Below are 144179 nucleotides of genomic sequence, written 5' to 3'. Positions count from 1 at the left end.
GTGCACTCTGATACGACCTAGTATCCAATACTTTCCTCTCTAGAAGTAAGAACCAAATGTAAAAAGGCAGCAGATCTAAAAAACACCTCTAAACCCTGCAAAGAGATGAGAGGAGACTCATTTTTTTTTTTAATCTGTGCAAATCTTAAAGGGAGCAACAGTGCAGTTTACAATGAAAGAGAAGCTAAGGTGTCAAACAGCAATTTTGATCTTAAATTAAAAGCACATAAGAGAACGGGCAATGCATTCTGTCATGTAAAAATTTGGAGCTACCATTGGTGTTCTTTCTCCCTGTATCGGGTTTCTCTTTGTCAATATGGCTTAGATCTTACTTTATAGCAATGATGATCTGTGTCCTGCCATTTCATTTTGCTCCCAAGGGCACTAAATGTGAGCAACCCAGCAATGAGGGAGAGGGTGGGAATAGGGGACAATGTTTAGGATTCGGAGGTAGTGAGGGCATCTGACTCATTCCAAGCAGCTAAACTGCTGTTCTTGCTCTCCAAAACTATGGCTTGGAAATGGGAGCTCAGATCTTTCTAGGTAGAACTGCAAGCCTGTAAATACCATGTCAGGATCTTGATTTTTTTTTTTGTAACATAAAGTTAATGATGCTTAAAATATGCACAATATGTACCCCTGTGGAACACTGAATTATCTTGATGTCTGAACTTCTGGGGATGGTCTATAAAGAAAATAATTCAGAAGTGAGTGGAAATAGACGGAACTGTAAAACGCAATTAGGAAGGGGGGCAGGGAAGCCCCAGGTGTACACGCAGCAGCACCAAGGGGAAAACAAACCGGGGCCCTGATGGGCTCATCTTTGTCTTTTAATCTCGTCTTTGAAAGATTCACTTCCTGGATTTTTGCCTGAGAGCTTCATGAGCATTTCCTTGAGAGGATTCACTTCTTTTTAACTCAGGGAAAAGGTGCTTTCAAAAACAAGCCAACTAGACCGTTTTCTCCCCGCAGAGCCACAGCACTCAAACCCTCCGCACCTAAAACAAACAAACAAACAAACAAAAAACAAATCTTCTAACTAATATTTAGGCTTTTAAAAGCAGGTTGGTTGCAAGCCTCCCCAGGATAATCATTTGCACCTTCCTTCAGCCACACATAATACAGACTTTATTCAGCAAATAGCAAAGTCGTTTCCCGGAGAGTCAAAGGTCACTCTTTGCTGCATTAATAGCTGCTCTGGGAGGGTCAGTGTTGTGCTATCCTACATTTTTTCCAGGGCCTGGAGATGCAATTTCCTACAATCTGCAGGCAATTTCCCACCAATTTTCTTGGGGAGCTAATAGGCTGTGACAGGAGATGGAGCTAGCAAACAGCAGGCGGCTTCAGAAAAGACAAATTGCATCTCTGCCACCTAACTGGGCAATCTAGATCGACAGAGTTTATAGCTTTGTAGTGTTATTGGGCCCCATGCTAACAGCAAATCATTCACGCTGCTCGCTGAATTTCATATTCCCTTCCTTCTGAATTTGTTATTGCCACATATCACTCTGTAGCACTTTCCCTGGAAATTGCAATAAAAAGGGGAATCACATATATATTAGTGACTTAAACGTCTTCTAAATTGCTTACCAGAAATTATTAGCATTCAATAATTTCTGTTTAGGGGTTTAGGGCTACACCAACCAGTTTTAAGTGATGGGATAGGAAAGTTGGAAAGAAAAATCAAAAAGGAATGGGTAACAAGTTGAAATCTTTGGGGAAGCACAGAGAGACTATTTCTTCTTTCAAACAGGCCCATGTCCCTGTGCACAGTCAAATGTGTTTCAACAAATATATATAATATATTTGTTTTATATTTTTATGTTATATGTTTATATGTTTATAATATAAACATATAAACATATTATATGTTTATAATATATGTTTATATATTATATGTTTATATAAACATATAAATATATTATATGTTTATAATATAAACATCTGTAAAACATGCCCACAAGGCTGATTTATGCTTTGTCTAGACTGCTTTTTAAAAACTTAATAGCTTAATATAGCAGTGGAAATGCTTTTCTTGTAGGAAGGGGAACCCCTTCCAGGGCCCGAAACTGGGCTCTTGTCTAACACTTGGAAGTGAATTGTCAGAGGAGACACATGTGCTGACAAAGCAAGAGGTTTTATTGGGAAAGGGCACCCGGGCGGAGAGCAGGAGGGTGAGGGAACCCAGGAGAACTGCTTTGTCTCATGGCTTGCAGTCTCGGGTTTTACGGTGATGGGATTAGTTTCTGGATTGTCTTTAGCCAGTCATTCTGACTCAGAGTCCTTCCTGGTGGTGCACGCCTTGTTCAGCCAAGATGGATGCCAGAGAGAAGGATTCTGGGAGGTGGTCGGACATGTGGTGTCTCATTGTGATCTTTCCTGAACTCTTCCGGTTGGTGGAAGCTTATTAGTTCCATGTTCCTTATCAGAACCTCCTGTCCTAAAACAACTCATGCAAATGGTTACTATGGTGCCTGGCCAGGGTGGGCGGTTTCAATCAGTGTGCTTCCCCTAACACTTTCACAGAATTAAACATAAATACCCATATTTTAATTTAAATATTTTTTTTCTTATTACTAAGTCATACAGGTTCAACCTAAAAGAGTTAGAAAAGACAAGAGAAGGAAATTGAAAGTCTGATTAAAGAAACAACTAGTCACTGTACCCACTCAGGCATTTTTGTTTTTATTAATTTAGAAAAGACCTACTCTGTACCAGGTGTGGCACAAAAGTGCATGAGACCAGCTCTTGCTGCTGGGGATTTCATAGTCTAGCAACCAGACATGCAGACAGATAAACTGGAAGACACTTTTCCCCAGCTGTCTGTGAAAAAAAAGGGGAACAGACTGCCTGCAAAAGTAAGCTGAGGTGAGAAAAACTCAGTTGGAGCTAAATAGTGCAGGTGGATAAACAGCAGAGAGTCAGAGTCAGCTCTGCTTTCTTAAAGTGGTTCTATTTGAGCAGATCAGTATGGAAATAGGAATCAGGGTACTCTTGTCACTTGCATCTAGAGACTATCACTTGAAAAAGATACAGGGAATTCCCTGGTGGTCCAGTGATTAGGACTCTGTGCTCTCACTGCTAAGGGCCCAGGTTCCATTCCTGGTCAGGGAACTAAAATCCGATAAGCCGCCCCCCCCATCCCGACCCCAGAAAAAAAAGGACACAAACTATAAATTTTTGGACAACACAGTCTAGATTGTAATGATTAAATTGATAGCACCATATTATCAGGGTAATTACACCCTCAACCCAGCTTAAGGGGGTTGGGGCCAGCCTCAGGGTTACAGGGGCCCACGCAGCAAAGGATATTGAGCAGAGGAAGTGCCAGAGACACAAGCAGAATTCCTAGTTAATGAATCTCATTCCTAAATGATAGTTATTGCCAAAAACTTAAGCTAGGTATGGTTTTAAAAAACACATCCCTGCCAACCTCCTCTGTCCATGGGGTTTTCCAGGCAAGAATACTGGAGTGGGTTGCCATTCCCTTCTCCAGGGGATCTTCCTGAAAACAGGTTGAACCCGGGTCTCTTGCATTGCAGGCAGATTCTCTACCACCTGAGCCAGACATAACAGCTTTTAATCAGATTCTGCACCAATTCTTGTATGCTACATTCACTTCTCTGTTTCCGTAAGTATCAGAAATCCATACCACTAGAACCATAAGATACAAGATGGCAACTTGTGGCTTGAAAGAGTCAAAGGGCTTGACCAGCATTTCACTTGCTGCTTCAGGAATTAAGTAAGGAAGAGAATATAGTTCATTAAATTTCTTAGATAAGTTAAAGACTTGTCCAAGATCACACAGCATTTCATATATTCCTCAATTACAAAGTTAAAAGAAAAATGTATGGAAATTTTTTCATGACTTTCAGGGACTTAAACACAGTGTTCAGACCTATGACTTTTCTGAGAATACCCAAGAATTAGAAATGAACTAGGAAAGGTTGCTGGTGAGACAAAAATTCCATCTTTCATTTCTGCTTAAACTTTAATACTAAATGCATATCAGTTACTGAATCTAAGAATGTTTAGAAAGAAATAATGTTGAATAAAATTAGTAAGGCTTGTAATTTTTCATAATATGAATAAATGAGATAGGATTAAAAATATTTCCTACTTAAATTAAGGCTGTCCAGTGGGAAAGAAAATTAGTTTACGCTTAGTAGAAAGATGCATAAAATTTTACTATAATTCAGCCCTAAGGAATTTTTTAATTACCTCAGTAATGAAAAATGTTAAAATTACTGTGAGCGCCTGTGCTGGGATCTTTCAACACCCATTCCTTAGCTTTAAACCACTTGCCATTTTAATATCCGATTTCATAAATATTACATTTCCAAAATGTTTGGCCATTCAGAAGATAGGCGTGAATGCAAGATAACATCTAGCAATAGCTTGCACTCAACAAGGAAGGAATATCCACGAACTGTGCAGATCCAACTGAGTTTAAATGCCAGCCAGTCATTTCTTAATCAGGAGCAGTGACAAAATCACAAATTCCATTGCTGCTGTGTCTTCAGAATTAGGTCCAACAAATCAAAAATAACAACTTTCACTAGTTTGTGTGGTCTGGCAAAGGATTAAGCCAAAAAAAAAAAAAAAAAATATTTTCCCAATCAGCAAATGTTCCTGTGAATGGATTGGCCAACAACCCCAGTTCATTTCTTTGAATTATATCTTGCATGCAATCCCATTTTTCCAATGATCCATTAGTTAACCAGAAATACTGTACATATTTTAATGGGTTAGAAGACCTTAAGGGAATCAATACATCTCAAATGCATGCCTCAGGGGACTCTGGTTTATTGCATAGAAGATAATTCTTTCCTGAAAAGGAGCAAGCTTCATTTGAAATTAAGATTTGGAGATCATAAATGGAATCAATTGAGCCAGGAAGTCTTTTGTAATGTACGGCACATGGGAGGCAAATGAATGTCTGTAGGTTGCACTGGGAGAGGAAGACCTAGTGGAGTGACAGAAATCTTTTCCCCTACCTGCGTCACTTCAGAACCTGTAAACGCTGTGCTTTGTGAAGGAGACTTAACAATTTTTTCTCAGCCAATGTGCCACACTAAACGAACTAAGAAGTTCATTTGAGAGACAGAGAGAGAGAAAATATGTATTGGTCATGTTCCAGAATATCCTGATGCAGTTAACCACAAAGTAAGTTATTAGCTTATTGTAAGGGCAGCCAGTTTTTAAAGTAATGGAGTAATCCACTATGGATTGCAGCAAGGAAGTAGGACAAAGGGTGTGAAATGAACAGATGGATTTGATTTTAAACAAATTAGACCCATGACAAGGGATATAACAAGTCATTTTTCAGTTTTCCATGCTATGGGGTAACTCCCCTTGTGACCTCTCTAACCTGCTAGCTCATTTTCCCCCTACCAGGAAGTCAGGCCTTTCTGGGAGTGAAGCTTTTGCTTTGCGATTGTAAACTACTGTCTCTTGCTTCTATAATCAAACGAGGCACCGCAGGGGACTGCCACCATATAATGTTTGATTACTTAATCTCCAAACTAGTTCTCTCAATCTCAGACTTCTTCCTGGCCACACTGGAGAGAATAAGAACAAGGACAAATGTTCAGGAGAGGTCATGTGAACCTTTGTAACTCTGGCTTCTGAGACTCCCCAACAATCCCACGGGGGCACAACCCATCAACATGGCTGCCACCAACCCCAGGCTGACTCAAGATGTGAGCCATCGCTGTCCTATCCACCCTTTCTTTAATCCCACTCACGCCTCCCTGCTCCAACTTCACGTATTCAGTGGCTGAAAGCTGCCAAAGGCACCCCCGCCCCTGACCCCACCGCTGTGAGGCACACCCCTTCCAATAAGCCTGAATTCCCTGGCAGTACCCACTACCTCAAAATGTCAGGCTGTTTCCTCACTGCCTCAGTAAAACTCCCATCTCCCCACAGCTAATGCCAACTAGAGCTTTGGGTTGATGGTAAAGTTCCAATACTTTGGCCACCTGATGCAAAGAACCAAATCATTAGAAAAGACCCTGATGCTGGGAAAGACAGAAGGCAAAAGGAGAAGAGGGCTGCAGAGGATGAGATTGTTGGATAGCATCACCAATTTAATAGACATGAACTTGGGCAAACTCTGGGAGATGGTGAGAGACAGGGAGGCCTGGCATGCTGCGGTCCATGGGGTGGCAAAGAGTTGGACACGACTTAGTGACTGAAAAACAACAACAATGGGAGTACACAGATTTATACTTTGAGGTGAAAAGCTGACCCCTTTGACCTAAACCGTAAGTCTCCAAACTGACCCTTCTCTCTAGTCCACCTAAACAGAACTGTCTAAAACAAAAACTGGACCAGGTCTTACTGGTTCCCTGTGACCCACAGAAAGTGTGGAAGCCCTCACCCTCACTCCATCACATCTCCATTCTACCCAAATACCCACCATTTCAGTCAAGGATAACCCTGTTCCACCCTCTTCCCATTACAGAATCATACTACAATATTCACCTTTCCTCTGAACTTTCTTAATTCAACCTAGAACACACTTCTTCAGTTATAACCATTTAGCAAAATCCGAGTTAAAGCTTTACCTTCTCTGGAAACTTCCCTGACTAACATCCACCCAACAAAGGTCATGGCTCACTTCTTGGTGTCAGAATCTTAACTCGTACCACCTCACACTGGTCAGAATGGTCATCCTTAAGAAATCTACAAATAACAAATGTGGACAGGGTGTGGAGAAAAGGGAACCCTCTTACACTGTTGGTGGGAATGTAAATAGTGTAGCCACAATGGAACACAGTATGGAGGTTCCTCAAAAAGCTAAAAATAGGGATGGGAAGGAGGCTCAAGAGGATGGAGATATATGTACACCTCTACTGATTCACACTGTTGCACAGCAGAAATGAACGCAACATTGTAAAGCAATTATACTCCAATTAAAAATAAATTTAAAAAAAAGACGTGAGCCAAAAAAGACCTGTGATTGGCAAGGTAGATGCAGGAAGGGATGGTTTGAAAGTTTGGGATTAGCAGATGCAAACTATTATATACAAAATGTATATATATTTTTTCTTTCTTTTTTTCATTTATTTTTATTAGTTGGAGGCTAATTACTTTACAATATTGTAGTGGTTTTTGTCATACAAACAACAAGGCTCTACTGTATAGCATAAGAACTATATTCAACACCCTGTGATAAACCATAAGGAAGTAAAGTATGAAAAAGACTATATATTGATGTATGTATAACTAAGTCACTTTGCCAAACAGCAGAAATTGACATTGTAAATCAACTGTATTTCAATTTAAAAAAAAAACAAAAACTTACCTCTTTCATGATATCAGCTCCCAGTAATATTCACTCAATTTCTGCAAATTTAACCCTACCTAAATTGTTCTATTAGTCAGCTGTAAAATGTGACTGAGGTGAGACTTATGTATTAAGTATAGAAAAGCAAAATAATCCTGTACGAGAATAAACATTTAAAAGAAAAGAAAAATGAGCATGGTAGAGAGAAGCAAAACCAAGAAGGAGACTCACAGTTTATCCCCCTTGCCAGAATGAGACACAGGCTTCGTGTTTTGCTCTCATCCCATAGTTAGATGCAAGAGCCCAAAGGGACCGCCTTAGGAGGAACTAAGAAGGTTCTAGAGGGGAAGTCAGCCCCAAAGCCACTGGGTCACTGGTGAGGACCGCTTGTCTACCTTCGGTCCTAATACGACTTCCAAACCCCTCTCTTCCTTCCAGAGAAGTCTCTGTCAGCCTAGTTCTGCCTTCAGTGGTGATGAAGAATCCAGAAAATGTGTAGCAGGAATATCACAGCAGCAACGGGGTGAGAAAGGCAAGAGGAAAGTAGATGCCATCCGCTTGCTGCTCCCCCTTCAACGCCTCGTTTCTGGGGGCGCAGGGGGGCCGTGCAAGGCAGAAAGGGAGCTAAAGGGGAGCTGGCGGGTCGCCGAGGGTGAGGGAACCTGAAAAGCTGCAAGGGTTGGATGCTGAAGGCGGCAGGCAGGTGTGACTGCGGATCTCAGGAGAACTGACTTCAGTTAAAATAGTGCTTGCCTGTGGGTGTGGGTATTGACTGGGAAAGAGAACAAAGGGGCCTTCTGGGGTTCTGAAAACATTCCATATCTTAATCAAGGGGGTGTAAGCTTGCCAGATAAAATACAGGGAACTAGGTTAAATATTTGGGACAGTGCATATCAGAAAAAAAGGTTATCTGAAATTCACATTTAACTGTGTGTCTTTTGTTTGTTTTTGCTATATCTGACCATGCTAAGGTGGTAGTTACATGAGTATAGACCAGTGTTTCTCCACTGGGGGTGATTTAGCCCCAGCAGAAAAATTTGGTGACATTTTTCAGCTGTCATGACTTGGATGGCCTTGATACTGGTACCTAGAAGGTAGAGGCCAGGGATGCTGCCAAACATCCTACATGGCACAGGGAAGTCCCCATAACAGAGGTTCATCCAGCCCAAAGATGAATGTCAATAGTGTTCATCTTTGAGAAGAATCAGCAAGCTGACTTCACTGATAACGTTCTTTTTACTGTATGTATGTCACAATAAATTTATGACAAAAATAAAAATTATTTGCCCTGTAATATTAGAAACCTTAAAATCAGTGAAAGTTTGAATGGGATAGTACCTCTCAATAATATCAGAAAAAACTTTCTATTTTTAACTATATTTTTTCATTGGAGTTTGAGTCCCTAAATTTGAGTCCTTGAGGAAATTGGCCAATGTGGGGCTCCAGGGTTATTTGAGCTGCATACTTCACATTTACATTAGACTTCATGGCCATGGCTCCTGGGGCACTCCTACAAACTCACTGGGATGCCATGAGATATTTTACATCTTCAAGGGAAAAACAGAGGTACCCAGCAACTTTCAAACATTGTATGAACTACCAGCTTAAGCTCACTTATAGTTTTTAACTTTAGATCAGAAAAATCACTATGGAATAGGAAATGAAGGGTGGTGGTGTCCAGCTTGCTTCCAAAATGTAAGAAGTTATTAAGTTCCCCACTTGGGTACACATCCCACTGGTAAGTGCGGTCATCTAAGAAATTTTTTTCTTTTTTTTTTAATGTGTATTTATTTAAATGGCTACCAAGTCTATAGGACACAGTATTATTAAGTTGTTTGATCCTAACTATTTAATAAATTGGAAGTGAAGTGAAAGTCGCTCAGTTGTGTCCGACTCTTCGCGACCGCATGGACTATACCATTCATGGAATTCTCCAGGCCATAATACTGGAGTGGGTGGCCTTTAAATGTTAGATATTTCTTTGGGGGCTGTGGAGCTGTGAACAGAGAAAATTTGGAAAGCTCTGCCTGAAAGAATTGAATGATTGTATAAGTTCAGCACTATTTATATGTAACACATCACACTGTCTTATTTATTTTTTTGTTTGTTTTATTTTTTGAAAATAAATGTGTCTCTCCTCCTTAAAGAGACCATGTTTGTCTACCTAAAGACAAAGAATGTTTGCTAAATGACTGTTGTGATTTAAAGGGGAGAAAATACCTTTTACTTATTTTTTTAAGCCACTTTTATTGAAATAAGATTGACATAGAAAGAGCTCTACATATTTAAAGCATACAACTTGATGAATTTGGAGACCGTCAAGACCAAAAGGGGGAAAGAAAACTTCTTAAAGACAGCATGTTACTCCCAGAAGAATAAAGCTAACAAGTGATTTCAGTCAAAAGGATAAAATGTGAAAACCCACAAAACAGAGAAGAAAAGAGGAAAATTTGGTATCAGAAGGCAGCATTTTCTTTTCTTGTGTCTTGACATGACAATGCAGACACAGCAGCCGCCTGAGTTCGTGGGAGCAGCTTGGCCTTGGCGTGAGCACGCAAGGCACAAGATAAAACCCTTGGGCTGAACATTAGAGGAGCTGATGTCACCACATCTCTGTCTCCTAATCACCAGTGGAAAACAGCCCATTCCTCCACAAGTCAGCATGGAATTTTTCAGTTGTGTTCAAAGCACTGCCTAAGACATGCTTATTTTGTCACCAGCTTCTCACCTAGCAAACAGCAGGAATATCACCGGGCCCCCAAGCCTTGCTAGGTTCAGATTCCCTGGCTTTCCAGAAGGCATCCAAACCTCTCGGCTTCTGCACAGGGCAGTATTCCTGTGGCCTTTTGCAGTTTTCCAGGGTGGTATCACAACCAGTCAGTCTCAGGCAAGGACAATTAGCCACACTGCCGTGCCAAGGGAGAAATGCCAAGCTGGTGAGGAAATGACTCAAAAATGAATTGAAATGATCTACAGAGAACTGATGAGGAAGACTCCAGCTGCGGCAAAAATCAATGAGTGAAAAAACGGTCTGCCTGAGAAAATCAATGAAACCAAAATGGGCTGACCGTAGAGAAGAATTCTCTCATATACACGGGCCATGCCCGACCTCATATGTGCTCAGCAAATAAAGCTCTCACCCAGCTTGTTGAAGGGAATATGACCTTTCCTCTGCAGCAGTGCTTCTTAAACTTCAGTGTACACACGAGACACCTGGGGAGCATGTTAACTTGCAGATTCGGATTCAGTAGGAATGGGGTGGGGTCTGAGAACCTATATTTCTAACAAGCTCCCAGGAGATACTGATGCTGCTGGTGTGTGGACCACACTTTGAGTAGCAGGCATCTAGAGGAATATGGCTTCTCAAAGTGTGTGGTCCCTGGACGGGCATCAGCAGCAGCATCTGAAAACTGGTTAGAAATGTAAACTCGTGGACCCTACCCCAGGCTAACTGAATCAGAGGCTCTGGGAATAGAAATCTGAGTTTTTAACAAGCTCTCCAGGTGGTTCTGATGCACTCTCGCATTTGAGAATCACAAGTATTCTAGATCTAGGCCATGTTTTCATGTAGGTCCCCCACCATCTCTACCATGAAAAGTTCTCACGGTCAGCAGACCCTGAGATCAATTGCTTTCCTCTGAAATCATCATCTTGAAATCTCTATTTTATGTCCTTGACTTTTCACATGCTCTTATTTGTCTCCTAAGTTATATCAAGAGCTTTTGTCTTCCAAACTATACCAAGAGCTATGAGAGCCGGGTCATAACTTGCTCGTTTCTGCATCTCTAACTGCTTTAGCAGTGTTTGCTATGTAGCTTGTGATCAATAACCACTTGTTGACAAGCTGGTGATGTTTTGTGGATTCACAGTGAAGTCAAATTTGCTTAAGTGAGGAGCAGGAATTTAGTTGCTAGGTTGAGCAGCCTCCTCAAGTAACTAAAATATAGGTATTTGCATTAATTATCTAATGCTGCATAAAAAACTACCTCAAAACATAATGGCTTTTAAACAATACTCATTTGTTATCTCTCATCATTTTTGGGGGGAATTTGGGGCTTGACTATTTACCTGGTGGCTCAGATAGTAAAGAGTCTACCTGCAATGTGAGAGACCTCGGTTCGATCCCTGAGTTGGGAAGATATCCTGGAGAAGGAAATGGCAACCCACTCCAGTATTCTTGCCTGGAAAATCCCGTGGATGGCTACCTTCAATAGGGTCACAGAAAGTCGGACACGACTGAGCAACTTCACTTTCTTTCTTTTCTTTCTTTTGGCAGGGCAGTTCTGGCTTGGTTTATGGGTCTCTGACGAGGTTGTAGTCAGATACTGGCGGGCTGAAGTCAACCAAAGGTTGGACTGGACCTTATGGATCTGCTTCTAAGATGACTCACTCATATGGCTAGCAAACCGATGCTGGTTGTTAGAAGAAGCTTCAGTGTTACTCCATGGGGTGGCTACTTGAGTGACCTCACAACATGGCAGCTACTTTCCCCCAAAGGAAGCCACTCAAAAGGCCAAGGCAGAAAGTCCCATACTAACACAAGTTAGTCCTGGCAACACAAGGGCCTGAGTACCAGGAGGCAAAGATAACTGGAGACCATCTTGGGGGCTAGTTGTCACACTTGTATCTTCATATTTATTTACATGGTTGTGTCAGGTCTTCACTGCAGCACACAGGGTCTTTTGGTGGGTGCACCCAGGCTTCTCTAGTTGTGGTCTGTGGGCTCCAGAGCTCATAGGCTCAGTAGTTAGGGTGAACACAGGCTTAACAGCCTGTGGGATCTTAGTTCCCTGATCAGGGATCAAACCTGCATCCCCTGCATTGGAAGGCAGATTCTTAACAACCGGACCACCAGGAAAGTCCTTCACAGGTATCTTCAGTTATGCAGATATTGAGTTTGCTCTTAAGGAGTTCACAGTCTTGAGGAGGAAGAAAAATAGTAAACAAGTTCACAGAAAAGGACTTAAGACAAAAATACATGTGTGACAATATTAAACAATAATAGAAGTAGATGAGGTGGAAGATAACTTCAGATCATGAGCTCAGAGACTCTCTGAGATAGTGATATTTGAACTGGATGATCAGGACTCTCCACGTGGCAACCAAGGAGGCAGAATGGTTTGTACAAAGGCATTGGACAAACTGGAACATATTTGGCATGTGTCAGAAACAGAAAAAAGGCAGGCGTGGCTGGAGGGAGTAAAGAAACAGGGAGTACCAAGGAGGAGAAGCTGGCTTCCAGAGAGGCGGGAAGCAACCTATTGTCTGTCTCCAAAGTCAAGAAAAGAGTGTTTCTAGGACAGAGTAATCAATGGGTTTAAAAAGCTGCTGAGAGGTCAAACAAGAAAAACATGAAGAATTGGCCAATGGATTTGGTGAGGAGCATATTGATGACCTCGTCAAAATCAGTTTCTGTGGCGTGGCTGGGATTAAAAGCCTGTCGAGTCTGAAAGTGAAGAAACAGAGGCAACTGGCATGAAATTATTTTGAAAAGAAATGATGTGATAAGAAGACAAAGGGAGCAGCATCCCTATTGTTCAGCTGCTAAGTCGTGTCTGATTCTTTGTGACCCTATGGACTGCAGCATGCAAGGCTTCCCTGTCCTTCACCATCTCCCAGAGTTGGTTTAAACCCATGTCCATTGAGTCAGTAATGTCATCCAACCACTTTGTCCTCTGTTGTCCCCTTCTCCCACCTTCAATTTTCCCCAGCATCAGGATCTTTTCCAATGAGCTGGCTCTTTGAATCAGGTAGCCTAAGTACTGCAGCTTCAGCTTTAGCATCAGTCATTTCAATGAATATTCAGGGTGACTTCCTTTAGGATTGACTGGTTGGATCTCCTTGCTGTCCAAGGGACTCTCAAGAGTCTTCTGTGTTTCCCCATTACATCTAATGAATTTTTCCTTCTCTGTATGTGCCACACCTGAAGAAGATTGGGAAATACTGATTTAAAAACACTTCGTGGGAGTCAAAAGTCAGTGCAGGCCTTTTTGCTCTTTTCCTGACTCCTCTTGGATGGGCCCCTGGTGTCCACCCAAGCTCAAGTGTCAACCCTGCCCTTCTCCCTTAGAGATTCCTACCCTCTTTCAACTCAGCACCTTGTAAAGAACAGGGTTCTACTTGGGTTTAAGGTCGCTGCCTGGTTAAAGAGGTGAAGGAAAAGACTTCAACAAAATCAGTGTTCCATATGTGCACGTAGGTTAATGTCAATCTCTCTGGTTGCTGAGTTAGCATGAACCCTACTCCAGAACCCTTACTCCAGAGGCAGTTAATTAGGAAGCAAAGAACCCCAATCAGGAGTACATACTCTAGATTCTGTAAATCCTCCAAATGTTATCTGAATCAGCACCAAGTATTCCATAGTTAGCATAGAGCTGTTAGGTTTCAGGTGCCTCTATTTCTTCTGTCTTGCAAATAAGTTCACCTACACCATTTTTCTAGATTCCACATGTATGCGTTAACCTGTAATAATTCGTTTTTCTCTTTCTGACTTACTTCACTCTGTATGATACTCTCTAGGTCTATCCACACCTCTGCAAATGGCACAATGTCATTCTTTTTTTATGGGTAATAGTCCATCATATATATGTACCACATCTTCCTTATCCATTCCTCTGTTGATGAACATTTAGTCTGCTTCCAATTTTGATATTTTAACTACTGTAGTAAAATGTGACTTATCTTGATCACTGAGATTTCTGGCATTACCTTAAACTTTCAGTCTTCACCTCACCCTAAACCTGGCCCTTGATGCAGTTCCATCAGGACAGAAACCACATCTTATTATTATTTTAAAATAAAATATGGCAAATAGAGTAAGAAGTACCTGACATACTACTGTATGCCAATAAATGTCCTCAATAAATGTTATCCATAGTGCAGTCATGTCCTTCAAATAGCACCTGAGTGACCTGTACATAGTAAATGTTTGTTAAATGAAGTAAATAGCCTTTTACAAATATCCGCTTACTTTTCACATATTTAAAAGGCACAATATTATCTGTTTTGTCAGGCTGAGCAAACTTGGAATTTGGGGGCCTGTCCATATGTTTATTTTCACCTTTAATATTTCAAACATTGCATTTTTAAAAGTCTAGTGCTTTTAGGTAGCAAATGCTTCCACTGAAGCCTGGATGGAGAAAAACTTTCTAATCAAGCTGGGGGGGGGGGGGTGGTGTGGGGGGCGGGGGAGAAAGAAAGCTGGTTTCCTTTGCCTCTCTTATTATGGAGTGTGATGCAGATACACATTTGTTCTGGGATTTTACTGGTGATTAAAATAACATTACGATTCAATAAAAAGTGCACCAGGCAGTATCGCTTACACAACTACATGTCTCTGCATTTTTTTCTATTTAAAGTTCAGAAAATAAAGTATAACTCACTACTGACTTTAGGGTTTACTCTAATGTTTATTTTTATCCACAAGAGTTTGATCAGCATTCATTTCTTCTATGATTTTCCTCACATGCCAGAATCTTTGACATGGGGATCCGAATGACTCTAAGGATTTCAATCACTGGCAAAGTATAGAATTGTAATTCCTAAAACCAAAGCAGTCGTAAACTAGAGTTGTTCAGAATACAGACAGTGATGACAGGAAAATCTTGTGAAACAGCCTATGGAAACGCCGGGAGAAAATTTTCCCATTCTAACAGGATAGTCACTGATATTTTTGTGACTGCGCCAAGAAGCTATTCCAAAAGTTCTTGCACTTACGCAAGGCAAGATATTTAATAACCTGCTTTTGAACGGCTGTCAAGAGCCGACATAAGGAACCACACACTACACACAATGAAATTTCTGTTTAAATCAAATCAAAGACTTATTTATACACATCTCTGTATCTCCCAGTCTACCTCAAAGAAGTTGTACTTGCATCTAAAGGGCTTTAGACAAGCCAGGTGGGATGTCATCCTCGCCCACTGCACAGTCGATTTGAGGAAAGAAGAGAAGGAGGAGCAGAGAAAATGGTAAGTTTGATGTCTTTAAGCTTGTGAAAATATTGGCTAACTGGTGATTTATCTTCATGTTTCTCTGCCCTTAGGAGGGGGTGGAGGGCCAGCACCAAAATCCATTTCAGCACTTTTCTTGTGTGAGTCATTCAACCAACAACCAACCAACTCTTCAACACCTCACCCTAAGAAAACGTGTTGAGTTGTGGCTAACAGGAAAGAAAGCTTCCCCTAGCCATGGATGCTGAGAGGAATGTTGCTGATGAGGTCCAAGTGGTCTCTGGCAAAACTTGTCATAGAGGGTTACTGCTCTGCAGATGCATTTTATAAATCAGGCAGGTTTGTGCTAAAGAATTTTAAGTCTACATTTCATACCGCCATTAATAGGTAGTAATTGATATTTACCAAGTACAAAATCTGTTGTGGTTTAAAACTTAAATAGTGAATATCTAGTCGATCTAATCTAAATAATGTAAGTCTAATGTTCGCAGTGACTACACCACCACCACCACCACCAATGTTTGTAGAGAAGCCTGGAGTTGACAGGACCCTGAAGCATATTTTTAACACAAGCCGACTGGAGAGGCAAAATCTCATATTGTAGGTGATCCAGCATTTCTACACAGCAACAATGAGAGCTGAAATCACTCTGAAGCACTCTGTTCCTTTTAAAGAGTCTCTTCTACTAATTTTTCCACATTACTAAAAAATAACCATTCTCTGGTGAAATGTTCAATTGAACTGCAGCCGTGATGAGGTATTTTTTAAAACAGTATTTCCCTTACTTGTGGGGGATTCAGCTCCACAGATGCTAGGGACAACTAGAACTTTTCAATTATTTAGATGTGTATGTTAAGATTTCCAATTACTTCATCCTAAGAGTCCACATCTTCTAGAAGGGAAAACATCTAAAATGGGTATGAATTAGTAGATAATATGACCAAATGTACACTTCCCAGGTAGCTCAGTAGTAAACAATCCACCTGCAATGCAGGAGACACAGGTTCAATCCCTGAGTCAGGAAGATCTCCCGGAGGAGGGCATGGCAACCCACTCCAGTATTTTTGCCTGGAGAATCCCATGGACAGAGGAGCCTGGCAGGCTACAGTCCATGGGTTCTCAAAGAGTCAGACATGATGGCAGCGACTGAGCATGAAGGCATGCATGAACAAACGTATAGGCAAAGGCTAAAAACAACACCAGGATTTACATTCTATGTACTGAGGGTATGAAAAGCTCATATATTCTGAGTGTCAAAATAGCTGATAAAATGACAGCCACTAGGAGATAGTTATCATTGCTGCTAAGCATTAGTCCAGAAATTAGGAAGATAAACATGGTAGACAAGATGTGCACATGGTCAAAGTGGCAATGATGGAAAGCAATAATAACCAGTTGAACCATATTCCTGAGTTATCATTTGTTTGATAAAACGTTAGAACAGACATCTTGGCTGAGTGAATTCTATTTTATTCACTCTTCAAATAAAAGTCTTTCCAGCCCAAGGATACGTCATGGGATTGTGCAAATTGACATTTGAGGATATCAAAAGGATGTCTGCCACCGGGAGACACATGAGTTTACTGTCAGTTGCTGGCTTTTCTATTCCTGTTTCCATGGAAATTGACATTAAATAGGTGGTGGGGGGAGGGGGAGTTATGGGTTTGGTTATTTCATTATTTCAAATAAAATGTTTGAAACTTTTACCTTTTGCACCCAGCCGATACTGGTTTCCCTGGTAACAGAATCAGGGATGCTGCCCCTCTACCCCAAGAGCTGACAGTAAGAACTCTTACTTTACTCATCTTGGGAGATAGCACTGAGGAGCGATTCAGGAAGGGTATGGTTCCTGGGATGAGCCAAAGTGGTGAAAGACGAAAAGGAATTAGAAGTGACCTGAAATTTCATAAGGTTTAAAAACTATAAAACAAGGGTTTTTTTTTTTTTTAATTCAAAATCTAGTCATTCAAGTAAAACAAATATACAAGTGATGGTCTGCCAGGGACCTTACAAACAGCCACCCTGAAGGTCACAACAGCTTTCCCCCGTGGCTCAGATCGCTTACTCATGCATTTTCTAATACATCATGCTCTCTTTTCTTAGAGGAGAAAAAAGAAAACAAAAATTTCAAACTAGCGCTCATTGGGTCATTTTTTTCCATAGATCAATGTTTTTTCATACTGAGTGATTTGCTTTCCAAGGGACTATAGTTGTTTTTAAAAGGATTTTCACTGCAGAGAGTATGTTAAATGGAGAAGGTGGTGGCATTAGAATGGCTGTCTGCTTAAAAAAAATAATATTCAAGAAACCATAGGGGAAAGAAAAGAGTGGCCATTAAACCAAACTATTAAGAATGGTTGCACTTTACATTCCAAATGTGAAGTTATGTATCAGAGCTATTACAATTGCAGAGTGCTGTGCACTGGATTCAGTAGAATGGTCATATAAATTGAAAAGCAAACTAATGTCTCTTCAAGCTCTGGAAACCACAGAAGGAATTTGCTCCCAAGTGGAAAACTCTAGGCAATCAACCAATGAATCACTCACCTAAAGAACAAGAGCTTTGTCTTTCTCATCAACTGTCTTTTACGCTGAAGTGAGATACGGGTCACTTCATAACAATATCAGAAAGAAAACCAGAAGGGCATAGGTTTTGGCACATAGGCCTCACTTGAGAGCTGCTGGTTCATATTACGAAAAGGGAAACAGTGTGTTCTTTTCTTTCATTTTCCCATATAAAACATTCTCAGGAAATATTACACTTGAAACGCTTGATAAAAATAAAACTCTTGGTTGAGATGCTTGTGTTGGGTGGAGGGAACAGATTTTACTTTTATGCAAATAAGAAAGTCAATTACAGACATGAAAAATAGAATTATAAAACATTCACAGCCTATGATCTTATCCTTAAGGTTATACCAAAGAAATAGTTCAAAAGAAGAAAAAGTTTCTGTCTATAGAAATACTTAATGCAATAGTAGTTATTAGTGACAATGTGATTTAAAAAAAACCATGCAACATTGCAGAAGTAGTCTAATAAATGGTGGTGTATCATTTGATGGAACCAATAAAAATAAATGAGAGCTATGCAGATGGGGAGAAAGAACTTGTGATAGCTAAATGTGAAGAGTGGAACACACTAGAGTCAAATGAGTGCAGTGCTCACATGTGAATATACTCAGAAGGAGACTTAAGGGAAATACACCAAAAATAGAAATATTAGAACGAAGAGGTTTGCAGTGTTTTTCTCTTTTTTAAGCCTTATAGCCCTTAATGACATAGATCTATAAAGATATTTGTATGCATAAAACAACACAGTAGTTTTATTCCTGGACCCTCCAGCCTCACTTTTGTAAGTGGCTTTGCATGTTGGTTCTTGCTTACTTATCAGTTCCGCAGCATACAGTAAAGCTGGGTTGTTACACTGGTTACCTCTCCATCTAGACACAGAGTGAGTAAAATAAAGAAATAGTATCATGCTCTGCTCACAGCAAGGGCAATGGCCACGTGCATCCAAAAAATGCCAACACTGACAATTAACAGAACAGGTGGAAATTGTGCAAGCCTTATAGCACACTCCCTTTTGGGTAAAATGCATAATATAGCCTTTAAAATTGCAAGAGATATACACCACCCAAACTCTAAGGGATACTGAAACACACATTTTCTTACTAGAGAGAACAATCTGAATAATCAGTGTTACACTGGGTCCCCAAACTTTTTGGCACCAGGGACTGGTTTCATGGAAGATAATTTTTCCACAGACTGGGGAGGCGACGGGGGAGAGGATGGTTTCAGGATGATTCAAGCACGTTTATTGTGCACTTTATTTCTATTATTACATCAGCTCCACCTCAGATCATCAGGCATTAGATCTCAGAGGTTGGGGACCCCTGTTGTAAGAGATGAACAGTATCCTCCCAATCTAACCTGTTACGGTGAAATCCATTTACTGACACTGTCACCATCTTTTTTCCAGAGCTGAGAGATGCTATGTAGAGTAGATGTATGCCAGTTGCCAGCAGACGGTGTCAGGACAGAAACAAGTCTGCAGCACCCCTACAAGAGTTGCTAAGCAATTCCAAGTCTCTTTAGAAATTACCATTTCAAAAATCCTCAACAAAATTCCAGCAAACAGAATCCAACAACATTAAAAAGATCATACATCATGACCAAGTGGGCTTTATCCCAGGGATGCAAGGATTCTTCAATATCTGCAACTCAATCAATGTGATACACCACATTAACAAATTGAAAGATAAAAACCATATGATTATCTCAATAGATGCAGAGAAAGCCTTTGACAAAATTCAACATCCATTTATGATAAAAACCCTCCAGAAAGCAGGCATAGAAGGAACATACCTCAACATAATAAAAGCCATATATGATAAACCCACAGCAATCATTATCCTCAATGGTGAGAAATTGAAAGCATTTCCCCTAAAGTCAGGAACAAGACAAGGGTGCCCACTCTCACCACTACTATTCAACATGGTTTTGGAAGTTTTAGCCACAGCAATCGGAGAAGAAAAAGAAATAAAAGGAATCCAGATTGGAAAAGAAGAAGTGAAACTTTCACTGTTTGCAGATGACTTAATCCTCTACATAGAAAACCCTAAAGACACCACCAGAAAAATACTAGAGCTAATCAATGAATATAGTAAAGTTGCAGGATATAAAATTAATACACAGAAATCCCTTGCATTTCTATACACTAACAACGAGAAAACAGAAAGAAAAATTACAGAAACAATTCCATTCACCACTGCGATGAAAAGAATAAAATACCTGAGAATAAATCTACCTAAAGAAACAAAAGATCTATACATAGAAAACTATAAAACACTGATAAAAGAAATCAAAGATGGCACAAATGGATGGATAAATATACCATTTTCATGGATTGGAAGAATCAATATATGAAAATGAGTATACTATCCAAAGCAATCTATAGATTCAATGCAATCCCTATCAAGCTACCAGTGGTATTTTTCACAGAACTAGAACAAATAATTTCAAAATTTGTATGGAAATTAAAAAAACCTCCAATAGGCAAAGCAATCTTGAGAAAGAAGACTGGAACTGGAGGAATTGACCTGCCTGACTTCAGGCTCTACTACAAAGCCACAGTCATCAAGACAGTCTGGTACTGGCAAAAAGACAGAAATATAGATCAATGGAACAAAATAGAAAGCCCAGAGATAAATCCATGCACCTATGAACACCTTATCTTTGACAAAGGAGGCAAGAATATATAGTGGAGAAAAACAATCTCTTTAACAAGTGGTGCTGGGAAAACTGGTCAACCACCTGCAATGTACTCCAGTACTCTTGTCTGGAAAATCCCATGGATGGAGGAACATGGTAGGCTAAAGTCCATGGAGTCGCAAAGAGTCGGACACGACTGAGTGACTTCACTTGACTTCAGAACACTTTCTAACACTATACACAAAAATAAACTCAAAATGGATTAAAGATCTAAATGTAAGACCAGAAACTATAAAAATCCTAGAGGAAAACATAGGCAAAAAACCTGACATAAATCACAGCAGGATTCTCTATGACCTACCTCCCAGAGTAATGGAAATAAAAGCAAAAATAAACAAATGGGACCTAATTAAACTTAAAAGCTTTTGCACAATGAAGGAAACTATAAGCAAGGTGAAAAGATAGCCTTCAGAATGTGAGAAAATAATATCAAATGAAGCAACTGACAAATTAATCTCAAAAATATACAAACAGCTCATGCAGCTCAATACCAGAAAAATTAATGACCCAATCAAAAAATAGGCCTAAGAATTAAACAAACAATTCTCCAAAGAAAACATACAGATGGCTAACAAACACATGAAAAGACGCCCAACATCACTCATTATCAGAGAAGTGCAAATCAAAACCACAATGAGGTACCATCTCATGCTGGTCAGAATGGCTGCTATCAAAAAGTCTACAAACAATAAATGCTGGAGAAGGTGCAGAGAAAAGGGAACCCTCTTACATCGTTGGTGGGATGCAAACTAGTACAGCCACTGTGGAGAACAGTGTGGAGATTCCTTAAAAAACTGGAAACAGAACTGCCATATGATCCAGCAATCGCATTGCTAGGCATACACACAGAGGAAACCAGAATTGAAAGAGACATGTGTACCCCAATGTTCACCACAGCACTGTTTACAATAGCCAAGACATGGAAGCAACCTAGATGTCCATCGGCAGATGAATGGAGAAGAAAGCTGTGGTACATATATACAATGGAATAATACTCAGCTATTAAAAAGAATGCATTTGAATCAGTTCTAATGAGGTAGATGAAACTGGAGCCTATTATACAGAGTGAAGTAAGTCAGAAAGAAAAACACCAATACAGTATATTAACACATATATATGGAATTTAGAAAGATGGTAACAATGACCATATATGTGAGACAACAAAAGAGACACAGATGTATAGAACAGACTTTTGGACTCTGTGGGGGAAGGCGAGGGTGGGATGATTTGAGAGAAGAGCACTGAAACATGTACATTACCATATGTGAAACAGATGACCAGTCCAAGTTCGATGCATGAAATGGGGCACTCAAAGCTGGTGAACTGGGACAACCCTGAGGGATGAGATGGGGAGGGAGGTGGGAGGGGGGTTCAGGATGGGGGACACATGTACACCCATGGCTGATTCATGTCAATGTATGGCAAAAACCACTACAATATTGTAAAGTAGTTAGCCTCCAATTAAAATAAATAAAAAAAATTTTTTAAGTAAAAAAAAAAAGAAAGAAATTGCCTTTTCAAAAGTTGACACTTCAGTCTGGTTATTTCTATGGAAAGATGCCAGTTCGGAGGACCCTGGATGCAAAGACCTGACTTTACAAGATTCACAGATGCACTTGAACAGACTAAACTGGGGTTGCTGACCATGCCAGTCACTGATGTATAAGCTTTAGTTCACTCTGAGACCATCTCTTCATTGCCCAAGGTAGTCACAAGTAATTACCAGCAGGTGAGTTCAGTGGTTAGCCCAACTCAGACTCAAATGGCAGTTTCTCAAAGAAACTGTGAGCAGCATCACATTAAATTCTCAACATAAAGTCTCAAAAATTGATAAAAATTCTTAAACTTTGTTTCAAAAATCTCAAATTTCTTAAAATTGTTCAAATGTTGAATTCTTAAAAAAAAAAAAAAAAAAGGCAACTCATTTAATTTCTTCAACGGTCCTATGAGATAGGCATTTTTATTCCAATTTGACAGTTGAAGAAAGACCCCGAGGGACTGAGAAGCTTGCCCAAGGCCATACACAAATGATAACTATGAATCACCCCTGGGATCCTTACCTGACGGGAGTTGATTCCAAATGCGGTGTTCTGGTAACAGTGCCAGGTTTATGTCCTCATTACAAGTGGGATATTACTCATGCAACTACAGAAAAACCTCTTATTTTAAACAACAAAAACAGTACAGAAGTACATCCTAGTCCTGTGCTTTTAATTCACTACTAAGGTTTACCATCATTGTGGTTTCTAAATGAACTCCTTGAGGCCGGCAAAGAATAATGATGGAAAATATTAACACAGTTAATTATTAAAAACTATTGGCCATTAATATCAAAATTAAAACCTACAAGTTTATACAAGAAAAAGCTACCTTGAAAAAGCTGGGCATCCACTTTAAGTGGCCAAAAGAAACTCTCCAGAGTCTATGAAAGGTATTCTAGGAATTGTTAACAGAACAGACACCTTAAGTATGGGGATAGGATGATCAAAGACACAACTGAGCAACTGAACTGAACTGAACTGACTGAAGCTCTTCAGGATCCTTTCAAAGAACGAATCTAAGTTAGAACAAAACTAAATGGGAAAACAAGATGTCATTTATGGCCTATTATTAGCAAATATTTTTTAGAATAAGAACAATATTGTTGTTGTTCAGTCACTCAGTCATGTCCAACTCTTTGCTACCCCATGGACTGCAGCATGCCAGGCTTCCCTGTCCTTCACCATCTCCCCAAGTTTGCTCAAACTCATTTCCATTGAGTTGATGATGCCATCCAACCATCTCATCCTCTGTTGCCTCCTTCTCCTCCTGCCCTCAATCTTTCCCAGCATCAGGGTCTTTTCAGATGAGTCAGCTCTTCACATCAGGTGACCAAAGTATTGGAGCTTCAGTATCACTCCTTCCAATGAATATTCAGAGTTGATTTCCTTTAGGATTGACTAGTTTGATCTTCTTGCAGTCCAAAGCACTCCCAAGAGTCTTCTCCAACACCACAGTTCAAAAGCATCAATTCTTTGGTGGTCAGCTTACTTTATAGTCCAACTCTCACATCCATACATGACTACTGGAGAAACCATAGCTTTGACTAGATGCACCTTTGTCGTCAAAGTGATGTCTCTGCTTTTAAATATATTGTCTAAGTTTGCCATAGCTTTTCTTCCAAGGAGCAAGCATCTTTTGATGGCTGCAGTCACTGTCCACAGTGGCTTTAGAGCCCACGAAAATAAAGGCTATCACTGTTTCCATTTTTCCCCATCTATTTGCCATGAAACAAGTTACCACTGCCATGTTTGCTGGGCATAGTAATATTTCTGGAAGGCAATTTGGCAGTGAATAATATCAAAAGATTTGAAACATCATTCTATCTTTTGATGCAGTAATTCCATTTGTTGGGATTAATTTTAAGGAAAGGAACAGAAATAAGGTGAGAATATGATATACAAACATTTGCTTTATAAGAATTGTATCTTAGTGTTTGGAATAGCCTATATGCCTAATAAATGATAGGGCAAGTTATAGTAAATTCAAACTGTAAGTTTGTGAATAAATTTTAATAATAAAGTTAACTGAATACAAAAAATCTTCAAATAACCTATTTTTTTTTAAATGAGCGAAAGACCTGAATAGCCATTTTCCCAAAAGACATACAAAAGGCCAATAAATACATGAAAAAGTTTTCAACATCACTGATCATCAGAAAATGCAAATCAAAACCACAAGGAGGTATCACCTCACATCTGTTAGAATAACCAAAAAGACAAGAGCTGACAAACACTGGCCAGAACATGAAGAAAGAGAACTCTTGGTGGGAACGTAAACTGGCTCAGCCACTACGGAAAATACTATAGAGATTTCTCAAGATATTAAAAATAAAACTACGGTGTGATCTAGCAATCCCACTTCTTTGTAGACATCCAAAGGAAATGAAATCATCATAAAGAAATATGTGCACCCCCCACTGCAGCATCATCCACAATAGTGAAGGTATAATAAAGACATTATACCTTGTGTTCATCAACAGATGGATAAAGGAACTGTGACATATGTATGTATATGGGTATATATACATACATACATATATGTGTGTGTGTGTGTATATATACACACATATATATAATGGAATATTATTCAGCCTTTAAAAAGGAAACCTTGGCATTTGTGATAACATAGAATAACTTAGAGGGCATTAAGTGAAGTGAAATAAGCCAGACAGAGAAAGACAAATACTGCATGGTATCATTTATACGTGAAATCTGAAAAGAAAAAAAGTCACTCAGAGTTGAAGGATAGTTGCCAGGGGCTGAAGGGGGTGAGAGAAATAGGGAGAGGTTGGTAAAAGGTACAGATTTACAGCTATATGATGAACAACATTGAGGATAATAATAATGTATCACATTACTGAAATTTGCCAGGAAGATAGAACTTCTGTTCTCACTTAAAAAAAAAAAAAAAAAGATAAGTATGTGGTGGGGAGAAGCCTAGGTTAATTAACTGGATGTGGAGAATCCTCTCACAGTGTATACATATATCAAATCATGTTGGATACTTCAAAATATCTACTATTTTACTTGTCAATTATACCTCGAGCTGAAAACAAAGAAGAAAAAGTGAGCAGCAGATTCCAAAACCACTTGGGCAAGGAGGTTAAACTATAGAATTAAGACAATGGGCTTTGGAATCTGACTGCCTGGGTTAAATCTCACTCTGCCAACAATCAGCTGTATGATCTCAAGTTGGTTATTGAATCTCAGTTTCTTCCTGGTTAAATGAGTATGAAACCAGTAACTAGTTCATTGGGCTTTTGTGAAAATTCAGTGAGATAAGACAAAATATTCAACTGTCCTTGGCACATGGAAAACACTCAACAAAATGCTCACCATTATTAATCATCTATATTATAGTTGACACAATTGGCATAAAAACGATAATGTATTATTTCTAGGTGGTACAGGTTTTTATTTTCTTCTTTGTACCTTGCCCTATTTTCCAAGTCAGAGATGTAGGATACTCTCATGAATAAAAAAATTTTTTCTGAGAAAACATCTGGAAGCCCTTGGCCCAGTGCCTGGCACATGGACGTTCTTCCAAATGCTTGCTGGAATGGTACCCACTGGCTGCCCTCGCCAGCTAATGTCAAATGAGTAATTCACATCCAAGACCGCCGCAAGCTGCCTGCCCATCCCTTACTGTGGGTCTCCTTAGGGCAGAGCCTCTCCCACATCCTGGTCCATTACCACCAGTAGATTCTTCCCCAGTGCCCCCTGCTGGAATAATTTCACCTTAGTCAGACCAGTGACCACCTTGCCACATGCTGAGGTCCCCTATTCAATAAATACTGGCTGATTGACTGAATCTAGTATGATAATTTGAAGAATGAAGACATTTGATAAAGTCAGCAGCGTATTGTTCTACATATAGTAAGTATTCCAGTTTTCAAAGAATGATTTCTAACTCTTAATTATGCATCTCCACTTCCATCAAACATTGTGTACATTCTCAAGGCTTCCACTATCATCATGGTAGGTTTTCTAAGCCTTACAAGACTCACACAATTCACAATGAGTAATGGATAAGTTTAAAAAAAAAAACAACTTTAAGGACTCAATTTTGGTTTAGACCTATTATAATAGTCAACTTCAAAAGTTAGTTTTGGGAACAGAGACTAATGAAATAGCAACTTCACCACAGTACGTCTTACATTTTATTGCCATTTTGCTTTTAATCCTTTAGCTAAATCCAAAACTAAAAATACAGCATTATGAGAGAATATGCATATACTCTAATAGTTGATAGCTCTCTAGATAAACACTGACAGCTCTATTGTAAAGATTATTATTCGAGATTAGCTGTGTTCAAAGTGTGGTCTCCAGACCAGCAGCCTCAGGAACAACTAGAACTTGTCAGAAATGCAGATTCTCAGGTCCCACCCTGACCTAGTGAATCAAAAACTCTGAGACTGGGGCCAGAGAAGCCAAGCCAGAGAAGCCTTGGCTATCTGGAGAGTAAGTTTGCTGGGTCAGAAAATGCACCTCACACAAGCTTCATCTTGCTCAGGGAAGCCTGAAACTGTGGTGATTTGATGATTTCACTGCCAAAGGAAGAGTAAAGAGAAGACATTCTTGGGAAACAAACAAGCCATGATCTAGCAGTGGAAAGTATGAAATATCCTTCCTCATGCTCAAGCTGATGGCACAGGCGACAGTCCCTTGATGGAATTAAACAGCATGCTGAAATTAAGAATTTGATCCTGTCTGATTTGCTGGAAAACTTTTGGGAACGTCACCACCTCATTGTGCCATTAGCAAAAGTGCAATTTTTAAAATCTCTGCATGAATGCTTTGGAGCCAGCTGCTACTTACCAGTCATGAAATCTTCAAAGATGGAAAAATCTCTCAGGACTTCCCTGGCGATCCAGTGGCTAAGACTCCATGCTTCCAATGCAGGAGTCATGCATCTGATCCCTGGCCAGGGAAGTTCCACATGCCATGCAGCCAAGAAAAAAAGAAAGTCCCATCTCTCAGGCCACTGTAAGGATTTTTTTTATAAAACAGTTCCCTATCATCTGTCAAATAACAGAAACTTTAAAAATGCTAATTATCATATTGATGAAATATTTTGTTAATATGAAATAAGTAGTACTAGAAACATCTGGTAATGAAAAAGGTATTACAAAACCAATCTTACTAGGCCTTCAATTATTATTCAGCAAACTTGAGTGCCATAGAAGAAAACATGACCGAAACCTACTTCAATGTTAAAGACTGAGTGATAGAAAAAAAAAAATTAAATAAATATTAAATAAAACCTATTAAAAAGAATAGGGAAAACAATCATTTGCTTAAATTCAGTCATAAATCCTGGTGGCTCAGACAGTAAAGAATCTGCCTGCAATGTGGGAGACCTGGGTTTGATCCCTCGGTCGGGAAGATCCCCTGGAGAAGGAAATGGCTACTCACTCCAGTATTCTCACCTGGAGAATATCATGGACAGAGCAGCCTGGTGGGCTACAGTCCATGGGGTTGCAAGCAGTCAGACATGACTAAGCGACTAACACTTTCACTTTCATACACCTATATACAACCAGAGAAATGTGCAAGTTGTAAATATTTCAAGTGAAATGAAGAGGAAATTTGGAGAGCTGTGAAAAATCACAGGCCACTGTATGAAACTAAAAAGAATAAGCCTGAATTTGGTTCTATCTCCCACAAGATCGGGAGGACATAGCTTCCCTGAACCTTGGTTACTTCTATAGGGATAATGACAATCATCTCTTGATATTTTTATATGCAAACCTGACTTGCATGGCTCTCTAGGTGGATGTGAATCTGTTGAACCCTAATTTATAATCCATTTTTCAAAGTAAGAGGTACATAAACATTTGGCTTACCCAGGTTTCAACAATCACATGATTCCAGTTTCCTGGGGGAAAGGGATGGGGCCTCCTAACATTACGGTTGAGGAGGAAATCTCCCACTCATAGATGGTGTTCCGGTCATGCTTCACACACCAGATTCTGACCTTCAAGACCCTGAGATGCAGGCATGACTATTTTATCATTCCCATTTTGTGAGTGGAGAAACAATCAACAGGGCAGTCGCCCAAGATTCCAAACCTTAAGCAGAGGGATGAGCTCTACAGAACACCTCTTCTGGGACCAGACTAGAGTCTCAACCAACAGCAAATGGAAGTGGTTTCATCAGATTGAAGATAATTGATGAGCTGATAAAAGATCTAGACCCTCAGAAAATCCCATGAGAGAAAGAATACTGGGAGCTTGGGAAACGATAAAGCATGAAGAGAGAAAATGCACCAACAGAAAATGGGACTATTTCCTTAACCCAGAATCCCTCCAAATATACTCTCCCTTCTCCATGGGTACCCGTTGCACAGAAAGAGACCACAACCCCCAGACTCCCCTGTGTCTAGGTCTCCACCAATGGACTGGTGATGGAAATGGCAGAGAAACTCCCAGTCACCTGCCTGGGAGCACACCCTTCCCCTGGACTCCCACTCTTTCCCTCTGGGAAGGAGGACTCCAGCCCCCCGGAGGCTGGGACTAGAGACCACAGGAGTAACTGTGGATGCCCAGAGCTGCACCAGTGGCCTGGGTCTCTGGGTCAGACGTGGGTAAGACATAAACCCTTTGTGGTCTCAGAGCCCACTGTATTGTTATGTGCTGTTATAGCAACTTAACCTCTACTTTACTATTACAGAAAACAGGGAAGGTGAGGCAGGAAGGAGAGAGACCAGCAAAAGTGAACAGCATGTTACGAACCCATCAGAGTCTCAAGTATAGAAACCTACTTCATTATGCAGGGAAGGGATGAGAGAGAAATCAGCTTCAGTAATTAGGCCTTTGCCATCCACTTAATGAGAAGAGGAAATATTTAACAAACTGTACATAAACATTATTTTGGCAAAAAGTAAACAAAATAATGTTGTTAAGTGTATAAAAACAAGACGATCTGGATAACAAATAAAAAATATTAAGACAAACTGCCAACAACTTGCTGGATCATGAGAAAACAAGGACATTATAAAATTCCTTAGGTGCTATTTTTAAACAGCCACAAAACCTGGCTTGAAGTTATTAACCATTATTTTTGAAAATAGAGCAGTCAATAATAGGTATATAAAGAATGAGCCATGCGGCCTTTTCAGGAGGAATCATGCATGGCAACTTATTAAAAGCGTAGGGTTACAGGTTCCATCTAATCAAATTAGTAGAAGCTTGTCCACAAAGATAAAGACCAGACTAATGACAGGCAGCAAGGGCTGCAGCTGTAGGGAAAGCCTTAATGAGAAAGATGGAGCAAAGTGCTGGGTGTGGTTGGCCTAAGTCAATTAATATAATAGATCAAATAAGTATTAATGAGATAAAACCAGCAGGCACCCCACCTTTCTTCTACAGGTTAATGAACTCCACAGCTTTGTGGATATCACCAGTCTTAGCACTAAACCCAAGTCACCTCCATTTCTTGAAATGTAAAGCCTGTAAAGGGAGACTATAGATTTGAAAATGCCAGGCTTCCCTAGAAAAAAAAGAGTATTCTGTCTCCCAGTGAATCACCAAGAAAAAATAAAGCTTTAACTTACAACCTCGAATCACAAGAGTACCCAAACAAAAGAATGAATCTTGGTTTAAGTCATGTTATGTTAGCTTCCCAAATAAAATCATCATTAATAAACCTTTGGTTACTTATTATTCTTCCTCTTGACTTCCTGATTAACTCAGAAGAGGTAATTAGGTCCTAGAGTACCAGGAGTCTGTGACCAAATATATTTATAAAATGAGAAGTGCATTTTAAAACTTCCTCTACAAATTTCTGAACTTTGCTTATAGAACCCACACCGATGATTAAAAACAATAAAGAAGAAGAAGGAAAACCACTTATTGGTACTAAAGCCTTTACTGTAATAAACCAAATATATTTACAATTTATACAAATGTTTAACCTTCAACAAAAATACAAAAAAAAAAAACATTTCACAAGATGCAAAACCAGGAAACAAGTTCATTGGAGACACCACTGATCTATCAAGGACAGACAGGAGGGGAGCCACAAGGAACAGAAAGGTAATCTCGGCAGACCTCACAGAAAGAAAAGGATGAACTCTGCCTGGGCCGGCAGGCTCCGCTCCTGGAGCCCGAAACCCTCACCCCTCTGTCCACGTTGCCTTGGTGCTCCGTTTGGTCTAGGTAGACCAGTGACCTTCTCTCGATGCGCTCGTTGCCTCCTCTTTGTAGATGCAAAGTAGTTTCGTGTCAAGGTTTGGAAACAGGTTTTCGTGTTTTTAAAGTTACGACTTTTCTATTTCTACAAATTCAAAACATTTTGGCCCAATTCAACTATAAACATTAAACCGCATAATGTTTTCAGTAGATGACTTCATAGACTGTAGCCTTCTTGTCCCCTGAGCCAGTGACAATGTATTTGTCATCCACAGAGATGTCACAGCTGAGCACAGATGAGGACTCTTTGGACTGGAAGAGAAAACAATGGACGTGTGTTTGGTGTGGAAAAGAGACGCTCCATGCCCTGTCCCTCCAAGGCACCTTCACTTCCAGCATCATCAGGAATACTGTAGTCCAACTGTTGCCATTCTAGGTGAGGATCACTGACTTACCTGGAATATACTAGCTCCATAGGGGGTCCTCCAAGCATTGAGGAGGTTATCTTTTCCAGTACTCACAAACCATTTACCTAGAATTAGCAAAAGAACAGGTAATAAGATCAAAATTCCTGGTATATACTAGCTACTTAATCAAACTCAGAGCATTGTTTAATTATGAACTATCACGCCCAAGGGTGTGACAGAAGTAGAGAGGGCAGGTTTTAAACATGGGCTCCACTGTGAACCATCTGTGACCTTGGATTTAATCAAAGCAGTGGCAGGGACCATGTCAGTCCCATTAGCCACTGGATACATGACAGGTAGCTTCACACCCAGCACGCAGTGGGTCCTCTGTCAATCAATGAAGTTGTTTTCTGTTAGTCTCCTTATGATAAATGGGACTAGAAAGGATTGAATGAGGAATCTAAGTTAAATGGCAGACAGGATATATGGCACATAGAATGTGGTCAGTAATGTGAAAGCTACTAATCCACCCCTTATCTCATGCATAAGTACTGGATTCCCCATGAACCTCTCTCCTCATTTTCCTTACTGCAGAGTGTAATGGTCTGGGCGCCCCTAAATGATCCCTTCTCTGATCATGGGCTCCTCATCCTGGTCAGTCCACAATGACCTCCTCTGCTCCTGCCCCATTCTCCTACAAATCCCCACCCATCCCCCTCAGAGGGGTACCTAACTGCCCTCCACCCACACTTCTGACTCTCTTCACTAAAAACAAACATGCGTCAAAACCATGTATTAGGCAATTTTATCGCCTGCTGACTTTTCTCAAATTAGGGAAACAGACCGAAACAGCCATCACTATGCTCTGAGGGACAATTTTAAGACAATAGAATGATTGCATCCAGCTGCTCAGAGAACAACATTTTTTCCAGATATGATCTCCACTGTATTTTTTTAGAAGTATTTTCCATTTCGGCCACCGGTGTCCTCTGGTTTCCTCTCAGCTGAACTCACCACAATAAGCAAATTTTAGGGACAGCACACAGCTCTCGTGGAGATGCAGCTGGTACTTGTCAGGTTTGTTCACGTGGAGGACTTCCACATTGCTGCTCTCCATGCCCACGGCCAGCCACTCCCCAGTCGGGCAATACCCAAGGGAGAATATCTACAAGAAGCAGAGAGGGTCACTGAGTACTTTGCCCATAGACCCGGGAAGTGAACAGACAACAGAGGGAAAACTAGCAAGGACAGGAGGACGTAATAAATAAGGCGCAGGCTGTGGCAAAGCCTACAGGACAAGCAACCCAACCCAGATAAGTCAAGTGTTAAAGACCTTTAAGGAACAACTTGGGAAGGAAGAACAACACTTGTTCCACGGGTGATGCAAACAAGAAATGTATCCTCAGGAACGAATAAAGGTATTCATGCATGTTGTCTAAAAGGGTTGTCTTTTTACAGTTAGTGGTGGTGGTCTACTCACTAAGTCATAACCAACTCTTGCGACCCCATGGACCATAGCCCTCCAGGTTTCTCTATTCACGGGATTTTTCAGGGAAGAATACTGGAGTGGGTTGCCATTTCCTCCTCCAGGGGATCTTAACGACCCAGGGATCGAACTCCACGTCTCCTGTGTTGCAAGTGGATTCTTGAAAGCCTGTCTTTTATAGATACCAACTGAAATACTTAAGGATGAAGTGATACAAGGTCTGGGATTTACTTTAACATAATCCAGTGTTTGGGGGCAGGGATGACACATGAGAAGGGTTGTGTTAGGAACTGAAGCTGGGTGATGGGCATATGGAGCTTATCATATAATTCTCTGTGCTCTCATATATGCTTGAATATTCTCTGTTCTCACATATATTTGAAATTTTTCATAAGAAGTTTTTTTATAAAAAAAGGCAGACCGAAAATAGAATCCTAACCATAATGGAAACAGGGCTGGAAGGGAACAGGGAAGACTATAAAGAACTCAACAAAATTTTGACAGGGACATGAAATTTAGTTGAATGTATAGTTGCATTCCATTTCTGTCCTATTTTTCTGAGTTGAATTATTTTTACTACCAAAAAAAAAGTAAGTAAATAAGTCATGACAAAATAAAACAATTCCACCATCAGAAAACACTTAACATGGCATGCACTGTCTTTCCCCAAATAGGCCTAGAGTTAGACACTTGATATCTAAATAATCTCCACAATGCACAATCAAAGTTGCCATTTTCCTATCATTTCAAAACTCCATAAATCTAGTCAGTCATGAGTCCAATTTCTAAGGGATGACTAATAAAACAGGCATCCACTGAGGTACCCCTGTATTTTTTAAGCTCCCTGATGAAAGTGAAATGAATTAACTTGTAGAGCTGTTGTGATTTTTCTCTACTCCTTGTGACATCCCTGCATATTTTTCAAGGTCTATTTATATGAGAATCAAATCATCTCTCACCCCTACATCAAAGGGTGAGAAGATGGACAGACAACACGTCAGACCCTGTACATTCTTCATGGCACAAATTCCTGCAGTGAATTCACCGATGAACAAAACAACTAACAAGTCTTACGCTACAGCATGTTAAAAGCCAGTCTGAGTGTTTCAGGGTGATCTGGGGGGTATACGTGTGTGCGTGTGTATCTCAGATGAAGGGCTGGTCTGCCTGTCTGGCTTCTGCCCTCCTGGGGGTGCGGCGGGGGTGGGGCCCCACACACGGAGCGCGGAGGGTCGCGGGCAGGGCCGGGCCGCACCTGGGAGGTGAAGTCGTGCTGCTGCAGCTGCCGCCCCTCGCGCAGGTCCCAGGACCGGACCGTGTTGTCCAAGCCGCCCGTCCAGAGTTTGGTGCCATCGTTCGAAATGTCAATACAGCTGGCCCCGTCCGTGTGGCCCTGGAATTGCCTGATAAAACAAACCAGACTGAATAATGATTTCCTGCCAGAGCTCAAGGTAAACACTGTTGTGTTGTTAGTTTTGGACTCGCCGGGCGTGTGTCATCTCCTCGGTGTCTGCTGATGTGCAAGATCAAACCAACCTTCTTCCCTTGAGGAGGAGAGGAAACGGCACCTGCAGATTCTCTTTTTCTTTTTTCGTGATCCAAGTGCTGAAGAAATGGAATGCTGTTTTAGGTCACCACACAGGAGAAGTTAAATACACTCCAAGAGCTATTCTTACAAATCTGTCTGGAAGGTGAAATTCCTCCCAGGTCTGAAAAAGTGTTTAAGTGTGAAAAGAAGGGGGAAAAAAAAAGACAAACACACAGAATCCCAAGTGTATTCCTTATAGAAAGAGGCAGGCCTCGCCTCTACTGCAAGGGCCTGTATCACCACATCATGGACTCAGGGCCCGGGGGCACATCCATTTCCATGAGTGAGTAACACAGAGATGGCCTTCGTGCCAGCAAAGCATGAGCTCATGTATTGACTCAACCTCGCGTTCTCTATTAGAAAAAGCCCTGCGTTAGGAAATCTGGACTCCCAGAGACAAAGGGGCATACCAGCCTCCTGACTCAGACGCACAGGGCAGAGAGAGCTGATTGCTGACTGACCCCTGGGCATGGTCCTGCCTGGAATCCCAGCACAAGGCCTTTGTTCTCTTAAAGGGGAATCTCATGCCTCAGTCAATAACTACCGCCAAAGACCCAGAGAACACGCTTGTGTATGCCAAGGAAAGGATGGGGCGGAGGGAGAGGGATGGACTGGGACTTTGGGATTAGTCGATACAAACTATTACATTTAGAATGAATAAACAACAAGGTCATACTCTGCAGCACGGGGAACTTCATCCAATCTCCTGAGATAAACCACAATGGAAAAGAATATAAAAAAAGAATGTATATATGTATCTAACTGAGTCATTCTGCTGAAGAGCAGAAATTAGCACAACATTGTAAATCAACTATACTTAAAAAAATAAATAAATAACACAATGAATCACCACCAAGAATGACCAACCAACATGGGTTTGCTGAGCACAGACGCTCTGCCAGGCCTCAGGTGGGGCTTGCTCAAGGGAGGGTGATGTAACCCACCACGGGGCTGATGGTGTGGGGGGTCGTGGGCCTGGTTTTGCAGACCAAGAGGGAGCAGGCAGGGGAGTGACTGGAATAGGTGAGAGGCGTTCCAAGGCTTGATCAGGATGGCAAACCAGGTAGACTCCATGAGAGAACTGCTTGGGAACTCAACACTCAGAGCAGTTTCCACTGCCTCTCCTTCCTGTTACCTTATTATTCCCACAGAGCTTCAAACTTTAAAGCTGAGCTTGGAATGTAAAGGGCATGGAGGAGAGGATGTGAGCTCCACTGCTGCCCTGAATTCTGAGACAAGATACAAAGCATTACTTCAGAAGTCTCTCTTCTGAAAACTACTCGGAACTTCCACCATGGTCTTCTCCCCCATGCACCCCAACTCTGTCCCTCAAAGTCCCAGCCTGCGTCCAAGGTGTCCCTGCTGGTCCCCCAGGCCTACAACAGTCCTACCCCACCTTTCCAAAGTGCTGCTTTTCCATCTTCAAAAAACTTGTGAAACCCAAGGACCTCCTTTTCATTTCAGCCTCTGAATTCTTCTTACCTCTGGAACTCATGAAATACCCGGACTCCTTGAGAACAACTGTTTCTCTGGGGACCTAAACACGTAGTGGGTGCTCATTTCTCCATCCCTCCATCCATCTATCAGCGCTGCACTAAGCCTCCTAGAAAGCAGCTTTGAGGGCTGTTCAGAACGTGCTGGGTCACAGAGATACACAGATATTCAACAGACTCTGCACTGCCCTGTCACACAGAGTGGCCACTAGCCGCGTGTGGCCAGTCCAGACGGAGAGACGTGTGAGGCCCGACCCCGTCATATCCAACAGGGGCTCACTCCCCGGGGGCTGGCACAGAGCGGGGGCTCAGAGCACACAAGAGGGCAGAGTGCCCGAACCCCTTTGCAGCTCCTCCCTGATAACATCAGGATAAAGTAGGGTGCAAGTGACAGGGGTTAAAGAGAGGAATACTTGAAAAGCACTTCAAATGAATATTTTGAAAGTGTATTTATTAAGTTTAAAAAAAAAAAAGCAGAAAACAAAGAAAAAAATAGCCAACAATCACGAGGTTAGAAGTTTGAAGTGGCTGTTGGCTCTGGCTCCAGTTGTTCACTTTGCTCATTCTGAGCTGCCCAGAGAGTGACCAAAAAAAATAAAATAACTGCAGACTGTCACCCACATGCAAGGACAGAGCCTGGTGTGGTAAGACTTGGTAGATTTCTACAGAAAAGGCTGAAGAGTGAGCTGCTCTAATGAGTTCCATGCTCTCTTCCTTTCCTCCAGCCCTTGGCCTGGAAGCATGGAAGGAGTTCTGCTAAGTAACCCAAGAGCCTAAAAACGCACCACACGCAGTGTTTCTAAGTGAAGATGAACTGTGACAAGAAAGGGCAAAACACAGGCCCATTCCGCCTTAGATGTTTAATCAGTGCTTCCTTTATTTATTCATTCATTTATTTTGGGGGTGAGTGGGGGGCTACTCCCTAGCTGTGGTGCATGGGCTTCTCACTGCGGTGCCTCCTCTTGCTGCGGAACACAGGCTCAGTAGTTGGGGCGCATGGGCTTACTAGTTGCCCTGTGGCATGTGGGATCTTCCCAGACCAGGGATCGAACCCGTGTCCCCTGCAGTGGCAGTCAGATTCTTAACCACTGGACCGCCAGGGAAGTCCAGTGCTTTCTTTTCAAAAGGCTTTTCTCTAACATCCCTGACATGAGCATCAACTTGGCCAGAGGGAGGGAGCTGGCCAGAGCCAAGGAGGGGACACAAAGGTGGCAGATTCCAAGTAGCTAGGCTTGTTCCTGGGGGAAATGACCCCTGGACAGGGCTTATTTAGTTATTGAGAAACACTGCTACTTTAAAACCATTTTGTGGCTTAAATTCATGGAATCTCTTCTAATGTTCTTTTGTTGATTTTCTGTTATCCTGTATCAGTTGGTTCCTGTTTGCACATATGAGGTTCCAGGCAAAGCCAAAAACATCTAGCGTTGAGGACCTTTTGTACCTCCATCTAATCCATGGTATTCTGCCCCTTGGCAAAGGCCAGGGATGTTTTTTAAACAAATCTGGCATGAAGAATAGGAACATCAGGGAGGTAAATATAAAGTCTGGGTGACACCCAAGCATGGCAGCAAGAGTGTAAGCCCCTGAGGGCAGCGACACGGTCCTGACACCCAGTTCTAAGCCTGGCCTCTGTGGGCTGAGAACCTGGGGGCAGGCAGAGAAGCAGGAGAAATGGGAGGAGGGGGCCTTTCTGACCCAAGGAATCCCAGCTTAGGAAACCACCCCCGCTCACCTCACCAGCGTCTGGTTGTGCAGGTCCCACACGGCGATGTTGCCGTCGCTGCAGCAGGAGAAGCAGACCTTGGAGTCGGGGCTGATGGCCAGGGCGTAGCAGGCGGGGGCCGAGGACGTCAGCTCTGCCTTGATGCGCGGGGTGGGAGCCGCCAGGTCCCAGATGGACAGGGTACTGGCTTCCCCTCCCACTATGAGAGTGCAGCCATCAGGGAGCAATTTGCAGGAACGGATGTAGTTATCCCTGTTCTGTGAAATAAACGTAATTCAATTGTTATAATGCATGACCAAGCAGCAACAATGCCGTGTTCTCTAACGGCTATCTTGGTTGTTGACTTAAAATGTGGTATTTCACGGATACTAGCAAAGCAAGCATTCTATAGTAAAGATCCGGTTCTGATGGCCACTGGCTCCTTCGGAGTGGTAAACAAAGCAACCTCACAGGACCGCTCAGTGCATGTGAAGGCTTACGTGTAACTCCCACTGCTGCTGAGTTTTCTGCTGAAGAGCCAAAGCGGAGGCCATCAGTACATGTACGGCGGGTGTACATGTACTTCTCCATGGAAAAAACCACTTTTCAAAGCTGGTTTAGAAATCTTTGACCTCATTACCCTGTTATTTACTATTTGGAAAATGCAGACTTGCTGCCTGGGTTTTGGTTTTCATTACTCTTAAGTCTCTCTGCCTAAGGCTTGTACCGTGTCTTCATTAGCCAGATGGATCCGTGTCTGGGAATTTAACACAGCTGCTTTCTCCAGTTGTAACCTGGCTGCTGTCATATTTAAGCCTTTCAATCCAGAGGCCAAAGAAATTAACAAAAGAAGGCATCTCTCCATCAAAACCAACACATTAGAAAGGAAGGTGAATTCTATAATGATCCCCCCGCCCCCGCCACCACCAACAAAGAAGTAACCACATCCCCAGCGGGAACAGCCAAAGTCTTTACTGTGCTTTAACCATGGCCTATTGTTCAAAGAGTGGAGAAACTGTAACCAGTGTGATTCTAAAAAAATGAGTGCTACAAAACTCTCCTAAGACCATAGAATGTTAAGCTGTGTTTAAGTATGTTTCCTCATGTTTAAGTTTCATTAATAGATATATGTTTAAGTTATTTGATTAAAAAAATAAATCAAGGACTATCCCAAAGAGCCTTTTCATCTCAAAACCACAGTCTGCCTTCTTCTTGGAAACACCCTCTCCAGAACCCTTGCTGTGTGCCAGGCAGGCTGTGGGTCAAGGACCACAAGGCAGCCTATAGTCTGCTCAAGGCCAATGGTACGTGGTCTGTGAATGGGTTCTGTACGTGGGTACTGTGTAAAGGACATGTCCCAACATGTTCTATGATCCCTAAAACTGCAACAGGGTATTCTCGCCCTGTGGGAGTGGGCATGGGGAGGAGGCATAGGTGCTTGAAGGGAGCACTCCCTCCCACCCCACCGCCCCCATTCTGCTGAAGGCGGCCCTGATTTCGTGCAGTGTGATCTATTAACTCTTTCCTGAAGTTAAGGTCATAAAACTCAGCCAGATCTCCCTGAAAACACAGCCCCTGTTCAGAATGGTTCTATGTCACGTTATCAAATGTTTACTCTTCAATATTTATCCAAAGGCTGCAGGGAAATTAAAAGTGGAGTGGAGTACAGGGCTCAGAGTCCAGGCCTAGCTGCGCTCCATCCATTAAACAGGACACCCCCTTCTGAACACACATTCAAACAAGAACAGCTTCTGTAAACTACCGTTGAAATATTTTTTTAAGAGAAATCCATCAACTCTGGGATTTAACCACTGAAATAGCAACAAATGAAACCTTCACGCTGAGGGGAGAGGGTGGGGAGAGCTAAATGGCTAACACAGGAAACAGAATGGGCTTCCATTTCCTCATAATGGGAATAAAACCCAGGCCCCGACAGCGATTTCCTTATTGAGTCTCCAGGGGGAAATTACCCTCGTGCACCGGCTCCTTCTCACTCACCAGACAGTCGAGCTGAGAGACGGGGCTCTTGTTGCCGGGGTGGCTGATGTCCCAGACCTTGACGCAGCCCTTCCCGCCCGTGTACACGTGTCGCGTGGGGTTGCTGATGGTCACCGCACACACCACCTCCCCATGGCTCAGGGTGTTGATCTGGCGAGCGTGTCGGGGGATGCCGGGGCCGATGAGGGCATCTGGGGGGAAGGGGACGGGCTGCATCTGACCGTCTGCGGTAACGTGGAAGGAGTATGCACTTTTGGAGATGGGATGATTAGGGAGAAGAACATGAGAGAAGACAGAAAAAATATTTATCATAGAGCAATTAATCATTACCACAGTATACTTCTATGAGAAAGACAAAAGAAAGATTCTTGCTCTGCTTTCCTTTTGAAAGCAATAGAAGTTGAAGTGTTTATTGATGGAACAAATGAAATAAACAATAGCCAAAGTCTAGGGTATAAAAAAAAATTGAATAATATTTAAAAATTTTATAAAGATCTTTAAATTGTGCTGCTTTATTTCATAAAAAAAATTCCTTCAAAAAAACACTAAATGTACTTTCAAATTACCATAAAATTCCTCCTTCTAGGTACCTAGTATAATTGTATGATTTCTTAGTACAATGTAAAATGATTATTTTTGCTGCTTAAGATGAAGCCCTTACGAGCTCATAATAATTACACGTGGTATAGTATATTTCAAAATCAACAGACAAAAACAGCTTTCTAAACGTACCAGTTTCATGTCTGGACTTAAAACTCTCTTCTGCGTAATTGACATACAATAATAAAAGAGAATGTCTTCAGTTACATGATTCTGTGACAAAGACTTCGAGTTTCCTCCTCAACTACCTCGCTGTCTGCTCTGGCCACAAAGCCCAGTTCTATCAACGGCAGCAACGCCCCCAGTAAAGGACGACCCCTCTCAGCGTCGCTCTGGCCAGGTGTGCCCGTGTCCTGTCTGAGGAGACGCAGGCGGCAGCTGCTGGGTAGCCCTCAGTCATAACCTGACAGAACGGGGATCTGGGGGATATGGAAACCGTCTGTACTTTCCGTACAAATTTGCTGTTAGCCTAAAATTGCTCTAAAAATAAGTTTATTAATTAAAAAAAAAAAAGAATTTAAAAAGAGAGAAGGGCCTTCTCTCTTCTTTCCCTCTTTTCTGCTAACTGAACTATGAGCATGATGACTGGAGCTTCCGTACCCTTTTTGGGTCACAACATGACTTTGAAGATGGAAATCAATTGCTGAGGGGCAGAAAACAAAATGATAGGATGCACAAACCCTGGAGACACTATTGGGGCTGTGATACCTGCCCTGGGCTGGCAGCCAGTATCTTTTATGGGAGAGAGAAATAAGCTATGTTATTTTGGCTATTATTTTCTCCCCTGTTAAATACAGACAAACCTAATCCCAGTGTACACTTGTTTCCAAACCCAAATCTTAAAGCATATTTTTTCTTTAACAATCTAATTACTTAAACTCCAAGCACTAATATATTACAGATACTATAAAATCTCTACAAAGAAAAGACCCTGTAGGGGATGGAAGAAATAGGAGTGATATTTCCCATCCACATCTGAACTAGGCACTTTGAAGACCACTGCTTTCACTTTCTTCTTATTCAAAGCATCACTTGGTAAGCTAGAAGTGCAACATTAAACCTCTATAAGTCTGCATGCATAAACAACAAATGAAGTATGTAGGGTTTTCTCCTTCCCATAACCCTCTAGGGTAAGTCTGGGCTCCTTCTGGAACTTATCATTGGCACCTTGAAGGCCCTTAACAGATCCTAAAGACCATAGGCATTAAATATAGAACTTAAATTTTCATTTTAATGCTAACTCAAAGTTTGAAAAATAACTAAGCATGCACAAAACTGAAAACTGATACAAGATATCAGGTTTCTACCTGCTTGCACATAAAACCCACATAACTTCTTAGCTTGAAAATAAAATATCTGACTCCTTAGACTCTAAGAATCTTAGAGTATGAAAAGGCAAAAGGAATCTTAGATATGTTATCTCCTGGCAAACTGTTCCAATAACTAATATTAAATGGCTATTTGGCCCAAATCCTTAACATTACCCTTAATTTGAATGACAGGATACACATGGTGGGAACCATGCAGAATGTCATAGGAAATAAATATGCAAATAAAACAATTAGAGATCAAGGCACTTACGTCACTAAACCACTAAATCTGTATTTTTTAATTGAAGTATAATTGATGTACAGCATTATGTAATTTACAGGCATATAACATATTGATTCACAACTTATAAAGGTTATACTCCATTTATAGTTATTGTAAAATATTGGCTATATTCCCTGCGTTGTACAATATATCCTCGTAGCTTATTTTACACATAATAGTTTGTGTCTCTTAATTCCCTACCCCATTTGTCCCTCCCCCACTTTCCTCTCCCCACTGATAACCACTGGTTTGTTCTCTACATCAGTTAGTCTGTTTCTTTTTTGTTATTAAATCTTCTATTTTTTAGCCCACAGTATCCTTGGGTGTTCTTAGTCCTTATCAAGTCCACATGATGTTTCAATACATGCACATTAGAATTAATTGAACCTATGCCATTTATTACAGGGTATTTGGAGTTGGAATCAAAAAGCATTGTGTTACTGCCCTTAAAGATAAGACCACAAGAACTGGGGTTGAAGTCTATCCACATTCCAAGTTATGTGACCCAGATACCAGGCACCACAATCTAGGTCTGAGGATAACAAATGAACGGTGGTCAACATGGGGAGAAAACTTGCTTCTTCGAGCTATCCATAATTTCTAAAGAATTACGGCAGATGTGAGGGTTAACTTTTCTGTTTGCCATAAATCAAGGTGGGCACTTCCAGGTAGGCAGTTTCTATCAGGTGCCATTTTAGCAATTTCTGGATTTTTAGGGAAGAAATTTTATCTGCTTCCCCTGGAACTGTGCTTATTATAGAGTTAAATGTTCCAGATTAAAACGGATGCACGAAGTACAGACGGAGAGCTGTATGCTTGTCTTTGGAAGACACCCACCTCTCTCCCAGGTGTCCTCTTCTTTAAACCACACAGGAGGTCTGTGATCATCATATTTAGGCAGTTTTAAAATTGATTCACAGTGCAGCGAACTGCTGCCAGAAGCTGTGAACATTTGTCCATCCCAGGGGAAACCCATACGATGTTAATACATCAGTCACAGGGGGCCTCAGAGGAAGCTGGCGCTGCCCGCTGTGCTGGAGAGCCTAATCAAATGAACAAACCCCAACGAGGCACAGGGCAGGTGCGGCTCACAGAGGGAAAGATGGAAAGGAAAAACCAGGGAAGCAAATGAAACAGCTTGGAATCTGTTATTCACCTCCAGGAAGAACAGGAGGGTCTTTGAGAAAGCCCGCTTCAATGGCACATCCTAACAATGTTGACGAGGTACCAGAAGGAAACTTTGCCTCTTTACTGACTGAGAAACTAGGAAAAGTAAGATCAACTAGGAGGGGGTATTTACAAATGGATAGTGTACATTTATAAATATTTCTCATGCCTGAATTTAGAAAGAGACCAGCCACAAAAGAATGCATATGGTATGACTGCATTGATAGAAGTTCACACACAGGCAGGATTTACCTCTGCTATTAGAAGTTGGGGTGGTGGCTCCCCCTGGGACTGGAAGAGGCATGGATAAGGTTTCTCGGGCGTTCTTTGTGCAAAGTCACTGGGCTATACACACATGATTTGTGTACTTTCCTATACATGTGCTTCGATTTTTAAAGCTTGTATTCATGGGAGGGAGACTCAAAAGGGAGGGGACCTATGGCAGAAACCAACACAATATTGTAATTATCCTCCAATTAAAACTAAAATAAAATTAAACAAATAAACAAAGTTGGATGCGTTTATTCCAGAAAAAGGGGAGGGGCTTTCCTGGTGGCTCAGGGGCAAAGAATCCATCTGCTGATGCAGCGGACACAGGAAGAGCCTTCACGCCGCAGCACAACCAAGCCCGTGGGCCCCAACTACCTGAGCATGAACACCCAGAGGCCGCGCTCAGCGACAAGAGAAACCGCCGCAATGAGAAGTCTGGACACGGAGACGAGACAGCAGCCCCCGCTCGCCACAACTGACGAAGGCCCACACACACCAGCGAAGACCCAGCACAGCCAAAGACAAACGAATAACTCTTTAAAAAGAAAAAAGAAGGGAAGAGGAGGACTCCTGACCACTGTGAGCTGGGTCCACAGCCAGGCTGAGAGCCCAGACCCTGGATTTAAAGGGGCGTGAGCTTCAGGGGCCCTGGCTCACAGCCTCAAAATCACTGACTATGGTCTTCCTAAGAAGTTTAACTACCTGCAGCCTATTATGTATCTGTTTCCTGATCGACGAGATAGAAATAATAATGAAACATAAGGGCCGCAGGGGTGGTAGCAAGGAAAAAAAAGGGCCACCAGCTGCAAAAGTGCAAAACACGTAACACTGTGCTTGACACCTGCAGGGCCCTTCGGGAAATGACAGCATCGATACTAAATGCCCGTGACTTAAAAAGAGAAAAGCGAGGCGATGCTGAACCCAGGGCTCTTATCGTGACCAGAGGACAAGTGTGACAGCCAGGAATGCGGAAAGGGAGGAAGGCGTGGGGTGGGAGCCAGGAAAGCATGAGGCCAGGAAAACCAGGATACCCATAAATCCTAAAAGGCTAGGTGGGGGGACAGCACAGGCAAAGACGAGTGGAGGATGTCTGGAGAGAGCATTGTGGTCAACTGCGGGGTAGAAAGGAGGAGCCTTGGGTGATGGGGCCTGGTTAGGGGCCACCTACCCACACCCCAGAGCCTCAGAGAGCTGAGTCCCCAGACCCGGCTGTCTGAATCAAGCACTTGCAGATCAGGATCTGATTCTGAAATCTGGTGGCAGACCTGAACAGAATAAAGCTCACTGGACATCACAGGTTTATTTATTTATTTTTTTTTGGAAGGACATCACAGATTTAAAACCTGAGTGAAACTGAACTCTTCTGGAACCAGGGACTCTTTACTCCTGGGGCACACAGCAGAGGTGGAGGCACCCCGGGTCCCTGCTGGTGCTGCGAACTGGGAAACGGCACTGCTTTTCCAGCAAGCAGGTTCTTTCCCCAGCAGACGGGCCCCTGTTCATAAAACCACACAGTGTTCTGTGGTCAGTGCTAGAGTTGTGGGTTCGCTGGAAGTAGGCAGAATCCAGCACACAGTAATGAAGAACCAGGGACCCCACGATGAAGGCTGTGGCCAAGACTCTGCTGCCTATTGACTTGGCCCTCCTGAGCGAGAATTTCTTGCTGTGTTAGCAGATATCAAAAAAAAAAAAAAAAATCTGATCAGATCAAAACCATCACTCACTTTTTATGGCTCACCAAGTCTTCACGATTGAGTGCCTATGAGCCGCAGTTCACGTGACCATCTTGTAGCCTAAATTCCCAGCCGTGTGGCACAACAGGCCAGTCCCCTAAAATATCGCAGGCTGTCACATCTCCACGTTGTGCACAAACTGTTCCCTCCTGCCTAGAATAGCACCGCCTCCCCTTCGGTGCGCGTCTCCTCCCCACTCTCGCGGCTTGCCTCGACTCCCCAGGTGCCGTGAGTCCTTTCCTGGCGCCCTGATTCAACATAAATCGGTATCACGCTGAGGACAACTGCCCACAGTGATATCTGTCTCATTTCCGAGCCCTCTGGGGACAGGTGGGATGACTGCACCAGTGAGCATACAGCTGGTGCTCAGCAGAAGAATCTGAATGTCTCAACTCATTAACTGCTACCTAATCACTTACGCATCGAGGCATGAAAGACTGCTCCAGTAAGGAAAGTGAGCCACAAAAAGGTGGGGAGTCCTCTAACCACTTGGGCTCTGCCAGCCAACTTTCCCAAAGAACTTATACCAAATGTGCCTAAGAGGTGGTTTCTCAAAGGGGAGAGGCAGTCCCAGAGATACAAAGCTGATGAAGAGCAGAACAAGAGGCAACGAGAACAGTAACTGTGAAATTCACAGGCCACCCCATCAGCAGAACCCGGTGGATACGAGACCCCGCAGACATCAGCCGCAGCAGAAGTTGCCGAGGGTCACATGTGACAAGTTGGTTCCAGAGTCTGGGTGCTGAAGAGCATACAGTGAAGCTCAGGAAGTGAGAGGACCCAGGCCAGAGTTTCGGTTTAGTCACTAGTGAGACGTGGGGGCCATATAGAACTCATCTGGGTTGCGTTTCCCTATTTTTACAGCATGCTGTGACAAAACATACCCTGTAAATGTGACTGATGAGGTGTGGGGGAAATGATGTCACGTGGGAAAGTACTTGCAGGAAAGTAGGAAGCCTAACATAGATTCAACCTTTGGTTCCCATGTCACAGGAGGCAGCTCGCCATCCCGTATTATCTACAGAGGAGGGACAGTAGGACAAGACAGCATGCATAACAGGTCCAACTCAGCTCATACTTAGGAGGGGTCAGCCAATCACAGAAGCGGGGCTCTAACCTCTACCTCCGCTTCCAAGTCAGCACTACTTTTGACACTCTCGCCTCAAGAGGGGCCGTGGGCATCATCCATGCGCTTCATGAAGGAGCCCCGAGGACTGAGGGCTGTGGCATCTAGCTCATTCTAAGACAGATGAGAATAATGTTAAGTTATGATTTTGGATGATGCTCTCAGCATCAAGAACTAGCAGAGTGAAGGTGGCGGCTGGGACTGCTGGGATGTGGACTCAGAAGAAAATCAGAGCCATATTATTCTAAGATTCAGGGGGGGAAAGTCCTCAGGTATATAATTCATCTACTAATGATAAAAATCTTTCTTTGCCAATCTAACAAACTCTACCTTTAATATTTTTTTTAGGGTCTGCATGCCTAACTTGGAACATCTGTTAAATCCTTTACTTCTTTCACAGGATTTTCCCAGTTTGGCCTCTGAGCATACTCCCAAACAGCAAACATGCAGATCAAGCCACAGTCCTCACCCCACTTGAAGACAGCATTTCTACATCAATGGAGGGCTTTAGTAACAAAATACAAAGAGAGGACATTGAACTATTAAGATGGGAGACTTTTTTCCCTTATTTAGTTGAATACACAGCTATCCTCATATTTTATAAAGGGGAATGCAGAACTTTTTAAAATGGATATAAAAAAAAATTACTAGACAAAGTAAAGAAGAAGAGATGGTCTAGCTGATATACTAGAAGTTCTCTGATCAAAGTCTGCATTGATGATTCTAAGAACCTTCTCCTCCATCAATGAAAAGTTTCCAAACTGTAAATGTGCTGGGGCAGCAACAGGGCTCCTATGCAGGACCAGATGCAAACCAAGAGACACGTGGATGAAAAGGAAGACAAAGATAGAGATAAGTTTAAAATACAGCCACTTCAAAGGTCCCTTCAAAAGTCCTGGCAAAGGAGCCAAGCACTGAAGGTAAATAGCAGTATTCACTTAACAGATAAGACAAACTACGCCTAGTAAGCTGGATGCCATTTCTGAAGAGGTAAAAAAGGGAGACAAAAGGAAGGGATGATTGTCCAGCAGCTAAACATAACTCGCATCAAAAGGAAAGGACTCACACTTCAGTATAATCCTAAGAAACTAGGTACACAGTCCTAAACCATTCAAAGGTAGAAAAACAGAAGTTAAACTCAAACACACGTGGTGACAATATAGCACAAAATAAGCATGTTCCTTTATGCACTTAATAGACAAAAAAAAGTACCCAAGTATCATAATAAGTAAAAGGGGGAGGCTGAATTGATCTCCAAATCCACTAAATAAATCAAGTGTAGAATCTAGACATGGTCAGCATAGGGATCAGAAGCAAGATCAGGAGTGGAGAGGAGGGGGAGGGGACTGGCCACAGAAACGTCTTCTCAGCTAGAAGCTGGATGGCCTTTTTTCAATGCTGCAAAACGTATTTTCTTAAGAGGCAATTTTACCCCAAGTGTAGTTTAGATTTTCTCTTCCCATTAGGCTCCAACTCCAAAAAGGCAGTTTAAAAGGTTTATTTAAACACTAAACAAGTGGGTGGAAGATTTCTCAATTACACGTCTAGCATTAAAACACAGGGTGAGGGAACTTGGAACTTAGCTGGAATCTTGAGTCAAACTATTATTAGTGTGCGTTACAACTGACCTCTAGATGTTATTATTCGAGGCAAGTAGACCTCGGCCCCAAGTATTTGTGGGGAGGAAAGCGGTGCCCTTGGGCCAGGAAAAAACATCTTGAGGGGAGGGAGGCACAAAGTATAACAAAGATGTCAATCTGTCTAAACTTCAGGTTTCTTTTTTTATCAGTGAGCTCCACAGAGTTCAGGGAATAAATTTCCTAAAACTCAAAGTAAGTTCAAATTAAGTCGACAAAACGCAGCAATTAAATTTCGCCTTGAGGGTTTGGAAACACAGTCAGGGCAACCGCTTATAAATCAGCATTGCATGTCTCTAAAATGCAAACTGCATTCTCCCTTGGAAAAGGATGAATCATAGGGCCTTACACAATCCTGGGCTCATCCCCACCTTGTCAACGCGGCAAGCATTTGTTTACTGGCTATCAAGGCTCAAGGGAACAAGAGGACTTCAGAAGCTTTAATTCTAGTGGGGAAGAAGCAAATAGAGATAGGACTTGTACACATGATTATAATTCAAGGCCTAAGTGTGGAAAGTGTCACAAGACTTACAAGGAAGGGGCTGGTGGAGAGAGATCATATGTGGGAAAGGCATCAGCAAAGGCTTCTGGGAGGTGGCAGCAGCATGAAGTGGTCTTTAAAGGAAAGAAAATATTTCTACAGGAACAGGTAGAGACAAATTAGAGGGGAAGTTGCTCCAGGTAGGAGGAGGGCCATTCACGGAATACAAGGTTATCCCATTCAGCCAGAGCATGAGATGCGATGCATATAGGACATGAGGCTGGAAAAACAAGCCGAGGTGACTCTATCAGAGGGATTGCATCAGGAGATTATATGCACCTTTTACAGATTTCTGAGCAAGAAACAGACAAGATCAGATACATATTTCATTAACGGAAACTCTCGCCTACAATCTTGGTGAGGATTTTAAGAAATAAGAAGACTGGATAAAATGGAAAGCACCAAAACCTAAAGTCTGAGTACAGCTGTAAGAACTGGGATGATGCCTTCAACAAAAAGAAGTCAAGAGAAGTTAGAAGTGGGAGAGAGAAAAATGTCCAGGTTGGTTGGGAAAGCCTACTGAGATCTTAGATCACGCTGACATCAAAACAAGTACAGAACAGTGGCAATGTCAAGCTCTTTGATAAGAAAGAATGGAAGACCACAGGGCCTTTGCATATGCTGGTTTCTCTACCTAGAGGCTTATGCCCTTCCCCTTCAAACTCTTCCTTAAGGTTAAGAGAATTTTCCCTTAACCCTCCAAATGGGATCAGCCTTTCAGAGCTTCAGAAAACAATACTCTGTCACAGTTCTTGTTGCTGTCGTTCAGTTGCTGAGTCATGTCTGACTCTTTGAGACACCATGGACTACAGCACAACAGGCTCCTCAATCCTTCACTATCTCCCTGAGTTTGCTCAGATTCATGTCCATTGAGTTGGTGATGCTATCTAATCTTATCCTCTGCCACCCCCTTTTCCTTTTGCATTCCATCTTTCCCAGCATCAGGGTCTTTTCCAATGAGTCAGCCCTTGGCACCAGGTGGCCAAAGTACTGGAGCTTCAGATTCAGCATCAGTCCTTCCAGTGAATATTCAGGGTTGATTTCCTTAGGATTGACTGGTTGGATCTCCTTGCCATCCAAGTGACTCTTAAGAGTCCTCTCCAGCATTGCAATCCAAAAGTATCAATTCTTTGGCACTCAGCTTTCTTTATGGTCCAACTCTCACATTCATACATGACTACTGGAAAAACTATAGCTTTGACTATATGGACCTTTGTTGGCAAAGTGATGTCTCTGCTTTTTAAAATGCAGTCTAGGTTTGTCATAGCTTTCCTTCTGAGGGGCAAGCATCTTTTATTTTCATGGCTGCAGTCACCATCCACAGTGATTTTGGAGCCCAAGAAAATAAAATCTGTCACTGTTTCCACTTTTTTCCCCTTCTATTTGTCATGAAGTAATGGGACTGGATGTCATGACCTTAGTTTTTTGAATGCTGAGTTTCAAGTCAGCTTTTTCACTCTCCTCTTTTACCTTCAGCAAGAGGCAATTTAGTTCCTCTTCACTTTCTGCCATTAGAGTGGTATCATCTGCACATCTGAGGTTGTTGATATTCCTCCCGGCAATCTTGATCCCAGCTTGTGATTCACCCTGCCTGACATTTCGCATGATGTACTCTGCATAGAAGGTAAATAAGCAGGGTGACAATATACAGCCTTGTCGTACTCCTTTCCCAATTTTGAACCAGCCAATTCTTCCATGTAAGGTTCTAACTGTTGCTACTTGACCTGCATACAGGTTTCTCAAGGCAGTCTGGTACTCCCGTCCCTTTAAGAATTTTCCAGTTTATTGTGATCCACACAGTCAAAGGCTTTAGTGTAGTCAATGAAGCAGAAGTACATACTTTTCTGGAATTCCCTTGCTTTTTCTACGACCCAGTGAATGTTGGCAATTTGGTCTATGGTTCCTCTGCCTTTTTTAAACTTAGCTGCTAGAACTGGAAGTTCTTGGTTCAAGTACTGCTGAAGACTAGTTTGAAGGATTTTGAATATAAACTTGGTAGCATGAAATGAGCATAATTGTATATGGTAGTCTGAATCTTCTTTGGCACTGTCCTTCTTTGGGATTGGAATGAAAATGGACCTTTTCCAGTCCTGTGGCCAAATTTGCTGTGCAAATATTGAGTGCAGCACTTTCGCAGCATCATCTTTTAGGATTTTAAATACCTCAGATGGAATTCCATCACTTTCACTAGCTTTGTTCATAGTATTTGCTTCCTAAGGCCCACTTGACTTCACACTCCAGGATATCTGGCTCTAAGTGAGTGACCACACCACTGTGATTATCCGGGTCATTAAGATGTTTTTTGTAGAGTTTTTTCCTGTGTATTCTTCCTACTTCTTCATAATCTCTTCTGCTTCTGTTTGATTCTTGCCATTCCTGTCCTTTACTGAGCCCATCTTTGCATGAAATGTTCCCTTGATATTTCCAATTTTCTTGAAGAGATCTCTAGTCTTTCCCGTTCTATTGTTTTCCTCTATTTCTTTGCACTGATCATTTAAGAAGCCTTTCTTATCTCTCCCTGCTATTCTCTGGAACTGTGCATTCAGTTGGTATCTTTCCCTGTCTCCCTTGCCTTTCACATCTCTTCTTTTCTCAGCTATTTGTAAAGCCTTCTCAGACAACCACTTTGCCTTCTTGAATTTCTTTCTCTTTTGGATGATTTTGGTCACTGATCTCTGTACAATGTCGTGAACCTCTGTCCATAGTTCTTCAGGTACTCCATCTACCAGACCTAATCCCCTGAAACTATTTGTCTCCTCCACTGTATAATCATAAGGGATTTGACTTAGGTCATACCTGACTGGTATGGTATGGTCACAGCTATCTCAATTTAATTACACATTTATTTTGGTGATTACTTGATTAAAACCATCTCCCCATCATCAGGCTGTGAGCTCCCAACAGGGTCCTCTCGCCTATTCAGCAAACTTGGATGACATCTGTAGAAGAGAGGAAAGTGAGTGGAGGGACTGACAGACGGCCTAGGAACCTGAAATCATATCCTGTAAGTCAGGGCTGAAGCAACAGACATACTTAGCCGGAAGACACAACTGGTGGAGAGATGTGGTCTCCAAAGATCTCAAGAGCTGTCTGTCCTAAGAAGGATAGATTAGTGGAGCACTCTGTGGTCCCAGGGAGTGGGTAAGAACAGGATTGACAGGTAAAAGTTCCAGGGAGACAGAGTTCAACTCAAGGGCTCAAAGAGTTTTCAAAGGGCCAGGGAAAATGAGCTGACATCACTAGAGAAGCTGGGTCAGAGATGCTCAGACACTTGGTGAGGCCATTATAGGAAACTTGAACCACAGATGAGCAGCCACACTAGAGGCACTTCTAAGGTCCCTCCAACCCTAAATGAACGCTCCCGGCTGTACCACACTTCTCAGACACTCAACCATCTGCCCGTGAATTGTCAAGCTCCTTCTCTGTGCTGGGAGCCTGCTGTCCCCTATGCCTGCAACAGCCCACCCTCCCAGCTCCCTCTGCCCAGCTGGCTTATCCTCTTGCGTGAACTTCAGCTTTCTGTGTATCCACCCTACCCCAAGGAACCCATTACCAACTCTATCACTCTTCACCTGTCTGCCTATCACCATTGTTCTGCCTTCATAGCACTTAGCACTTGTCACAAATATAACTCGAGTATTTATTGTTTCTTTAAGGTTCACCCAATATCAGTAGCCCCCCCAGAGACAGGAAGACCAACATTGTCTTTCCTGGGGCCTGCTGGGTACCTAACACACAGTTCTCCATCAAACATCTACAAAGAGCTTCCATTTGCCCTTTCCAATCATTATTTCCATTGGAATTTCTCAGAGAAAGACACTGGAAAATTTGTACCACTTTGTTCACCCTACCCTAGACATGGTGGCTTGTCACCATTTCTCTTATGAGCCTCAGACAGCACTGCTCAGCATGGTTGGCAAACATTCACTGTTGCCCCTGGTGAGGTGCCCACTCTCCCAGAGACTTTTACACAGCAACTCAAGTCAATTCACGACTGCTGTCTCTTGTAATAAAACACTGGGACTGGTATTTTGTATCTTCTCCCCCTTACTCATCTTTATTTATCTCTTATAGGAGTCTCAATCTTTGTCATTTCAGGGAAAAACTGGTCTGTCATCATAGCTGGTTTGAACAGCGCTGCGTCGGGCAGTATGACCTTACTAAATGATGAGAACAGTATGTCTTCTCAAACTACTTAATGGATTAATACATGGACTAAGACTGCATAGCCCAGATTCTGGACAGTGGGCAAGTTCAATTTTCCCTCTGCTACCAATTAATTTGATCTTCCTCCCGTAATATCTTAAAAGATATTACCTTAATCTTGAAAGAGAATCCAAAAAGCATCTTAACTGTTTTAGAAAGTAGTGACCCCTCTGATCCACAGACCAGTGCCCTTTTTGATCAAGGGGAGAAAACCACCGTTACACATGAGTCTCACAGCTTTGCCTCTCAGTCTGCTGTTGCGGTCTGAGCCGTGAACACAGGGAAGTCCAAGGTGCTGGCAAGTCAAGAACATGACTATTTTGGCTCTAAGAAGCGTGTTCACTTAAGGTGTAAACTTGGTGTCTAATTGCACACACAATTGTTAGGAACTGGGGGTGCATTAACCATCCCTCACACCAGCCTTCAGGACCAACTCTGTGGCTCTCAGCTCTGCCCACCCCACCCCTCCTTCGTCACATTTCACATCCAGGGTGGGGTCCTGGACACCACCCCCCCCCCCCACAGCTCTGACTGCAGAAACTGGCTTTCCCTAATGGTTAGTTGAACTTGGCCTTACTTGCTTAATATTTCCCTGAAGATTCATCAGTTACTATTAATTATTGTCTCTTGGCTCAACAGTACTCATCTGCCCTTTATCCACTCACCAGATAGAAGGACACATGACAGCTAGCTGCTCTGCCAGCAACCACAAGTAAGAAATACCGATAAGCACCCAGAGACCTTCCTAAGAAAACACAACACAGTGGTTCACAGGTAGGTTTCAGTCAGAAGAGATCTCCCAGCCAAGAAAGTATTTGCAATATTGCCCCACTTCCCAGCCCTGCTCTTCCCTGGGCCAAGATGTCACTGTAAACTCTTAACGTCTCTACTAGTTCCTAGCACACACCAAAGCTTCAGTTCATCATGAGTCAAATTATTGTGAGATAGATATCAAAATGCAGGAAAAGAGGAGCAGTGGGAATCTGCCTTCTAAAAGCAGGTGATATGGTAAGGATTTCTGTCTTCTGAAGCAAGGCTGCAATAAAAACCACACAAGGATGACCAGGTAGTCGAACGGACTGCTCAAAATAATGCAGTTTGCAACAGACGTGTAAATAATAGGTGAATGCAACTGTTCGAAAGTAAAGGGTATAAGCAAAAAAAAAAACCCAAAAACTGAAGGCCTGTGACAGGCACCTCTTTTGGGAGAAAAAAAAAAAAAAATCAGTGAATTGGAACCAGCTTTCTGCCATCTTCTACCTTGGGAAACAAGAGTGTTTGCTGAGAAGTAAGACAGACTCTCGCACTTCAAGCTTGCTTTGTACAAAAATGGAGAACTTTAAGAATTATGTGAAATCACATTTCTAACTACTAACATATTATGGAAAACAGGTGATTTTCAGTGACTCTGGAAGAATAATCCACAGGGCTTTTCAAATTCTGAATGCTCTTTTGCCCTTTAATCTACCTCTCACTGCTTCCCATCATGCCATATTACACTTTATAATCCTGGCTCTCAGAGGAAGGCACCCAGCAAAACTTCACTGTGGGTGGGTGGCAGGGGGGAGGGGGGACTCCCCCCACATTTCACGCAACTCTTGCTTCCACCAAAATAAGGAAGAAGTGGCACTGAGCTGGGTAAAGAAAGAGCATATTTCACGTTTCTGAGACTTCAAGTCTGTGACAGCTTACTGCCCACAACACAGTCCTGTGGAAAACCTCCAACAGGTACCCTCTAACCCAAGGACAAGGCCCAGCAGCTTTCTGAGGAACGGTCAAGCGAGGGGGGCCGACCATCCCTGGTTCTCACCTCCCTCCTTGGCCCTGTCTCCAACAGCTTCTCTCCAGAAATAACTAAATGCATGAGATCACCCACAGTGAGAAGACAGAGGCATGACACCTACTAGGTGTCTATTTATAGAAAGTGCTAACACTCCTCAGGAAAAGACACTGGAAATCTCCTTGGAAACGCCCAAGCCTGAGCTCCCTTTGGAATTCTAGTGCGCTGATACCTGTGACTAAATAACCACCTTTAAAACAGAACCCAAGAGTTAGGGGTACTTACGGCTTCCCCCCGGGGATTCCTGCCAGGTTTGGAGGGATCGTAGGTACACGCATGTGAGGGGGAGGATCAAACCCAACCTGGAAACAGAATAAGGCATCGCAGACTCAGTTTATGCAGGGTAGGCACTTTGTGACACCTCTAAAAACTTTTTACTAGAAACTCAGAAATCCCCAAAGCAACAGAAACAGGGACACGTGTTAACATTTCCCCAAAGAAAAATTATAATGCAAGAAGTAATACAGCCTCCACTAAATACCACAAGACACACTTCTTTTTTGGGAGGCAGGATGGCACATGATCCATCTGTGCATTGAGAACCAGCTTCCCATGGTAAATACGTCCTGTGGACTCAGGATGTTCTGCCTGTTCAAACAAGTACAAAGGACATACGCAGTCTGAGCCAGGACAACGTGACTCAACTTCAGCAATATCGACGTTTTGGGCCAGATAGTTCTTGGCTGAGGGCTGGCCTGGAATGGCAGGATAATGAGGAGCATCACTGGACTCTGCCCTCTAAGTGCCCATAGCAACCCCCAGTTCTGATGAACAAAAGTGTCTCCAGATACGACTGAATGTCCCAAGGGGGCAAAATCACCCCAGTTTCATGCCACTGGTCTAAGTCAACGCTTAGAAATTCACATACGGACTCTCTTTTTTGTGCACCTAGTCCCCCGGCTATCTTACCCTCGACTGCATAGCCTTTCCTAGGAGTGAAAAGGAAGGGAAAAAACGATGCACTTTAATATCATCTCCAGTTATTGGAGGTAATGAAGAAGGAAGAGGAGAGAAACGCACATGCCATATTTCAAAGAGTCAACAGAAATGATCTGGGGACTTTCATTTGCTATGAGTTATAATCTAGTCCCTTTTCCTGATGCAGTCAAGGACCACACGGTCAACTTTCCCCTTTACTGGCAGTTCTGTCTCTTCCTGGTCAAGCATGAGGTCATTTACAGGGTGGGAGAAGGCGGAACGAGGAGACCCTGCCCCACAGCTTCAGTCCCTCCGTGTTTCTCCCTGTTGAGCTGAGATCACTGCTTACACCAAAATCACGCAATTGGGTTTAAAGAATAATATAAGCGTGGAAAGAGAAAATAACAGCTTCTCAAATATTTTTTCCTAAGAATTAAAGAGGAGAAAAAAAAATGTCAAGAAACGAATGAAAAGGCTTCTGTGAGCTACTTGAGTCATTTCATCGCCTTCCAGAGGAAAAAAAAACCTACTTTGGTGGGAGAAAACCAGATGTCCCCTGAACCGCTGAAGGAGCTCCTAAACACTGCCTTTTTTCATCCACAAAAACAGTAAAACAAAAAGTGTTTAGCCTTAACTTAATGAAGCAGCATGTTGATGAAGGTGGACAAGAAGGAGGCGGGAGCGGCGGAGACACTGGGTCTCTGTCTGCAGGTGTGGGGCTGCCGGCCGCGGGCGCTCCGCAGGGCCCCACCCGCACCCCTCCCCAGCCCCTGCCATCCTCACCATCGGGGAGCGCCCGTAAGCCACCACGGCGGCCGCGGCCGCGGCTGCACTCATCTGCGGTGACATGTTGTGGAGGCTGGCGTAGGCAGCGCTGGGGCTGGTCAGCTCACCGTTCATGCCCGCGTGGGGCACCATCCCGAACGGCGCGGGGTATGGGCCGGGCACTGCCAGGGGCGTCCTCAGGCCAGCTGCTGCAAGGAAACACAAGCCACAGTGACTCACCCGGCGACTCGCGTCGGCCTGATCAATTCCAGGGCACTCTTCAGGGCCTCCTGTTATGGGGAAGGAGGGAAGGCCGGGGGTGTGGGGGCCCGGGGGGGTTTGGTGGGGTGGAGGGGCTATCACCTCCAATTCCTACATAGGGTCCTGGTCCCTTCTTCCCTAGAGCTGAATTCCTCTCCAGGCAAGAATGGACTCCAAGGCGAGCACTGCCTACACATTTCCCCCTTGTACATCCACTTGGCAACACTGGGAAACCAGTGGAATTAAGCAGCATTACTGCACCTAATTGACAGAATGCACCACTTTCTGACTTAAATTCAGAAGGTTTTCCTGATAAAAATCCATGATTTGTCCTTCAGCTTGAACTTTCCATCTCCGGTACCAATTTCAAATAAAAACCTGATCCTGGATTTATGTAAATAAGAGCACAAGTTGAGGAGGAATATTCTGGGGCCTCTTTACAGCCTGGCCCAGGATATTACATTCTCCCTTTCCCAGAGAGGAAGATACAGTTAAAAGTTATGAGTTTGTTCAGGGGCTGGAGTCTCAGTGAAACCCTCCCGATTTCTCCTGGAAGAGAGACCACTGATCCCTAAGGGATATACCAGCAGAACACTGGTCAACTAAGGCACGCAAGAAACACACGTGGGCCGGCCAGACCGGCCGTTTCGGTCAACATCAGCCATCTCAGACACACAATGATAGTTTGGTAAGGAGCTTATGGGCAGAATAATTATCAGAAACTTTATTGAAGTCCTTGGGATTTGGATTATTTGGAAATAAAAGAAAAGCCAAATGTAAACAGTCGGAGACTGAACAGGGTACAGCTGCTGAAACCCAAGGACAAACATCTGTTTCTTATCACAGCTTTTCAGAGATTAGAAGGAGGGGGTCAGGCAGAAATCACCTCTCCTATTCACGGGGAAACGGCACAATGAGATGAATAGACAAATCAAGTTGGGAAAGAGAAAAACAAAACACAGCCCACGGGAGGCGAGGCCTCACCCGCTTGGTTGACGAGGGGGTCCATGGCTGGAGGCTTGCCGAGGCCTGGACGGAGTCCTGGAGTGGCGCTGGTGCCCGGCGTTGGCATGTCACTCCGAGGCGTCGGTGTGCTGGATTTCAGCACAGGCGTGCTGGCTTTTTCATGCTGGTATCATTAAACAAATTAAATGAGTATTATTTTTAATCCAAGCCATATTACACAATTTATCACAACAGCAGCTGGAACACTGGGCACCTTCTAGCTACTCCCTCGGCCAATTTTCATAAATCCACACAATGTTGACAGCATTAACTTGTGAGTGAGAAATGTTGACCTTTCCTCTTCCTGCCAGAATTAAAACTCTAGCTAGAGACACAGAACATGATCACACGCCTTCCTCCACAGATTTTATTTTAAAAAGTATTTTTCCATCAGGCTTGTGGACTTTGGATCTAGTCCAAGTAAGAATGATGACCACCCAGAGGAAAGTTCTCGGTCACTCAGAAACAAATGCCTCCAGCACCGAGAATAACAGAGGGAGGAACCCCGCTACCAACCTTTCCACCCTTGCCTTTTAGTGGCAGTGGGATTGAGACTGACAGTGAAAGACAGCTGAGCCATCCACTTGATGAGAAGCAAACTAGCATTTCAGAGGCAAAAGCCCTAGAACTAGCCCAATCATTTTAAGAGATGTACCTAAAAAAATAACTCTTTGGCATTCAGCAGCAGCACCCATTTGCCTACATAAACAGTGTGGACCCACTAGTGTAGAGGCCTTCAGGAGTCAAGATGGTAACAGGGTCACAGGGCACCTTCTTCTGCATCTCAACCCTTCGTATCCTTTTAGCCAGCCTGAGAAGTGCTCTGGGACAGCAAAGAACACAGGCTAGAGAGACCCCAGCTCTTTCTGGCCTGGGAGTCCACATGCTGTGTAAACTTGGCAGGCTCCTCAAGCTTGCCAACTTCAGGCCTGCCTCCCCATCAGTGAAATGGGATAGTGCCTTGGGGGACCACACAGGGATTAACTGCAGGGTTGTTACGGTGAGTGGAGAGATGAGACACTCCACAATGTCTGCTGAATGACTGAGAGCATGAATGGGCCTGATACCACCGTCATCCCTCCCCCAGTTCCAGGTAACCCCTGGTGCCGCCTTGAGTACATCACCAGCTGCCCCATAACCCAATCACAACATGACCCGACAGGACGGGTCAGTCTAAAACCAGGGGGAAATGCACCACTTAACAAAGTGAAGGACTTCACAGGGCCTAAGGCGTTCAAACCATTTGCCAAGTAAGAAGTTTCAGAGAGTCTGTGCCACGGACACATCCCCCAAGAAAGCAGGCAACAGGCACGGAAGCTTATCTCGCTCTCATCATGGCCCAGAAGAGACGAACCAGAGGGAAAAAGGAATCACCCAGGGACAGACAGCAGAACCATGAGTTTCACTTTAAAACCCTTAAAAATATAACTCAGTCATTAAAAACCCCATATTTCAAATACATTAGGGAACCTCTGGTTCCCCAAGAAAACCGAACTGCTAAATAGGCAAGTGACAGTTCTTATGACCTACCAAGCTCATTTCTTTGGATTTCAAAGAAGCGGAACTTCCCGAGGAGGCAGTGGACGCCGGGCTGCTGGAGGCGTCTTTCTTCAGCAGGCGGGTTTTGTCAATCCCATTTTCCCTGGGTGAATGTGCGGGGCTTGCGCGGGGAGATGAGGGGTCCTCCAGAAGCACAAGCAAAGGTCTCATGATTTCACTCGCAACAGACGGCTCTTTCCCTTTACAAACTCTGTTTCCACACCAGTTCTCCAAATTAAAGGAGAGTGCTCAGAGCCCGTGAGATCTGGGCGACTTGAGGGCATGCACCTAATACTGTCCTTATCATGAACAGGATGGTGTCTGCAAGCACACCCGTGGAAGCGCCGTAAAGAAAAAAATCTAGGGACAATTATATCTCCCCTCATGCTCAAATACTTTGCCTAGAGGGCACAGGACAGGCAGGAGAGCCAGACACCAACTCAGGAATCCAAAATGGTCAGAAAGACAGATTTATTTTTTTTTTAAAGAAACACGTTTGTGTTGTTTTTAGACCATTACTGCTCTGTCTAGGAACACTCAGTAAATTCTTAATGTGTAAAGTCGCAGAAGACCAACATACGGGGGCTCCACGTCCTTTCTCTCCCAAGTTGCTCTAAAAATAAAGCTTGATGAAGAGAACGGTTACCTCATTAGAAACATCCACAACTAAGTTGTCATCGCTTTTGTCACCATCGCTGTCCTGAAAAAGAGAGATTTTGATGCCATTTACTAAAGGGATTGAGGCTCAATGAAATCCCTATAGTTCTTGGGAGCAGACAGACTAGAAAATGAGCTGGGACATGCCTACAGGTTCCCTTACGGAATGCCAGCCCTGGTAATTAAGATCACCTTCTTCCCTTCTCATCTGACCCGGGAGCCCCAGGCGGGAACTCTGTTGCAACAGCACACCAGCCATACAGCCACAGTGTATATACAGGTGATGGCAGCTTATAAAACCTGGCGCACGGTAAAGACTCAATAAACGTTTGCAACAGCTGAATCGCTCATAATCCGAAAACTACATGTCCTTCTTTAAGAGATCTTTCCCCACCGGATTTCAAATTAAGAACACAACTTCATACCATTGCTTTTACATGTATCACCTTGAAGGCAGTCAACAATTCTAGTGTTCATGGGCGATTCATAATTATAAAGACAAATCTGGACCTTGTTCCCATGGGGTTACTAATTACTGCAAAAAAAATTCTATAAAGCAAAAAAATAAATAAAGCAAAAAAAAAAAGTACAAACAACAAAGCTAAGTCCTAGCTAAAATAACTACCAAGATCTAATCTAACCTCACGTTGGCTCTTTAGCAATCAACTTGGAATACTCTTGAGATGGAAGGAAGACAGGGTGGCGGTGTCTGGAGGGCAGGGGCATCCTACAGTAGGGCTTTTATGGTCTTGACACGAAGCCATAAAATTGGCTCATCAGAGGAAACTCCATGGTTGCACTGAATTTGAAAAAGCTTCAGAAAAAAACTGTTCAATTTAATAACGTGATCACTCCTACAACAAGTTCAGGGCAGGCTGAAGAAGTCTACTTCCTTAGCCAAAAGGCCTTCTATGCCCTTTAGTGCGGAATCATATAATGGACCTACAGAAAAACAGGTTATTGCAAATAGGCCCTAATTCTCAAAAAGGAGCAGGCCCCGGGTTTATGATCTACACAGTTCTTATACTGATGTCATTGTCAAATAAGAATACACTAATAATGTCTGAAAAATATTAGTATAAGTGCAAACCCATTAATTCTCTGTGGACCCCAAGTCCAGCTAGAAAGATACCCCCAGCTCTAAATGCATGTCTTAAATGTTTTATCTAGTCATACCTAAAGTGTTATATGAGGGAGACCCAACTGACTTTCTTCAATAATGTGTGACTAGATATACTTTAGTCATAGTTATAAAGGTCCCATGCAATTCACTAGCAATAACAAGAAATTACAACCAATGAGGAAGCCTGGGTAATTTAAAATAAGTCTTTTGAAAGAAGTATTTTTTCATGCGATAAAAGAAAAACTTAATACTAAAAAAAATTTGCCTTCTCTTAACAAAGCCCACAGAAAATCACAAACGTTTTCAGGTACTAAGAAACCCAGGGTATGGGAATTCCCTGGTGGTCCAGCAGTTAGGACCCCACCCTTTCACTGCAGACAGTACGGATTTGATCCCTTATCAGGGAACTAAGATCTGCATGCTGCACAGTGCGGCCAAACAACACAACAACAACCAAAAACACTGATTAAAAGAAAGAAAAAGAAACCCAGAGTGACAGTGACAAAATATAAGCTGAAGGGGTTTCCCTTTAGGAAAAAAAATGTAGGAAAAAAAAAAATGTAATGTACAGACCAACTGGTAAGAAGTAGCAAACAACGCATTTATGAAAATGGAACTGTGAAGTGAGTGCCTAAGTTGTCTGGAATGTAAATGTTAGCTTTGTATCGGATCATCTCCAAAATATAAACCTTCACAGTACAGTACATATCTGTCATCAAATATCTAAGGTCTGAATCCTTCACTCCACATTCTCCAATGTCATCTCAATACATCATCCTCAACTACCAATACAACTAGACACAGCTAATAGCAGCAGGTTACGAAAAAGTCATGTAGAGCCATGGATTCTACATCACTCACTACGAAATAATTTATCCACACGAGCCTTGCACAGAGCAACTTGGAATTGTATCATTGGCAAGTGTGCAAATTTTGGTATGTCATGGCTGACGAACAATCAATGTTATATATAAAAGCATCTGTGTGCAACACAAGTTCTGGGCAAATACATGCTAAAAAGGCTTGGGCTGGGGTGGGGAGATCAACAATTTGGGTTCTTAAAGGTATTACTATGGCACAAAGTAGGTACCAATATTCTGTGGCAAAACATCCAATCCTAGGCTCTTGCTTTGGGAATCCTAGCATGGTGACCAAAAGCATGGATGCAGGAGTCAGATTGTCTCTGGGCTCCACTTACTAATTCTGACCTTGGGCCAATCACTTAAAAGCTCTGTGCCTCAGTTCCTTTATCTGTGAGACGGAGGGATGGCACCAAATAACCAGGGTGGTGTTGAGAGTTAAGTGAAACAAGCCGCACAGAAGGATTCAGCGGCTGGCACTACCTGAGGTGCTGCTCAAGAACTGTTACCCGTTTCTAAATACTATATTAGCCCTCAGCTCGTGCCAGCTAGCAGGAGACAGAGGTCTAGCATGGAAACCTCTGCACGGGAGCCAGCTGGAGGTGGACACGTTCTCCTCCTGGGGCATTCGGGAGTGGCTTAATTCACTCGCGCTGCTTCTGAGAATGTGTCCATCCCGAAAGAGAAACTCACGGACACACAAGGAAATGACAGGGCATCGGTCAGATGCAATGTTTATGACCCAAGACCACAGTCAATGGCCATTTGGCTTGGTGTGCTCTCCTCACGAATGTGGTTTTAGCCTGATCTGAATCAAGAGTCCTCACATCGAGCTGTGTGGTCTCATCTGTAGGGTTTGAACAAGATGCCCCCAGTGTTTCTTCCATTTTCACCACGGACTTCTATCATTGCACCACTCACTGTAGCAGAGGACAGACTCTGACTTAAGACCTAATATGGACCTGAATCTATTACCACAATGGCATCCAAAAAGGCAGCTGATGACACCAAATTCTTATCCTCATTATTTCAGCATGACAGGTTACGAAATTTTGCAAGGCCTGGGACAAAATTAAAACACAGGCCCTGGCTCAAAAATTGAGCACTTAAAGATGGTGGAGAACAGAGGATGAAACTAAGGCTGAGACAGGTTCCTTTTAAGAGCAGGGCCAGTGCAGCTGGCTCAGACCACACACCATGAAGCCAGTCCTACATTTCTGTATCCCCTCTTAGAAATAACTGCAGTAGAAAGCCCAAAATTTAATACGCACGCCTAGAAGATACATAATTTACTGCTCGAGAGGGAAATAATACCCTACAATGGAAGAATCTATCCTCTTGATACATTATTTTAAGGTATGTGAAATTATCAGTAAGATCTTAGAGTCTTTTGTAGACTCACTTAGAAGGTGAGCAAGAAGACAAACAAAATATTATTTCAAGCCCTTTATTTACTTACATAGTGGCTGGAGTCCTTATCGTCCACCTTTCTTTTTTTGATGTCATTAGAAAACTCAGGTCCATTTCTGCGTTTATCTGTGCCTCTTAGACTGTCTGGGACCAAGAGGGAATTACTCTGCAAGACCAAAAAAAAAAAATTAATCAAAGATTTCTTTCCAAGTCTCTTTGTACCCATGAAAACCCAACCTGGATGTGACAGCCGATTTGGAAAGGTGATACCTACACAGCCTTTCATTCCATTTAATTCGTCTCATCTGAAGACGTAGATGGCAAACATTTATAGAGATTTAAGCACTTAAAAGGGAGACCCTGACTATGCAATCAAGCCATCCAAAGCCTCATGGATCCTTCTGGCCCTACTCACTTAAAATGCTCCTCTGTTCTGTCTGTTCTTAGAGAAATGGGAGCCTGCTGTTTATATGTGGATGTGTTTTTCTTCTTTCCCACTGAGACTCCCTGGTCTGGAATATGAATGGTCTATGAGCAAAACCTGAGATCACTCTATTAGACATATTCTGTCACTGTAAGAGTCAATGTGGGCCTTTCTAAAAAGACACAAAGAGAGCGGGTGGGATTAACAGCATGCTTTCCTAAAAGGCAAATCACATTTTCCACAGTCACAATGAAGGAACTCTTTTGAATTCTTTTAATTTATTGTTGAAAATAAGATTTGGTGTTCCTTGCCAAGAGCACTGAAATTTAAGACCCAAAGCAGGAATTCCAGCCAGTGAATCTTCAACAGCAAGGCCAGCTCCCACACACAAAAGCAGGAACAAGGACTAATCTTTTCCACAAACCACACAGGATACTTTCCTTCACATGTGCTGAGTATGAACTGCTGACCCAAAGAAAACAGGCATTTTAGATATTTGAGGGTCACATGACACGATCTGACATCCCTTCAATTCCCATCTCCCCTTGGGCTAAAGCATCAGAACATGTTACAATGAGTTCTTTTAAGTGTGGGATTAGCATATGCAAGAGGGCAATTTGTTCAGTGATGTGTTACTGCCTTGAACAATGCTGAACTAGCTGTGCAAAAACTTCCTTTCTCAAAGCCCAGATAACCCCAATTTCTGAAAGATGCTGGAGAACTCAGTCCGGGGCCAACAAACAGCGATGCTACCTTTCTAGGCTGCAAATTAAAATACAAAGGGGCTTGGGGAAACCTTGAAGTAAGACCACCTCTAATGCAATAAGTACCAGGAGCAAATCTTTAAATAAAGGTCCATTTTTAGAGGCCCTGGATGGGTCTTCTGTCCTAACCAGCCCAAGGAAATTAGCCAGCCAGGTGGCGTGCTTTCAAACGGCCCCCCTTCTGTGCCCTGTGAAAACTGGGGACCCCACCATGGGAACATTCTCAGCTCAACCACACTCAGGAGGAAATCAAAAGGCATGCTGAAGCCCCTCTGCCCACTTCAGAGGCTGCCTCTGAAGCAGCTGAGCTTTCATTCATGACCGTTCAAGCTCCACAAATGCCGGGAGGCTTACATAAAAGCAGTGGTAGGAACCAACACAATTCAATATAGAGAAGCTCAGAATAACGTCTCAAGCACAGTGTGGGGCTGAAAGGTGAGCTGGCTGGATCCCTGAACTAATTACCTTGGCAAGCGTCTGCTAAAAACTAACCCCTCTGACCCAGACCAAATGCTGACAGGACGCAGGAGACCTAACAAAACTCCTGTGAAGTGCTAACACACGCACTGGGGAGGGGAGCAGTAGCTTGCGCTCACGTGGAAAAAGTGTCCAAACACGTTTGTCTGTGTTCTAGATTGTATCAGCCCCCAAGTCTCTTCCTCCAGACTCAGACCGGAAGCAGCGAGGGCCAGGCTGCATCATTCTCAACCTGACAGCTACCCATGCGCCCAGCATAACACAGCAGTGTTGGTGTCCACTGGCAATTTTAAAGTCTCTTTCTCCAGGATCTCCTGAGCAGCTCTCCTGCTATGACTAGCACTGGGCATCCAAACCACTCAGCTACTCAAAGACAGCTTTCCAATGATCTGATTTTTTTCTAACGTCAAGTGGGACTGTGATCACAAAAGTAAATGACGTGCCTTCTAGGAACAATGCAATTTTTGCTAGAAACAATAACATTCCTCTGGCTGGACCCTGGTGAGCTGTGAGGCTTCTGCATCTCCAAGTCAGAAGTTAAATTCTCATTCCTGTTTGAGCAGCTTAAGTGAGGCCTATAATCTGAATGAGTTCTGCAAAGCTCTGAAAGTACTTCTAAATTTAGATGGGGTTGGTAATTAGCACTCCTGCTTATCTGAAAATTGGCTCCATTCAGATGGAAGATTGAGACAAGTTACAAAATGAAATGTCTCATCATACCTTTGATGGTATAAAATTGATTCAAAACATGGCAGCAAGGAGTGTGGGCTGGAGAAGCCTGGGACAGCACAGTCTGGAGCCAGGGAGCGCCTGGCCCACGCTGCAGGCCCACCTGTGACGAACCACTTTCTCGTGGTTCTCATGTGCCCTGTTTGCTGTAATTGTCCCCAACATCTTCCAGCCCTGACACAGCTTCCATTGTTGTTCTTGACTTAAGCAAAAGTTCCAGCCTAATGAACTTCAATTCACTGTTGGCAGCAACAGTTTTCCTTAACTACTGCCTAGGTGACCCTCATTTTTCACCATTCCCTCATTTGATCCTCAGAACCTGCAAGTGACCACATGGGTAGGGCTGGATGTCTCCTGACACCGTAAGTCTTCTTCCCTTGGCTGTTTTGTTCTCACACACTGTCTTATGTTCTTCAGGGCTCAGCAGCAGAATAGTCATTCTGACGGCTGTTCTGAGACATTTTACACACATTTTAAGAGTGAAGAGACTATACCTGGGTGCTGACTGAATATCCTTTGGGTCCTTCAAAATTTAGGGTTCTATTCTGATTTGTTACATTTGAAAGAGAAGACAGAATCATATTTAACATGAAAATTTAATATTCAATCAACATTTAAGAAGAGCCTGTTTATAAAAGAATAAAACTGAGGTTGCTTCAAGTTACTGAGAAAATCATACATTCTAAACACAGAAGACAGTTAGGACCAAACCTCTGATGAGGCTAAAGCAATCTTAACACATATTCATTATCTTTATCCTCCTTGTTTTATGTAGGGGACGTCCAGAAGTGGAGGTGATTTTCCTGAAGTCAAGAAGCTTCTGTCCATTAAGTCAAAGGGCCTGCACTCCCAAAAGAGTGATTTTTAAACTCAGTTTATGTACATCGAATACTTGTACCCAAATACTTGACCCCCCAATACCTCTCACTTAAAAGTCATATTGGCTCTTTAACCTAGTGAGCCTAAAATTCTAATGTGATATCATAACGACTAATGCATCTTCTCTTGGATTTCCTCCTAACCACAGACCCATGTTGCTTTACTTGGTACATGCCCACCATAACAAAATTGTGAACATAATATCAAAAAACAAAAACATTTTACAGCTTACTTTTAAATGACCTGAAAACAATCCCAAATTCCTGGCTTTCCACTCACGATTCCTGCCATTTATAACCCAAGAATCACACTAAAAAAACACCCCAGCAGAAAGCAACAAAATAGCCCAGGTATCCACAGCCCCAGTTTCATGCCCCATCAATTATTGTCAACCTATTTACTGTTTCTCCCCCTAGAGTCTGTATTTTGAAAGGTATTTATCTCCCAAACAGCATTCAAGTAAAATTCACTTTTCAAATATTTATTTGCCAAATAAATATTTAATTGTGAATCAGAGTTTTTTAATCAACATGAAAACTAGTGTTACCACACTGACTGATAGACTCTAATTCGAGCCAAGAAACTTGATGTTTTATTTCACCTTGCAGCTGGTAAAATTTAATTATCTGCCAGAATTTTTCAAACACTGTAATTACTGGGCAGACTTCTACTACAAATGTTCCGAGAGCTGGGATTTCCAGACTGTATATAAGTTTTTGTTTGTTTAAAATTTTTCTTAAGAACCAAACAAAATCATCTTATTTACCTTATGTCTTCCCTAGAAGAACTCAAAAATAGAAGTTTCATACAGCCCATGGGGGATATTACAAATCTGAGCAAATCAAGATCTAAAAACACACTGTTTTCAAAATAAGCTAAAATTTGAAAACCGTGATGATTTTCTGCACCTTTCAAGTTGCACACACTGGTGGGAACAAAGCCAAGTAAAACGATAAAAGGAGAGGCAGATGAAACAAGTCTCTAAAGAAAACAAGGTCCCCCTGGAATGTTCAGCCCAGAAACAGAGTGTCTAAAAGACCCCTTGTCCCAACTGGCACACTTTTCTCTCCATCTATATAAAGAGACTATTCATGAAATGATTAGATGAGGTCTAAGAACAGAGAAAAGGTATGAACCACAAGAAGGGACCCATCCCTTCTAAAATCTGGCATATCTGAGAACCTAAAACCTCACTAGGCATGCGAACTGATAACAGGTGAATTGTTCACTATGGTTACACCCTGTACTTCCCGAGAGTTACTTCTTGCACTAACAGTGATGTGACGGTTAAGAACAGAAACAAGAGTGAGCTAAAAAGCTACCCAGAAAGCATAGGAAGCCTTCAAATGTTACAACCTGTGGTCAGAGTCAGAGCACAATTTCCAAAATAGGTGAAACATGTTGCATAAAAACACACCAGAATCATTCCCTGCTCAAGATGAGTGGGCCCAAGTTAACTATAGAGTTGGTGGTATTTGAACTAGTGGGTAGAAGTGAGACAACGTAGTCTCTTAAAGTAAAAATAAAATCCAGACATGTAAGTAACAAACCATACCTTCCTATAAAAACTTACAATTTAAATAGAAGAATCTTTTGAATTTCAAAGAGCATTCAGTTGAATCAGAAGACAATGTCAAGATTTGGACTTTGTATTATCTTTATTCTGACCATTCTAGAAAATAATGTGTCTATTTCATACTCTGAACACCCATCTACTCAAGACCAACATAGACTTAGCTGCTTTAATATGAATAATAAACAGTCTTTATAGTCTTGTTCCAAGAATTTTACTTTTCTTGGGCAATTTAACAAGAATGGCTGTTCATGTATACTGAGGTATTTTGGAAAGTAAACTCCAGATATATGAAAGAGAGCTGGTTTACACTGTTAATGCTGCCAGAACACTTTATAAGAGCATTCACATCTCCTTCATCTACTCTGAGACCTCAAAGCAATTCTTTTGCCAACCAAATCTAAAGCTTGAAGCCACCAGCAGCAAATGTGAAAGGAAAACCCACTCATGGAGACAGCAAAAGCTAGACAGGTTTCCCTAATGTGAAAATAATGCACATTATTCAAACGGATTTCTTTAGCTGCCATGCTGATTCCCCTTGGGAACAGTCTCCTCCTCACAGGAGAAGTGTTTGTGTCAGAGGTACAGATTGGGAACTCATGACACCTCATTTATCCTCAGTTACACTAAGGCAGTGGGAACCTAATTTGCTAGCACACTCTACGCTGACAATTAACTTCCCGGTGAACATTAAAACAATTAGGTGACGACACACCCCATCACATCTGTGTGCCGCCTCACCCACACCTGGTACCAATTAAGCCATCACTCCATGCAGCACTCTGCGCTGCGGGCCAGTTGGTCATCCACGCATTCTGTGTGACAAATGTACTTTTAACCTATAAAACTAACAGAATCCCCACCTGTCAATGGCAAAAAGTGGAAGCAAATGAAGATGTGTGGAAACGTGGAAAACATGTCTCGGAAGATTGGCTGTGGAGCAGGTCTGAAGGGTAAACATCTATTTTTCACATGGTTTGAAGGCAAAAAATGGGGAGAACAAAACAATAAAAAAAAATTTTTTTTTAAAAACCAACATGTTCCTGCACCTCCATTTAGGAACTCAGCACTGTCGGATGCAGATGGGTGACTTGAGAGGATGCCCAAGATAAAAGAGCTACAGACACACACCCAGTGACATCTGAGCTGAAGAAGTGCTAAACCATGAAATGCCTTCCGCGTCACTCTCTTATGTCCACAGTTTGCTTTTCCACCCTCCTTCTCCAGGTAAAACAAAACGTTTTCAATAAAAACTATGGAGCTGAAAAGAAACATAACTACTTAAGAATAATCTTTAAATGACCTCATAACACCTTTATTCCCCTAATCAGGACCTTGGTCACAACAAAAGTCAAGGTGTATTTCAAACCTTTTCTAGAAGCATGTTTGCAAAGCGCTCTTAGGTGCTACTGCCCCTCTTCATTTGCCAGCCCCTGGTGAGAAGCTTCTACTGCAAAAAAAAAAAAAAAAAAGTCCTGAAACTAGAAAGCAATGGGTCAGGACTGGACTGTGGTATCTGATATCCGACGGCACTTACACCCATCTCTCCTCATCGGAAAGATGCAGACAGTTTGCATCTATGTTAAGGAGGGGATGTTGAAAATGATGAGCAGACACCTCACCTAGCACAGGAACACACCATTCCCAACAAGCAAGAAACCGCCAGGGTCCTCCTTCCCTTGGGGGTTCAACCTTCTCACGGCAGTGATGCTGGTTTCCCCACAGGATCTATTTTATTTTTCTTAAGTACAGAGTTTTAAGTTCTACCAAAAGAAAAATCTACTGAAGCCACAGCTTCAGAAAATCTAAGTGTTTCCTACTGTGCCTTAAATATAGAGATTTCAGGTAATTCATCTTAGTTTTATCCTTTATCTCCACACACTTCCTTGACATAGGCCAAGATAAAGTCATCAATGTGTAGGTGAAAACACCTCCTCTGAGCCCCCATTTACCTTTGATGAATTCCAGCATCATTCGACTGACCAAGCTCCTAAGAGGCTGGGGTGTGTTTCGTGATGCGGACACACAGAACGACATCGGGACTCAGTCAAGCGGGCCCCCATCGCCACGGAAGCCTCACACATTGTGTGAAAAGGAAAGGAAGCCACAAGGAGCTATGCCGAGGGTGACCAACGACACGTTTCCTGTTGTCCGGCTCCCCTGCAGGTGGATGCAGGGAGGACCTTCCTAAAGGCCTGCAAAGGTATGGCTGATGACTTCCCATGTGTGGGTCCTAAACCCGCACCCTGCAGGCAGCCACCATCGCCATCTTACAGGTGAGACAAGAAGGTCCAAAAGCACGAGGAATACCACCTGTGCAGCCAGAATTCCACTGGGTCTGTCTTAGTCCAAAACCTACCTTCTTTCTATCACTGCTCCTTTCCCCCACACCCCACCCCACCCCACACACACATACTGCCATGGTCATAAAAAGCCACAAGGAGACAATGTGACTTTCAAAAAAATAAAATTTCAGAAACAGGCCAAGAGTGAAGTACTTCCCAGAGCAAGCCTCATAGCTTCTTCCCTCCTTGTCCTCTATTCTGCACAGTGTCATTTCAGAAAAAGGGAAGGGATAGGTGGTCCAGAATTAGGATCTGGTCCTAACTCTACCAATTAGCTAGTCAAGTACAACAGCTAGAGAAGAAAAAAATAAAGATACCACCTTAACATCGAGTGATGGTTGTCATAGTCACTTATTTAAAAGTTCTAAATGTGAACACGGTGACTGTAGAAATCAGTTACGGGAGTGGTAAAGGGGTCCCTCAGAAAGACGATCTATATGAACCGAAACACCCAACCTCCTTGGGCTTTGTGTCTGAGAAAATGATGTGTGCTAAGTCACTTCTGTCATGTCCAACTCTTTGTGACCCCATGCACTGTAGCCTGCCAGGTTCCTCTGTCCATGGGATTCTTCAGGCAGGGATACTGGAGTGGGACGCCGTGCCCTCCTCCAGGAGACCTTCTGGACCCAGGGACTGAACTGGATCTCTTAGGTCTCCTGCAAGTGTGTTCTTTACTAGCACCACCTAGGAAGAAAATGATAGTGATGCACTCCTCTGAACTAAAGCAGGTGAAAAGTGCTTAAGACGTTTCTGAGCCAGGAACCCCCTTGGAGAATTTAATGAGTTATGATCTTTTCCCAGCATTACATAAGAGCACTCACCCACAGTACTCTACATACAATCTTAGTGGTGTTCAAGGGCCTTCTGAAGTCCACTCAGGAACCTGCCTGAGTTTACAGACAGTCCCATTCTAGAGTCTCTCCCAGACAGCCCGCTCAAGTCTCCTCCCTTTTCTAGATGTTCCAAATAATGATCACATGAGTGAGGTATTTCAGTGCTTTTCATTCAACACATAATCTGACTCTGACATCACAAGCCATCACTGTAAAATGGCAGCAAGGGTATGAAGTGCTCTGAGCCAGTGCCTGGCACATAGTAAATCGTCGATAAATATTTGTTATATGAATGAGTACTTAAATAAACATTCTATCACAATTTCTTAAAAGCCATACAGCTCCATGTCAATTCTCTAACTCAATGTCTTTCAAAGCAGACTTAATTTAAAGGAGATTCTCTTCAGCCAAAACGAACTTGGTGCAATTCGTCTTTAAATTAACTTGAATTATCTAAATTTTATTACTCTTGAAGAAATAAAGGCTTTTGTCAGGTCATTTCTTTGCTCAGTAGTAGCACTCTGATAAATAGGCTTATGTTAAAATAAAAAAAGGTTTGTGAATTAGAAAAACAGTAGTCAAATCTTAATTTAAAATCAATAGCCAAACAGCAAATTACACCTCTCTTAAGTTACCAGCTTTACCACTCATCCCTTTCAGAAATGAGAAACTTAAAAATCGTGTGCCCTCTGCTCTTAGCTCTTTTCTTTCCTGGGTTTTACATAAAACAGGTTACATTATAGTTCATTTGTTTTCCCACCATAAAACCTTCTACTAGCGAACGACATAGTTTAGACTCAAGAGATAACAATACGTACACACTCAACAGTTCCCTCTGGATCTATTGTAAGTCCTTGATTTTTGCACTGGATATAAAAAATGTCTGTTCAACATAGAAAGAAGAGCAGGAAAAAAATAAAACTATATGCCAGCCTACAATTTCTCAGAACTCCTTGGTCTTATTTATGGCAGAGGTTCTCAAGAGTTTGGTCCAAGGACCTCAAGGGTGTCTCTTTGTGGGCAGATTTTAATACTTAAACCAAAACAATATATGGCAACAAACAGAATGCAAAAAATTGACAAGAATTCAGTTCCCCTCTTTTAAGCCAGGCGTTAACGACATTTGCAAACGTGCAAAAAACAAAGCCACTCTTCCCACTCTGATTTTTTATTTTGGAAATTAGTTATTTTTCACTAAAAATGTTATTTAACACAATTAAGTAACTTTTTATCTGTTTAAGTAATTTAAAAATCTGTTTTATTTCTAACCCAGAGACTTTTCAAAATATATGACATACATAATCAAAAGTTCTCTAGGGTAATCAATTACTTAGAGGATGTGAAGGTTCTGAGACCACAAGGTGTGAAAATCATTGCCCTAGATAGCCACTGCTCTTAAGCCTTCATTGAGTGAAAAAACTAAACAAAACACCTGTATAATCAATTGAATTTATCTGCCAAGTAAAATTCAACTTCATAATTCAAACCACTTTATTAAATAGTTAAGTCCTATAATATTTTAGGTGTTAATAGTACACATCATCTCATTACCCACTGAGTCTCATATTTAATTTTACATAAAGTTTGAAGAGAGTTAGTTAATTTTACATAACTGCAGCAAAATCCCACTTATATGGACAGTGAACAATTTAATTTCTCTCTACAGACTGAATTAAATGTTTTGGTTACAAATTAGTCTGGTTTTTCCATTTTATACAATCATTACCATGAGTTTTCTATAATAATTATGCAGGAAACTCAGTATATATACTTCTGAAAATGTTGAAATTATAATTAAGACTTGACAAGAGTTTGGTGTAAAAAAGGAGACATGCAAATAACACATTAAGTAACCATGTATTTTATATTATTTTATAGATTGGTTTATGCAATGTATCTACCACATTTGGACTTGAAAGTTCACTGACTGCTAACTCAACATGGACTTACTAATAACTAAACTAACTGGACTGAAAAACAACGCACAGCTGCCTGAAATTGAAGAACTATTTTGTACTTCTTTAAGGGTACAACTTTCCCATAAATCAATAGCTAGTTCCTCCATAAATCAGTTTACTTTGGTCTGTACTTTGGGAGTAGGTGATTTTATTCTCTACCTCTAATTTTTTCTCCCCTCTTTTTTCTTCCTAACAGCTTCCAAAGAAAATTTACAGAACAAGAATTTCAAAACCAGCTACCTCATCCTTTCACCATTATCTATTCCCCTCATATACTCTGACACATAAAAGTATACCAAGCTCAATCCCAAAGGAAATTTTAAGAACTGTTACTATTCTACATAGAAGGTGGAGGAAGGGGGGAACCTATACTTTTCAAACTTAAAAACAATTACATATCTTTCCCCCAAACTCATAAGAAAAGTATCAGAGTGATTTAAAAGTTCAGTATCCCATTTTTAAACCATATTTAGATTGAAGATCGTCCAAATTCTGCGTGTTCAGAAAGAAGAAAGGAAGACGGGAAGGGGCAAAAACGATAGGTTATCTTAGCTGAAGAGGGGCCAGGTTCTCACTCTTTGCTCCACAACATGAGAGGTGAGTTCTAGAGACAGGCAGCCCCAGAAGTAGCTGGCAGATACGTGAGCAGATCAAACATTACACAAAGTGGGTTTCTCCATTTTATACAACCATTACCATGAGTTTTCTATAATAATTATGCAGGAAACTCAGTATATATACTGAGATTTAGGCTGGTGAGAAAATGAACTCAATAAGCACAGAGCTCCGTGAACTCAATCTTCTTGGTTTTGAGAGATGACTCAAAGACTCAGTTCTCTGGACTAAAATAAAGTCCAAGTTCACACTCCAAGGACGATTATGAAAAGAAAACTAGATATAGAAACCTAGCAACTAAGATGCATTCGCGAGGATAATGATGGTTTAGGTAGAAATAACACAGCACTAACCAATTTCACATATGGATTATGACCTCTTGCCTGCAGAACTGACTTAAGGAAAAAATGAATACTCTCTTACATTAGAAGTAAACCTGGACTCAAAGTGCAATGATAAACATTTTTAAAATGGGGCACATAAGGATCAAAGTGTATTTTCAAGTGAGTAATCTTAGCAAGCAGCTTTGCCTCCCTCTCATCTGATAAAAGTTTTAAACAAAAGGTGGGGGGGTGGGGGAGAGAACAGATATATTTTTAAAAAAAAGAAAAACAAGTTGCTGAGAGAGATAGGGTAGGACACACGTGTCTGTGCCTCTATGGACAGAAAGGCGCCGGGGCGCCCCGTGGGGTGGGGGGAGGAACGTGTTTTTATGAGCAGCAGGCGCATAAAGTCGGGGTACTTACTGTGCCTGGTTCTCTGTCTGCTCCCGAGGTTACCAAGAAACGCACAGACATGCCCGTTCAGACACAGAGGCAAGAACAGAAATAAAAAAAAGGGGGGAATAATTAGAACACAAGCCCCAAACAGTTTTAAAAATGGCTTTTATTTATATAAGTCATTGCACATTCCTAATACAGTGATTTCCTGAAAATTACAGTATTTTGTAAACATAAGATTTACAGTTTAACCATACACAAAAGCCTATTTTTTTAAAAAATTTCTTGACAGAATAAATTACTCTTTTTTTTTCCAAAAAATTAGTCAAGTGCAATTTTGCCCAATATTTAATGCATACTAGAATTAAAGCCTATGAAGCTAAGTAGTAACAGATGCAATTATCAAACCTTTCATTTGAACACATTCACTTTCAAATTTAACTTCTTATTTCGCCCCATTTAACAACATTACTTTCTTTGAAAATTACCCAATTAAGCAGTTAACAGTTTTCCATAATATGGTACAGGCCACTAGCATTAACGAGGCAGTTGCCAAGATGTCAAGATGCCTGCCATCTAAAGAGATGGAGAAATCTACAGATGCCCACGTTAAAGCCTGAAAACCTCCAGGGCGAACTGTGTTTCAGTGGCCAAGCTTTGCGACAGACAGTTCCTCTTAGCTCATTGTTTGCGCTCTGTATGGGCTGGGGCTTTCCTTAGCGGTGCACAAACTTTGCAGCACTGTAAGAGCGTTAGGACAAGGTCCTAATCTGGCTTGCCCGGCCTCTCACCTCTGTGGTGCTCTGCATCGTGGTGCTTCTTGTCATCTTTCATGGCCAAGTGAGACTGGCCGCTCAGGGCACTGGACAGCGCCAGGAGGCCGGCGCTGCCGCCGAGGGGCGGGATGCCAGGAGGCTGAAGTCCCGAGGGGTGAGGGGTGAGGGGCACTGGGGGTCCGTGGCCGTGAGAAAGATGCTGGGCTTGCAACTGCTGCTGCTGTTGGAGGTGGCGGTTGAGAGGAAGAGGAGGGAGAGGGAAAGAGAAGGTGGTGGCGGCGGCAGTGGCATCCGGGTGGAAACCAGACATGACATGAGAGGATGGAGGAGACAGGTCAGGTTACACACACACACAGAGCAAAGAGAGACAGAGAGAGGGAGGAAAGGGAGAAAAAAAATGTGATTAGCACGCTCAGTCCATCAAAAGCCTTCATTTGCTTAGTTACCTTATATCATATAATCTTCCCAAAACATAATCCTCAGACTAACACTGTCACTTCCTGGCCTAACTCACACCCTGAGAGTGTAGGTGTGCAAGCCTGGATAGGTAAGTGAGCCCTCACATATTCGTTAGTCCCATCTCTGGGCAGCTCCAGGGTTGAAATCCAGTGCCGTCACTGAATCTAAGATGCCACAGATTTGGGGCTCATTCTGATTTCAGAAAGGTTAAAATAGGGAAGGCACAGACATACATCCTACAATACTGTATCTATATTCTCAACTAGTCACAGGTTACTAGGCGATTCCATTCTACCCCAGCATTCTTGTGTTAACTTGACACAATGGTAGGATGAGACAAAACCAAATATTAACTTTAGTTAACAAACCCAGAAAGAAGGAAGACCTAGCATCTCTTATGCACTTGCGTGCCCTGACTTCATCAAACCCTCACAGAAATGAGGAAGTACTGATATTCCCATTTCACAGATGGCCAGGCTCAAGGCACCAAGTTTCTCCCTCCAGGCGGGAAGGGAGTGAAGTGGACCCAGGAAGGGCTGTCGTGGTACCACCAAACACAGAGGGCGGCCTCGGGGGGACATGCATGTGACAACTCAAAGAGACCACAGATGCAGAACTCTGATTACCCCTTCCTTTCTCTTGAGCTTCAGGCCCCAAACCCAGCCCCTCTGTACGTCACAGAGGAAAACACCGAGACCCAGTGAGGCTAAGAAGCTTGCTGAGGAAAACACTCTGATGACGAAGTCCCCATTCCTTAATGCCCGCGTCTCTATCGTTTAATCCATTCCAGAAGTTATAAATTGGTTCATATTAAAAAGCACCATTGCTCTCATATATTATATTTAAGACACACTACAGGAAATGAAAGAGTATCCCAGAAATGGCCCCTCCACCATAAATCTGGCTGCTTTTCAGCTGTCCAACATAAAACTTATTTTTGATGAGATAGTAAAAACGATTAAAGCTCAATTTCTAAGGTGTAATGTTAGGAAATTCTTAAGATTCTGATTTGTGCTCACTTCCCTGGGACTCAATTACTCGTTTTATTTATTACCCCCTTGCGTGTACTGAATATATTAGATCTTTACGCCAGATCTTCAGTAATTTCCACCCCAACTACTGATATTTGATTGAATACTAAACAGGTTTCCAGCCCTCAAGAGCCAGCAGCAGCTAAAAGGCAGAAATCAGTGTCTACAGTTATCTTACAGTGAATTTTCAACCCCACTAGTATCTTTTTAAAAATCTTTAGAAGCCAACCTCTTTAAACTTCCATTCCTTCCAAAGAGAGCACAGTTCTAATGAGAAGGAAATTGGAAAAGGGAGAGAGGTCAGAGAGAGCAACATTAATAGTATTCCTGGAAAGTATTTATAAACTACTCATTCACCATTTGAGATCATAATAACAATTTCTTTATGCATAAAATCACCTTCCTGTCATCCCAAAGACACTAATTCCTGCTCTGTCACCTTTTAAGAGCTCAGCAATAGCAGGACATAAAACTGAAGAAGTTGGCAGAGGCATCACGGTCCACTAGGCATGCTCATTAGCACTTAATTAGGAACTAGACACCTGCCATAAGAAATGTGCTCAGAGAAGGATGAGGAACAGGTCTGCCCTATCAGCGATTACTATCATTACTCGGAGACTGAGAGCTATGTCCGGCTGCTGCGGGGGGAAGGCAGTGATGCATACAAAAGTGGGTGCAGTGGGGTAATTAAGAGCAGCACTGATTAAAAGAAGATGAGCGAGGCTAAGCAGAGGGGAAGGACTTTAACTACAGGGTGGAGGATACAACCCTATCACCCTTGCCTGTACCCCGCCCCTCCCAGTTACCCCCCTTAAAATTCCCCCCCAAATGGAATCACCAAAAAATGACCCCAGATGTGGGATTTTATGTCAGAGTAAAGGCAGTCTCAGGTGACATTTGAAGATGCTAGAAGGAAGGGAATTTTCTGCCCAAGCCAACTTGGTTTTCAGAAAGATGAACTGGAAAGCATTCTCCATTACTAAAAAGAAGACTGGGCTTACAAAATAAAGGGGCCGTGCCTCAGCTGTGAGGCAGAGCTGAAAGGTTAAGCCCAACACTTAGGCAAATGGCTCTCAGCAGAGCTAGCTATCCAGCAGCTTACACTGGCCACAGGCAACCCCCACCTCTACCCTGCTCTAGATTCTCAGGCCCCATGAAGACAGTCTATTATTAGAGACAATGAGGTTCTTCCAGCCTTAGCTTGGCCATCTTGAAAGTGCCTTCTTCCACCTTTTTAAAAAAAGCATAACTCTCTCACAAAATGAAAGGAATACTTAAGTAGACAGCAAGAGGATGAAATCACAGCTACTGAAGCTGCTGCAGACCCAGAAAACATGAGCCTGCTGCCTCAGATTCTACTTCTTTATCCTGCCACGCAGAGCTCCTAGATCATGATTCCAGCTTCCGTATCTGGCCTCAGCTTAGAACACACCAGGCGGAGGGAGGGCGGGAAGCACGGCTCCCATTTCACAGATGAAAGAGTGGCTTGCCCTGGGTTCTCAGCCAGAATGATGATTGAAAACCTTTCATTCCCTTCAACAGCCTCTCTTCTGTGACCCCAGCAGCTCAGGCATGTTCACAAGGAGTCAGGGACAGACCCAGGGTTCCCAAGCGGTGAAAGGAAGCAGGCAAGCTCTTTCTCCACTGACAACTTCACGTTTCTCCCTTCCCAGGTAAGGAGAGACTCCTGAGGGCACGCGACACTGCACACCAAGAGACAATCCACTTCACTGTCGGATGTTTACTGGGAAATAAAACGATCTCCACAATGCAGCCTCGGCAGCAGTGACAGATGGGAATTTGTTCTGAGATTTACAACTCACAAGTGCCATTCTCTCCAGTCTCCACTTCCCAACACCCTACACATGAGAAATGAAAACATCTTTCTCTCTAGCTCTCTTCCAAGGAAGCTGATAAGGAAGAATCAAGCTGAAACAGAGATAGTTCCGGCTTCTCTCAAAAGATGCTTAATAAATAAGAAGTGTTGTCTGTAAGATAAAACATTCATTGAAATGAACAGAGGGCCCACATCCAGGAGATTAAAACAGCTGACTCCAAAAGAGCAGCTGACCTGTCCCATCCATGTGTTCCTGAAAGAACATGTTTGTTTGTTTTTTTCTCCCCACAGTTTACCTGAGACAGCCTAATACCCATCACCTTCACTAAAAGGAAAAAACATGAATGCGCCTCAAAAATACATGTCAGAACAAAAGACACTGCTATACAGCCAGCAACACCTCAAAAAACCCAGTGGCTCTGCCAATTAAGGGAATTTACACGCATCAGTCCTCCATAGACCCAAACCTGCCCAAATCATTGGGGAAACTAAAATGTTTCTCAACATGACAGCAAGGCTGGGAAAACTCAACCTTCTACCCATTCATCAGCTTGCACTAATTAGTAAACTTTTTTTTTTTTACGTTATTGGCTATAGATTTATAACCACAGAACACACAAGCAAAACAGTTTACAAAGCTATCAGAAAAGGCATTTTTGATGAACAGTGGTGGTTTGAGGCAATATGTATCAATCTAAACAGGTGGTTCTCAAACAAAGCAATTTTGATACCCTTTTCCCCCACCCCAGGGACATTTGGCAACATCTAGAGATATTTATGGTTGTCACAGCTGGGAGGGAGAGAGGAGGAGAAGTGCTACTGGCGTCCAATAGGTAGAGGCCAGGGATGCTGCTCAACACCGTACAATGCACAGAACAGCCCTCATCACAGAGAATTCACAAGCCTAAAATGTCAGTAATGCTGAAACTGAGAAATTCTGGTCTAGGTCTAAGTTTAGAATGCTGTACCATTATGTTAGAATCCATGTTCTTATATGCCAAAGGATTTGCCAAATTGCTTAAAACCCAAAAGTACTTTTCAGTTTTCAATTCTTCCCTGTCCTTTCTCCATCAAGTACCTTGTCACAACCCCCCAAAATGAGCAGCTGCTTACGCTGACTCCAGTTAACAATTCAAAACAAACAGCAACTTCACATTTTACAAAACAATTTGGGGAAAGAGCGACACTGGGAACTTTTACGGACTGTTCTGGTGCCGCAGAGATGATTAGGGAAAGGTTTAGTTTGGGGCATGAGGAGATAAATGCACTCATTCTTACCCAAACAGTTTGAATAGGATGGGAAAGAGATGAGGAAAACAAACACCAAACCCTGAGTTAATGATACTGAAAACCCACAAGGAATAAAACAACCTCATCCATGTCAAACAACAGCCATGCATTTAGAATTTTAATTCACATTTTACCTAGTGCAACCCGGGTCAATTATGTTGCTATAATGAAATTGACTTTGCTGTTTACATTCAGAGCTTTAATAATAGTGAGGTGGTTTTTACATTTTTGTTTCTAAAATAGGTATAGCACAGGATTTATCACCACAGAGCTGCCTATACAAGTAGAAAGGAAACCAGAATAAAAATGAAGACCAATGTCCCCCCTCACCCCCACTAGATATTAATAAGTTCCTCATTACCAACCACTGCATCAATTTGAATTTCTGAAATTTAACCCACTTTACAACCTTTGGGAAAACTATGTCACACAGACCACAAACTGAACCCAACCAGAACTAAAACCATGCTCCAAAATAGCATCTCCAATGCTAAAAGTGTGACAGTAAGTGGCATTTATAGCACTTGGTATTTAAACACTTTTAAAAGGGAGGTGGGGGGTGGGGAGTGAAAAGGAGCATTTGTTGACAGTTTTCTCCAAATCACTCTTCCTTGATTTCTTTTGCTATTACCCTGTTCTTTAAAATGCTCAGTTCTTATCTCGGGAGAGTGCAGAAAAAGAAAATTGGTATGCTACGATAAACAAGTGGGCGAGGTGGGGAAGAGCTGTGTGGCAGCAGAGACATCAAGGACACTACTCTGGGAGTGATCTGAAAACCTCCCATTATGTGGATGGCCTCTCGTGTGAAGAGGGGCAGGGGTGATGAATAGGCAGGAACTGCTTGCTGGGGCCAAGAATTCACAAGGCACTTGAAGACAATAAAAAGTAAGTAAATAAATAAATCCACTCAAAGGCCCCATTTTTATGCAGGAGGACACAGAAGCAAAACTGATGACCCACATGTAGGCAGGCAACCAGATGAAGGCCTAAGACTCTGAAAAGGATCTAAACTCATCTTTTCTGTTTCTCAGCTAATTGGCACAGGCCAACCTGTTCTGCATCATCACCCTGACTTATTCAGTCTACCTGCCCTGGGTGACTATTTCCATCATGACTTAAAGACCTAAAACTAGAGTTAGTTTTTAAAAGCCATGTTTACTTAAGTAGATCCACTTCTGAAACTACATAAGATTTCAATAAAAAGATGCTCACCATCACCAGCCGTCAGAGAAATATAAATCAAAACCACAAATGAGACAGCATGTCACACCCACTAGGAGGACTAGGATCAAACAATGGACAATAACAAGTGTTGGAGAAGAAGCAAGAGAAACTGGAATTCTCACCCACTGCTAGGGGGGAATGCAAAACGGTACAGCCACTGGGTTGTTTAAAAAGTTGGATGGAATTACCATATGACCCAGAGACTCCATTCCTAGATATAAACACCAGATAAAAGAAAGCATGTCCACAGAAAAATTTTTATACAAATGGTTCAGTTCAGTCGCTCAGTCGTGTCTGACTCTTTGCGACCCCATGGACCGCAGCACGCCAGGCCTCCCTGTCCATCACCAACTTCCGGAATTTACTCAGACTCATGTCCATTGAGTCAGTGATGCCATCCATCTCATCTTCATACAAATGTTTACAGCAGCATTATTTATAATAGCCAAAATGTAGAAACAATTAAATGACCAGCTAGTGACTGAACGGATAAACAAATGCAGTATATTGATGTAATAGAATACTGTTCATCAGAAAAAAGACTGAAATAAATACCTTCTACAACATGTAAAAACCTTGAAAACATGCCAAGTGAAATAAGCCAGACATAAGGGCCATATATTATGTGATTCCATTTATAGGAAATATTCAGAACAGACAAATCCATAAGAGATAGAAAGATTAGGCGCTGCCAGGGAGTTGAAGGGATGGAGAAGGGGGTCTTGACTGCTAATGAATATGAGTTTATTTTGGGAGCGATGAAAATGTTCAAGAATTACATATTAGTAATAGTTATACAAGTTTGTAAATATATTAAAAACACTGAGCACTGTGCTTTTAAAAGGGTGAGTAAGGGACTTCCCTGGCGATCCAGTGGTTAAGACTTTGCCTTCCAATGCAGGGGGGTGCAGGTTCAAACCCTAGTTGGGGAGCTAAAAGTTCATGTGTCACAGCCAGAAACAAAATAAAACATAAAATAGAATCAATACCGTGAAAAATTCAGTAGAGACTTTAAAAATGGTCCACATTTTAAAAAACTCTTTGAAAAAAAAAGCAGGGTGAATGATACAGTACATAAATCACCCATCAATCAAAAAAAACCACATAGATCTAATAATTAAAATGAGACGCTCTACTTTCTATTCGGAAGACTTTTCTTCTTCCTCTGAGAAGAGGGAAAATATAATGCATTCTAATAAATCCAAATAAAAGTCATATGAAAATATATGGGGACATGAATAGTAAACAATGCTTCAGCAAGCTTCCTAGTAATTAAAAGCACACTGCCTATTCAGAAGAACTGAGACACTGAAGCCAAGCCCTGCATTTGTTAGAGATACCTACCTGTACCCTCAGTAAAAAAAAAAAAAAAAAAAGTCAGATGCAGAGAAGACTTCTCAGCTGTATTGCTTCATCCCTTTGGAAAATTAATAAAAGGGCTGAACTATTGGAATTTAAGTGGCAGGTAAGTCACTAAATAGAAGCTGGTAGAGCTGGAAGATCCATGTTTGTTGTGTTTTATTTACTTCCTGTGGTAGCAGGCTATGCATTATTCTCCTAGGGTGAATTTGTTTTATAAAGAAAGTTACAGCTGGGTTATTGATGGGCTTTCCAGGGATTAACTGCATACTCATAAGAATAAGAGGCTAACCTCATCCTCTTAAACTTCACACACTACAATCCTATAGATGGCTGACAGCTACAGCCGGAGGAGAAAAATAATCCAACATTTCTGCTAATCCTTAAACCAATCATCTCATGCAACAATGGGGAGTCCTTTAGGTCTACAACTCAATCTCTTCAGGACAGAAAGGCTCTTTCTACAGTCACATCAGGAGTTTGTATTCACAGCCGTCACCTACACAAACACACACAGTCAGATACCACAAACCACTCTAGGCTTATTTCATACTAAGTTGTTGTAAAGTATAGAGAATTATAAATTTGCCTATAAAATAAGAATACACACACCTGACCAAAACCAGAGCCCCACAGACCTTGACAGAAGTTATATTTGGGGAAAGTAAGTTAGATCACATGCAAATAAATGAGAAAGGATAAACAAGGCTGCTTATATTAACTCCAAATTTCCCCGAGTTCCTGATGTTCATATACTGCTATGGAAAATTGTTTACACTTTCTTATATCCAACAATCTGCATGGAAGCAGTTATCAGAAATCTGGCATTTTGTGGTAGGGGAATTGGTCATCTGGGCATCTCTTCTAATTCTGCCCTCCTTCTAATTCTATCTCAAGGATCCCTGCCACTTTGCAGTGCCAACAAAAGAACTGGTCCCTTCCCCCTTTATGCTGAGTAAGGAAGCCAAAAGTGCCTGATCCTCACATTTTTGCTTCTCAAACTTCTCTCCATCTGTTCCCCAAAGTGAACTTCTCCCCTCAGTTCTGAATTTTAAGTTTGTTCACCAAAAGTTAAATGGCAGTGCTTCCGCACTGCCGTGTCCTTATTAAAACTCATTCACACACTAATTGCAGAAGCAGAGCATCAGGTTGGGTCTAATCTCAAACACCAACATCCACGTAACCACCAGAAAAGACAAGAGGAGGTGACCCACTGCCTGGAGTAATCACCCCTTGAAGAAGCTTGGTCAATTGGACCCAGAGATCTGCTACAGGCACCGAGAGAAAGCAGGCAGGAAAAACTGCAGTCCAGGGGAGTCAGTTCACCCACATGTCAGGTAACGGCTACCGGTCAGTCTTGCCCTCTACAAAAGCCACACAAGGTAAATGGCATTGTCCACCTGAAGACGGACGCTCATGGAGGTTAACTGGCTGCACGAGATCACAAAGCATAGTAGTGCCCAAGTGTCCCAATCAAGTCCAGTCTTATCCTAGGCCCAGGTAACATGGGTACCAACACGGGCGCCATGTTATCCAAGGCTCAGTTCAGTTCAGTCCCTCAGTCGTGTCCGACTCGTTGCGACCCCATGAACCACAGCATGTCAGGCCTCCCTGTCCATCACCAATTGCCAAAGTCTACCCAAACCCATGTCCATTGAGTTGGTGATGCCATCCAACCATCTCATCCTGTCGTCCCCTTCTCCTCCCACCTTCAATCTTTGCCAGCATCAGGGTTTTTTCTAATGAGTCAGCTCTTTGCATGAGGTGGCCAAAGTATTGGAGTTTCAGCCTCAGCATCAGTCCTTGCAATGAACACTCAGGACTGATCTCATTTAGGATGGACTGGTTGGATCTCCTTGCAGTCCAAGGGACTCTCAAGAGTCTTCTCCAACACCACAGTTCAAAAGCATCAATTCTTTGGCACTCAGCTTTCTTTATAGTCCAACTCTCACATCCATACACGACCACTGGAAAAACCATAGTTTTGACTAGATGGACCTTTGTTGACAAAGTAATGTCTCTGCTTTTTAATATGCTATCTAGGTTGGTCATAACTTTCCTCCCAAGGAGTAAGCGTCTTTTAATTTCATGGCTGCAATCAGCATGTGCAGTGATTTTGGAGCCCCCAAAAATAAAATCTGACATTGTTTCCACTGTTTCCCCATCTATCTGCCATGAAGTGATGGGACCAGATGCCATGATCTTAGTTTTCTGAATGTTGAGCTTTAAACCAAGTTTTCCACTCTCCTCTTTCACTTTCATCAAGAGGCTCTTTAGTTCCTCTTCACTTTCTGCCATCAGAGTGGTGTCATCTGCATATCTGAGGTTATTGATATTTCTCCCAGCAATCTTGATTTCAGCTTGTGCTTCCTCCAGCCCAGCATTTCTCATGATGTACTCTGCATTTAAGTTAAATAAGCAGGGTGACAATATACAGCCCTGACATACTCCTTTTCTACTTGGAACCAGTCTGTTGTTCCATGTCCAGTTCTAACTGTTGCTTCCTGACCTGCATATAGGTTTCTCAAGAAGCAGGTCAGGTGGTCTGGTATTCCCATCTCTTTAAGAATGTTCTATAGTTTGTTGTGATCCACACAGTCAAAGGCTTTGGCATAGTCAATAAAGCAGAAGTAGGTGTTTTTCTGGAACTCGCTTGCTTTTTCGATGATCCAGCAGATGTTGGCAATTTGATCTCTGGTTCCTCTGCCTTTTCTAAAACCAGATTGAACACCTCAAAGGTCACAGTTCACGTACTGCTGCAGCCTGGCCTGGAGAATTTTGAGCATTCCTTTACTAGCGTGTGAGATGAGTGCAATTGTGCGGTAGTTTGAGCATTCTTTGGCATTGCCTTTCTTTGGGATTGGAATGAAAACTGACCTTGTCCAGTCCTGTGGCCACTGCTGAATTTTCCAAATTTGCTGGCATATTGAGTATAGCACTTTCACAGCATCATCTTTCAGGATTTGAAATAGCTCAACTGGAATTCCATCACCTCCACTAGCTTTGTTCATAGTGATGCTTCCTGAGGCCCATTTGACTTCACATTCCAGGATGTCTGGCTCTAGGTGAGAGTGAGTGATCACACCATCATGATTATCTGGGTCATGACGATCTTTTTTGTACAGTTCTTCTGTGTATTCTTGCCACCTCTTCTTAATATCTTCTGCTTCTGTTAGGTCCATATCGTTTCTGTCCTTTATTGAGCCCATCTTTGCATGAAATATTCCCTTGGTGTCTCTAATTTTCTTGAAGAGATCTCTGGTCTTTCCCATTCTATTGTTTTCCTCTATTTCTTTGCGTTGATCGCTGAGGAAGGCTTTCTTATCTCTCCTTGCTATTCTTTGGAATTCTGCATTCAAATGGAGAGTTTTTTTAATAAGTATTTATTAAATGGAGAGTTTAATAAGTATTTTTCCTTTTCTCCTTTGCTTTTTGCTTCTCTTCTTTTCACAGCTATTTGTAAGGCCTCCTCAGACAGCCATTTTGCTTTTCTGCATTTCTTTTTCTTGGGGATGGTCTTGATTCCCATCTCTTGTACAATATCACAAACCTCCGTCCATAGTTCATCAGGCATTCTGTCTATCCCTTAAATCTATTTCTCACTTCCACTATATAGTCATAAGGGATTTGATTTAGGTCATACCTGAATGGTCTAGTGGTTTTCCTGACTTTTTTCAATTTAAGCCTGAATTTGGCAATTAGGAGTTCATGATCTGAGCCATAGTCAGCTCCCGGTCTTGTTTTTGCTGACTGTATAGAGCTTCTCCATCTTTGGCTGCAGAGAATATAATCAATCTGATTTCGGTGTTGACCATCTGGTGATATCCATGTGTAGAGTCTTCTCTTGTGTTGTTGGAAGAGGGTGTTTGCTATGACCAGTGCGTTCTCTTGGCAGAACTCTACTAGCCTTTGCCCTGCTTCATTCTGTACTCCAAGGCCAAATTTGCCTGTTACTCCAGGTGTTTCTTGACTTCCTACTTTTGCATTCTAGTCCCCTATAATGAAAAGGATATCTTCTCGGGGTGTTAGTTCTAGAACATGATGTAAATGGTCTTAGAAACATGAGCACAGATGAAACACTGAGAAGTTAGGCAGCAGGTATGTGGTTAGAAATAGTAAAACTATGCAATTGTTTTCTTTAAAAAAGAAATTGCACTCTGCTAATTATTCTTTCACTTTTTAATCAAAAAGCAACCATGTTTCTTCAGGGAGTGGAAAAACTTGGCTGACAGTAAGCACAAGGGGGCTTCCTATGGTGGTGGGGACAATCTGTACCCTGAGAGAGTGTGGCCCAAAGAGCATGTGCCTGTACCAGTGGTCAGGTCTGTACACTGTACATTTCACATGTGAATTACACATCAATTTTTTAAAATCCATGTGTGTACAGGTATGTACATAGCCACATCTATATTTGTATGACATATTAATTTTATATGATATAAAACCAATTATATGTGATGTAATAAATCCAGTTAAAAGACAACACTAATTATTTGGAATCCTAATCTCAGTTTAGAATCAGTTACTTAGTGTTAGAGCAGGTAGAAGAGAGTTCTAAGTTCCCAACTACCTAAATACTACAATGGGGAGTAATGAACTTAGAGTCCTTTGGTCAATTTTCTTTTCCTTCAGGTAGCCATTAGCTATTCCACAAATAAAATGTTACATTAAGTCAATAAACTATTTCATTTTGAGCATTTTTAATAGCATTCCAAATTTGAAAAAAATATTTGAGGAATGCTGAATAAATTGTGTTGTTTATCCCAATGTTTGGGGGGAAAAAAAAAATAAAGGTTCAAGTAAGTTCCCTTCCCACAATAAACTTGCTTTCTAAAGTACAAGTGAGCTTGTGTCAAACTGAATAAACCCTGTGCCTATTAAGATCTCTGCATTATTATTTTTTATTGTTACAAGAACATATGTTTAATAGCAAGAGAGCTTAAAAAAAATTCAAAATGTAGGGTTGCAGTTATTATTCTGATTATCAAATCTACCTTCAAAGCTATTTTTAAAAAGTATAACCAAAAATATCTCAAATATCTAAGAAGCTTATCTTTCTTAAATACCAGTAATCTATGTAAGTTGAAGGCAGATGCGCAGTGAAAAAGATTTATAATTCAGTATTTCCCCTCAGACATGAAAACTAAGTGTTCTATGCCAGTGCAAAATGGGTACCATTAATTCACTCCACAAAAATGGAAAAAAGCAGAACCTCTCTCTTCCTACTAAAAGAGCATCCACAGTCCCAGGACACAGCTAACCTCACTTAGAAGCCTGGTGTCCTTAGGAAGATATAACTTCTTCCAGGTTTGCTAAAGAGAAATATCTTCAGCCCTGTCAAGCAAGCAGCAAGCTCCTTGATTGTACCTTAAAGGGGATGAGAATGTTTCGGTTCATCTGAATTTTAAAGGGTACTCTTTCATGATCTTTCACACTTGTAATAGATGTCTAAACCGTTAAATTACTATTTCTTTTCTTAGCCTGAAAGTAGATGCAGACGAAGAGCATGGCCTCTCCCATTGTTCTCTCCCCTAAGTCGGCCCCTGCACAATCCTGACAGCTGCTAGCAAACCAGGCTGCGTTTACTCTGCGCGCAGCTGCTGCCTGTAGGAACAGACAGCCTCCCAGAGCCTCCTCCCCTCTGGGGAGGCAGGTCGACACACTGCATGTTCAATGAAGGGGTGCAAAGGTCCACTGAATTGTCAACCCAATTTTATGCTACTTCGATTTTCCAGGACGCGCACAGCTCCTTTCAAGCAAAAGCCAAGCATATGCCAGAGTATGAAACTTATGGTGCAGGATAATTATTGATCACTACAAACTTTAAAAGAGCCTGCCGACATAAATTAATATACTGATCCAAACATTACAATTATAAAAGCCGCACATGCCAATATGCTGAAAACTCATAATTGGCGTCAAGTCTTGTGCTGGGCCCAATTCACTGATTTGGGTTATTGTTGCTAGCTATCAGAGCTAATCTGCCTTTATAATCTCAACAACATGTTTCCTGGACTAAAGCCACTCATAAAATTAGCGATTCATCTGCCCTTGCAAAACAACCTGTTATTTTTATTTTCTGATTCAACTTGAAATGAGTATTACCTATAAACATCTGGTTAACACAATTTCCTCCTTTCTAATGGGTAGGATTGGGCAGTGGCTTTGAGGGTGTAAAGAGTACAAAGTTTTACCATCAAGAAATGATATGTAAAAATTTAGAGCCTATCAGAAAACAAACATGTTCCACAAAGTTGAACTGGGTACTTGAGAACTGCTTTGCATATGTTTTCCTTTAATCAAAACAGGCTTTTCCATCCTCATTCATTTGGGTTAAAAAAATTCTGCGCTCAAGCTACAAGTACAATTTGCTATTAGTCTTTGCTAATCAAACACAGTACATGCAAAAGTACCAGTGAATATTTGATTTGATCTCTGAAATAAAGCAATTCATTACACAAGAAAAGGGTACAGAAGGCAGCAGACAAATGCAGATGTAATTGTGTTTTTTGTTGAATGTGATTAGAGAGCCCACTAAGCAACAGTCAAAAATGTGATACTAAGGGGGAGAGATGCAGAGCCCGGATCTGGGGGGAAGGGGAGGAGGGAGAATTGTTTATGCAGAGCTAAGCTGTCAAGTGTAATAAAGCAGCTTGAATAAAATTTAAGCTGAAAATCCACTGAAGCTCCCCATTTCAGGGAGGAAAAAGCTATTAAAAGGAAATGAAGGTCACCCTCCCAGTTTATTTCACCTAATTGACTGCCAATAGCTTACCACAGGCAACCCGACTGCAGATCTGCAATTGAGAAACTGATGAAAGGAGAGTTTTCAAGCTGAGGCTCATTCTTTAATCCTCCTTGGCTCTTATGTTTTTCTCCATCTCCAGTTGGGATGTAATTTTAAACCCTGATGGATTAACTGGTTCCATTGTCTGTGGCCGTCACTGCACTATGGCACTCTTAATCCCTACAGCAGCATGTCTAATTATCATTACAAAGTGTCTGAGGGAACTATAAAGACCAGCAGGGCATCTTCTCACAAGCAATTAACATAAATTGATAAATGAGTGATTTGAATCCGCTCAAGGCACTCACGTATGAATAAAATCAGAAAGGACAGTCCCTTGTTTCAGCTACTTCTTTCGCTTAGGCTGGAAGGGCAGAAAAAACATGAGAACCGCCCTGGATCCTGTGGTTACGGGGAAGGAAGGGGGCGTGGTCGGGGGTGGGGAATGAACTCATGCAGGAGATGGACCCCACGGTTCACCAGGCTCATTAATGCAGAGCAAATGACTTGTGATTGACAACCAGTTGCCAGCAAGGAGCACTAACTGAACTCAACCCAGAAGAGCAGAAACCTCGTGAAAGGCTAGAGGGCACCAGGGCAGACAATTATCACTTCTTCAACGGCAAGAGGGCTTTCTTTTCGTCTGGGTGCCACTTAAAACTTCATGAACAGCCACAAGAAAAGCAAAACAGTTACACATAGGTTCTAATACCCTGGGAAAGCAAAAGGCAAAAGAAGCAAAAGATAACGAAATAATTCCCAGTGATGTCTTGACCCCAATTGGGATCTAAAGTTATATGGCAGGAGTAAGGAAAGTAGGTATTTAAAACCTTCACCTAAAGCTTTAGCCTGAGGGAGCAGGATAAACTATATTTATTTTCCCATTGAAAAGAAGATGTATTTTGTTCCCATCCTAAAAAAGGTTGCTATTACCTCCCTATCGCCAAGTGTTCTTCCCTTATACTCCTCAGTGTACCTGAAACCACTTCCCCATACCTGAAACTGCCTCCCCTTCTCCCACTGATCAAAAAGGTCAAGGTTAACTTCATATTATATACAGATTAGATATAGATTAAGCCAACAAATTTAGAAGAAATGAAAGCTGGTTATACACACTGTAGGAGGTAGACCTGGGAGGCCACGTACCCCGATGATGGCATTCAGCTCTGCCATGGTCACCTGTTTGGCACGCTCAACAGCCTGGGCCACCTGCTGTTGATGCTTTGAAAACAAGAAGAAAAGGTATTAGTGAGGCAGCCAAGAACTTCACTGTACCTTCCAACAACAGGACAAATGCTGCATGTGGTGCAGACTGAGGTGTAAAATGAGTTTAAATGCGAACTTGTTGGAGCACACATCATTTCACAGAACACAGACAACCAGGGGAAAGAAAACAGGGGTGCTGCCCATCTTTCTAAGCAGCACCCGTCAACTTCTGATGGGAATTTGGGGCTCAGCATGGTAGAAAGTCAAAAAAAGACATAAAAAATGGTCACGTGAAGCCTTAGAAATCAACAGTATGGGATCTGGAAGATCATCCTGATTCTCAGAAAGGGTTTGCTATGGTAAATTTGAGCAGGAGAAATTTACAGCCATTTAAAACACCCCTTTGGATACTTAAATTTTAAGCATTAAACCTGCAATCTCTTCTCCGGTCAACAAATCTCAACCCACCAGTTGGTTCTGGACTCTGGGAATTCCTTTCCTCCTTTAGTCCTTAGATGTTTCACCCGCCAGAGGAGAAAGGAAAGACACACAGACAGACAGACAGACACACACACACACACACACACACATACACACGTGCTCTCTCTCTCTGAGATCACAGGCTGCAAATAGCCCGCATACCTCCCAGGTACACTCACAAATAAAAACAAAGTTGCACATCTCTTTGGGAGAAAGGAGACTATATACAGCAGAGACCCGAATTACTAAAGGTTTCAAAAGGCCAACAAATCTAAACTGTAACATCACGTGAGTGCTATGCTGGAAAAGGCTGCCATAGTGAGAGCAGAGATGGTGCTACGCAGCATGGAGCGGTAAATGCCAACAAGGACAGACACTCAGCATTCCAGCTCCAAGGCCCACAAGCTTTTCACTGTCTCAAGATATACGCATCCTGTACACACTTAAAACACAGTTTTACATTTATTAGCTTGTATCCAAAAGTAAACTTTAAGGCAAAACTAAAACTGGTTTTGAGTCAATTTCATAGGTTTACTCACACAAAGAGCTTTCCCCTCTCAAAATATTAAGGTTAAACTCCTATCTATGACTTTGCAACTTAATAAAATGGCTCCTATATGGATATAACTCTGTAAGCCAAGGTAACATGAACATGTAACATGAATGCTCTTAACCTTAAGAGTATTGGCATCCACTCCCTCCACAGACAGCATTAAGTCAATCTGCCTTGAGGTACAAGGACAAATGAAATACCTGCTCCCATGATCAAGTCAACCCTGATGGAACCATTTTTAAAAAGCAGTAAAAGAAACAGTAAAAGGACACATTAATCATCAGAAGCTATCAAGTTTATACTACTCCTCTAAGAAAAGCTTTATGCTTGGCAGTCATTTTGCAGTTTTCCATAGAAAAGAATTAATTTAAGGTTGAGCTATCGTCACTTCCACAGTATGCCCTTAGATCTGAGATGGAATAGCAGGGGGTTTACACACTTCAGCTGTAACAGATGTTCTTCACACTTGTTCCTCATGATAAAATTAACATCTTAAAACTAGCTAATTTGCAAACAGAGAAGCAACATAATTGCACTTTAACAGCTGAACAGCTTTACTTACTTCCTGAGACAGAAATGGGATGACTTGTGCACAAATCGTATTCAATCTCTTGGCGATTTCAGTCTATAAAGACAAAGCCATATAAATGGTTAGCGTATTTCATAATCGGTTCAGAAAGATAAAACCTCATACCCAACAGTGGAGTCCTCTACTGCCTCACTGAGGGCATAAAATTGCTTTCCCAGGCTATGTGAGCAATATTTATCTTGAGATAAACAGTAGATATTAATCCCACTTGCAAAGAAAGACATAATCGCACGTTTTATTGGTCACTTAAATAAGAGATAATGGGTAGTTTAATTGAGTCAGAAAATCTATGCAGTTTGAGGCTATATAATCATTTAACCTGGTGATTCCAAACCCTTCTGTACACTTATTCAATTATGGCATACCAGAGCACTTTTATGAAGCAAGTTCATTCAAACAAAGTCAGAACCCTGGAGAGCAGAAGCACTGCCAAAGCAGACTAGCTCTCAAGATAAGGTCCAGAGCGAGAGAGTGGAAGACCTCCTTCCATTTGTTTTGACTCCTGCACAACTGAAATTGAACTTTAACGTTAGTAAGCCTTCACCAAGTTTCAAAATTGCAAACAAGCCTAGAAAACACTGCTGAAACAGACTCAAATCCAGACAGTCAAGTCGAGGGGTTCTGGATATCTGTAAAGTTTTACCACAATTCAGCATCAAATGCCAGGAGCAAAGTGACAGGGCCCACAGTTCCAATGAGTTTAAGAAAATGGGTCCTGAGTGTCTGCAGCACAGGCTATTCTAGAGCAAGGAGGAAAAGTCCCTGCTCAGCTCCAAAGGCACAGGAATCCCTCTGCACAAGGGACAAACTGGCAAAGGAGGGAATACGGTGTGCTCTGCTCCCAGACGAAGAAGGATCCCCCTGCCCACCCCTCCCCCCAAGCCCTGCAGCAATGCAACGGGACCTGCTTTCCTCTAACTCTGAAGAACAGTTCTGTTGGGGTGAGCGGGGGGTGGAGAAAGACATCTGAAGAGTCCCAAGTTGACCTTATGTATGTATTCCATCATTTCTGTCAATGCTTACCGATGCCACCTCCATTACTGACCCAGGCAATGAAAAGGACTATGGGGAGGAAACAAAATAAGCAGAGCACAGCCATGCCCTTGAGAAAGAGAGAATGGAATAACTGAGATAAAGCAGAAACCTCAGGAACTGTATAATCAAGTACATAAAAAGGAGCTGCCTTTTGTCCTCTGAGATGATTCCAGTTAACTGAGCAACAAGCCTTTCCTTTTATGGGGTTGGATTTACGCCAATCCAACTCAATTCTCCCTGACCACCACTGAGACAGGGTTACAGACCGTGCCTTGGAAGAAATGTACTGGAAAGGGAAATCACTGGTGTAGAGAACAATCCCATGACCTTGCTTGAACAAGTGGAGCTAACAGAACGTACATGCAAAAAGGGCCGAGCTGTAGCAGGTGCCATCACAAAACTGGGTCAGCCCCACCTAGCTCGTTTGATCACAGCCACCCACTCAAGCGAACACAAGGTCATGGCTCTCCTGGAAAGCATGGGCCAGCTACCCTTGCCTTTGCAACAAGGTTCTACCCTGTATGTCTGGGTAGACATAAAGGGGCAGAGATGCCCTTTGTGGGGTCTGAGGTCCTCGCTCTCCACTTTCCACCTCCCATACATTCCAAGAGCATTCTGTTCTTACCCGGCCTCCAAAATTCTCTTCATGTTTTCCAATGTTAAAAATCACATCTGCTCACTCTGAGTACATATACGCAGATGTATGCTACACAGAAATACACAAGAACAAAGTCTGCCATCCAGAGACAACCACAGTAACCCTGTGGTGATCCTGAGAAGCAACCCCCAGGCTCTCAATATCTGTGTGTGCACAAGCCCAGAGTGCAGAGAGACACCTCCATATCAACGGGTCCCATGAGGTATACTGCTCTTCTGTAATTTGTTCCTTCCACTCAAACGTGTCACGGACACCCTTCCACTCCATAAAAACAGATATGAGTAAGAACATCATCAGTATATCCCACTACACAAGCAGTCAGGTGTCTGAACGCTCCCAACATCGGGGGATATTTATTTTTCACCTAATTTTCCACAATTACACGCTCTACGTCAAATAACCCTTTCCCCAGATCTCTAAAAGGAATCTCTAGAAGCGAAATTGCTAGGTCAAAGTGTCTGCATATTTTAAACTGTAATGCATGCTGATAAACTGCCTAGCAGAGAAGCTTACTGATTTATATTATCAGTCTATGATGGTGCTTGCTCCCCCACCCAGTGTCAATACTGCGTTTCACTGACCTTTTTAAAATCTTTATCCATCTAATAGATTAAAAAATGATCTCATTTTTATTTGCATTACTCTGATTCTTCCTGAAGTTAAACATCTTTTCATATATTGATTGGCCCACTTTATTTTTCTTTTGGTAATTATTCACCCTTGTCTTTTTGTAGTAGTTCCTTCCATAAGATATAGACTGACTTTTCCACAGTTTTTCCACCTTGTCACCTGTCTTTCAACCTTGCTTAGTATGGGTATTTTGCTGTGCATAACTACATTTTTACATGGTCGGACTAAAGAATAGCCTTCCTATGTTCCTGGCCTTTGGGTCAGGATGAGAACACTCCCAAATTAAAGAAGCCATTCTTAATTTTCCTCTAGTGCTGCTATGGCTGTACTTTCTACATTTAATTACTTGACCTACATGGAATTTATTTTAGTTTAAGAAGGAAAGATGATCTCCTCTTTAATTAATAATTATATATGTTATTACACAGAGTGGCTTTAAGGTAGAAGTGAACTTCACTGTCAGGGGACAGTTAAGACCAGGTCTGAATGAAATGAACTCATAAACCTTTAATATTAATCCTTTAATATTAAGAGGAAAATAAAAGAAGTACGGATTAAAAGCACAGACCACATAAATTGGGTTAGAGCAGCTAAGACTGCAACAGGAGGACGAGTGTTAAAGATCAAAGCTCAAACTGATGCAGAAACATCAAAAGCCATACCATTTGTCCTGGGAATTCTAAATAAATGGTTTGGAAAAGAAACAGAAACGAGAACAACAGAGAAGGATCTTGTCCCAGCTGTCTCCTTCCTCTGCCAGGTCTCTGATCCCTAATCTTAAAACCATCCTCTGACAAGTGAGCTTGACCTTGAGCCAGGAAATCTAGATTCCAATCTCACCTCTGGTTTACCTTGAAATTCTCCCAGCCAGCTGTGGAGTCCCTGCTCCTGGCAGCGTGAGGACGCACCTGACCTCCCTGACCGTGCTCTGGGAGGTCTCACACATCACCACCACTGCCGCCCTTCAAACAGTCTGCATGGCAACTGACAGCGATTCTCCAGCATCATCTCTTGCTTCAACATAAGGATATTCTGACAAGGACTTAGCACAAATTAACGAGCAGCAGTGTTCTCTACCTGCGCTTCTATTCCTGACCACAGAGTTTACAAGCAGGTTAAACTGGATAGTTGACCCTGCTTAAGCAGGTGTTGAGAAAGTCCCATAACCTTTTCAGACTGCCTCCTTTATACCTCTTCCAAAGACCGGACAACTCCAATGGAAAAAAGAAAAAAAAAACAAAAACAAAACTGCAGGCTAACTGTGTTTTCCACCTAGAAATCATTTTCCTGACCAAAACTGAAGCTGTATTTGGTACCTTCCAACAGACATATTGTTTATAAGTAAACTTACCCTGTGTCTATATTTCTGACACCATGTAAGGCGATAACACTAAGTCAGCATTCAAGAGCCAGCCCCAAACCAGATTTGCATGGAAGCATTGCACCCAAAAGCTTACCCAGCTTGGTAAAGGCCCCGGCATCAGGCCTTGCCTCAGGGGTGGCAAGCACCCACCGAAGCAGCAGGAGTCCGTCTGGCCAGAACCAGCTTTTTTTAAAAAGTGTATCATGTATTATTTTATTTTTGGCTACAGAGTCTTTCTTGCTGTGCGCATGCTTCAGTAGCTGCAACTCATGGCTTAGTTGCCCTGCAGCAGGTAGGATCTTCCCAGAGCAGGGATCGAACCTATGTCTCCTGCATTGGCAAGCAGATTCCTAACCACTGGACCACCAGGGAAGTCCCCAGAACCAGCTTTTCTTCTCATCAGTGCCAACTCCTTTCTCGCTGATTTGCTTACGGTAATAAGAGTCAGCCCTCATAAGCCAAGAACTTGGGTTTGCATCTCAGCAAAGTAGTCCTAGGTGTCCTGAGTGAAGTCCCTTCACTGGCTGCGCGCCAGGTCTCTTATCACCAATCTCCTTCAGTGATTTATCAGAGTCACATAAGCTAATACGTAAACTACGGCTGCACTATTGTAACGTGCTGTGCTCTCAGCCCAATCCTTTAAGGACGACCTCAAATCCAAACAGAAGCTGCCTGTCCCCTGTAACCCCAATAAACAAACTCTAGGCCCTTCAAGATCCTCCAGAGCAATTTAACTTTATCTAGCAAACTAAGACTAAATGTTGAAAATCACATCTGACATGAAGCTTCTGGACAGTTTCCTACAGCTTCTGGCATCAGGGCCGGCATCATGCAGCTCAGCCTAACAGGAAAGCAGGAGAGAAGACTCCTAATACAGCTCCCCGCTGAACCCTCCCCACCGAAACTGACCACAGGATACCCTTTCCACATGTGGGACTTTCAAAGGAATGCCTTACAGAACCAAAACAGAATCCCCATACGTCCTAAACTCAATGACCAACACGGAACTACATAAACCATTCCCAACCAGTGTTAGGAAAAGGCTCTGCTTCCAGTAAGAAATCACATCTCAGTACAAGAGTCAGGCTGCTGATGTTGCTTAGTTGCTCTGTCGTGTCTGACTCTTTGCAACCCCCATGGACTGTAGCCTGCCAGCCTCCTTTCTATCCATGGCATTTTCCAGGAGTAAAGTATACTGGAGAAAGTATTCTCCGGCAGATCTCCCTGACCCAGGCATCGAACCTGCATCTCCTGCATTGCAGGTGAAGTCTTTACCACTGAGCCATCTGGGAAGCTGGCAAGATTCAGATACATGTATATTTTAACAGAGTTAAAGAGGTCAAATACCTCAAAGGCCAGCAATGAACCGAGCTCTTAAACTGAAGATATGATCTTCTGGGCATCTGAACTTACGTTTTTGGACTTCATGATTCCTAAAAGCTCAGCTCTCCACCTCTTCATACTCCTTCCACCTCATCTAATTACCAGACTGAAGAGCCAGCCTGCTTTCCAACGGCTGCCCACTTCTCCACTACACACCGAGTAATATATAATAAGGGTTGTTGCAGGCTCAAAGCTGGGCGGGGACTGCTTAAGAGTAAATTGCCCATGGGTCTCACAGCAATCCAGTGGCACCCTGCCCAAAGTCAGCTTAGGGAGGCGAAACTCCACCACCATTAAATTGCAAATTGATGGATCATAAAAAAATGCCGCTTATGCTGAGGGCTGGCAAACTGATCTTTTGGTTTCCTCGAACTAAGCAGGAGGCCAAGAGAAAAACACAGTGGAGAGCTGGTCATAAGTATCTGGCAAAAGATAAATGGACCAGAACATGAAAACAAAGCACACAAAAGGAAATAAATAGATAATCTCTAAATCCCTTCTGACTAGAAGGTTCAGAGTCTGTGAAATGACAGCCTTCAATCCAGAAAAAATGTTCAGCCTCACCAGCAACCAACTAAAATGCAAATGTAGTTCTAATTAAGGTGGGTCATTCTGCACCAGTTATGTTAGCTTATTTTTTAAAAAATTAATGAAATCCAAAGCTGATGAGTCTTCTGGGAAACTGGAGCAATCATACATTACTGATGACAAGAGTAAATTGGTACAGTCATCTTGGAAAGCAACTGGGCAATGCGTTTCAAGAGCATGAAATTATTCAAACCTTTTGGTAAGGCTTCCCACAGCTAAGAATTTATCCTAAGGAAATAGTTCAAATGAAAAGCATTCCATGCATGAAGCTGCTCACTGCAGCGTAAGTTTCAAAGCAAAAGAGAAAAAGTCAGGTAAAGATTTAACAGTAGTTCGACACATCACAACCATCTGCAGAGTTTTTTAAAAACTTAACATTTGCTCTCCTGATAAATCAGCTGTCTACTACTAGGAGAATGGTTAAATGCACGACATCAACCCAAAGGCATGGCAGGTAACCATTTTCAAGTCATATTTATGATAATGATGCTTAAATAGCCAACATACTTACTAAATGAACCAGGAGTAGAACAAAGCTGTGGTGTTCATGTGCTTGCGTTTTGTTGTTTTTTAAACAACATATGCACGTGGTGAAGCACTGTAATTTGATACCCCAAATAAAACCAGTGATTATCCTGCAATGGCAGCATTATCAACGCCTTATTTCCGCCAAGAGTGACCTTGCAGATGTCGCCTGCCCTTGATTTACCGTTTGACTGTATTATTCAGTGGGGAAGGGTGGTCAGGCCCCCCACTCCTGTGACGGACCCTGGCACTTTGTCCTAAGGATGCTGACAAACCCGACAACCTTTGGGTGCCCAGCCCTCTCACCATCATCCTATCGTACATGGAGAAGCAAATGCCTAAATGAAATGATTTGCCCAGGATCACGAAGATAAGCAGCCACATTCACTGCCTAGTTCTTTCTCCAAGGAAGTGGAAGTGGGAAATTGGAGCATACTCTAGACCAGAACCAAAGCTTACACACTCAGCTTTGTATCCAAAGCAACAGAGCCCACACAGGACCACAACAGCACAAGGCCATGTCACTGCTGAGCCAACGACGGGACCACAACACGTGGCCCCCGGATGTCAATGACAGGGTCACTGGACTCCTGTTGCCTTGGGTAGAAGTACAGTGCAAGGCAAAGGAGGCATTTCACAAGGAGCCTCCGTCCTAAACTGCAAACCTTAAATAAACAACAGCCGCCAAACAGCACACCTCTGTCCGGCCCTTCAGAGGCAAAGAGAACTAGTGCCTCAGCCCTAACTTCAGACAGCCTGGCCCACCGATGAAGCAGAATCCACGAAAACAAAGCCACAAATACATCTCCCATCTCCTGAACACGGTCTCTGACGTACCTTAAGATAATTCAAGATGTTTGCCTAATACTGCATACCCAAAATCATCCATGCAAAACTCTGCAAATAATCTTCCAATACTCTGCCCACCCCTTTAGGAGGGGAAAAGGCTTCTTGGGCTAGACAGCGCCTTCAGAACAACGGCGACGCACCAGACTAGCACCCTGCTTCACCAGCACACTCATGAAAAGGGAATTTTATCAGAAATTCTAATGCATCAGAGTAGCTTTTCTGTTTAAAATATAATGACGGAGATAAATGACTAGCCATGATTTGGGGGAAATCCAAATGAAAAGGACTTGAGATCTCTTTAAGTTGAGGATATACTGATGAGGTTATCATGTTTAAGAGTGCCCCAAGTTCACTTGAAGGGTTTGATAAAACAGACAGCTGGACCCACTCTCAGAATTTCTGAGCCAGGAGGTCTTGGTGCCCCAGCATCTGCCTTTCTAACAAGGCCCCAGGTGTTCTGCAGATTTCTGGACGAGGGACCACACTTTGAGAACCTTGGAAATTGAATAATCATGACAGAGGCAGCATCTACTGCTTAACACACCTGAGCTCCAATTACATACAGGCTCTAAATGTCAGTGTAGGTGCCCTTGGAGACTGGACCGGAAAGGTTAAAATAACTCGCCCAGGGTCAGAATTAAGCAGGAAGGGAGGTCAGATCTGTCTCTCTCCAAAGCCTTGCCACAGAGAGAGACAATCGCCTTACTCCACACCTTTTTAGAAAATCAGACCAAGGCAAGAACACAAACCGAGGCTGGAGGAAGCTATTTGCCTACTGTGGGAAACCTCAAACTATATTCATTTAAATGAGTCCACCCGTGGCAATGTAATCTCGCCCCTTCTTCAACCTGATAATTAAAGCAAAACAAAGAGGACCAGATGACAGAACCCCTTCAGTGGCTCAATTAATCAGAATACAAAGTCGCCAATTACAGGCAGATCATAACTTTCATGTTCCGCCTCCTCCTCATTTGGTAGCTTCTACAAGCACATTCTAGACCCCAGCCTTTCCAACAGGGCGCCGACTCGACTCTCTCCTTCCCCTGCTCACCTTTCACACTCACAGTTTCTCTCAGAGCAAGGAGGGGTTAAAATAAAGGGAAAGAAAAACCTGCTGAAGGCTGCCTGGGCGGAGATAACAACACTAATTGCTCCCATTCTCCGGCTCCTTGTGAGGCAGTCCTTGTGAGGCAGATCGCAGGGGCCTGCATCTACGGAGAAAGCTCTCGGATCTTCTTCGCAGCAGCTCTCAGCAGAGCAACTCAAGTGCCCTTAATTGTTTATGTTCTTAATGCAAAGCCTCTTGAATGCATTCATTTTTAATAGCAGGCTTGAGTGTGGGGCCCATCAAAGAAGGACAAAGCAACTCTATTCATTCGTCCTCCTTCCTGCAATGACAGTTTTCTGATTTATTTGCAAATGACAAGCTTGGCAGGCCCCACTTGAGGGCTGCCCTCTTTTTTTTTTTTTTTTTAAAGAATTCAGTTGCATTTTCCAAGATGAAGTTGAGTCTGCAACGCTGTGTATTTGTGTAAATTCTTCCCCCTTCAGTTCCTTCTAATTAATGACTTAAATGTTTTGACCCAACTGTTGCCAAGCAGAGCATTTGGGCTTTAATTTGTCATTTTGGTAAAGATGCATCCTTGACAAAAGCATCGCAGCTGTTTCAGTGCCTAAACAGCACATTTCCATTATTCAGAAACCCTTGTTGTGGAGTTCAGAAAGTGCTGCTCACAGGAAATCGTTCTGACTTGTTCCATGATGGAAAAAGACAGCGTTCAGTGGTGTCAGAGGAAAATGCACTCTGTTGTGCCACAAGAAGGGTTTCAAGACAAACTCCATGGGGTGAACCACGGAACACTACCATGAATTAATCACCTATTGTTCTGGGAATGGAAAGAGAGCAAGCCTACACCTTTCACCCTCTTCACAGGTCTTAAGTCGTTTAGGGAGCTCATGAGAAATGAGATAGTATCATACAATAGCAGCAAGATCAGTGGGAGGAAGAACTGGCTGCATCATCATGGCATGAAGGCTAAAATTACAATTATGAAAATAAAATATGCCTACGTTAAGACAAAGACTGCACAAGAATATGCAAAAACCAAGTAGCCTCTGAAAACCGGGTTTGTGAGAATGGTCTTGATTCAAAACTTGGAAAGTTACTTTCTTTGCAATAACACTTAAACCCTGTCTTTTTCATCAGAGCAACCTTTTAGGCCCGTTTCCCTGTGGCTCAGTGGTAAAGAATCTGCCTGCCCATTTAGGAGACGAGGGTTCTATCCCTAGGTTGGGAAGATCCCTTGGTGAAGGAAAGGGTCCCAGTATTCTTGCCTGGGGAAATGCTATGGACAGCAGAGCCTGGCAGGCTACAGTCCATGGGTTCACAAACAGTTGGACATGACTTAGCGACTAAACAACAACAAACCCATTTCCGGATGGTACTGGCTTCCAACAGTCTGCATCACTGTGCCCCTGCCCCTCCATTATGATAAAGCAAACATTCAGTGCACACAACTATAAAGCACAATTTATCATCAGCTTTAGTTTTTCTCATCATCCCCCCTCCCCACATCCCACATCTTATCTGGAGATCACTGGATAGGTATGAATGTTTCCCTAAAAGGTTGGAATCCTCAGCCAATCTCGATGGTGGGAAAGGAATCTCCTGCCTGAAGGGACCCTAATTTTATAAGCATGCTGCAGCTGAATGACCCATACGAAGGACGGCTGCCACTCTTGTTCTGGAGCAACTTCCTGGGAAAAGCAGCTACTTTGATGACCTACATCAAAGGAGGTCTACGCTGTCAAAGCCATGTGACATGCAGGAGAATGGCCCCAAGTTAGAGAGACACGTGTGTGTGTATGCACTGGTAACGCCATCCTTGAGTTCCAAACTCAACTCTCAGGTGGAAAGCCCCATCTCTGGGCCTGACTCCTCACAGGTTGAACTGCTGGAGAGGTGGTCCTTTGGGAAGGAAGACAAGGTTCCTCGCATTCCCAGTTGAAACCTGGGGCTCTCTTTTCCGTCAACATCATGTGCCAAGAAACTCCAGAATGCAAGTTACCCCCTATAGTGGCCAGAGGATGAATCTGAAGGGAGGGGGCCCTATTGCAGACTGGGGTTGGGCTTCTGCCTCAGGACAGTCCTCTCCTGGACTCAGAAGTGCCAGAAAAGCATCAAAGTTGGAGGCAAAAAAAAAAAAAATGTGCACAGTGACATCAAAAGTCAAGGAAAAAATTCCTTTCTCAAAAGCACCTTAGATCATAATTAAAATGAAATCTGGGGACTTTCCTGGTGGTCCAGTAGTTAAGAATCCACCTGCCAATGTAAGGAACACAGGTTTGAGCCCTGATCGGGAAAGACTCCACGTGCTGTGAGACAGCTAAGTCCCACGCAGCACAACAAATGAGGCCGTGCTGTGAGCCCGTGAGCTGCAAGAGAAGCCGGCGCACTGCGCCCAGAGAGTGGCCCCCGCTCACCACAACTAAAGGAAGCCCACTCAAAGCAACAAAGACCTAATGCAGCCAAAGTAAAGTATTAATTTACAAAAAATGAAATCTGATAGGCTGGTGAAAATCGTGTTCAAAGCATCACCTTTTGGAAGAACTTTTTTAAGTATTTATAAGATGGTAAGTACAAGGATCCTAGATGACAGACTTCATTAGTACACTCAAGAACCACAGGCTATTAACTTGGCTATGCAGGTGGATGCAAAGAGAAACAGCATTTTAAACACAAATTAAGGGACTTCCATGGTGGCCCAGTGGTTCAGACTCCCAATGTAGGAGGCCTGGGTCAATCCCTGGTTGAGGAACTAGATCCCACATGCCACAACTAAGACCCAGCACACATAAATAAATGCAAATTAATTCTTAAACAAAGCACCTGATTATCACATCGCATCACAATATGATCCACAGAGAAATCTAAGCAGTAAGAGAAAAATAATCATCACTTCTCCAACATAACAATCAAGCTACTTTCAGCGGGTAAATAGTATGCTGTCTGAAGATAATTTAGTCAGGGCTACATGGATTGACCACAAATATATATATAATTAAAAGTATTTAAAGAAAAGACCCCTTATGCCCAGCCATATCACCTTGTAACTTTAAAATGACACATCAATGTTATAATGTGTTGCCTAACATTTACCAGGGAAGAATTAAACAAGAAGGGATGAAAGAATACTGAAAGAATACTGGATAATCCAAGAGAGAACAATTTACAAACCAGGGGCCACCCGAAGTTACCACTCCTATCATTCACCAGTTATTTTACAAGTGGACAAATCAATTTTTGTGCTCGAGTGTTTTTAGAAAGCATCCTAGATATTCTTCCATTAATTATGTGGGTTCAGGACATGTCAATTCTTGTTTCCCAGAGCACAAGAAACCAAATTTAACCCACATATTGTGTTACACGGGTCTGCACTCGCATGGTTCCCACAGGGCTGGGCTGGCTCAATAATGTCGAGCTTCTTCTGGAAGAACAGAATAGACTTCCTGCCATTTGGACTGTGAAACACAGTAATCCACCAGGGAATAAAGGTCAATGTTGCACTTTTGGTCATTACTGAATCATTTGAGATGATCTGCGGTGAGGATGAGAGGAAAATCGAAGGCTGTGAGCACGCTGCAAATGGCTTGACCTCAGACCAATTTCCATCTCCATCTGTCTAATAGACATGTGGATAAAAAGCCTCCCTCCTTCTGGGCTACTCTGCTGTTTTCAAACCCACCGCACAAGCCAGGAACCAGTTAAACAATACGTTAATAAGGGGAAATAACCTTCTAAGCCCCAGACTGACACTTACTCCGATTTTAGGGCATCAGCTCAAGTTTGGAAAGCAATTTTCCAGTCTGCGAGCAGTACTGCAAAGGAGAAATTCTAACGAATATGGAGAATCGTCTGCAGTGCAGGGGCATGTGCCAAAAATCTCCTTATTTGTACATGCAAATATATGCATGCTCACACACCTCCGCCCCCCACCAAAAGACATCCACACGATTTCTATTACGTCTGCTGACACAAAGGAGAACAGCAGTTCCAAAAACTGTGTGCTGCTGAGGAATCTTTTTTCTTGCAAGTGTCCAATTAATGCTGCTTAATCATTATTAAAGCATTTCAATCATTAAATACAAAATATTCCTGGGAACCCAGAGCCTAATTATCACTTAAGCCACGGAATAAATGTTAATATCCTGACTTTACGCTAATACTCCTCTTCACTGGTTCGGTCAAGCTCCTTTGTGAAGGTAATGCTAGTCCATATGTAAGTTTAGGCCCCCACAGTATATCAATGTCAAACAACATCGTGTCAAGCTAAGATTCAATTCAGGTAAGTGCCACTGCCAAATTTTCTTGTTCCCAGACGGGCTTTAAGATTATTTTATTGCTTAAAATTTAATTTGTTCCAACTCGTGTCTCCATGACAACGTTGGCTAACCCTGCAAATCATTTGGGTAATTGGATATCTTATCTTTCTATTGCTCTCAAATCGAATGATTCTGCTAGAATTGTAACAGCCAATCAAATTTACAGTCCTCCTGAGTAATAGACTTGGAAAAGTAGCCACATTCCTCTTTACAGCCATATTAACCAGTATGCGACAAACAGTAGAGTCTGGTCTTCAAACTATACTCCAAACTCTAAGTGATGTCAACACCAATATCCTCACTGTGCAAAGTCTACCCAAAAGCCCCTTCCCTTTTATACTATTTTAATTTGCAAAGCAACAATTGGTACCCATTCCATACAAATGTTGAGCAATTTCAGCATTTTGAGGGACACCAATGAGTTTATCAGAAGAAGTAATCATAAAATAAAAATCTCAACTTTTGGTGGGTACTGGACCTTGTGATAAAATCATGACCAAAACAACGGCTGTACAAGATGACAGTGGTACACCACCACTGATCTGTCCGGGGCTCTTTCAGGCGGGCAAGCCACATCTGATGTTGTACATTATAAAAAGTAAGAATGGATACAGATTTAGCAACCAGTTCAAAAATCTCTGTATCCCTAGAGAAATCCAGTTGAAATGTGACACCCCATTCATTTAATTTAATTCATGAATTCAGAATAGTCACAGCATTCAGAATAATCAATTATGAAATAGAGACTTTTTTCGTAAGATTCGAAAGTTAGCAGTTCCGCTCTTGAGTTAGTGGTAGGATTTTGGCCTTTGGTCAGCTAAAAAGGACAGGAGTTGGACACATTTCAATGGTCCAATTCCAATCTTCTCGGTAGCTGGACAAGGACACTGGCTCCCAGGGAGCTCAGGGCCCAGGCGTTGTAAGGGGGCCAGCCGGCTGACAAAAGGAAAAGGCTCCGCAGCCCAGGCCAACTGGCAGGCCGAGGGGCTGTCAAGAACTTCATGCTTCCCCTCGGACACTCAGAGGACTTCAGGGCTTGAGCTAAACACAGAGCCACAACGTGGGGCATCTCAGCACACCTGAGTCAGCAGGCAGCCGGGCTTTTAGGCAAGCGAGAGAGCAGGCGCTGGCACGGTTTCTCCAGCCGTGCCCTCTGTTAACCCAAACACTTACAAAAAGTCGCTACTGCATCATGCCTGGCAGTAAGAGTCAACAGTCTGAACTTCCAGTCCATCCAATCCCAATGGTCTTGCTTTTCTCTCCCTCCTGTGGGTTTTGTGGGTGTGTGTGTTTTTTCCTGCTTCCTCAAATATTAGCACTTAAGTAGCAATTGTGAACTGACAGTCTACAAAAATCTCAAGCCCATGGAGTACGTGGAAAATATTGCAACACATCTACTCAAATTTTTGCATGCACTTCAGAATTTTCATGGCCAAAGAAAACTATACATGTCAATTTACACTCCCACCAACAGTGTAAGAGGGTTCCCTTTTCTTCACATCCTCTTCAGCAATTTTGTTTGTAGATTTTTTAACGATGGCCATTCTGACTGGTGTGAGGTGACACCTCACTGCACTTTTTTGATTTGCATTTCATTTTTGATTTGCATTTCATTTGATTTGCATTCAACAGTGAGTGATGTTGAGCATATTTTCAGGTCTGTTGGCCCTCTGTATGTCTTCTTTGGAGAAATGTCTGTTCAGGTCTTTCGCCCACTTTTTGCCTGGGGTGTTTGTTTTTCTGGTGTTGCACTGCATGAGCTGCTGGTATATTTTGGAGATTAATCCTTTGTCAGTTGTTTCGTTTGCAATTAGTCCTAAATGAGGTGGATGAACCTAGAGCCTATTATATAGGGTGAAGTAAGTCAGAAAGAGAAACACAAGTATTGCATGTTAACGCATGCATATGAAATCTGGAAAGGTGGTACTCATGGTTCTATTTGCAGGGCAGCAATGGAGACACAGACACGGAGAACAGGCTTGTGGGCACAGCGGGGGAAGGAGAGGCTGGGACAGGCGGAGACAGAAGCGTGGAAACACACATACACATGTAACATGCATATTACATACATATTACCACATGTAAAACAGACAGCAAGTGGGAATTTGCTGTGACCCTGGGAGCTCAACCCAGCGCCTTGTGACAACCTAGCAGGGTGGGATGGGGAGGTTGATGGGGGGGTTCAGGAGGGAGGGAACATATGTATGACTGCGGCTCATCCGTGTAGATGTATGGCAGAAACCAACACAACATCGTAAAGCAATTATCCTTCAATAAAAAAATAAACCAAAAAGCTCTATGTGTGTATACGTCAAGACACACGATTTTTTTCTCCCTTTCTCCAACAAAGTAACAACTGTCTTTAATTCACCCACACACACACACACACCCCTTTTTTTTTTCAGGATAATAAAACTCTCTTCCAATTCAAAATTTGATTTTCTACATTACATCAAAAAGAAAAAAAAAAAAGAAAACACACCTCCCAGCCTTTATTCTGCCAGAACTCACTTCCATAAAAATGAACCAAAACTGTACTCTGTGGCTCACCCATCCCCTTAAATGAAAAAACTCAACACAAAGCTATTCTCTCTGGTAGCTGTATTAACTACTTAACGTTGTTGCCTTCCAAGGGCACACTTTGCTGTTTGACTTAAATAAGGCATCTTAATTCCTCTAGACTGTGTGTGTGTGTGTGTGTGTGTGTGTGTGTGTGTGTGTGTGTTCAGTTGTGTGTGTGTGTGTGTGCTCAGTTGTGTGTGTGTGTGTGTGTGTGTGTGTGTGTGTGCTCAGTTGTGTCCAACTCTTTCCAACCCTACAGACTGTAACCTGCCAGGCTCCTCTGTCCATGGGATTTTCTTGGCAAGAATACTGGAGTGTGTTGCCATTTCCTCCTCCAGGGGATCTTCCCGACCCAAGGATCAAACCCACATCTCCTACATCCACCTGGACCCCAGGTGGATTCTTTTACCACTGAGCCACTACAGAGGCTGCCAATAAGAGATTAAAAAAGGAGAGGGGAAAAAAAAAAAACGTCCTTTTGAACCTACAGACAAATGCTCCTGATCTTAGAAGTAAACAAACAATAAAAATTTTGAGGGGAAATACTGGAAAGCAAACAGTTCAGACGCAGGAAGGAAGGAAACTGGACTTGGAAAAACAATAGGGCGCATGGCCTAGAATTCCACATACAGTGTACAGTTTAAAAGGAATCAATAGTAGAGCCAATAGCAGATTCTGAGATCAGCTGTCCTGAGACGGCCCAAGTACAGGCTCCTGCATGGAGAAACTCGCTCAGTCCTGAAAACCACCCTATCCAGTCGGTGCTCCTCTCATCCCCAACCTTCTTGCCTGTTTTTTTTCCTTTGCAGGGAGGGATAATTAATATCCAAGGGAGGCTGGAAGGATTTACAGAGAGCTCCTAGGTGGCTAAATGGTAAAGAATTTGCTTGCAATGCAGGAGACAAGGGTTTGAACCTTGGGTCAGGAAGATCCCTTGGAGAAGGAAATGGCTACCCACTCCAGTACTCTTGCCTGGGAAATCTCATGAACAGAGGAGTCTGGCGGGATACAATCCATGGAGTTGCAAAGGGAGTCGGCCATGAGTCAGTGACTCAATAACAACCTACTGTACAATTTCTGGGGCACATGGAGCTCAATACATGGAGCTAAGACTATTTCCTCTCATGTCCCAAATAAGCCTACTCCTGGTGGCCCAGTAGTGAAGAATCTGCCTGCCAATGCAAGAGACACAGGTTCGATCCCTGAGTCGGGAAGATCATGGCAGAAGGAAATGGCAACCCACTCCAATATTTTGCCTGGGAAATCCCATACACAGAGGAGCCAGGAGGGATACAGTCCATGGGGTTTCAAAGAGTCTGACACGACTTAGCGACTAAACAATAACCAACAATAATAAACCCAAGAAGCTGACTTTTGAAAGCCAAAGTGCTGAAACAGACAAGTGTCTGAGAACTGAGTGGGCACCTGCAGCTGCAGGCTGCATGGGGACCAGATGCCCTTCCTCCATCGCAGGGGTCCAACCATTTTTCTCTCCATACCAGACCAAGATGCAGATCAATGTTTAAAACCCCCTTTCCTAAACCAAAAGCAACCTTTTTATTTACACTCACTAATCCATAGAAGCCTTTCAAATGGCACAAATAAAGGCGGCTGCATTTTGTTCTCTAAATCAATTTTCTCCCCAGCCATCAACTAGATGTTCCTGCACAGAGAAAGAACAGCCCTTCCCTTCTAATTCAAAAATCCATACTGCCATTGCCCCTTGCAAACTGCTAAACAAGCAGTATCGGCAAGTCACTTGTGTTCTGTAATATATTTACTGCAAATCCCAATGGCTCACCTCCTAATGCAGTTTTTTATCGCATCTGTGCGTGTCAATACACTGGCCAGTCACCTTACTTGTAAGGGGCTCTGCCCAGCTATTTGCTCAAGGCATCAGGAGGGCACAGAGGACAAAGGCTACACTCCTAGAGGCCCCAGCATTGGAGGGCCTCCTCCTCATGCCAGGATCCTGAAAGAGGTTTTGGTCTCCGGCAATGCACATCCTAATACTGCCCACAGCATCTGAGAGGCCACCTTAAATTCTCCATCAGGAGAGCTTCCATTCACACAAAGTTCAAAATCAGAGTCCTAATCAGAGTCCTTCCCAGTTTCCTACCTATCAGCACTTAAGCTGTTCCCCTGGTGAATTTGCCGATCACATCTGAAAGGTGCATTATCAAGCACCAAAAGGGGAAGGGGAATCTGGCTTTTTTAAGTACAAACCTCTGCTTTCAGGTGAGAGCATAAGAGCAAGCACCCCAACACCACTTAATGGTGGATCATCTAATACAATCACACCAAAAACACAAAGGACAAGTTAGAAGGAAAATGTTACAAAATGCAATAAACACCTATTCAGATGGAATTCTTAAGAGTATACTTGGAGAAACTCCCCTTCCATGTGCATCAGCCTCAAAGGTTGCTAAAGAGAGGCTTGTTGTAAAGTAAAATAAATAAATTAATTAATTTTAAAAAAAAAAAGAAAGGCTTGAATTATCTATTTATCTTTCAGGGTGAGCAGAAGGCAAGCATACTCTATGCAAGATACGGGACAGGCAGAGATATTACAAAAATGCTACTTTACAGACTCTTGGGATCAAATAGGTGGGTATAATACAAGGTGTTCACTTTACATTTCTTTCTCCTTTTCTGTATATTTGAAACTCTTCATAGTAAAATGTTTGGGGTGGGGGATGAACTCTGTTAAGACAAGTGAACCATGCCCATGCTCAGTCGGGTCTGACTCTCTGCAACCCCATGGACTGTAGCCCACCAGGCTCCTCTGTCCATGCAATTTTTCAGGCAAGAATACTGGAGTGGGTTGTCATTTCCTTCTCCAGGGAATCTTCCCGACTCAGGGATCAGGAGTCGCATCTCCTGCAATGGCACGTGGGTTCTTTACCACTGAGCCACCTGGGAAGCCTCTGTAAGTAAATAATCAACAGTATGATTATTAAGAAACCTGGTGACTAGGTCAAGTCTAATGTCCTGGGAGAAGCCTGTAATGCAGCTTATCTGCAGTTCTGTTAGTGGCTGTGGTCATCCTGAGGACACAAACGGTGGTTCCCAGAGCAGTAACCCAGACCTCAGCAACATACTACATACGACTTCTGTTTTCTTTTTATCTTTTTACTACAAACTGAAATATATTACTCTAATTAAACTTCCCTAAGTAGCCTCTGTAGATACTTGACTATAAATCATTTTTCCAAAAGAAAAACATCTGAGCAAAAGTGGTTGGATGAGATTAGGACTGTAATCCTACAAAACATCTGGTGAAACCAAACAGATTTCACTCTTAATTTTATCATCAGGACTCATACTGGTACTCCAGATTCAAGTTTTTAATCTAGATTCCATGGACTTGCTGATGGATCTTAAGATGTCCACAAAGAGCCAAAATTGTTTGGCAAAGCTCCATGTGTATCAAAATGCATACGGTTTTTTGCCAAGCAGGTTTTACCTGATTTTCATATGGGTTCAAGATCCAAAATAGTTACTCTACCTCCTCTGAGGGCACATTAAATGCTACTTAAATGCCTACTTAGGGATTTTCCTGGTGGTCCAGTGCCTAAGATGCCACAATCCTAATGCAGGGGGCCTGGGTTCAATTCTTGGTTGAGGAACCAAATCCCACATGCCACAACTAAAGATCCCACACACTGCATTAAAAAAAAAAAGAAAAAAGATCCTGCGTGCCACAACTAAGACTTGGCACAGCCAAATACATAAATAAATACTTCTTTTTTTTAAATTTTTAAATGCCTACTCAAACTCACTGTGAAAGATGCAAATCTCAAACTCAAGCCTCAAGCAGACTGCAGCATAGTTGAAGTAACAGAAAAAGGCACATGAAAACACTAGTACAAAAATCAGAGCAAAAATAAGTGATGTGACAGCCTCCTGCTGGGAGCAGCCATGGAAGGTCTTGAAGTAAAAAGGTAGTGTTGGTATTTAAACTGGATCTTGAAGGATATTGAAGAAGGCCATGTGAACTTTGACCAAAAAGCCTGGACATTTAAGAAAACAGAAAAACACAAAGCATGTTTTAGGTATGAAGAAGGGACCCATTTGGCTGGATTAAATGACCTGGAGGGAAGAGGATGGAGGTGACCAGGTAAGACTGGCAGGGACAGTGACCAGAGGCAGACACAGAGGCTATGAGTGATGGGCAAAGAGGCAACCACCAGAGAAATTAGGAAAATTGGGCATACCAAAGAGATGAAAAGACCCAAGCCCCTCACTCACTCCCTTAAAGACGCTCCCTTCCAGGAAGAGCGTTCCAAGACTGTTTACAATGTGCGTTAACATGGACCCTGGAGTCAGGGTGTCCCAGGGGCCACACCGGACAAGCCGACAGGGAGCCCCGAGACTGTGAGAACTTTGATGTTAACCCCTCCAATTAAAGTTTCCATTTATTATACATGTATACAACAATCAGTATAGTAACATACTTACAGAACTTACCAATTCATAAGTAAACAAGTCTGGGGATACGTTTTTAAACTTTTTACTGACAGGCTGTACAAAGCTAGTGAGATCACTAAAGACAGTACTATCAAACCCAGTCTAGAGAATTTCCTGGAAGTCCAATGGTTAAGATTCGGTGCTTTCACAGCTGAAGGTGCAGGTTCAATCCCTGGTTGGGGAACTAGGAGTCCTCAAGCCATGCAGCAGAGGGGGAAAAAAGAAAAAAAAAAAAAAACAACCCAGCCTAGTACCACGTGTATTTATTTCAGCGGTTTAACAAGTAGCATGATTTGGACATACAAGTTCAAATGTACCTATGTTCTCAAAGACAACTTATTCCACTTCATCAAATGAATAATAACTATCTAAGAGATCAAACTGCCAACATCCACTGGTTCATCGAAAAAGCAAGAGAGTTCCAGAAAAACATCTATTTCTGCTTTATTGACTACGCCAAAGCCTTTGACTGTGTGGATCACAATAAACCGTGGAATATTCTGAAAGAAATAGGAATACCAGACCACCTGACCTGGCTCTTGAGAAACCTATATGCAGGTCAGGAAGCAACAATTAGAACTGGACACAGAACAACAGACTGGTTCCAAATAGGAAAAGGAGTATGTCAAGGCTGTATATTGTCACCCTGCTTATTTAACTTATATGCAGAGTACATCATGAGAAACACTGGGCTGGAGGAAGCACAAGCTGGAATCAAGATTGCTGGGAGAAATATCAATAACCTCAGATATGCAGATGATACCACCCTTATGGCAGAAAGTGAAGAGGAACTAAAGAGCCTCTTGATGAAAGTGAAAGAGGAGAGCGAAAAAGTTGGCTTAAAGCTCAACATTCAGAAAACTAAGATCATGGCATCTGGTCCCATCACTTTATGGGAAATAGATGGGGAAACAGTGGGAACAGTGTCAGACTTTATTTTTTTGGGCTCCAAAATCACTGCAGATGGTGACCGAAGCCATGAAATGAAAAGACGCTTACTCCTTGGAAGGAAAGTTATGACCAACATAGATAGCATATTAAAAAGCAGAGACATTACTTTGTCAACAAAGGTCCATCTAGTCAAGGCTATGGTTTTTCCAGTGGTCATGTATGGATGTGAGAGTTGGACTGTGAAGAAAGCTGAGTGCTGAAGAATTGATGTTTTTGAACTGTGGTGTTGCAGAAGACTCTTGAGAGTCCCTTGGACTGCAAGGAGATCCAATCAGTCCATCCTAAAGGAGATCAGTCCCGAATATTCATCGGAAGGACTGATGCTGAAGCTGAAACTCCAGTACTTTGTCCACCTAATGCGAAGAGTTGACTCATTGGAAAAAGCCCTGATGCTGGAGGGATTGGGGGCAGGAGGAGAAGGGGACGACAGAGGATGAGATGGCTGGATGGCATCACCGACTCGATGGACATGAGTTTGAGTAAACTCCAGGAGTTGGTGATGGACAGGGAGGCCTGGCATGCTGCGATTCATGGGGTCGCAGAGTTAGACACGACTGAGCGACTAAACTGAACTGAACTGAATATCTATTGAAAATAGGTACACTACCCCTTTCAGCATGCACACCCACTATGCTTAATAGCAATTTTTCCTCTATTTGGCAGGTGAAAAAGCTGATTCAATGAACAGAATTCTTCTGGTCTGATTTTCCTTATACTCAAAATAGCCTTCCCCAGTCCCTTTTCCGGCAAACATATTTTGTGGTCAAAGAATGACCAAGTAGCAAATAATGCTACTAGAAAAACTAGAAAAATGTGTTTGTTGTATCTAGTAATGAAAACATGGGGGGTGGGATGAAGGTAAACAATATTCTCATGGTTATGACTGCTATGCTGCTTTAAAGTAGGCAAGCAGAATTAAAAATTTACTAGGTACCAAAAATTGAAATGTAAAATAACGAAACACAGACTTGTTTGAAATCACAGGTTAGTTGGTAAAATTTTGTGTCAATATTTCTTGTAGTTTCACAAAAAGCATTATGGTGACTGGGTGATCTATAAACTGAACCATTCTGTAATCACTGTGGTCTTGCAAACAATTTTAGAAACCATTGTTTTTTCTTTAGCCAAGTGAATAGTAATACAGGAATCTCAATTTATGTTAAAATTTCAGTGTAAACTGTTTTCATTTTTCCAATCAAACCATGCCTCAGGAAAAAGTTAGAAAATCTCTCCCACGGGGGTGAGGGACCCAAGCCTACACACACACACACACACACACACACACACACACACACACCTCTCTCTCTCCTTGAAGCACCAAGCCATATTCATGGAAGATTCCTATGGCACATTTCTTACTACAGAATTCACCAGTTCCATTATCGAACACTATTTTTGAAGCTATAAATGCCTAATCTTGTCAAATCAGCCAACCTCCCAAAACAGCTGTCTAAAATTCAATTAAAGACCATTACACCAAATACTCCGCATTAAGCATACTAGTCCTGAGAATTCCAATTTTTAAAAATCTGAAGCAACAGCTCAGTACCAGGGATGGGGAGGGCCGGGGGCGGGGGGCACAGGACATGAGTGAGTCAGTCAAGGCTTAATGAGGAGCCCAGTCAGTTTCTTTGTTTCCTCAAATTTAATCCAAGCCCGGAGACCACAAAAGTTTAATAAAAGAAAAGTCGAAGACTCAGATCTAGGGAAACTCAAAATGGTTCCAGGAGCCAGTAACTGAATATATCTTTAGTGAAACTACCACACAAGATATTTATTTAAATATTTGCTAAAGGAACAGATTTTCCTTTCTGCGTTTCTTAATAAACACTATTTGAAGGGACCTTTGAAGCCTCTGGACAGACTCTCCTCAGCTGACACATACACGGAGCTGGGTCTGAAGCCCAGTGGGGGATGCTCCTTGCTCTGGAGGAGTGAGTGCCCTCTGGAGGACAGAGCTCTTCGTCAGAGTCTGTCTAGTCTCACTACCCTCTTCTCAGAGCAGGAAACCAGGGTCCAGGCAACTTGTTCATGACCCACCCCATCACTAACAGAGTCCCTGGTGAGTGACTTTAGTCAGCTCTATCTTACACCAAGATAGATCCCACACATCACCGGGACATTCCACCTCGCCCTGCCCTCTGGAGATGCGGAGCGGAGGGGAGGGGAGGGCGGCTCTCTGACCCCACATGTGCCTCCCTGGCCTCACCTCACCCTATGCCCAACCCTGTCAGATTCTGCCCCCACATAACATGCTGGCATTTTGTTCCTCACGGGTTTTTTGACTTTGATTTCAAACTTTAAGGATGGGATGGAGAGGGAGGCGGGAGGGGGGATCGGGAAGGGGAACACATGTAAATCTATGGCTGATTCACGTCAATGTATGGCAAAAACCACTACAATACTGTAATTAGCCTCCAACTAATAAAAATAAATGGGGGAAAAAAAATAAAAGTATTTAAAAAGCTTGATGGTTGGATGGCATCATCAACTCAAGGGGCATGAGTCTGAGCAAACTCCAGGAGACAGTGAAGGACAGGGAAGCCTGGCGTGCTGCAGTCCATTGGGCTGCAAAGAGTGGGACACAAATGAGCGCCTGAACAATTAGGCTTTCTGACACCTCCCTCAAACTCTGGGCCCAAGGCAAATGCCTCACTCGCCTACCCTAGTCCTGGCCCTGGAAAGAAACCCACAATGAGCCCAGCTGTGGAAGGGGTCAGGAGGGTGCTGTGTAAGGAGTGAAGGATTTGCCTGGCTAGCTGATAAAAACAAACAAACAAAAAAAACAAAGGCTAATCGTGCACCTCGGAATCTAGGTTCTAAACACAGCGAGCTTTATCTCTTAACTCCTACTTGTAAAGGACAGGCCTGGCTAATGAAATGAAGTGAGGGACCACTCCAACCTTGATGACAGCTATCTTCTTTGTATTACAAGATGGAGCTTTAACTCCAAGTGCCTACTCAGTTCCATTCGGAGACGCTGACTTAAAAAAGAAAAAAAAAAACAAGATCTCAAAATGAGAAGGTGTAGACTGAAAACCCACATGGTTTAACAGCAGGAAGAAAGGGAAAACGTACAGACAAAATAATGAGGGTCATATCTAAGGAATTAACCCATGAGTGAACCCCTAACAGTTCCACCACAACACTTTTAAAACACTACTGAAGGACATTTCTTTCTAGACAGGAACTTTAGAGCACTTACCAAAACTGTGAAAGCAGTTTTAACTTCAAAATTTATATGGTCTGAGACACTGTGCTTGCTGAATTATCACACAGAGTTTGGAAATGTTCAGGTCTCATCTGTTTTGTTTTTTTTTTCCCCTCCTTCTCCTCTCCTTCCCCACCCCACAATCAGCACTGCAGAAAACTTTCCTACCAGTCCTTTCATTTATTTTTAAATTCTTCCACCACCCTGGAGAGCCCTAAGCACTGCCTGCTCTTCAAAAGAATACAGGCACAGAGAGGCAAAGTAATCAATCAAACACACTGCATTGCTGGGTTTCAACTAGGAATCCTGATAACGCATTTCATGGTTTTTTTTGGTTTTCAGGCCTATTTTAACCTGTGGACAGTATTGCTCAGTTGGTTACAACCTTCTAGTTGCCCACAGCTGTAGCCCCACCCACCAGTCAGTACTGCTGATTTTCCTAATTTCTACAATATGCGCCTTGCCCCAGGGTGTCTTGCAAATGGTGAAATTGGTCAAAACAGATAAAGATCGAACACAGGCACGCAGCAGAGTAGATGTAGGTCGCTAACACAGGCTCAAGTGTGATTCCACTACTGGCCTCATCCTCCAAGGGCAGCAGGGTTGGGGGAGACAGGGAAGAAACCCTGAATGCAGAACCAGGTGACCCAAACTCAAGTTTCAGTAGATCTTGGCCCTGACAAGTTGCAGACTCTGAGCATCTGCCCCCACATTACAAGGCAGAGCACAACACCTACCCAATCTAACACCAACCCAATCTACTTCACAGGACAAGGCCAGCTGCTTTTGAAAACTAAGTGCTGTACAAATTCATGCCACTAATGACAATTTTTATTATAATGACAACTTATTATAATGACAATTTATAAAGCATGGCTTTATCAATGTGCTGAACAGGTACACAAGTGGGATAAATAAGCCCTATACAAGGATTTACAGTGCATCTTGTTCCCCAAAATATCAAATGAAACAATACCATGCCACATGACAGGGAAAAAAAAAAAACTTTATCAAGCTGCCAAACATTAAGCACAGTCCTATCCTCAAAAACAGCTAGACTCACATTAACCTATTTTTTCATATACCTGAACACTGGTGGTATCAGTCCAACTTTCATGAAAAGTCTCCACCTTCCTGTATAGAGATATCTACAGTTTACATGACCTACCTGAAAAGAGACAGACAGGCGGGAAGCTATAAAAAGCACAAAGGAAAAAAAATTCTGTCTTCATGCTACAATTAGAGATTTCAATATCCATGACCACCCTGATTTCATTGACTTTTTGGTAACTGGCCACAGATGGCAGCAAAGAAAATAAGGGGAAGGCTTATCAGGAAGTGTTGACACAACATAAACACGGACTGCGGGCACCAAACCAGCTGAGGAAACCACAATTATACCATTCTTGATCTGGATGTACTTCCACTTTCAAACTTCCAGACGGAAAAGGTGGTGGTGAGATTTGACACTGAAATCTCTCAAACTCTCCCCTCCACAAAGCCGCTGAAAGGTGAGGAGGAAAGCGGCCGTCACACGGGAGACAAACCTTAACAACATTAAAGCACTCTCCATGGAAAGTTTCCCCATCACTGCATTTTTTTTTTTCCAGTAACAAAGATGTTGTCAGAAATGACAATTTTTTGTGTCCCCTGATGATGCCTTGCTAGCATTTGGTTATAAGCCATAAAGCAGGACTAATTTCAGCCTGTCAGGAGTCTTGCTAATGCCCAGTTTCCCCCTAGAGAGAATTCCTGTCAAATCTAATGAGAGCTCCAAAGGCCCTCTCTACAATATAATGAGCACTTAGGCCATGCTGGTGATCAGGCGGCAAAAAGCATCAATTTGAGCCTGGCTACACCCTGGGGGCCAGACGTCACCAGTTTTAATAAGAATTATGATTACTAGCTGCACCAAATGCCTCCTCAGAACTTATTATTAATGTGTGACATTCAGAAGGATGTTTTTCAAATGTAAGGCCACTTTAAACTGAATTACAGCAAGGCTTTGCATACCACTCTAGTTAAGGGTCTGTCAGCATCTACAATATAAACCAAATTTCAGGGGGCTTAATATCCTACTATGGAGAACACAACATCTCTCAGCTTTTCACATTTTTCAAATTACTGAGCCAATTATACACAACATATTATTAACGCACACTGGCTCATGAACAGACAATATATACCCACAAATGCCCAATGGAGTCCAGAAACTCATTAGGAAACTATTTTCACACCATGGGGTTCCTGATCCTCCTTCTCCCTTCTTCCTTTTGATAGAGGTCCTCCACCAAGTAACCTACAGGAACCCAGGAGAATTTCACACCTCCTGTAGCTCCCCCAATAAACTCAGCCCAATACACATCACACAGAGGTGGCGTTCCCCTGTTTGGAGTCAGTGAGGTTATTACACCCTTTGAGTTTATGAGTTTAAGAGAAAACTCAATCTCCTCCTTACCCTTCCAGAAAATTTGATGGGGGGAAAAAAATGTGCCTTTAGGGTAACTTTAAAAAAACAAAGTGGCACATTAGAACTCCTCCACCAAGTTTATTTGCATAATTCATTTAAATGACCACATATCTTTTAGCATAATTACTATCAACAAGTTACAATTGCCTCAATCAGGCACTGGCCCCTTTAAGCACACAGAAACAAAGACATAAACCCAACAGAAACTAGGCTACCAAGTCTGCAAATCAGAACAGAACTGGCATTTTTAAAGGCCCAATTACACTGCTAATGAAAAGCCCTGAACTTAACCATCTCCTTCCAAACACATATCTGAGAACAGATCTAAGGTACATGATGATAACATAACATTATGAAATCTATGATGAATTAAAAATCAAAGGGTGCAGAGTTACAAAAGCAGAATTCAACTCTGAAACACACTTGCTTAATGAAAGTCTTTGAATATAAGGAAGATCTGAAGGCTGAACTAATCAATTTCTCCACTGTGCCCCAGCCGGTCAGCCATGCTCTTTAATTTAATGAAACAAGGGTTTGAGATGAAATAGCACATATACATCAAGTAAGAATTGTATTGTTGCACTTTGAAATGTGTCCAACTGTGCAACTTTATCTGATGATAATATTTTAAGAGGCAATCGATTTCTAAAAGACTTATTGTACCAGAGTCTTGATGAAAAAGTGAATGTCAGCATATCTCCAGAATACTTACACCCTGCCATTAATGCTTTCTTTGGCAGACAATGACTACTCAATTGAGGGTCCTTTGGGCTGAGCAATCGTTTAGCTTTTCTTCTCTTATGAGGTCCTTAGTGCCTTGTTCCAGCTCAATACTCTTTTTATACACCATTATAGTAGCCATAAGTGTGAATTTTATGGGAACTTGCAAACTCATAGTCATAGCTTGAGCTTTCCAGTCACTAATCTTTTCATGCTTTTAAAACCACTAGGACTGAAACAACTCCCAACATAAGCTGTGGTCATAAAAGGATGCTTTTTTCACCTCCAAACCTGTATCAACTGAGACATTTTTTAACAAGTTGTTTGCTAATATGCCACTAATCCTGAGTGTCGCTTTATGTAGCCCCCAAAACTCCACAGTTCGTCTTATACCTTGTTTAACCTGAGTAAAGAAACTCCTGAATACCCGTCTTTCCCCCAAAGAGCCACACTTCTTTCCAAATCAGCACAAAAACATTAGCTATTCTAAACTTCAGAACTTGACAGCTAGATCTTCCAAGAAGAGAATAAATGTATCCAGGCAGTAAAGTCAAGTCAAAGCCTCGATTCCAGTCTGCCTATAAACAGGCTAGTTTACACTTCCAAAGCACCTCTCACCTAGTAACTTAAACATTCTAAAACTGTCAAGAACCAGTACTTGCTACAGAACACTACCCCCCACTTCCCAAGAAGGGAAACCAAGGCTGAAATATGGCATGCAGATACCTCCCACTACTGAGGACAAAGCCAGTACTATAGAATCATGACTTTATTTCTCATTTCAACTTGAGACTTCACTAAAGCTTACCTGTTTATGCATTTCTATGTTTAATCCATATGACATTTCATAATACTGTAAAAAGAAAAAAGAACCAAGCATTTCATTAACTCATGTTCTGTAATCCTGAGAACACATATTTGTTACTATTACATGAAAAGGGAAAAAACCTAATCTTTGATACCTACCATCACATAGTGCCTCTGCATTTCTGTCTTTTCACTCGCCAGTTTCTCACATTCCAATTTAAGGCTACGAAAACAAAACAGGCAACTTAATGTAAACATTATGTCACTTGTTTTAACATCTGCCTCACATATTTGCACTTCAAGTAAAAACACAGACCAATTTGGAAAAGCCATAAACTATCTAGGTAAACACCCAAAAGCTTTGTCCTTGCATTAAATGGGGAAAAGGAATAAGAGGAACAGTGCAAGGTATTCACTTAAAAACTAAGCTTTTCCTTCTTGGTGCATACCTGGTCTGATGCCAAGACCAAAAGATCTGTCAAAACCTCTGATCTACTCAGAAGACTGATTTCTCCTCATGGTCATCTGTTCACTCCTACTTGCTTCCCTGCATCAAAGTTTGCCTCCCCGGACTTAACCAAAACCTGGCCTTTGTATAACCTTCAGTCTCAGGCATAGGCTATGTCACCTCTGCCAACTCAAAACAGTCTCTTGGTTTGAAAACTGTACCTGTAAAGTTACTTCTACAATTGTTGGTCCCTTTTAATACCTTTGTTTTTTAATTCCCTGCCAAAATATGTCATGTAGCTTCTGCAATTAAAGTGGGCTGAAGTCTTCCCTTCCTGGCAAACATGGTGTGGGCAGGGATGCTTCAAGCTCTGGAGATTATTATCTTCAAGTAGACAAAAGGTCAATAATCAGAAAGCCTCTGACAAAAATAAGAAAGTTCACACCCAAGCAGCTGTGTGTTTTCTCTCTGGCATGATAAAAACAAAACCTGTCATTACAGTTATTTCTTAGCTCTAATCAGCTAAGATTTCATAGAAACAGGGGAAGAAACTAACATTTCTAGAAAATCTACTATGGACAGGGTGCTTTAAAAATAGCTTTCTTTTATAAATTTTCTGAAGCAGCTTTCATTAGACTAAAGATGAGACGACTACAAATGTGACTCCAATCCCTTGCCCTACCCAAACCAACACAGAACGAAGTCAAAGCAGGTGGGCTGTCCCCTAAACACATCCACAGCACCCCCACCAATGACGGGCACAGCTAAAAGCATCTACCCTCCCATAATGGACTTTGCCTCAAAGAACCCATTCTAGTATGGCAAACAGCGATTTCAACACTGGCTTTGCCTCTCTGAACCTGCACTCCTGAGCTGGGGCATCGACTGAACCAAGCTCAGCCTGTTGCAAAATAAATAAATGAAGTGCAAATATTGACAGTTCTCATGCAACTCCTAAATACACGAAAAAAGGCTCCTTGGAACAGCAGCAAACGGGCAAAGGGGAAACAATGGGAGGAGGAGGAGGAGACAAGAGAAGAGGCGGCCCAGGAAGAGCAGGGGAAAGGGGTAACGTGAATGACAGGTCTTAACTGCGACTCCACGCGCCACCGCCTGGACGCAAGTACTAAGTACAGCCGCCGCCGCCGCCGCCGCCAGGACGGGCGACCCGGGGCACAGCGCTGCCCGGGCCACCACTCACCGGGCGCGGCCCGACACGCACCTGTGATACTGCGCCTGCAGGAACTGAAATTCCTCTTTAATCCGGTCCAGGGACTCCGGGATAGTGAACTTGAAGGGCTGGCCTGCAGCCTGGTGCGGCGTCTAAGGGCGATCAGCGAGGGGGACCGAGCGACCGGGATGCGGGCGGTTGGATAAAGCAGAATCAAAGAGTGGGTGGGACATAAACAAAAAATAAAGTTAGAAGCGGCGCCAAACGGAGTCCCGAACTCGAGTTTGCGCTTCACTTGGGGAGAAGGGAAGATGGACCTTCCCAGATCTGAAGCTCCTCAAATGACGCTCGCAGCCTCTTCCAGCCTCCAGGGTGGGACGCGGTGAGCGCGCCTGGGTCACCCGGTTGAAGGGACAAGGGTCCCCGGCGGCGGCCCTGGAGGACCGGGCCAGATTGTCGTCGACGACGCCGCCCCCTCCCTCAGGGGGCGATAATGACCCCGGGGACCAGAGGAGAAAACTCCCCTACGTTCCCCGTTCCCAGAGTCGCCGGGGCCACCTCCAGGCGCGCCGGAACCGGGGCCTCATTGACATGTAAATAGGCGAGACGAGAAACAAAGCGGGGGGCGCACTACCCGCCTGGGGAAGGGCGAGGATGCGGCCGCGGGAGAAACCCCAGTCTCCCTAAGCGCCCCGCCCGCCCGGTCTAGACGTCAAGTAGGAGGGAGCCTAGAGCAAAGGGGTAGAATTGAGAGTTTCAGCCCCCTTCCCACACAGGAGGAGAGGGCCCGGGACCTCCCAAGTCTTGCACCCTTGGAGGCCAGGGGGCTCGGCCAGATGGTAGCAGCCACCCATCTCCTCCCCGCACAGAAAGAGCGACCACCACTCCGCCACCTCCCTGCCCCCTACTCCACCACCGCCGCGCCTCACCGGGTGCCGGCTCTGCGGGAACATCGCTCTGGCGGCGGCCGCGGCTCTGTTCCCGGGCAACTCAATTCTCCGCTCAATTTCCAACTTTAATCCCGCCGAGGAAAATTAAGCCGGGAAGCCGGGCAGAAGCGGGCAGCGCGCTGGCCACGCACGCAGGCGCGCTCGGCGGGACGCACAGGCCGCTCTGCTCCCGCCCGCGCGGACTCCCGCGCTCAGGGCCACATCACAGGGCACCCCGGGCCCGGCCGCACCAAGAACCTGCGGACGCCGCTGGCGCTAGTGAGGGCGCGGGGGCTGCGCTTCCACCCGCGGGCCTCGGCCGCCCGGGCTGAGAGATGTGACTCGGTGCTCCTCTCGGCGATCCGCGTGCGCCGCCGCGGTCCCGGGCAACAAATCCAGGGGAGGACTGCTCTCCTTTGGTCTTCTCCAGGTCCGCCTCTTCTTCGGGTATTCCCCGAGGCGCCCGCCGGCGAGGTGCAGGTGGCGCGGCGCCCCGGCTAACCCCACACAAACCTGACGGTGCTCAGGGGTGACCCCCTCGGGCCCAGGCAGCGCTCACCAGCGGGAGCTCGCGGGCTCCCGTGAGGCGGCGGGGTGCGAGGTCCCGGTCGCCGCGGAGGCTCCGCAGCCTTAACCCGAGCCGAGGAGCGCAGGATGACAACGAGGCGGGGAAAGTGCGGAGGGCGCGCCAGGAGGCGGCTTGGCACGCCCAGTGCAGCCGGCTCTGGGTGTTCTCCGAGGTTGCACAAACCCTCCTGGGCCGACGGGTCTACTCCGTCGAGGGCAGTCCCGCAGCCGCCCGCTGCTCCTCCAGACCTGGGCGCATCCGGGCGCCGCGGCCCGCGCGCACTGGTCCTGCACCGCCGGCCAGACCTCTCCGGACCCTTTCTCAGAGCCTCTCCGTCGACCCCCTTTCTTTCCTTTTCGTCTGCCTCTCCTCAAAGGGCGCTCCAGCCCGCTGCAAAGTTCTCTCACGACCCGGGGAAAGACATCCAAGAGACGGTGAGGAAAAGCCCAAGAGTGCGCTCCGCCGCTCGGCCTCCCTCCCCGGCCGGCAAACTCCGCGGGCAAGTCCGGAGTAGTCGCGGAGGCGGTTAAGTTGCCGAGGGCAGGCGGAGGTCCCGGCTGGTGGCACGGTTCCCGCCCGGTCCTGCGAAGGCGGGAGTGGCGCAGTCGGCTGCCTCGGGGACGCAGGACACAGGGTACCCGCCGCCGCCGCCGCCGCTCCAGCAGCCGCCGCTCCTGCCGCTGCCGCCGCCCGCGCCTCTCGCGCCGGTTACATTAACACGCGGTTTCACACTCCGGAGCTAACCAGCGCCGGCCCCGCCCAGCACCGCGCGGGCGGGGGGCGCGAGCGCGGAGCCGGCGGGGGACGCGAGCCTGTCTGGTGGAGGGGGGCGGGGGGAAGGCCCTCGTCAGCCAATCGCTTGCGGCGCGCCCAACGTGGGGTGCTGACGAGACGCCTCCCCAGAGCCTATGGCAGCGCGGCACCGGACAGCCCGTCTCACCCGGTCCCCTTTTCTCTCCCACCCCACTTGCTTCCATCTCCGCCGTCTCCCCCGTCTCCCCTCCCATCCACCCCCACCACTCCTCCGCCAGCCGCGTCCTCCCGGGCTCGGTGAGGAACTGTTCCTGGAGGAGCCGCGGGACGCCGAAACCAGCCAATGGGAAGCAGCGAGACGCGGAGATTGGCACGGTGGATGGGAAGGTCGGTGGGAAGGAGAGCGGCGGGGCCGGGCTGTCAATCAAAGTAACGTGGGGCCGGCGAGGGAGCGCGCGGGAGCGCGCGAGCTGGAGGGACCCGCGAGCGTGCAGCCTCGGAAGCCGGGGGTTCGAGTTTGCAGAAATCCTGCCACTTGTTCACTTTTCCCTTTAATGAAAATCCTCAGATCTCAGTGAAAATAACCCAGAGACTAACCGCATAGTTTCTTAAGAGGGAGAGTGGGTGCTTTTTGGTAGTTAAAGCCAAAGGTGTCTTTCGGAGCCCCCTGTTCGATGCTACTCTTGAAAGTGAGGTCATATTCAAGATTTCTGTGAGGATTGTTTTGCCTTGAGCTGTCTTTTCACGGATGCCCGAGGAGTGGACTGTGCACTTCATGGAAACTGCATAAATAGGCAACTCCTTGGCTGCGTAAATAAGCCAGCGGCTTAGGACTAGGCTTCTAATGCTCACGCCCCCTTTTTCAGTCAAGGTGGTAGGAATTGGTTTTTATTGGAGTATTTCAAACCACTTTGCAAAAAGATCGGCCTAAGTTGGCGGGAAGGATACCCGAGGAGCTGTTCGGGGTAAGGCTGGCGCGTCCCGATCATGGATGAGATGTTTTGCCCGCCGCGCGAAATCTCGGGTCCTTTAAAGTACCGATTTCGCTGTACTGGGTAGAAGAGGGCTACTGAGCGTTCCAGGGGCCTCTCAGGAATACGACCTGTTTCCAATTTCTGTTTCCAATTTCTAGAAACAAAGGGAGACAATGGGATAAACAGCATTGAGACCTGAAAAACCTGTCCTGCCCACCCCGCCCCCACAGTTCGGGTGGCACCCCCCCCCCCTTTAACTATGTAAGGAGCTAAATGGGAAGCTTTGTGGAAAAGACGTCGCGAAAATTCTTATGAGCTGGAACTTGACTTGAAAAGGATTTTAAGATTTTAAATGAACGGAGCATACTGCGTAAATCTCCAGTTTTTGTCAGTTTTTCTAAAATGCACCCCACAGAAAACCTTCAATATTGCTGCTTTTATACGTTAAAGAGCAGTTCAGTTGAGCTATTTCCACATGATTGGTAAGTGAACAATGCTGTTTTAGCCAAATAGGGGTGAATTCTTCCATGAGAAAGACACATCTTTGACAAGCATTCATCTAATGTTGGAATATACTTCAGTTTTTGGTGTTAATGGCCCCCATGTCCCCATTATTTTACTTGCAAGAGAATTATAGAAAGGCATTTATTTAAATAGAAATACAATTTATTCGAAGATTTGCTTTTACAGAGATCTTTTCCTTGAAATATTAAAAGAATCATTTTAGATAATACATTTCACTGGTGGAGTTCTTAAATATGTATGATATTGATTTGTCTATAATTGGATCAATCCCAAATATCAATTATAAATGAAAAATTAAAGGAGTGATTTTAGCCAGTCTGTACAAGGCCATACTGATGCTCAAACAAGTTCAGTATTGTGGCTCATTAAGTGGGGTTAAGGGAGTGGGTTCTATTATTCATTCCTGCTGACATCGGAAATGAATAGCAAGGAAGCACTGCCCCTTTTCTTGGTTATATTTAGCGATGAGCGGGTCTTGCTCCACATACAGGACTTTTTGAATCATACAACCATGGGTTGGCAACCTGTTGTTCAGTCGCTCAGGCCAAGTCTTTGCCACCCCATGAACTGCAGCACACCAGGTTTCCCTGTCCATCACTGTCTCCCGGAGTTTGCTCAAACTCATGTCCATTGAGTCATTCTTTCTGGAGTTGTTTCTCCACTCTTCCCCAGTAACATACTGGACACCTACTGACCTGGGGGGCTCATCTTCCAGTGTCATATCTTTTTGCCTTTTCATACTGTTTGTGGGATTCTCGAGGCAAGCATACTGAATTGGTTTGCCATTCCCTTCTCCAGTGGACCACATTTTGTCAGAACTCTCTGCCATGACCTGTCTTTATTGGGTGGCCCTGCCTGGCTTGTTTCATAGCTTTCCTGAGTTGGGATTGGCAACCTGTGTGCCTTTATTGGGTCACCTATACCAGTCTATGGTTGCTTCATCCCGTAATCAGCTCCAGGGTTGTGTGGAAAGTGCTTAGATTCCACCAATATGCCTCTGCATGAAGGGACAACTAGGGCAACTAAGACTTCTCCGTGGCTTTACCCAAGCTTTACTTGGATTTACTGGCACATGCTAGTAGTTAAATTTAAGACTTCCCTGGTGGCTCAGACGGTAAAGCATCTGCCTACAACGCGGAAGACCCAGGTTCGATCCCTGGGTCGGGAAGATCCCCTGGAGAAGGAAATGGCAACCCACTCCAGTACTCTTGCCTGGAAAATCCCATGGACGGAGGATCCTGGTAGGCTACAGTCCATGGGGTCGCAAGGAGTCGGACATGACGGAGCGACTTCACTTTCACAGAAGTTAAAACAGGAGCAAAAGTGTTGCTATTTCTCGCCACTCCTCATCCCCTTCAAGATGTGTTCTAACACATTTTTGCTTGTTTGTTTTAATTTTAATATTTATTTGTTTTGGCTGTGTCGGGTCTCAGCTGCAGTACACAGGATCTTTAGTTGCAGCACGTGGGATCTAGACCAAGGGTGGAACCTGGGCCCCTTGTATTGGGAGCGCAGTCTTACCCCTGGACCACTAGGGAAATCCCTAACACATTGTCAGTAAGTCAGTCAGTTCAGTCACTCCCGTCGTGTCCGTCTCTTTGCAACCCCATGGACTGGAGCACACCAGGCCAATATTCTCTAATACAACTATTCACAGCGAACATGTCTACTCACCATATTTCCCAGTCTGCCAAAGGGAAAAATTAGAAATTTTCTCTTATTTGCTTATTTAAATTTTTTATTTTGTATTGGAGTATAGCTGATTAACAATGTGACAGTTTAGGTGAACAGCGAGAAATTCTCTTTTAACTCCTGCTTCTTTACCAGTAGAGTTTGATACACCAGGCCATCCGATTTCCTTCTGATGTAGTATTTGGAGAAAAGAAAGAATACTGATTTGAAAATTGAAAGGCCTTTAATTGTGTGCCTAAAGATGGTCGGTTTTCGATGGCTTCTTTCTCTTACAGCGCATCCTCCTTGAGAGAGGAGGCTGGGCCCCTTTTCAAGGTCATTTTTTCTATGTGATTGTCATGCTGTAATAATTATACTACAAAACTCTCATCAAACTGCATTACAAATGATGGTGTTTAAACAATCAAGTAGCTTTAATCTTATGTTTTAAATAAATAATATATGTGCAGATTGCCTACAGCCTATTTAAAGGAAAATAGTTCTACTCACGAAATCTGTAATTTTGGTCTTCTGTCTAAAGTCTGTTAACCATACTCTTCTTTACCTTTACCATATTCATATGTTGATGATGTTTTTACATGAAATAATATTAAGTACTCTGCTTCCATAGGAAATTGTCTCTGGAAAAAAGTTCCCTCTTTATCCTCTACAAGAAAACAAAAAGATTGCTGTTTATCATTGATGCATGTATGAGTATATTTCCATTCATTTGTTGCTGAGTTATCAAATTTTCAATTCACTAATAGTATAAGTGATTACAAAAACCAGGTACTATCTATTGTATAGGTACTAGACACAATAGGAAAAATTATGAATGCTGGTCATGGAAATTATACATCTTTTGAATGTTACTTTTTTATTTGAAATAAATACTAATTACGCACATTTTAAAAAGGCCACTTTTGTCATTTTCTCTTCCTTTCAGCTGTTATACATTTCCTCACTTGACTTTTTTTTTAAAAAACTGGAAGTTTTCTTAAACCTAAGAATGTAGGGTCCAGAAGAAATCTTCCCAGCATTGCTTTATAACCTTTTTCCCTCAGCATTTTACCAAAGAAAAGAACAGGATGGGCATGGGGTTGGAAGGGAGAAAGCAGAAAAGGAAAGGGAAAAAAAAGTCGGTAGCAAATCCATGCAGCAGTAAAACCTCAAATAAAATCACATCCAAAGAATCTCTTGCGGTTTCACACAATATGGTAAAATTAGAGATTGCAGGAAACCAACTAAATTAAACTGGGAGCATTTGAAGAGAAACGAGCAGACTTTATGAAAATGACACATTGACTGACCAGTATGCTTTTTTATCAACAATTTCTTTGTTAAGACGCAGATCAAAGGAACCTGCATATGTTTTCATTTTGTTCTAACTAGAAAATTACATCCAGATGTTTAATAGGCATTTGGTTGGTTTTTCAGCATTGATTAGATATGTTGGTTCTGTTTGCTTACAAGTGTAGCCGGATCATTAGCTAATGCAAAGAAATGTTTGCTGTGAGTTGCTAATTAGGGCTTTTGGAAACCCTCCATGCTCAAGAACAATTTGTACAGTGGCCAGAGAACTTGTGGGACTTGGGGAAGTTGTTTTCCCTTCTCTGTCAGGGTGGGGAGAAGCAGACAGCCCAGTTCCCTAATCTCCTTTTGCCTAGGGGGATTGCGATGCTATCCCTGAGGATTGGAGTGCAAATAAATTAGGAAGAGACCACACAGGCACTCCCAAACACAGAGATAAATGTGATCTTTCTGGAACCACCACCATGCTGTCTTTGAGGGTGGGGGGAGCGAATATCTAAAACGCTGAGCATCAACATGTGGAAGATGCTCAGTGCTAATGTTATCAAATACACAGTCTTTTTAAGTATACTTTAGAGACAGATGGAAAAGCCCTTTATGATAAACGAGTGTACTTGAATTCATTACTGTGGTACTTATAATTAAAAATGTCTCCTTTGCAATTTCAGTACATTTACAGGGTACAAGAGACCAAGCTTTGGAAGGGGAAGGCTGGGCCTCCTGAAAGAAATGAGGGAGCGGAATTTGGGAGAAGAGGATGAGACTGGGAGGAAATGCAGTGTTTACTTTCACAGCCCACCCAATTGTTTACCTTGTTAAAGCCCCAAAACTTGTCGGAGATTAGCCATTCACACGGTATTCAAATAAACTGTTTGAGAATTTGAGGCACCAGGCGGATAAACTTCTTAGCTGGCCAATCATGTTTTAAAAAACACTCTGGCCTGCAAAAGAACACCACCTCAGCCAGGGTGAACTTTTGTTTATTTAAGTCTGAACTTCTAGAGAGGTGGAGGTCCAAAATAGCCTGTGTTTATAAGTCATCCTAGAAGTGCAGATACAAATGTTCTTCTCCATCTCACTGCCCCTTCTAGGCCTGTTTACATCTCTCGCCCAAGTATGGAGCACGTGTTAATTTGTTAATGTGGCCTGGTACTAGTTGGAATAATACACACTTTTTTTTTTTCTTTAATCCTTTCAGTTTAGCATTTAGCTCAAGAGAAGCTGAAGGGTATTTCATAAACAAAAGAAAAAGTAGTTAAAGGAAGTACCTTTGACGCGCCTTCCTAGGGATTCACATAAAGGAGCAAACTTTGTTGATTTAATAATTCTCTTCAATGACCCACTTTAGCACAGGCCTTGGACTTACTAGGAAAAATTAAACGGGGGCACCTTTCCTCTGGCTTTTCTTTGGGAGTATCATTTAAATAACCTTTCTTCCTGGAGCTAGACAGTTTCTTTGAAGGGTTAAAGCTGAGTTCTGCTAATCTCTGATCTCTTGATGTTCCTCACTGGTTGAAGGCAGGTGAGCCCTGGAGATGAGAAATGGGCTAGATAGCAAGTGAATATTTCAAATACCTCCATGGCTTCTAGAATGCTAAGTGTAGACCTAGATGAACAAGTCAAGTGACATGATTACAGAATGTTGGAACATTTCACGAGACAGCTGGCCTCTGCTCTAAAATTCAGTGTCATGAGAGGGGAAAGAAAATGGAAAGGACTATTCCATAAAAGCAAAGACACATGATGAAAATGCAACATATGAGTCTCTACTGGCTCCTAGTTCAAGGACCAAAAACCCATCAACTATCTGTGAAAGACGTTCTTCAGAAGTTTTAATGTGGACTGGTTATTAGGTAATATGGAACTGTGGTTAATTTTTTTTTTTAATTATGATCATGTCAAAGGATATTCTGAGAAGATGCGTGGTGATGCATGCAACTTCAAATGAAGTCTTCAACTGCAGAGAAAATGTGTGTATTGAGAAAGAGAAAGCAAATCTTCAAATCTGAAGAGAAAGGAAAAGCAAATCTGTAAGCAGAAACTACAGAGTTTAGGAGCAGAGTCTGACGTTTTTCATTTTACTAACCTTTCAACTTTTCTGTTTGAAATTTTTCATGATAAAAACTGGGAAACCCATTTTAGGTTCATTGTCCACATCTTTTTCTTCACATGGTAATAGAAATTCCTTTTGTAGTTAAAAGATTGGCTTATGATGTTTCTAGTTTTTAAAAGTATGAAAAAAGTGTCTCCCCCCCCCATCATGTTAAAGCTCTTGTACCCAGTGTTTTTCTCTGGATCTTTTAGTTCTTTTATTATTAATGGTATTTTATTTTATTTTTTCCCGCTGTCTCAAATGTCCCTTAGTTATCAATTAACATAAAAGGAAACTCTTTAAACAAATTAGGGCATTACATTAGCAATCCTCTAATGCATCGTTTTGTGGACCATCAAGCTCAGAATAACCAGAAAATCTACTATAAAATAAGGAAGAAAAAACTACTTACATATTAAGACTAAGATTGTAGCAAGTAAATTTTATATCAGTTTCTCAATTCCCATTATAAATAGGTGTTCTGCTGGCCTTTTCATCACTTGAACCCAGCAGTGAAATTTATAAATTGTTAGTTTGATTTGGCAATTTCCTGAAGATTTTTAAATTTAATACTGAAACAGATTATTGTTCTGTGTACTAAGCTTTAAATATTAATCTTGAAAAGGAATGAAAATAGCACTAAATCTTGGATGCTGATGTTATGTTCATCTAGAATCACAGAGGCACATATTTATGATGTGCAAGTAAATAGTTTTCCAAAAAGTTGTGAAAAGTGACAAAGCATAATCTAAGCATTGACTACTGGAATGCCCCATCCATCAATTTTTTCCCTTTAATTGTGGCCATTTAGCATGAGTTTTGTTTTTCCCATTGCCATTATGTTGACTGAAAGGCAACATTTCTGTGACAGTAGTAAACAGATTCCAGTTCGTGTATGAACAGATTAAATCCACAGTTTCCACTGAAAAACTTGAGTGCCTGACAGGGAGGCAAATATGAAAATACAGAAAAACCAGGACTTTCCACGCAACGTCCAATATTTCTAGCCACCATCCACATAAGCAATGCTTATGTAAAGTGAAAACGATAAAAATAACTCCTTCACGATGACAGAAAAAATCCCATGGGGACAGAGTTACCATTCTAATTTCCCCCATTGGCGTTCTCCACACTTCAGAAGAACTGGCAAGCTACAATTGGCACTTGAAAAAGTGTCACAAAACACTGACTAGTATTAGAGAAATGTTGATTAATACAAACGGCCTGCCTCAAGGAATAATACCTTTCTTAAGAAAACTGGATTTCTAATTAGCATTTCTATGGAGATGGGTATCTCTAGGTAACTCCAGGAAGTGTTTCAAGAAGTTATTTGCCTTTGCTGGGGAAAGAAGGCATTTTCATATTTATATCTTTAATTTCTGAAAACTTCTGAAAAATTGCTAGGTTAAAAGATCAGTGTGCGTGTGTGTGTGTGTGAGTCACTCAGTCCTGTCCGACTCTTTGCAGCCCCATGGACTGTAGCCTGTTAGGCTCCTTTGTCCGTGGGATTCTCTAGGCAGGAATACTGGAGTAGGTTGCCATTTCCTTCTCCAGGGAATCTTTCTGACCCATGGATTGAACCCAAGTCTCCGGCATTGCAGGCAGATTCTTTACTGTCTGAGGTCAGTGGGCTTCAATTAAAAAAAAAAACAAAAACAAATTTTGCCATTTGCAGCTACCTGGAAGGTCTTGGAGGGCATTATGCTAAGTGAAATAAATCAGAGAAAGACAAATACTGTATGTTATCACTTAATGTAGAATATAAAAAATTACAAGAAACCAGTGAATATAACAAAAAGAAGCAAACTCACAGATACAGAGAACAAAGTAGTGGTTACCAGCTAGGCGATAAGGTGGGGGAAGTGGCAATACAAGGGTGGGGGAGTGAGAGGTACAAAGCATCGGGTATAAGATAGGGTCAAGGATGGATGATACAACACGGGGAATACAGCCAGTACTCTGTAATGATTGTAAATGGAGTGTAACCTTTAAAAATATATAAAAAATTAAATCGTCAATCAATGGACCTTAGGCTTCCCCGGTGGCACAGTGGTAAAGAATCCACTTGCCAATGCAGGAGTCACAGGTTTGATCCCTGGGTCTGGAAGATCCCCTGGAAAAGGAAATGGCAACCCACTCTAGTATTCTTGCCTGGGAAATCTCATGGACAGAGGAGCCTGGCAGGATACAGTCCACGGGGTCACAGAAGAGTTGGACATGACTTAGCCACTGAACAATAACAATGGACCTTAAAAGCAAAGGGAATTCTAACACATGCCATCATAGGGAGGACATTATGCTAGTGAAATAAGCCAGACACAAAATGACAAATACTTAATGATCCTACTTATATGAAGTCCCTAGACTGGGCAAATTTATAGACAGAAAAGAGAACTGAGGTTGCCAGGGGCTGGGGAGAGGAAGTTATTGCTTAATAGGTACAGAGTTTTAGTTTTGCAAGAGGCATAGAGTTCTGTGGATGGATGGTGGTGAAGGCAGCAGAACAGTGTGAATGTACTTAGTAACATTCACATTTAAATGCGCACTACGCATTTAAAAATGGTTACGACAAATTTTGCGTCTGTTGTCAGTTATTTGTTTAAATTCAGTAGGATTCCTTTTGGGGGCATGTACCAGTTTTACAGTGGATTCTCATCCTATTCATTTCCTGAATGTGCGTACCACCGTTTATTGAGCACTTACTGTGTTGTCAGGCACTGTTCTAACTGCTTTATTGTTCATATTACCTCATTTGACCATCAAAGCATTTGTATTACTATCCCTGTTTTACTGACCAGAAGCCCAAGGCCCAGTACTTTCTCAGTCACTTGTAGGAGAGCTGGGTTTTTTGAAGTCTGGTACCCCAGAGAACTCACTAGCAGCCATTGGCCACAGTGAGTACCAGTTATTGGTCAGAGTACCCTTTCTTTCTCTTTCATCAATCAAATCCCTCATTGATCTCCTGATAGAAAACATTTATATGTATTTTGCTCGCGAGCTTGGTAGGCTGTCTTAGTACTTTGGAGGTGAGGTTGATGCTTTAAGAATTTTTATTCCTGCAGAGTTGCCTCTGGGCTCTAGAACTGTGTGCATTGCCAGCAGAGAAAGGCAGCTACCTTCAGCTGTGAGCTTTCTGGAAGCACCCAGTCCATGCCCTAAATTGCAGTTCAGTTAAAAAAAAAAGGGAGTGGGGGGGCTCAGTAGCCAGATGAAGCAGAGGAACGCCAAAGACAGCAAGTCTTAATTTCACCTAGGATTGCAAAGCAACTGTCTTGATTTACAATGTCACAAATGATAAAATTAAAAAAAAAAAAAGGCAGGGGTATATATAGAATTCTGTAATTAATAATGGTTTGGGGTTTCCTGCTAATGGTAGACATATGGTCTGGGTCCTGATACTATGTTTGGAGACATTTGACCTGTTGAATGTAAATGGATTGTTTCTATCCTCCAAACTCTCCTAAAATAAACAGATTTTGAATATCTTTGACCATGAACCACACTAAGAAATACATTTTAAAAAATCTCTGTCCAGTTCTCTCTCTTTTACATTCACGGGGTCATATAAACAGGTTGCAACATGATTTTAAAACATTACTTTAAATTATGTTACTGTTCTATTCAGGGTTCTCCAGAGGAACAGGACCAATAGGAGAGAAAAAGAGAGGAGAGATTTATTAAAGGGATTGGCCCCTGAGGTTATGGAAGCCGTCAATCTGCCATCTGTAAGTCAGAGAACCAGGAAAGCCAGTGGTATGATTCATTTTGAGTCCATAGGCCTGAGAACCAAGGGGCTACTTGTGTGAGAACCAGAAGCTTGGCATCCCAGCTCAAGAAGAGAGGAGAGCTCACCCTTCCTCCTGTTTGGCCTGTGTGCCGGCCCCCCTATCCCCCTGCTCCCGATGGGTTAGATGATGCCTGCCTGCATTGGGCATTGGTGATGGTGAACTTTACTTAGTCTACTGAGTCAAATGCTTATCTCCAGAAACACCCTCACAGACACACCCAGAAATGCTTTATCAGCTATCTGGGCATTCCTTAGCCCAGTTGACACCATCATAGCTGAACTGAACCATCACAGCTATAGTATTTTTAAGTTTGATTATTAACAACTTCAGCTTATGGAAAGTCATTAACCCCAAAACCATGTTCATGAAAAATGGTGAAACAAGTCTGCTCAATAATGTTAGGACCTTTCTTTACACGTTTGGCAATGATAAATCATAATCCATGCCTTCAATGCGGTTGTTCTCGTTTAGTCTCTACATCATGTCTGACTCTTTTTGCAAACCCCTGGACTGTAGCCCGCCAGGCTCCTCTGTCCATGGGATTTCCCAGGCAAGAATACTGGAGTGGGTTGCCCTATCCTTATCTAGGGGAAATTCCCAATTCAGAGATGAACCCAGGGATGGAACTCATCTCTTGCATGGACAGGCAGATCCTTTACCACTGAGCCAACAGGGAAGCCGTACATGGAGTTACAAAGTTCCAAATCAGTAAGATTCAAAGCTCTTCAGAGAATTTCCTGCATAATTCTTTGTCATTCCCTTCTCTGCTGGCCCTTTCCTGCCTCTTGTTTCCATCTCCCCTCTCAGGATCCCGTCCTATCACCCACGTCCTGTGACACCCCTCATTCTCCTCCCTGCCCCACCCCACCCTGAAGCCTAGAGAGGTTTTAACAAAAAGTGCACCAAGCTTAGAGACAGAGGATCCTGAAATGGAATCCCTGTCTGCCTCTTACTGGGCACACTGCTCCCCTCTCTGAGCATCAGTTTCCTCACCCATAAGACCAGGATAAAGGCACAGGTCTCTCAAGGTGGTTGCCTGGACTGAAAGAGATAAGCTGAGATAACACAGCATCCTATTCCACTCAGTGCTTGGCCCTAAGAACCTTGTTCCTTTCCCTTTTTTTTTTTTGCCTGGAAAGAAGGGCCCTACCCTAGGTCACTAAAGAACTGGGGGATTATCACCCCTGCGATTATGCATCCTTGAAAATCAGATAGCAGGACAGATTCTAAAAGGGTGATCTGGGGAACTCTAGTCCAGCCATGGCCTGTGTGGGGGCCCCAAGAAATACGTCTGGGGCCCAAGAATACTCTGAGGCCCAGAAATACGTCACTATGGGTTCCTTGGAGGCAGGATAAATGGATCTTGTGAAAGGCAAGAGCCATAGATCATGAATGCCCTCCTGTTCATAGGCTGTTTCATACTCGAGAAAAAGTGCCACTGGTACACATATCTTTTTGGAAGTGAAGGGGCTTCCCTGATGGCCCAGTGGCTAAGAATCCGCCTTGCAATGCCAGGGACACTGGATGGGACACTGTCTGATCCCTGGTCTGGGAAGATCCCAATGCTGCAGAGCAACTAAGCCCCTGTACCACCACTACTGAGCCTGCGCTCTAGGGCCCAAGAGCCGCGACTACTGAGACCCTCACACCTAGAGCCTGCGCTTGGCAACCAGAGAAGCCACTGCAAGGAGAAGCCTGCGCACCACAACTAGAGAGCGGCCGGTTGCCCTCACAGCAACAAAGACCCACCACAGTCAAAAAATTAAATAAGTAAATAAATCTTTCTGGAAGTGAAAATGCAATTTGGTGTGGGAGTAGTACTATGAAAACAAATCATGAGCAACATACAGTGGTTATTTTGGATGGCTAAATCCCCTGAATTCCCTCATTTAGATAATATAACAAGAAAAATGTGGCTTACCGGCAAGAGGTTAATGGAATTATGTCTCAAATACGCTCCAGTGTCATACCATCTCACCCTATGAATGTGAAGTTGTGTGTTGAGAAGACCTGGAGAAACACATATAGAAATTAGGAAGTCAATTAGATGTTAACTGAATTCTTCTGAGGAAGGTGATCTGCCCTAGGATTCTTTTTGAAACTGGGAACTTCCACTTTCCTTTCACCTCATCTATTTTATTAGCCATGGCTGAGGTCTCGCAATCTCTGAGTAAGGTTTAGTGAGAATTGATGAGCCCTGGCTAAGTAAGAATCCTAATGGCCGTGGATTGCTGTTCTGTGCTAGAAGTCAATCTCAAATATCTTTAAATCCAACAATTCTCTGTCAACCGACGGACTCTTTAGGACCTCTTCTATGTTTCTTTCTTCATTTGAAATCTTTTGCTTGAAATCAGGGCTACTCTAGAAAGATTAAAAAACTGAAATACAAGACATTCATTTATGAGGAGAGTTAAAGAAAAAGAGAAGGGATTTTTCTTTCTAGATTTTGCTTTTTACAGTAAGGAAAAATTAGACCATTGGGTCAACAAGCTTGGCTACCCTGAATAGGCTTTAAAAAAAAACAGAAAAACAAAATCCTCATGATTTATAAAGGGTAGTATGTTTAGCATGGCTGTGTACATGGACCAATTCTCGCAGCTTTTACGTTCCTGCTGCTCCCTTCCTCCACTGCAGCCATTTGAGGAGGAGTTCTATTTAGGAAGATAGAACAAAGCCTAGCTTTACGCTGTGAACAGTTCCCAGTGGTGGGGGAGGCGAGAAGAGGAAGGGATAATGAACAAGGAGAAGGTGGTACTTAGTTCTTAAATTTTACTTAGTAAGAATTCCTTCAGTGTCAAGTGGGAAGCATATCTAGAATTTGTAGTCTGTCGACTTGTATCCAACGTCTTCAGACAAATCCCTGGAAACACAGCCCTCTTTTTCAATAAGCATGTTCACATAATAATAGATTGGCAGACATTAGGACCAGCATGGACTAGAAAATCCACAATTACATTGGGCTAAAATTAGGAAATTTTTTCTAGGAATGAATGAAGTATTCTCATTTCCAACATTCTTTTAGGTTGAGTATGGAAAAAAACATGGGTTGGGGGAAAGGCCAGGGTGTGGGTGTTGGTTGTGGCAGGAAGGCATTAATGATGGGAATTTTTTATTTCCAGTGTGAAAAAGAGCCTAAGATGTTCCTTCTCTGAACCTATCATTCACATTCTTGAAAAGTGTTTTGAAAGGATTCTGCATAGTTCTACAATTTCATCAGATACCCAGGAGGAATCTCAAGCTGGATTTTGTTTCACTGGGTTTAGCTCAGTGGTCTGTATAGTTTTTCTCTATGTAAAAGGAATCAGTAGGGAAACAGCTTCTTCAAATATTAACTTTAGAAACCAGAAAAGTACAATTCCTTTGCAACCCAGCAAGCCTTTAAAGCGAATGGAATTTCTTGGGTAAAGTAGGTTTTTTTCCAGCCATAACTCTTTTATAGGGATTAATGCCCTACTCGTGAAGCTCCAGTTATGGACCTTTTCATGATCCATCTAGATCCGTTCAACTGGGCTGTTGATCCTCAGTAGGCAGACCTTTTCTACTGTCTTAACCATTAAGACTTAGCTACCCAATGTTCCAATTCCAATTCCAATGGGGGATTGAATGAAAATTAAAAGTTGTGAAGCATAATTCATTCCAGGTAACAAGTTATGAGCCAATATGTTTATTTGGATATACCAAAAACACAACTTCTGTCCTAGGCTTTGAGGACATCAGGAGCTTTGTGAACATTCATTCCGCTCTCAGAGAGCAGGCAGTATACCTGGGAAACCTACCTTATACTTTGTTTTAATTTTATTGAAGTATAGTTGACTTACAATGTTGTGTTTAATTTCTGCTATACAGCCAAGTGACTCAGTTATACATATGTGTATTCTATCTTCATATTCTTTTCTGTTATGATTTATCACAAGGTACCGGATATAGTTCCCCATCCTATACCATATACCTTGTTGTTCATCCAGCGTATATATAATAGTTTGCATCTGTTGACTCCAGTTCTCCCCTCCTTTTTCCCCCTGCCCCTTGGCAACCACAAGCCTGTTCTCTGTGTCTGTGAGTTTGTTTCTGTTTTATAAGTATGTTCATTTGTGTCGTATTTTATATTCCACATATGAATGGTATATGGTACTTGTCTTTCTCTTTCTGACTTACTTCGCTTAGCATGATAATCTCTAGGTCCAACCATGTTGCTACAAATGGCATTATTTCATTCTTACTAATGGCTGAGTAATAGTCCATTGTATATATACATGCATATGTATATGTGTATATATTAATATATACCACATATTCTTTATTCATTCACCTGTTGATGGTCATTTATGTTGTTTCCATGTCTTGGTTCTTGTGAATATCACCGCTATGAACATAGGCATGCATGTATCTTTTTGAATTATAGTTTTGTCTGGCTATATGCCCAGGAATGGGATTGTTGGATCTTGTGGCAACTCTGTTTTTACAAACTTATATTTTAAATGATGAGTACTAATAAAAAAAGGGGACGATATACCCAACTGAATGCAGAGTTGCATAGCAAGAAGAGATAAGAAGGCCTCCTTAAGTGAACAATGCAAAGAAATAAAGGAAAACAATCGAATGGAAAGGACTAAAGATCTCTTTCAAGAAAATTAAAAATATCAAGGGAACATTTCATGCAAGGATGGGCGTGATGAAGGACAGGAATGGTAAGGAACTAACAGGAGCAGAAGAGATTAAGAGGTAGCAAGAATACACAGAAGAACTGTACAGAAAAGGTCTTAATGACCGGGATAACCAACATAGTGTGGTCCTCACTTAGAACCAGACATCTGGAGTGTGAAGTCGAGTGGGCCACATCCTAAGGATGTGATGGATGTGATGGAATTCCAGCTGAGCTATTTAAAATCCTAAAAGATGATGCCGTGAAAGTGTGCTGCACTCAGTACGTCCGCAAATTTGGAAAACTCAGCAGTGGCCACAGGACAGGAAAAGACCATTTTTCATTCCAATCCCGAAGAAGGACAGTGCCAAAGAATGTTCAAACTATCGTACAATTGGGTTCATTTCACATACTAGTAAAGTTATGCTCAAAATCCTTCAAGCTAGGCTTCAGCATTATGTTAACCAAAAAATTCCAGATGTACATGCTGGGTTTAGAAAAGGCACAGGACCAGAGGTCAAATTGCCAACTTTCGTTGGATCATAGAGAAAGTAAGGGAATTCTAGAAAAACATCTACTTCTGCTTTATTGACTATGCTAAGCCTTTGACTGTGTGGAGCACAACAAACTGTGGGAAATTGTGAGAGAGAGGAATACCAGACTACCTTGCTTATCTCCCGAGAAACCTGTACGCAGGTCAAGAAGTAACAGTTAGAAACTTACATGGAACAGTGGACTGGTTCAAAATTGGGAAGGGAGTAAGACAAGGCTGTATATTGCCACCCTTTTTATCTAACTTATATGCAGAGTACATCATGCGAAATGCCGGCCTGGGTGAATCACAAGCTGCAATCAAGATTGCTGGGAGAAATATCGACAACCTCAGATATGCAGATGACACGACTCTAATGACACAAAGTGAAGAGGAACTAAAGAGCCTCTTGATGAGGGTGAAAGGGGAGGGTGGAAAAGCTTGCTTAAAACTCAGCATTCAAAAAGCTATGATCATGGCATCCAGTCCCATCACTTCATGAGAAATAGAAGGGGAAAAAGTGGAAACTGATAGATTTTCTTTTCTTGGGCTCCAAGATCACTGCATATGGTGACTGCAGCCATGAAATTAAAAGATGCTTGCTCCTTGGAAGGAAAGCTTTGACAAATCTAGACAGTGTGTTAAAAAGCAGAGACAACACTTTGCTGAGAAAGGTCCATGTAGTCAAACCTATGGTTTTCCCAATAGTCATGTATGGATGTGAGAGTTGGACTATAAAGAACACTGAGCACTGAAGAATTGATGCTTTCTAACTGTGTATTGAAGGCAGAAGGAGAAGAGGGCGGCAGAGGATGAATGGTTAGATAGCATCACTGACTCAAGGACATGAGTTTGAGCAAACTCTGGGAGGTGGTGAAGGACAAGGAAGCCTGGTGTGCTGCAGTCCATGGGGTCACAAAGGGTCTGACACAGCTTAGCGACTTAACAACAACCAATAATAAAAAAAATAAAAAACATCTTTAAAACAGTGCATGCTAAGGGTCAAATGATTGTTACACTCAGTGAGCCCTGTAGGGATTAGTGGAGTCATATACCTGGAGATGGTACTGTGATGACCTTTAATACTTTTCCAAAGGACTCATTCTTTCAGGTGGCACTGAGCCTTGATTCTATTTCATGCTAGGGCACAACCAAATACAGACATCTTTCATCCTCTCATATACATAAAAACTAATATTATTAGCAAAAAATGACTCACAGATCTTCAGTCTAAAGTAAAAACCATTGAGTATAGTTTCATGAAAAATCATCTGGCTATTGAGCAAGGCTTGGGCAACTGTCTTTGAGTTTTGCCAATAATATTTATTTTCTACCCCTTAATTTCTTCCAAACATGTATAGCACCAAAGGTATAAAAACTTATAGGTAGGATGAAGATTTAAGTTTAAAATTGGTATCCATTAGCTTAATTTGGCCTGCAGCCGGTGAAGAATGGGCACGGGGAAGGCTGTCATTGTTAAATTTTAGCAATGAGTTACTTTGGCCCTGCCCCTGAAATACTTGCCTCCCCTGAAGCATACTTTGGGGACCATTGAAAATTGTAGGGGTGATCAAAAGGGCATCTTCAGGTTCCATGGCAGGTTGAAGGAAGATGTCTTTTGGCAGCTTTATAGTCCTACTTATCATTATCTTCATTTTCTAGCCATCATTTCTGAGTTCACTGGTCTAAATACTTTATGTATGAATTCATTTATTCTTCACAATGATTCTAAAGTCAGTACTGTTATCACCTCCCGTGCTGGTTAATTTTGCGTGTCATCTTGACTAGGGTATGGGATGCTCAGATAGATGTTAAGACATTATTTCTGCTGCATCTGGGGGTGTTTCTGCAGGAGGTTAGCATTTGAATCAGTAGATGAAATAGAGAGTCTTTACCAACACGGGTGGGCATCATCCAATGAATAGAACAACGTGGAAGGGCAAATTTGCTCTTTGCTTGAGCTGAGACAAACATCTTAAGCCGTCCAACATCATGCTCCTGGTTCGTTCTCGGGCCTTAGGATTTGGACTGAATTACACACTGGCTTCCCGGGTTCTCCAGCTTGCAGACTGCAGACCATGTGGCTTCTCATCCTCCACAGTCGTGTGAACCAGTTCTTTAATATATCTCCTCTCCTCTCTCTCTGTATATATATATACATACACACATATATCCGTCCTGTTGGCTCTGTTCATCTCTAGCGCACTCTGACTAGAAGACCTCGATTTCACAGATGGGAATAGGAGGCACAGAAAGCTGCTTTGTTGCTGTTGTTCCGTCGCTCACTCGTGTCCGACTCTTTGCGACCCGATGGACTGCAGCCTGCCAGGCCTCCCTGTCCATCACCATCTCCCGGAGCTTGCTCAAACTCACGTCTATTGAGTCGATGATGCCATCCAACCATCTTGTCCTCTGTCGTCCCCTGCTCCTCCTGCCTTCAATCTTTCCCAGCATCAGGGTCTTTTCCAATGAGTCAGCTCTTCACATCAGGTGGCCAAAGTATTGGAACTTTAGCTTCAGCATCAGTTCTTCTAATGAATATTCAGAATTGATTTCCTTTAGGATGGACTGGTTTGATCTCCTTTCAGTCCAAGGGACTCTGAAGAGTCTTCTCCAGAACCACAGCTCAAAAGCGTCTATTCTTCGGTGTTCAGCATTCTTTGTGGCCCAACTCTCCCATCCATACAAGACTACGGGAAAAACGATAGCTTTGACTATACGGACCTTTGTCGGCAAAGTAATGTCTCTGCTTTTTAATATATTGTCTATGTTTGTCAGAGAGTTGCTGGCTTTCCTCAAATCTCACTAGCTAGTGGGTGGCAGAGAAACTCTCTAGTCAACATTCCTCAGCCTGGGCGCCTGCCACCCCTCAGGGGGGTTACTGACTGCCACTTTGAGCCAAAGCCTAAGCTCTGGATTTTACTGAAGAAGCTGGGCCTGGACAACTCCAGTTTGGAGATGGTCAGAGTTGCTGTCACCCCGGAGCACGAGAAAAGTCTTAGAAGAAGAGTGCTCTCTTGAACTCACAGACAGTAGCAACAACACAGAAATGGCATGTTTTTTGAACTGGTGTAAGATTTGTCAAGACAAACCACACCTGCTTTGACTCTTTCCTGGCATCTTTTTTTCTTCTAGTCCTTAAGAAAATTGAAACAGCTTGGAGCAAGACTTGTTCTTTCTCAGGGCTTCTTGGTCTCCTGTAGAGTGAGTTTGAGCGGGCAAATGTGGGCTGCACCGCAGGGAAGGGAGGACAGACCTGGCTGGATAGTGAGCCTGGTGGTACTTCTAGGAGACAGGATTGCCCCCAGCCCCCCGTCTCCTCACAGAGGGTAACTCTGGGGGACTCCCTTTCGCCCTTGTATTTCTTCCCCCTTTCTACCCCTTACTTGGCCACCTCCCTCACTGTCTTCCATTTCCCCCCAGTACGACAGTCTAGGACACATGTATTGAATGGTGCTGTTACTGTTCTTTGCAGTTAAGAAACCTTGTTTAATCTTTCTCTTTTTTGCTTCCTGCTATTATGAAGGGCCAGGCTGGCCTTCCCGGTGCCTTCTGAGGATGTTTAGACTGAGCAAACAAAGCAAAGTAGGGAGATTTGTTTAGGAGTCCTGGTCTTGGCCCCATCTCTCTCTCCAAATGAACCAGAGACACACTCATCTGGGAGGCAGTGGGTGTGCTAGCTGGATGTGGCACTTGCCCAGCTGGTTCTTCTTCCGCATTTGACTGTTGTTCAGCGTGTGTCTGTTCTTCCTTACGGCAGAGATCCCTGGAGGAACAGAGAGGGCAGTGACAGGAGCTGTACCTCAGAACCCCTTCCTGAAGTTCTAATATCAAGAGGACACTGTTAGGTAATGCTAAGGCTTTCATATTAGTGACTGACACTGTCTGGGGGAAGAGAGGCAATGGTATGTACCCCAACAGAGCCCACAAGTGGACTGGTTGTATCTTTGTCAATATTGAATCAAGAGCCATAAAATATTTCATCTTCTCTAATCCAATAATTCCACTGCTGGGACTGTGGTCAAGGAAAGAGTTGAAAGTAAGACAAGATAATTTTAAGTATACCTAGTGCTCAGGTCTTGGTTTCTAAGGTACCAGATAGGTACCAGAGCTCCTGGGAAAAATCTCTCATTCAGATTTGGGGCAGGGAAACCTCTCACTTTCACTGTCAGTAAGTAAAATGGTGCTCAAAGGATGGAGAGTTTTGAATGAAGAGGTAATGAATTCTCCTTTGGCTTGAGCTTGGGGCACCTGGGAGATACACAGCTGGAGATGTTCAATGGAGGCTGCACAGACATGGTTGTGGAGACAGATCTGTGTAGACATGCAGGTATAAACATAGACACGTACATATGGATAATAGGGCTGAATAGTTCCTACACCACTTTGCAGAGAAATTCTTTCCGATGCTTGGTGAACATGCGCATTTCTGGGACCTACCTCAGAGAGCAGGACAACTGCATGTTAAGGAAGCCTCTAAATTACCCTTTGTGCACATATCAGTGTAAGAAATATTTGTTTAAAAGACTGAAAAAATGCTAGAAGCCATTATAAGGCTGAGACTACAGAGAGGTCATAGGTATCTCTGGATAAAGCAGTGCACAGAACCAGGAAACAGAATGTTTTCCTGCAGATCCTTGTGTCATGTTGCTGAGAGGGCAAGAGAGTTACTGCAAGCATAAATGTAAAAAGAGAAGCCCTAAAAGAACAGAAGAAAATAGAGATAAACTTTTACCTGATCACAAGATAGAGGACTTTGTAAGCATAAACGCAAAAGAAAAAAACAAAGTATTGCCACATTTGAATGTTGTATACTTCAGCAGGCAAAAGATATCATAAGAAAAAGTAAATATAAAAAAATGTGGAGGGACTTCCTTCACGGTCCAGTGGTTAAGACTTCACCTTCCAATTCAGGGAGTGAACTGGGAGCTCCCTGAATTGGGAGCTAAGATCCCATATGCCATGTGGTCAAAACACTAAAACATAAAACAGAAGCAATATTGTAACAAATTCAATGATGACTTTAAAAAAATAGTCCACATCAAAAAAAAATCTTAAAAAAAAAGAAATGGGGTAATCCTGTGGCACAGATGATCAAGTAATGTCATTAATATGTAAACTTTATATAGTCCATTCAGGAAAATATGACTATCATAGTAGAGAAATGAACAAACACATGAATAGACAATTCCCAAAGGAAATACAATTATCAATATATATGAAAAAGTGAATACGAAATACATATTAAGCAAAAATGAAATGCCTTTTTTTTTTCTTCAGATTCCCTGTATAAGTGAGATCATGTAGCATTTGTCTTTCTCTGTCTGATTTGTTTCACTTACTATACTGCTTGAAATGCCATTTTTAACTCCTCAAATTGGCAAAAAAAAAAAGTAATGATTTTGTATAGAGAGGGAAATGAGAAAAGTCTTCCACTGTTAGTATAATGTATTTGGGCAATTTTTCTGAAAGTCATTTGGAAGTATAGATCAAAAGTTTGAAAATATTCTTAAGCCTTCAAAAACAATTCTGCTTCTAGGAACTCATCTTTTCAAAATTATGTAAAATGATGTCCCTTTTAGTATTTTTGGTAATATCAACAAACTCGATGTCCAACCACAGAATTTTGGATCAATATATTATGGAAGTCATATAATGCTGTGTTTTTGAAAGCCTTTGCAAAGCATGCTTTAGTAAAAGGATTCCACATTTGGATGTCAGACAATAATAGAAGTGAGTGAAGTAGTCTGGATATAAAATGAAGACATGGAGAAGAGAACTGTTTCACATTCCTAATTTTTTAAAGAGTATAAGTGAAATTATAAACAGCAACTGACAGTCTAAGTTGGAGAACCATAGGGCACAGTGAGAACTGCAGTAAAGTGGAAGCACAGTCCTATCACCCAGGATCAGCCGAGCTCCACGTGTCTGAACACCCTGTGAGCCAATCAGATGTATTTATTGGCCACCGATTTACAACCTTGCTTTCAAGCTTTTGTTGGCAAGAAAATGTTTATAACTGTTACATGAAAAAAGTAGGTTCTGTAGTAGTAAATATATAGTAATAAATGCATAATCGTAAATGTAGTATGTCATAGTATGATATTGAGTTAGATAATATTTGTGTATGTATGTGTGTGTGTGTACATCTT

General features: G+C 42.7%; 1 protein-coding gene across 9 annotated transcripts; it reads right to left on the bottom strand.

The window, feature by feature from the left end:
* Positions 1–29905: 29905 nt before the first annotated feature.
* LOC122452850 (transducin-like enhancer protein 1) lies at positions 29906–121309 on the bottom strand. 9 transcript variants are annotated; one of them, XM_043486568.1, is made up of 20 exons: positions 121172–121309; positions 120294–120394; positions 118783–118846; positions 118625–118669; positions 90993–91055; positions 89308–89412; positions 74220–74424; positions 73456–73472; positions 62162–62278; positions 58709–58762; positions 58054–58206; positions 56503–56647; positions 55276–55466; positions 53800–53876; positions 38862–39111; positions 36894–37141; positions 33336–33483; positions 31609–31759; positions 30643–30719; positions 29906–30499 (listed from the first exon to the last, which is right to left on the bottom strand). In XM_043486568.1, exons 1-20 carry the CDS (start codon positions 121193–121195, stop codon positions 30392–30394), a joined length of 2343 nt encoding a protein of 780 aa, XP_043342503.1. In that variant the 5' UTR covers positions 121196–121309; the 3' UTR covers positions 29906–30391. The 9 variants fall into 9 exon arrangements, with proteins under 9 accessions (XP_043342503.1, XP_043342504.1, XP_043342505.1 ...); XM_043486569.1 differs by having other exon boundaries at positions 55276–55463; XM_043486570.1 differs by having other exon boundaries at positions 74220–74421.
* Positions 121310–144179: the final 22870 nt, after the last annotated feature.

This window comes from Cervus canadensis, chromosome 14 (assembly GCF_019320065.1).
Source record: "Cervus canadensis isolate Bull #8, Minnesota chromosome 14, ASM1932006v1, whole genome shotgun sequence".
Classification (NCBI taxonomy): Eukaryota; Metazoa; Chordata; class Mammalia; order Artiodactyla; family Cervidae; genus Cervus; species Cervus canadensis.
This window is presented reverse-complemented; position numbering and strand designations above follow the sequence as displayed.

What these genes read in the sequence shown, in the direction of transcription:
- LOC122452850 (XM_043486568.1), bottom strand. Translation starts at nt 121,195, where the DNA reads ATGTTCCCGCAGAGCCGGCACCCG. An exon ending in ATAAGGACTCCAGCCACTAT is followed by an intron (nt 58,763 to 62,161) that starts GTAAGTAAATAA and finishes TCTCTTTTTCAG; the next exon opens with GACAGCGATGGTGACAAAAG. An exon ending in CACAACCAGACGCTGGTGAG is followed by an intron (nt 33,484 to 36,893) that starts GTGAGCGGGGGT and finishes TTGTTTTATCAG; the next exon opens with GCAATTCCAGGGCCACACGG.